The sequence below is a fragment of the Hemiscyllium ocellatum genome, chromosome 43, assembly GCF_020745735.1.
Source record: "Hemiscyllium ocellatum isolate sHemOce1 chromosome 43, sHemOce1.pat.X.cur, whole genome shotgun sequence".
In the NCBI taxonomy this organism is placed as follows: Eukaryota; Metazoa; Chordata; class Chondrichthyes; order Orectolobiformes; family Hemiscylliidae; genus Hemiscyllium; species Hemiscyllium ocellatum.
This window is the reverse complement of record NC_083443.1, coordinates 13,318,788-13,462,966: the sequence shown is the minus strand read 5'-3', so window position 1 is coordinate 13,462,966 and position 144,179 is coordinate 13,318,788. Positions and strand designations below refer to the sequence as shown.

Here is a 144,179-nt window from a genome sequence, read left to right as displayed (position 1 = left end):
CCCTCACACACACTTACACTCGATCGCCACAGGCATTGGACTCTAGACGGAAGACATAGCAAATGGGTTTGTCAGGGAGTGGTGAGCTCTCCAGGTACTACTTCCTCCTGAGGAGACAGGGCAGTGCCAGGGACACCCCGCTCACAGATCCCTCAGAAGTCTCCACTCAGGACACCCCAGAGTTAGCTGGGCCTTCCACTCTGTACCTTGGAAGTTGCAGTATTGAAGGTTCATTTGCCTTTAGCAAGAAGTCTCAGCTGTGTCTGTGGCTGTTCAAAAGCCAATATCCCCAGGATTGACCTATCACAGCCAATGGCCTCCACAGATGTGCAGGCTTCCTCTACCCTGACTGAAGAATCAGGGACATCATGAAGGAATGGTGAGAGGAAAAGGAAGCAGATAACTTATGGAAGTCAATGTGTACCAATGGCACCATTGCCTGTCCTCTTACAAATCCCTATTCCTTCCCCAGCCTCTGTATCCATAGGTGCTGGTGTGAATGAGGTGGTCATTGATGTCTTTGGCGGGGAGGTGTGTACAATACAGGGGGCTAATGCTTTACTATGGCTAGGGATTAGGGACCGGGCCAGTCTGTGTCCTCATGGGGCTGTGTGTAATATTGTTTCCCTGTAATAGTCCTCCTAACAGATCGAGGCACTTACGCAGCACAGTGTGGTCACAGCCATTTATTGTCCATGACTCACTTTCGATTTCCTGAACCATGGAAGGTGACAGCGAATGCTCTTTTGTCAGTGGCTTCCAGCCTCTGCCTGAATGGGTCAGGGAGGTCATATGAATCCAAATCCCCTTCCTGTGAGTGTCGCCTGCAAATCTCCCTCCCACCCCAGTCTTCGCACTTCCTCCAGTCTCCATCCACTCCTATTCCCTAGTGTATGAACTGACCCTACCACATGTGGTCACGTTTTTGAAACAACAGACCTCCTGACTGTGGTTGAAGCCCATCCCCACATGATCCTATTCCCATCCATGGGTTATTACATCCCCTCTTTTACAATTTTCAGTACTCCACCCTCACCATTTTCTCTTCAACCAGTAGCCTCCAATCCTGGAGACTAGCTTCCAGAGTTTCCTAAACCCCTACCTCACCTTGCTCCCCTCCACATTCCCCTCTGTACCTGTGGACACACCCATAGACTGACTGTGGACCCCTCCTTTGATTAGCCTGACCAGACAGTCCCTGGTGAGCAGGGCCCAGACCCCTGACTGGTGTTTGTCCATCGTCCCAACTGTGTTAGCTCTGCCACCACGCATCCCTTCACCCCCCCCAGCCCCAATGTGTGGATGGACGGGGAGTCACCTGAAGGCACTTTGCAAAAACCAGACATCATCCTCAAATCGAGGGTGACTGTGAAATGACCTTTGGATTTCGGTGGTTAATTTTTAATGTTTGTGTTCTGCTTTTTTTTGAGGTGCTCGGATTCTGATGTTTTATTTAACCCCCAGAGTATCGCAGGTTGAAATTTGGTCACGTCAGGTATTCTAACCTGTGGGCTCTTGATGATATTTACATTAATAAATATACAGATAAATATAAAGATAACCATCTCCTGTACTTTCTCAGGTCACTGTTGATAGGAAAAGCTGTGATTACTTGAAATTAAAAAAACTTTAGACTGAAAACATTTTTCATTCGTATAACCTCCGTTCATCGTTATCATCTGTTACTTCCACCACCGCAACCACTTCTGCCCCACTGACGTCACTCACCAAACAACGCAACACCATTGGCTGCTGTCCATCTGTCACATGTTACGTCACTTCCGTCCACGAATCCCACCGGCACTTCTTCCTCCCCCGTGATTGGCAACTCCCCTATAGGTGATGTCACAGCCGAACCCATCACGCCCACTCCTGTTACAGTCTCCGCCCCCACTCCTAGCTCCAGTCCACACCAGGTCCTAGCTCCCAGTCCTGAAGTTTGACATCATTCCCCTTGACCTCCCCCCTCGCTGAGGATGAACCATCAGTCCTCAGCAAAGGACCTACCTTCATCCCCCTATAAATTCAACACACGTTGTGACATCGAACACTTCTTCCGCCACCTCCGGGCTTACTCTTTCCACCAGATCTCTGGCCCACCCTGCATGGATGCCTTCTCCTACCTTCAACACAACCCGTCCACTTGGACACCCTGTTTGGTCTGTTACCTGCCCTCAATCTCGTTATTTCCAACTTCCACCGGGACATTGACTGCCTCAACCTGTCCACCCCCCTCACCCACTCCAACCTTTCATCCTCGCAACGCACAGCCCTCTACTCACTCCGCTCCAATCCCAACCTCACCATCCAACCAGCAGACAAGGGGGTGGGGGGGCACAGGTGTACTGCACCAACCTCTACACCGCTGAAGCCAAGCACAAAATCACAGACACCTCCTCCTACTGCCCCCTTGACCATGACCTCACCTCCCATCACCAAACCATCACCTCCCAGAACCTCATCACTTCAGGGGATCTCCCACCCACAGCCTCCAACTTCATAGTCCAGGAACCCTGCACCGCCCAGTTCTATCTCCTACTCAAAATTCTCAAGTCTGACTGCCCCGCCGACCTATTGTCTTGGTCTGTTCCTGCCCCACTGAACTCATCTCCACATACCTTTACATCGTCCTGTCTCCCCCCCGCCCCCAGTCCAGGAACTCTCCACCTATGTTCAGGGCACTACCCACACCCTCCACCTCCTCCGGGCCCCCAATGCCTCACCTTCACCATGGACATCCAGTTCCGAAACACATCTATCCATCATGACAACGGCCTCCAAGCCCTCCGTTTCTTCTTCTCCTGTTATCCCCACCAGTACCCTTCTACTGACACTCTCATTCATTTGGCTGAACTGGTCCTCACCCTCAATAATTTCTCCTTTCAATCCTCCCACTTCCTCCAGACAAAAGGGGTAGCCATGGGAACCTACATGGGCCCCAGCTGTGCCTGTCTTTTCATCAGGTACATGTAACAATCCATCTTCTGCAGCTACACCGGCACCATTCCCCACCTTTTCCTCCACTTCATAATGGCTGTACTAGCAACACCTCATGCTCCCTCGAGGAGGTTGAACAGTTCATCAACTTAACTAACATGTTCCACCCTGACCTGAAGTTCACCTGGACCATCTCAAGCACCGCCTCCTCTTCCTGGACCTCTCCATCTCCATTAAAACTGACTGCCTCAACACTGACATCTATTACAAACCCACTGACTCACACAGCTACCTGGACTACACCTCCTCCCACCTTGCCTCCTGTAAAAATGCTATCCCTTATTCTCAATTCTTCCATTGCATCTGCTCCCAGGAGGACCAATTCCACCACAGAACATACCAGATGGCCTCCTTTTTCAAAGACTGCAACTTCCACTCCCACATGGTTGATCTCATCTCATCCACACCTCCACACCTCCAACAACAACAAGGACAGAACTCCCCACCTTCCAATCCACCAACCTCTGGATGCACCGCATCATCCTCCATCATTTCCGCCACCTACAAGCAGACCCCACCACCAGGGATATATTTCCCTCCCCCACCCCTATCCATATTCAGTAAAGGCCATTCCTTCTATAACTCTCTTGTCACATCCATGCCCCCTATCAACCCACCCTCCCCTCCCAGCACCTCCCCCTGCCATCGCAAGAAGTGCAAAACCTGTGCCCATACTTCCCTTCTTACCTCCGTCAAAGGCCCCAAAGGAGCCTTCCACATCTGTCAGAGATTTACATGCACTTCCACACACGTCATTTACTATATCCTTCGCTCTCAATGCAGTCTCCTCTACATTGGAGACACAGGATGCCTACTTACTGAACGCTTCAGAGGCATCTCCAGGACACATGCACCAACCAACCCCACCGCCCTGTGGTTGAATACTTTAACTCCTCCTATCACTCCCCCAAGAACACGCATGACCTGAGCCTTCTCCATTGCCAAACCCTTACCACCTGATATCTGGAGGACGAACACCTCATTTGCTTCAGGACCCTCCAACTCCACGGCATCAATGTGTATTTTACTAGTTTCCTCGTTTCCTCTCCCCCCAACTTATCCCAGATCCAACTTCCAACTCGGCACCGTCTTCTTGACCTGTCCCCTACATGTCCATCTTCCTTCCCATCTATCTGCTTCATCCTCCTTTCCAACATATCACTTTCACCTCCACCTTCATCCATCTATCGCATTCTCAGCTACATTCCCCCCATCCCCACCCTCCTCCCATTTATCTCTGAGCCCTCTTGGCCCATATCTGATGAAGAGCTTATGCACGAAGCATCAATTCTCCTGCTCCTCAGATGCTGCCTGACCTGCTGTGCTTTTCCAGCACCACACTCTCGACTCTGATCTCCAGCATCTGCAGTCCTCACTTTCTCTTCATTCATTACTGTAAAAACAAAGCACAAAGAAATGCTAACCACAGCAGCGACTGAAAACAGAAACTGATTAAGTTTGGAAAATATTTACAGATTCCCAAGTCACCTGAGATTCTTGAGGTATTTGACAAACTCCGAAAAAATGTATTCCTGAGGGGAATCCGAACTTCAGAGTTCTTCAGGGATTATGACAAACTGCGGAGTGGCTTTATCACAGAAAGTCAGGTGAGCAAAGAGCATTGTGCTATCAAATTACTTGATTAAAAACCCAAGAACATAGAAAATAAGAGCAACAGGAGGTCGTTTGTCCTTTCAAGTGTGTTCCATCAGTACTTCAGATCATAGCTGATCTTCTACCTTTGTTCCATACCCCTCTATATTCCACATTAAAAACTGGAAGAGTCCATAAGCAATTGTGCACCATGCAGAGGTTCCTCATGCAGATAGCTACAGTAACAGTGATATTCCTGTGATAGTCAATACCCATGAATAAATCTGAGTGGCATTGACCGCCATCAATTGGAGAAGTCCACTCTGTCTGTTGTACATTCTTTTTTGTCTTTGACATTCTGCTTTTTTAAAAATTCTCTCTCTCTCTCTCTCTCTCGCTCTCCTATTCCTCCTGTCACTCGCTTTCTTCCCCTGTCAGGTGCAAAGTGATGGGTTGTGATGGAGTAATGAAGGGTCAGTGGTTCATGAAGAAAGTCTGGACAGAAAATGCAATCTTTCTACCTCTCTCTCCTGAATACATAGGGTGCAACCATACCCCCATTATGCCTCTTCTTCCTCTGCCATCCATCATTCTCTTCCTTATCAACCCTCACTCCATTAACCATCCCCCCGCTCTTGCTATCGCAAACTCTTCACCTCAGAACAACTTGTTCAACTCTTGTATCATAGAGTCATAGAGATGAACAGCATGGAAACAGACCCTTCGGTCCAACTGACCAGATATTCCAACCCAATCTAGCCAGACCTGCCAGCACCCGGCCCATATATTCTCACTCTTATTTCCCAGTCTCCTCTTCCCTCCTCCTCCATCAGTAGAACATTTATTCCCAATTGACCCTCATAAAAGTCTGGATAGATCAGCCTCAACATGTTTCCCTTCTTTCTTTTCCTTCCTATTAAGTGTTGCAATATCTCTGTAATTCTAAATGCGTCTACTCATATCTCACATTTAGTCTTTCAAACTGTCTCTCCAGCAGTAGCAATGACAGTGACAGAGACTGTGACTATATCCAATAGCCCCTGAGTTGTACCATTCAGAAGAAAAGCAAAAATGCATTGAAATGTAACTTTTACTAAACCAATTTGAACATTTTTGAAGGGCAATTGAACGTCGCAAAATTTAATTCCTGGCAGCATCTAATTTAAGATCTATTGTCACAGGGACTCAAGTACAGAAGCACAGGGGTACAGCGAAAAGTGTACAGTGTCTCCACACGTGGCGCCATCTGGGGAATGCCCGAATGTAAACTTGGATTTAAGAAAATCATGTCTTGCAAAAACACCTTTTATCATCATTGGACATCTCAAAATGCTCTGTAGCTGATGAAATACTGTAAACTTTATGTTGTCTGACATTTCACCAACCAGAATTCTCCAGTAACAGAATTTCAGACAGTTCATTTTTGTGGTTATTAACTTTCACTGTTCAAAACTTTGGGATTTTGATCCATCCAGCAGAGGGTTTGCCCTGATTGCCTTTGACTCCAGTTTTGTTCCGGCTCCTAGATGCTGTCCTTGGTTAAGTGTTGTCTTGATGTAAAGAGCAGCTATTCTCCTCTGACCTCTGGAGTCAACTCTTGTCTACATTTGGTCCATGGCTATAATGATATCAGGAGCTGGAAGTAAAAAGTGAGGTCTGCAGATGCTGGAGATCAGAGCTGAAAATGTGTTGCTGGTTAAAGCACAGCAGGTTAGGCAGCATCCAAGGAACAGGAAATTCGACGTTTCGGGCCAGAGCCCTTCATCAGGAATGAGGAGAGGGTGCCAGGCAGGCTAAGATAAAAGGTAGGGAGGAGGGACTTGGGGGAGGGGCGATGGAGATGTGATAGGTGGAAGGAGGTCAAGGTGAGGGTGATAGGCCGGGGTGGGGTGGGGGCGGAGAGGTCAGGAAGAAGATTGCAGGTTAGGAGGGCGGTGCTGAGTTACCACACAACGGTTGGAGGAAGAGAGCCTCATCTTCCACCTGGGAACCCTCCAACCACAAGGGATGAACTCAGATTTCTCCAGTTTCCTCATTTCCCCTCCCCCTACCTTGTCTCAGTCGATTCCCTCAAACTCAGCACCGCCCTCCTAACCTGCAATCTTCTTCCTGACCTCTCCGCCCCCACCCCTCTCCGGCCTATCACCCTCACCTTGACCTCCTTCCACCTATCCCACCTCCATTGCCCCTCCCCCAAGTCCCTCCTCCCTACCTTTTATCTTAGCCTGCCTGGCACACTCTCCTCATTCCTGATGAAGGGCTCTGGCCCAAAACGTCGAATTTCCTGTTCCTTGGATGCTGCCTAACCTGCTGTGCTTTAACCAGCAACACATTTTCAGATCAGGAGCTGGAACCCAAACACAGACAGTGAGCAGGTTATTCCTTTGCAAGTCCAGCTTGATCGCAATGTTCCTTCTATCACTTTATTGATGTGGCAGTAATTGGCCAGGTTGGATTTATTCTACTTTTTGTGCAATGTTCTACATTGACAGGTGGATGCTAAGGTTGTAGCTGTACTGATTTGGACTCTGGTGCATGATTGGACTCTGGGACTTACACAGCCACCTGATGAAGGAGCAGTGCTCTGAAAGCTAGTGTTACCAATTAAACCCATTGGACTATAACCTGGTGTTGTGTGATTTTTAATTTTGATTTAGTGCATGCTTAGTTCCAAAGCACAAATCATCATTACTATTACGAGAATGTTGTCAGGGTCCATAGACTTGTAGTATCCATTTGTGATAGCACATGGAGTAAACTGAATGCAGTCAAAGACCTATATGACTCTATGATTCAATAACATATGAACATACCAATCAGGAGCTTGAGTAGGCCATTCAGCCCCTCAAGCCTTATTCATCATTTAATTAGATCATGACCAATATGAGTTTAACATCAAATCCATGTTCCCACCTACCCCGATAACCTTGCTACTCCTGTAAGGAAAATTAAAATGCAGCATACATACATATTGGAAATGAAAAGTGAATAAAAAAGATGGCATAAAAATGTACGAATCAGTATATAGTTTGTCCACGTAGATGGTGAAACATTGCATCACTATGTTGGGTGATTCTGGTGGCATGGACTCTGCCAGCTGAGGAATTGGTTTGGAGATTCTGTGTTCTGCTGATTAGTCAAAAGAAATTGGGATAATCCTATTCACTTGTGGCTTTTGATTGGTGACTTGCTTGTAGCAATCAGAGAGGAAGTCAGAGAGACTTCCCATTCTCTTTCTTGCTGTCTACAGGGTATCCACCAGGAGTGCCTACTAGATATTCATTATCTGTAACCTTCATAGCACATGCTAGACCATGAGAACATCAGACAAACAAACACATGCCTCGGTGTCATTTATTCCCTTCTTCTATCAATCCCTGCCAGAGGAGAACATGGAGATTCATAGAGATGTACAACACGGAAACAGACCCTTCGGTCCAACCCGTCCATGCCGACCAGATATCCCAACCCAATCTAGTCCCACCTGCAGGCACCTGGCCCATATCCCTCCAAACCCTTCCTATTCATATACCCATCCAAATGCCTCTTAAATATTGCAATTGTACCAGCCTCCACCACTTCCTTTGGCAGCTCATTCCATACACGTTCCACCCTCTGTGTGAAAACGTTGCCCCTTAGGTCTCTTTTATATCTTTCCCCTCTGTAAACCTCTATAAGGTCACCCCTTAGCCTCCAATGCTCCAGGGAAAACAGCCCCAGCTTGCTCAGCCTCTTCCTACAGCTCAAATCCTCCAACCCTGGCAATGTCCTTGTAAATCCTTTCTGAACCCTTTCAAGTTTCACAACATCTTTCTGATGGGAAGGAGACCACAATTGCAATATTCCAACAGTGGCCTAACCAATGTCCTGTACAGCCACAACATGGCCTCCCAACTCCTGTACTCAATACTCTGACCAATTAAGGAAAGCATACCAAATGCCTTCTTCACTATCCTATCTACCTGCGACTCAATTTTCAAGGAGCTATGAACCTGCACTCCAAGGTCTCTTTGTTCAGCAACACTCCCAAGGACCTTACCATAGGCACATCTTTTGCCCAGATTGCCTTCTCTTCCTTCGCATTATGTCAACTGTCTGTGGCTGTATCTCATAAGAGATGGTTAAGTTTTTCTTGCCTTGTATCTCTCCATTATACTGTGCTTTTGAAATTCCTTGATACCCTTATGGGTGTGACATTCCATGGTCTCTCACAAAGCTGCATGCCATCCACGCAGGAATTTTACACGCAGCCACCAAGCCTATCCCAGGCTTGTCTGTCATTTTGTTTTGATAAAACAGGGCAGCCTGTTTTACTTAATCATTCAATAAGTAAGAAATTCGGGTTATGATCTGTTATTGTGATGTACTAATACAATTTTTATGTAAGAACTGAAGCACTAGATAAATAGGTTGAATGACAATACTTGTGACAGTAACTATTCCAAGTATACAGGTAATTGAAATCCAAATGTTGACGGATGGAGCAGAGTGCATTGCTTACACCACAGGGTGATAATGGTATGATTTATTATTCATTATTTTCCACAGTTTAGACGAGGTTTGTATCTGGCTTGTGGAAAGGAAGGCATATTAACAGAAGAAGACATCCAGACACTTCTCAAATGCTTTGGCACAGGAGATGGCAAAGTTCGTCATCGTGATTTCTGCGATGTGATGACACACGGTGAGTGGGACTTCTTCAGTATCATCGAGTTGACTTTCTAAATGTCCTTAGTTATAGAGGAGGGAAATAATCAACAATAACTCACTCTCTCGGTGGAGCAGCTCACTCTCTCGGCGGAGCAGGTAACGGCTGTCTGGTGGTGTTTTTTTAAGTCGCGGTATAGTCCAGTTATTGTTCTTTTTAACGGCTAAAATTTAAAGTTTGTTTTAAGCGCCTAGCGGACCCGGAAGCTGGTGTCGCGCTAGCTTACCTGGGAAGGTTTTTTTTCTTATAAAAGCGTGCAGGCGAGGATCCCGAGGCACTACAGGGGTAGAGCCTCCCACCCGCCCTCCTCCTCTAACCTAATAATAAGACCCGTTGTGGTAAGCAGGTAAGTGCTGCATTTTGCTTGTTTGTTTCTTTAGATCCAGTTTTTAAACTTTACTTTTTAGAGGGATGGCAACGAAGGCAGTGCAATGTTCCTCTTGCAATATGTATGAGGTGAGGGAAGCCATTAGCGTCCCTGCTGATTACACTTGCAAGAAGTGCACCCATCTCCAGCTCCTCCAAGACCATGTTAGGGAACTGGAGCTGGAGTTGGATGAACTGCGGATCATTCGGGAGGCAGAGGTGGTCATAGATCAGAGCTTTAGGGAAGTAGTTACTCCCAAAGTTATAGAGAGATGGGTGACAGTGAGAGGGAGTGGGAGGAAGCAGCCAGTGCAGGGACCCCTGCGGTCATTCCCCTCAAGAACAAGTATACCGTTTTGGATACTTGTGGGGGGGATGACTTACCAGGGGTAAGCAATGAGGTTCAGGCCTCTGGCACGGAGCCTGTCCCCGCTGCTCAGAAGGGAAGGGTGGAGAAAGGTAGAGCGATAGTTCTTGGGGACTCAATAGTGAGGGGCACAGATAGGCGGTTTTGCGTGGGCGACAGAGACTCACGATTGGTATGTTGCCTCCCAGGTGCAAGGGTACGTGATGTCTCTGATCGTGTTTTCCGGGTCCTTAAGGGGGAGGGGGAGCAGCCCCAGATCGTGGTCCATGTTGGCACCAACGACATAGGTAGGAAAAGGGGTGAGGATGTTAGGCAGGCTTTCAGGGAGCAAGGTTGGAAGCTCAGAGTTAGAACGAACAGTGTTGTTGTCTCTGGTTTGTTACCCGTGCCACGTGATAGAGAGTCGAGGAATAGGGAGAGAGAACAGTTAAATGCGTGGCTACAGGGATGGTGCAGGAGGGAGGGATTCCGGTTTCTGGACAACTGGGGTTCTTTCTGGGGAAGGTGGGACCTCAATAAACAGGATGGTCTACACCTGAACTTGAGGGGCACCAGTATCCTTTGCTAGTGCTCTTTGGGAGGGTTTAAACTAACTCTGCAGGGGCATGGGAACCTGGACTGTAGCTTTAGGGTACAGGACCTTGAGTGTAGGGAGGTTAGGAACATGGCATCGATCTCGAAGGAGGGTGCCTGTAAACAGGACGGTGGCTTGAAGTGTGTATACTTCAATGCCAGAAGTATAAGAAATAAGGTAGGTTAACTTGCAGCGTGGGTTGGTACCTGAGACTTCGATGTTGTGGCCATTACAGAGACGTGGGTAGAACAGGGACAGGAATGGCTGTTGCAGGTTCCAGGGTTTAAATGTTTTAGTAGGGTCAGAGATGGGGGTAAAAGAGGGGGAGGTGTGGCATTGTTTGTCAAGGATAGTATTACAGCAGTGGAAAGGACGATGGAGGAAGACTTGCCATCTGAGATAGTTTGGGCTGAGGTTAGAAATAGGAAAGGTGAGGTCACCCTGTTAGGAGTTTTCTACAGGCCTCCTAATAGTCCGAGAGAAGTAGAGGAAAGTATTGCGAGGATGATTCAGGAGAAGAGTGAAAGTAGCAAGGTGGTTGTTTTGGGGGACTTTAACTTCCCAGATATTGACTGGGAAAGCTATAGCTCGAGTTCGTTAAATGGGTCGGTGTTTGTCCAATGTGTGCAGGAGGGTTTCCTGACATAATATGTAGACTGGCCAACAAGAGGTGAGGCTATACTGGATTTGGTTCTAGGTAATGAACCAGGCCAGGTGCTAGACTTGGAGGTAGTTGAGCACATCGGGGACAGTGACCACAACTTGGTGACTTTTATTCTAGTGATGGAGAGGGATAAGTGTGCACTGCAGGGCAAGAGTTATAGGTGGGGGCAGGGAAATTATGATGCGGTGAGGCATGACTTAAGATGCGTGGATTGGAAAAATAGGCTTCAAGAGAAGAACACAAATGATATGTGGAGATTGTTCAAGGAACAGCTAATGGGTGTCCTTGATAAGTATGTACCAGTCAGGCAGGGAGTAAAGGGTCTTGTGAGGGAGCCATGGTTTAATAAGGAATTGGAATCCCTTGTGAAAGGGAAGAGGGTAGCCTATGTAAAGATGAGGCGTGAAGGTTCAGTTGGGGCGATTGAGAGTTATAAGGTAGCCAGGAAGGATCTAAAGAGAGAGCTAAGAGCAGCGAGAAGGGGACATGAAAAGTCCTTAGTTGGTAGGATTAGGGAAAACCCAAAGGCTTTCTAGAGGTATGTCAGGAATAAAAGGATGACTAGGGTAGGTATCGGTCCAGTCAAGGATAGTAGTGGGAAGTTGTGCGTGGAGGCAGAGGAGATTGGAGAGACACTAAATCAATACTTTTCGTCAGTATTCACTCAGGAACAGGACACTGTTGCTGATGTGAATATTGAGTCACAAGTGATTAGAATTGGTGGCCTTGACTAATGTAGGGAAGAGGTCTGGGGAATACTGGAAAGGATGAAAATAGATAGGTCCCCTGGGCCTGATGGCATTTATCCTAGGATCCTCTGGGAAGCTAGGGAGGAGATAGTGGTGCCATTGGCCTTGATTTTTATGTCGTCGTTGTCTACGGGAATAGTGCCAGAAGACTGGAGGACAGCGAATATGGTCCCCCTGTTCAAGAAAGGGAGTAGGGATAGCCCTAGTAACTATAGGCCAGTGAGTCTCACTTCTGTTGTGGGCAAAGTCTTAGAGAGAATTGTAAGGGATAGGATTTATGAACATCTGGATAGGAATAATGTGATCAAGGATAGTCAGCATGGTTTTGTGAAGGGCAGGTCGTGCCTCACAAACCTTATTGAGTTCTTTGAGAAGGTGACCAAGGAAGTGGACGAGGGTAAAGCAGTAGATGTGGTGTATATGGATTTTAGCAAGGCGTTCGATAAGGTTTCCCATGGTAGGCTAATGCAAAAACTACGGAGGTATGGCATTGAGGGTGCATTAGAGGTTTGGATTAGGAATTGGCTGGCTGGAAGGAGACAGATGGTAGTAGTTGATGGTATAGGTTCATCTTGGAGTGCAGTTACTAGCGGTGTACCACAAGGATCTGTTTTGGGACCATTGCTGTTTGTCATTTTTATAAATGACCTAGATGAGGGGCTTGAAGGCTGGGTGAGCAAGTTTGCAGATGACACGAAAGTCGGTGGAGTTGTGGACAGCGAAGAAGGATGTGGCAGGTTACAGCGGGATATAGATAAGTTGCAGAGCTGGACAGAAAGGTGGCAAATGGAGTTCAATGTAGCTAAGTGTGAAGTCATTCACTTTGGTAGTAGTAACAAGAAGATGGATTACTGGGCTAAAGGTAGGCTACTTGGTAGTGTGGATGAGCAGAGGGATTTGGTGTCCATGTACACAGATCTCTGAAAGTTGCCACCCAGGTAAATAGTGCTGTGAAGAAGGCATATGGTGTACTGGGCTTTATTGGTAGAGGAACTGAGTTCCGGAGTCCTGAGGTCATGTTGCAGTTGTATAAGACTCTGGTGCGGCCTCATCTGGAGTATTGGGTGCAGTTTTGGTCTCCGTACTATAGGAAGGATGTGGAGGCATTGGAACGAGTGCAGAGGAGGTTTACCAGGATGTTGCCTGGCATGGTAGGAAGATCGTATGAGGAAAGGCTGAGGCACTTGGGGCTGTTCTCATTGGAGAAAAGAAGGTTTAGGGGAGATTTGATAGAGGTGTACAAGATGATTAGGGGTTTAGATAGGGTTGACAGTGAGAACCTTTTTCCACGTATGGAGTCAGCTGTTACTAGGGGACACAGCTTTAAATTAAGGGGTGGTAGGTATAGGACAGATGTTAGGGGTAGATTCTTTACTCAGCGGGTTGTGAGTTCATGGAATGCCCTGCCAGGAACAGTGATGGACTCTCCCTCTTTATGGTCATTTAAGTGGGCATTGGATAAGCATATGGAGGTTATTGGGCTAGTGTAGGTTAGGTAGGCTTCGGTCGGCGCAACATCAAGGGCCGAAGGGCCTGTACTGCGTTGTATTTTTCTATGTTCTATGTTCTATGTAACATTCCTGGTCTGCTCTCTCAGTCAGGTCACTTTGCCTCATCGGAGACTCAGATTTCATGTCCGGCCAATCAATTAATCATTTGCGCAGTTGCATGACATTTGTCCAATGTAATGGCCTGAAAGAGACAGCCAAAATGGCCATTTTGACCCTTTTTAACCAATCAGACTGCTAGAAGGTATCACTGTATAAGAAACAATGCAAGATCATTATTGAATGATTAAGTAAAGCAGGCTGCTCTTTTTAATCAAAACAAAATGACAGACAAGCCTGGGATAGGCTTGGTGGCTGTATGTAAAATTCCTGTGTGGATTGCAAGACTGTGCTGCACACCAGTTTTTTTGGTAGATGGATGGTTGAAATTTTGACGATTATTAAATCTGGTATGATCTGTTAATAAAGGAAAATATGACAATCTGAATCCACACAGCATAAAATGCCCTTCATCTAATTCGGACATTAAATATGCTCTTAAAACTGGGAAGTCGTGTCAAAGATTTGGTTCCATTCCTGAGGAGAAAGAGAGCTTGTTTGCTTTCTGTACATCTCTGCTTCTTGTTCCTGGAGCTTCATGATCACAAACTGACCACTTGATCACTATGATCACCAGCCTTCCCAAATTCTCTCTTAAGATCTCTCAAAATCCCTCTTTAACTATAGCATCAATCCATCTGTCTCCTTGGACAGGTTGGACCGAAGAGTCTGTTTCCATGCTGTGCATCTCTATGACTCTGTAAAATCAATTTCTCTTAGTGTATGCTTGGATTCCCATGTACAGTACCTCCATTTGCTCTGCAATAATCATCTCAATGAGTACCTCAATGGTGGGAAAGGCTGTAAGAGCACATAAATGTAAGAGCACATTTTACAGATAGTTAGAAGATTAATTAACTTTGGAAATGTTATTTATTGTGAACTCAGCAGCCATCAAATAAGAACATTGTCACCACCTTTTGGAGTTAAATGTACATGAATAGATTTTGTTTCATATCTGTGGGTGGTATCTAAAGTAAAATATTTCTTCCCTCAGCATATAATGTCCCTCACCTGGAAAAATATCCAACAGCAGAAGTATTCAGACCACCAAGAGGCACACTGTTCCAGGTGAGTTTTCAAACGTTTCTGTTGTTATGTGTAACTTGACTTTGGGACAGTTTGCCTGTAATAACTGCCCTTGTTGTATATATACAATGCTGTATCTCAGCCTACCCTATTGTTTGCTTCGTAAGTTAGATCTTAAATAAAGTATTCACAGAGTTAATTAATTCCTGAAGAGCGAAGGATTGTGAGATTAGCAATGGCATTCCTGAGTGAACCTTAATTGGTTCAGAGAAAAGGTAGTGCATTTATTGTCCAAACTAAGTAATGCATCACACTAGTGCATGGCGGGGGTCAGAGGGGTGAGGTTAAAGTGGGATGAATGGCCTCACTCCACACCATTAGGTCTCTGTGGGCAATTGGCATGCCAAAGGTCCATTTAGAGGTCACTGTGGGATGACTGTCCATTGGCCTGCCTCTCTGTTAATTGCTCAGTCACAGGGAGAAGTAGACAACACCTCCATGTTTTAAACTGGGGACACTAGGCAGGAAGGCCTCAGGCTGTCAGAATGAAAGAAGCCCTCCGGTACCAACATTAGAGCAGTCAATGCCATGAAACCTCTGGTTGTTGAGATCCCTTCACATCCCACCCTAAAAAGTCCCCTGGCAATTTGCCTCATTGCATCTCATGGACCCCTCAGGGAGTGTGAAAGCATGAAAGTCTGTAAAATCCCAACATTGTGATTTAAAATGAACAGTTATTAGACCTGTTACATGGATGAATTGGTCAATCCTCACCTCAATGGGAGAATGAGCCACTGCTGATCCTGCTGTTGGATATATGCTGGGCAGCAGGAACATTGGGATTCCGTCCTGACATCCTGTGTTGCCATTTTATCACCCCTCCTACCTCTCAGCCTGTCTTCCATTGACAAATAAAGTCCTGGACTATAACACAAAGGTTCTGCTTATGTAACTTTATCCTTGACTATATAAATAGTATAGCTTTGAATTTTGCAGTGGTCCTGGGAGGAAGAATCCTTTTGGCATTCTGACACTGTAGTATAGCTAGCTCACGTCCTTGATAGGCGTGTGGCCTTGGCTTTGAGATTTGAAGGGTATATTCATAGAATCGTAGAACCCCTACAGTGTGGAAACAGGCCATTTGACCCAACAAATCCACAAGGATCCTCCAAAGAGTATCCCACCCAGAACCATTCCCTTAACTTATTACGCCACATTTCCCCTGACTAAATGTACCTAACCTACATGTCCCGGAACACTATGGACAATTTGCTGGGGGTTGGTGGAGGGGGAGCGGTGGGAAGTATGGAGGTGGAGACTTCTGAATCTTCAAGGATCACAAACAGTGACACAAAGACACCTGGCTACTTGATCCAGCCTTTCTTACTTCTCTTCAGCTGCCTTCTGTTTTCATAACACTGCCATTTTACTAATTATTTTAATCCTGCTCCCACTGAATATTGGCTAGAACAGTTGATTCTTGGTCATAGTTTCTCTCATCTGCATCAACAAATCCCCTGCTAATTTTGAACACATCTATTCAATCTCCCCCTCTCTTCCTCTGCTGTAAAACAACCAATCCCAGCTTCTCTATCTCTCCATAACGTTCCCATCTCTGGGTGTCCATCTTCTCTATTCTCTTCAAGGCTTTGATGTCCTTCACGTAAAATGATGCCCAAAATTAGCTAAAATCTAACTGATAACCTATAAAGGCCCAGGGTTAAGGTTCATTAACACAGTATTGTTCCTTTTCTCCCACAGCTTGGGGAAAATCTGACAGACAAGGAAGAGAAACGGGTGGCTCAGGTGCTCAAAGAGCTTTCTCAGCAAGTAGAGAAGCGACAACTCTTGGTGACTCCATTTTTCAAAGATTTTGATAAGGTGAGGGCACATCTCTTCACTTGAAAGCACTTTCAGATCTTTCAAAGATATGAATTTCCTGAGCAATTGGTCAAGATTCTGCTGCTACGTTGTCAATCCCTTCATTACATCAAATGCCCCAAACCCCCAATAACCTCCTAAGCTGCAGGTAGTATAACAAAAAGGTTTATTCAAATTCTCATCATTACTCAGTCTGTTCATTCCAGGGGTGTCATATAGTACAGTATATGCTTCAAAACCTTTGGATGGATTTCCACAATCCATACTCAGAAAGTTCCAGAAGAGCTTTGGACAGCACCACTCACTGTAACTTGCTTTTATGTCCCGCACCTCCCGTACATCTAGTATTTGTGGTAATTTCCCTGCCAATGAACTAGGCTTTATTGACTTATGGACCTAAAACAATTTGCTTGTTTACTCCTCCACTGATTCATATTTAGACTACATTTCCATTTGTCTCTTATCAGTGCTGGACATACCAAATTATTTTCTCTTTATGCAGCTTCATGGTAATTTAAACCTTTCTCTGAAACTTTCTCCACTTACAGGTGTTAATTGGTCAGTAACTATCTAGATTGGCTTGCTTGCCCTTTTTAAGAATTGTGACAACATTGGACATCCCCCTTCCCTCCAACACATTAGTCTCTCATCCACATCCACAAAAGGTCTGAAACATAGGCCTGGATTTTGACATACCTATGCTAAAGGAAGCATGAGGCAGTGAGGTGTTGGTACACTCAGAGGGAGGTGGAGAATCTGGACATTGAAGAGGATTGGTGACCAGAGATAGGCAGGGAGGTTGTAATGGGGGTCTCTGGGGGTACATGGAGGGGAATGGAAGACTCCCAGGGAAGGCCATGCTAACATTGCATCCACTTTCTGAACATAGAGGTTCAGTTAGTGATTAGGAAGGCAAATGCAATGTTAGCATTGATTTCAAGAGCTGAAAATGTGTTGCTGGAAAAGCGCAGCAGCTCAGGCAGCATCCAAGGAACAGGAGATTCGACGTTTCAGGCATAAGGCCTTCTTCAGGAAAGAGGGCTAGAACACAATATTCTGCTGAGGCTGCATAAGGCTCTGGTCTGATCACATTTGGAATATTGTGAGCAGTTTTGGATCTGTATCTAGGGAAGTATGTGCTGACATTGGAGGGGTCCAGAGGTGATTTCCAAGAACAATCCCAAGAAGGAAGGGCTTGTCATACTAGGGGCAGTTGAGCACTCTGGGCTTGTACTTGTTGGAGCTTAGAAGGTTGAGGGGAGATCTGATTGGATCTTACAGAATACTGAGAGGCCTAGATAGAGTGGACTTGGAGGAGATATTTCCACTAGTTGGAGAGACTAGGACGTGAGAGCACAGCCTCAGACTGAAGGGATGATCTTTCAGAATTAAGATGAGAAGTAATTTCTTAAGCCAGAAGATGGTAAATTTGTGGACCTCATTACTGTAGAGAGATGTGGAGGGCAAGTCATTTAAAACAGAGATAGATAGATGTTTGATTTATAAAGAGATCAAAGATTATGGGGAGGAGGCAGGAGAATGGAGTTGAGAAGAATATCAGCCACGATGAACCAGACACAATGGGCCTAAAGGCTTAATTCTGCTGCTATATCTTACGGCTGTCTGGTGCTGGCTGAATGAGATTGCTCAAGCACATACATGGGATCTAGGAAGCAGGTGTAAACTCACTTACTTCCAAGTCCTTAGCTGAGTGCAGTTATTGGATCATTCAGAGCTCAGGAACCTGAATAATGATGGGGCTTATAGCATTGTTAAAGCTGTCAGCTACCTCATTGGATTGGGGTAGTCTATGGTCCAATTTCCAGTCTGATTAAAGTTGGAAATAGATAAGGAGTGATAAAAGCAATGTCAGGTCAGAAATGCAACATTTATAAGTCTTTAAATGGTAGAATTTGCATTCAATAAAGATCTGGAATTAAGGGTCTAAGGATGATCATGAAATCATTGTCAATTGTCAGAAAAAGCCCCATCTGACTCACTAATGTCTTTTAGGGAGGGAAATCTGCCATCCTAATTTGGTCTGGCCTACATGTGACTTCAGACCTACAGCAATGTCATTGACTCTTAAGTTCACTTAGGACAGTTAGAGTGGACCAGAAACACTGACCTAACCAGCGACGCCCACATGCTGTAAATGAGTTAAAAGTCCACTCACCTCCGTCATACCCAGAAGCCTGATCCAAATGGTTAAAACTGCCCCACATTGGGCCTCTCTAATTCCTGCATGGTTGTATTCAATTCAACAGAAGATTACGTACAGAAGACTCCTGACTAAGTCACAGTTTGAGAGGGGTTTGGATTACCTGGGGCTGAGTATGCTGCCAACAGACTTCAACCTGCTGTGCAGGAAATTTGAAGATCCAACCACTGGAGACGTTAACTATGTCGCATTTAGCCAGGCCATTGACAAAGGTAGGAGATTCTCAATGTTCTTCCTGTATTTTACTGCTCAGCAAAGTTCTTGAGGAAAGCAGTTTGCTAACCTGTGAGCCATTTTCAGGTCTCTGAGCTGCTTCTTCTTCAGTTCTCTATGCAAAGGCAGGTCTAACTCACTGCGCTGCCACCATCATCATGGATAAGGCAAGGTGGCATGCCCCGAGTCATAGAAGCTCTACAGCATGGAAAGAGGCCATTCAGCCCATTGAGTCTATATTGATTCTCTGAAGAGCATCCCACTCAGACCCTCTCCCCCACTTTATCACTGTCAACCCTGGCCAATCTGCCTAACCTGCACATTCCTGGATCCTTCAGGGCAACTTAGCATGGCTAATCCACCCAACCTGCACATCCCTGGATCCTACAGGGCAACTTAGCATGGCTAATCCACCTAACCTATGCATCCCTGGATCCTACAGGGCAATTTAGCATGGCCAATCTGCCTAACCTGCACATCCCTGGACCCTACAGGGCAACTTAGCATGGCCAATCCACCTAACCTGTGCATCCCTGGATCCTACAGGGCAATATAGCATGGCCAATCCACCTAACCTGCACATCCCTGCATCCTACAGGGCAACTTAACATGGCCAATCCACCTATCCTGTGCATCCCTGGATCCTACAGGGCAATTTAGCGTGGCCAATCCACCTAACCTGCACATCTTTGAACCCATATTCAAATCCACCCCAGTCAGAACAAGGATCAAAACCTGTGCTGTAAATACCAATCTGATTCATTCCTACTGTACAGCACCTCCAGGAGTCCATGTTGCTACAGTAACTTGCACCTTTTCATGTATTTTGTATTTGAGGCTGCAGTGATGGTCACGGCTCCAATTGCTCCATATCATTTGGTTGACCAAGAACCTTGCCTGCTCTTACTGCCTGTCATTGGTATGTTTTGGAAAGATTTACTGGTTGACAATCAGTCTGTCTGATGGTGTTGTGAATGCGTCTTTCTTGGCTGTTAAATCCTGGAGTGGGACTTGGTCCTGAGCTTCTGGCTCAGAGGTGGGCACACTACAGAGTATGCCACAGGGTCTGCATGTCAGATGGCCACCCACTGCCATCTCTCTGCATTATTTGATTAGCCCTTAGTTACTCCTCAGCCAGATTGACAGATAGGTGACAGCTCCTGCAAGAGTTCTATCTGAATGTGCCAATTCTGTTTCCAACAGCAAGGTGGTATCTTCTGATTAAATAAAACCCATTTTTTGGGTTCAAGGGACAACGGGTGAGGAGCAGACCCCTTGAACTATTCCTCCAATCCACTGGACCATAGCTAATCTGAACCTCAACTCCATATACATACCTCTGCTCGATAGCCCTTACCAATCAAAATTCTGTCAGTCTTGATTCCCAAACTCTCAATCAATGCAGCTTCCTCATCAACATTCCTTCCTATTTTTCCTGCTGTTTAGCAGACCTCTGACACCTGTGCACACAGTAGCTTCCAGAAGCGGAACTTATGCAACGGCATGCCAGTTGGAGTGTGTGGTGTTTTGTGCTAACATGGAGTTGGAGGGACCAGTGATCCTCAACCTTTTGCAGAGAAGGGACTCCAGATGTTCACTGTCCTTTGTGTGAAACTTCCAGACTGCCAAGTTCATTTCTTAGGCTTCTTCCAGAGAATCACAGAGGAATCACAGAACAGAAAACAGGCCATTTGGATAAGCTGTTGTATGCTCCAATGATCCTCCACTATTCTTCCTCAATTAACTCTATCACCATAATCAGCTTTTCTCTTCCCCCCTCAGATTCTCATCCAACCTTCCTTCAGGAATATCTACTATTCCCTTCAGCTACTCCCTATGGAGCTGACGTCCACCCTTCTCAACACTCTATTTTCATTTCGATTTCTTGGTGACTGACAATGGACTAGTTTTGTTCTTTCCCACTGATGGAAACACATGGTCTGTTCCTATACTGTCGGAATAGTTCATTCTTTTAAAGACTTCAATTCCTTTTTTTCAAAGCACAGGAAACCCAGTTTTTCATTCATTCACCCAAATAAGCATAACCTCAACGTTTTGGGCTCATTTTGTTGATTTTGTTTTCAATTTTTAAGCCTCGATAACTCTATGTAAGAGAATGTTGAACTTTTAATTTAATTTCTTTATTTTCTGCATTAAATTAAGAAAGACTTTAATGTTAACAATTACTTTATGTGATTATTTTTCTACTTATTCTATGAGGGTAATGTTTAACTTTGTTTCTGTTTATACTTGATACCTAAGTTTTTTGTACCTGGGTATCTTTGAACCTAAATGGTGCTATGTATAGTGACATTACACACTTTTCACTGTACACCTGTACTTCTGTACTTGAGTACATGTGACAATAAAATCTATATCTAAATGATAAGAAATAGGAACAGGAGTAGGCTATTTGACCTCCTCAAAGCTGCTCTTCCATTCAATAGAATTATGGATGATCTGACATTCTTCACGTCCACTTTGCTGTCCATTCACCATCTTGATTTCCCGACTGATCAAGAAGCTATCTATCTCAGCCTTAAATATACACAAGGACTCCGCCCCCAAAGCCCTCTGGCAATGAGAACTGGACTTAGTATGTCAAGTGTGGCACAATGAAAGTTGGGTGTAGATTTAACAAAGTGCCTCTGTTTTGCAATAGAAACCAAGCCCTGGTGCTTTGTTTATTCTTTTTATAATTGCCCTTTTGAACAGCATTTGGTACTTTGTCTATTTCTACAACCAAAATGGGAGGGGAGTGCTGTCTTTCTCTTGTGTCACTGCTCCATGGGTGGTAACATAAATTTAACAATATTTTACCCAACAAACACCAAATTATCAATTTACTAAGAAACAAAATCCATTCCATGAAAAATGCAGAATTGATTAATACACACTATATGTCATATGTAAATATAAATTTTACTTCATTGAAATAACCCAGAGGATGCACACAACCACAACGCGCACACATTTTTTAAATGAAGGAGTCAGCTTTCTTCTGTAGAGATTCATTCTGAAAGGAAAAACAGAATCTGCTCAAAGTTGGTTTTTCTTGTAGTCAATAATGATAAAGCATAAAGTGCTTTGAAGACTCTTGATCTGATGGTGTTGCACATGTTGTCAAATCACTAACCAACAAGGAGCCTCTGGGATCTTGGCAGACACAACTTGCTCCAGAAATATGATATTGAGAAGTTCCTTCAGGCCTGCTCTCCCAGAAGAACAATTGTGTTTCATACTGAATTCACCACAAAGATACTTCAGAAACATAGGACAGAGGTTGAGTAGCTTGCTCTTCGCAGGTTTTCCTCCAATTAACTCCAAAACAGAAACTCCAAGTCTGCAAACAGCCATAAATCCCAGTTGTAAAACAGTTCTTTTCTGAAGTGAGTTAAGCAACCAATACCAGCAATGACAGTAAGTCACATGATTTCCAAGAAATAATTTTTAAAAATTCTAATTCTTTTCATTAACATTTTAAAAAGGTGTCAAGCTCAGGGCCTGTAATTTATCCTTTGTAAAACAATACTATAATTCTCATTAAACACCACTTCTCTGCAATTCAACAATATTATATATTTCATTCATAAGTAATCACATTCTGATATCCTGGACTCTTGTGAAAATGGGCAAACTGTCCGGACCAGGGACTTAATCAGTTGAGTTTTATCAGGTTAGGAAATTTGCTAGAACTACTTGGGAGAATTTAAACTAGTAAGGTGGGGGGGTGGGACCCAGGGAGATAATGAGAAAAGAGATCGATCTGAGATGGGTACAGCTGAGAACAGAAGTGAGTCAAACAGTCAGGGCAGGCAGCAACAAGGTAGGACTAATAAATTAAACTGCATTTATTTCGATGCACGGGGCCTAACAGGGAAGGCAGATGAACTCAGGGCATGGTTAGGAACATGGGACTGGGATATCATAGCAATTACAGAAATATGACTCAGGGATGGGCAGGACTGGCAGCTTAATGTTCCAGGATACAAATGCTGCAAGAAGGATAGAAAGTGAGGCAAGAGAGGAGGGGGAGTGGCATTTTTGATAAGGGATAGCATTACAGCTGTGCTGAGGGAGGATATTCCCAGAAATACCTCCAGGGAACTTATTTGGGTGGAACTGAGAAATAAGAAAGGGATAATCACTGTATTGGGATTGTATTATAGACCCCCTAATAGTCACAGGGAAATTGAGAAACAAACTTGTAAGGAGATCTCAGCTATCTGTAAGAATAATAGGGTGGTTATGATAGAGGATTTTAACTTTCCAAACATTGACTGGGACTGCCATCGTGTTAAAGGTTTAGATGGAGAGGAATTTGTTAAGTGTGTACAAGACAATTTTCTGATACAGTGTGTGGATGTACCTACTAGAGAAGGTGCAAAACTTGACCTACTCTTGGGAAATAAGGCAGGGCAGGTGACTGAGGTGTCAGTGGGGGAGCACTTTGGGGCTAGCGACCATAATTCTATTGGTTTTAAAATAGTGATGGAAAAGGATAGACCAGATCTAAAAGTTGAAGTTTTAAATTGGAGAAAGGCCAATTTTTACAGTATTAGGCAAGAACTTTTGGAAGCTGATTGGAGGCAGATGTTCGCAGGTCAAGGGATGGCTGGAAAATGGGAAGCCTTCAGAAATGAGATAACAAGAATCCAGAGAAAGTATATTTTTGTCAGGGTGAAAGGGAAGGCTGGTAGGTATAGGATGATTAAAGAAATTGAGGATTTCGATAAGAAAAAAAAGGAAGCATATGTCAAGTATAGACAGGATAGATCGAGTGAATCCTTAGAAGAGTATAAAGGAAATAGGAGTATACTTAAGAGGGAAATCAGGAGGGCAAAACGGGGACATGAGATAGCTTTGGCAATTAGAATTGGGGAGAATCCAAAGGGTTTTTACAAATATATTAAGGACAAAATGGTAACTAGGGAGAGAATAGGGCCCCTCAAAGATCAGCAAGGAGCCACAGAAAATGGGGAAGATATTAAACGAATATTTTGCACCAGTATTTACTGTGGAAAAGGATAGGAAGATATAGACTGTAGGGAAATAGATGGTGACATCTTACAAAATGTCCAGATTACAAAGGAGGAAGTGCTGGATGTCTTGAACCGCATGAAGGTGGATAAATCCTCAGGACCTGATCAGGTGTACCTGAGAACTCTGTGGGAAGCTACAGAAGTGGTTGCTGGGTCTCATGCTGAGATATTTGTATCATCGATAGTCACAGGTGAGGTGCCAGAAGACTGGAGGTTGGCAAACGTGGTGCCATTGTTTAAGAAGGTTGGTAAAGACAAGCCAGGGAACTATAGACCGGTGAGCCTGACCTCAATGGTGGGCAAGTTGTTGGAGGGAATCCTGAGAGATAGGATGTACAAGTATTTGGAAAGGCAAGGACTGATCAGGGATAGTCAACATGGCTTTGTGTGTGGGAAATCATGCCTCACAAACTTGATTGAATTTTTTGAAGAAGTAACAAAGAAGATTGATGAGGGCAGAACAGTAGATGTGATCTATATGGACTTCAGTAAGGCGTTCAACAAGGTTCCCCATGGGAGACTGATTAGCAAGGCTAGATCTCATGGAATACAGGGAGAACTAGCCATTTGGACACAGAACTGGCACAAAGGTAGAAGACAGAGGGTGGTGGTGGAGGGTTGTTTTTCAGGCTGGAGGCCTGACCAGTGGAGTGCCACAAGGATTGGTGCTGGGCCCTCTACTTTTTGTCATTTACATAAATGATTTGAATGCGAACATAAGAAGTACAGTTAGTAAGTTTGCAGATGACATCAAAATTGGAGGTGCAGTGGACAGTGAAGAGGGTTACCTCAGATTACAACAGGATCTGGACCAGATGGGCCAATGGGCTGAGAAGTGGCAGATGGAGTTTAATTCAGATAAATGCGAGGTGCTGCATTTTGGGAAAGCATATCTTAGCAGGACTTATGCACTTAATGGTAAGGTCCTAGGGAGTGTTGCTGAACAAAGAGACCTTGGAGTGCAGGTTCATAGCTCCTTAAAAGAGGAGTTGCAGGTAGATAGGATAGTGAAGAAGGCGTTTGGTATGCTTTCCTTTATTGGTCAGAATATTGAGTACAGGAGTTGTGAGGTCATGTTGTGGCTGTACAGGACGTTGCTTAGGCCACTGTTGGAATATTGCGTGCAATTCTGGTCTCCTTCCTATCAGAAAGATGTTGTGAAACTTGAAAGGGTTCAGAAAAGATTTACAAGGATGTTTCTAGGGTTGGAGGAGTTGAGCTACAGGGAGAAGCTGAACAGGCTGGGGCTGTTTTCCCTGGAGCGTTGGAGGCTGAGGGGTAACCTTACAGAGGTTTACAAAATTATGAGGAGCATGGATAGGATAAATAGACAAAATCTTTTCCATGGGGTCGGGGAGTCCAGAACTAGAGGGCATAGGTTTAGGGTGAGAGGGGAAAGATATAAAAGAGACCTAAGAGGCAACTTTTTCACGCAGAGGGTGGTACATGTATGGAATGAGCTGCCAAAGGAAGTGATGGAGGTTGGTACAATTGCAACATTTAAGAGGCATTTGGATGGGTATATGAATAGGAAGGGTTTGGAGGGATATGGGCTGGATGCTGGCAGGTGGGACTAGATTGGGTTGGGATATCTGGTCGGCATGGACGGGTTGGACCGAAAGATCTGTTTCCATGCTGTACATCTCTATGACTCTATGACTCTATTTAATGTTTCTCCTTTCTCTTAATTTTAATTCTTTACATCATTCTTCACAAAAAGAGGAGGATAATGCTGAACCTTGATAAAACTCTGGTTAGGTTGCATCTACCAGAAAGATTCTAGGATTTTAGTTATGAAGGTCAGGTGGGAGAAGCTGTGGTTGTTCACAAACTTGAACACTTGGCAAATGCTTGGCCCAAATGTGGTTAAGGGGAGATTTGATCAAGGTGAACGTGATTAATACAGATTCAGATCAGGTAGAAAAATTTTAAAAAACTTTAGCGATCGTAAATGAGATGTGGGGCACAGATGAAGGTTCTGGGCAAGAGATACATGGGGCGATGCTAACCACTGAGCCACAGTACCGCTCTATTTTTATAAGGTTAAGTTTTATCAAAGGGTAGGAGGCTCATGTGGATCATTAAAGAGCTGGTCTATTTCCAAGCTCTTAAGTTGTATGTCATGCCGTCTTCTAATACAGGCATGATCTTTAACAAGATTATGGTTGATCTTATTATTTCCCAGTGTTTGAATCCCTAACCCTAGAGCGTCAGATCCTGGGCCTTTGAATTACTGCTGCAATGCTATCACCACTGCGCTATCACCTCCCTACTTTTTCCATGGAACACCAGGAATTCTCACGTGTTAGCTTGAGAAACTCCAGCCAAGCACAAGTGCCACCTACTCTGGAATTGAGTAGTTACATCTCTGAACAAGTTGGTCAGAAAATATCAGGAGAGTTGATAAGGTATAGTTGGTGCAGTTTTAGAGTTTGGCCCCAACCTCAAGGGTTCTCCAATGAAGCAGGGGCTACATTTAGTTTTTGGTAGTTTTTAAATTGACCTATTCAGGCATAGTATGACTGAATCCAGGCCTCGTGGCCCAGAGGTAGGGGCACTACCACTGCACCAAACGAGCCCTTGTAAGAATGGTAAGAAGAGGTTACTATACATTGTTTGGGAATTAAACCCAGAGCTCCCATATGGCAGGTGAGACATCAAACCACCAACTGTCAGACTTCAGTTCACACCGAGATTTGTCAATCATTAACGTGAGGCTACTAAGGAATCCTAAGCAGTACCGCTTGTGGACTCTAGAGTGTGTCAGTGAGCAGTAAATTAGAGGTCCTCTTAAAACATGAAAACTCAGTAGACTTTCCCTCAACAACCCCATAAACTGTATCCTGAGACCTTACACTAGCACTTTGGAGAATGAGGCAGTATTTGCAACAGGACAATAATTGGCAATGTCCTCTTTCAATGCTGCACAGATTTCACTGGTTGGTGGTGGTGGTGGTGAGGGGTGGGGGTTAGTGTGGTGAGAAGTAAACCTTATTTGCTTACTTGGCCAAAAAAAACTGTCTTAAGTTGGTAGGAAAAGTGAAAAGAGAAAGAAAATCAACTGAGAACAGTTCTGCTGGGTAAAATTAAAAGTATGCAACTACTTAAAGGAGATTGACAACATTTACTGGAATTTAGAAGAATGAGAAATAATCTTATTGAAACAAGATTCTGAGTGGGCCTGGCAGAGTAGATGCTGAAAGAACGTTTCCCATCATGGGGGAATCAAGATGGAGATGAGGTGCACTTTATTCTCTGAATGTTGTTAAGTTTGTTGGAATTCTCATCCCCAGTGATCATTGCTGGGTTATTGAATATATTCTGAACTGAGTTAGACAGATATGTGATAAAAAAGGAAGTTAAAGGTTTATTGGGGGTTGAAATAACTTCAAGCAGGCAGCTTTCCCATCACTAAGTTATCTTTTATTTACACACATACAGTACGTGGACTCTGACTAGCTTGCTTAGAGCCAGTCTCTAAAATGAGATTATCTGAGACTCAAAAAATTGAAGGGGAGGACTCTTGTTTATTTTTCCCACTTATAAACCCCCACTCTACTGCCAAACAGCAGTAGTGCTTATTTTAATTCCCTGTTTATCATCTTTCCCCACACTACCACCTTACAGCCTGACAGCGGTAGTGCTTATTTTTCCCCAGCACCCATGTTGTGTGTGTGTGTGCAAGTGTCGGACACAGTGAAAAACAACAAGTGTTTAAATCTTTATTTATGTACCACCACCAGGAAGAAAGGAAACACCCGAGTGGCCAGTGACAAGCAGTGCCCTTCACATCGAAGGGCAATGCTGTGTGATTAAACAGTGAAGGGGCGGACTCTTGTTTATTTATTTTTTTCTTTTTTTTCTTTTTTTTCTCATTTCCCCCACACCACTGCCTAACCATGGTAGTGCTTATATTTTCCCCCAGCACCCATGCTGTGTGTGTGCAGGTGTGAGACACAGTGAAAGACACAAAGTGCACATATCTTTATTCGGTTTCCACCACCAGGAAGAAAGGAAACACCCGAGTGGCCAGTGACAAGCAGTGCCCTTCACATCGAAGGGCAATGCTGTGTGATCAAAAGAGTGAAGGGGTGGAGTCTTGTTTATTTTTTTTCTTTCTTTTTCTCTTTCTTTTTCTTTCTTTAGCAATTTTCAAATCCTTTCTGACAGCAGTTGAGGTTCCAGAGTGAAATAACTCCACAGAGGCCGGTATCTTGCCACCAAGTCTCCCTTTATTACTCGTGGAGAATTGTAGCTGATCCAGCTCCCTCAGAGCCAGCTCTCAGACAGAACAGAATCTCTGACACTCTTGATTTTTTTTCCTTTTTTTTAAAACACCCAAATTGTGTGTGTGCAGGTGTGGGACACAGTGAAAGTCACAAGGTGCACAAATCTTTATTCAGTTTCCACCACCAGGAAGAAAGGAAACACCCGAGTGGCCAGTGACAAGCAGTGCCCATCACATCAAAGGGCAATGCTGTGTGATCAAACAGTAAAGGGGCGGACTCTTGCTTTTTTTTATATATAGAGTGAACAGCACCTCTGACACTCCTTTTCTTTTCTCTTACCACCACACTACCACCTAACTGCGGTAGTGCTTATTTTTTTCCCCCAGCACCCATGTTGTGTGTGCAGGTGTGAGACACAGTGAGAGACACAAGGTGTACAAATCTTTACTCAATTTCCACCACCAGGAAGAAAGGAAAACACCCAAGTGGACAGTGACAAGCAGTGCCCATCACAAAAGAGCAATGCTGTGTGATCAAACAATGAAGGAGAGGGCAGGGATTAAATCAAAATAGAATTGCAGGGGAAATAATGCACTCCACTCCCTGCGGCGCTCACCTCTCCCTGAACAACTCCAGGGTGTTGGTAGAGACCAGACTCTTGTTTATTTATTTCAGACACAGTCAAGGAAGAGAGTGCTTGAACACACACACACACTGATCCAGCTTCCTCAGAGCCAGTTCTCAGAGTGAACAGAACCTCTGACACTCCTGTTTATATATTTTTATATTTATCCCCACACTACCACCTAACTGCGGTAGTGCTTATTTTTTCCCCATCACCCATGGTGTGTGTGTGCAGGTGTGAGGCACAGTGAGAGACACAAAGTGCATGAATCTTTATTCAAGTTCCACCACCAGGAAGATAGGAAAACACCCGGGTGGACACTGACAAGCAGTGCCCTTCACATCAAAGGGCAATGCTGTGTGATCAAACAGTGAAAGGGAGGGCAGGGACTAAATCAAAATAGAGTTGGAGAGGGAAATGATGCACTCCACTCCCTGCGGCGCCCACCTCTCCCTGAACAACTCCAGGGTGTTGGTGGAGACCGGGCTCTTGTTTATTTTTTTCTTTTTTTTTCTTCTTTTTTTTCTTTTCTATTAACCCCCACACTACCACCTAACTGCGGTGGTGCTTATTTTTTCCCCAGCACCCATGGTGTGTGTGCAGGTATGAGACACAGTGAGAGACACAATGTGCACAAATCTTTATTCAATTTCCACTACCAGGAAGATAGGAAAACACCCGGGTGGCCTGTGACAGGCAGTGCCCTTCACATCAAGGGGCAATGCTGTGTGATCAAACAGTGAAGGGGAGGGCAGGGACTAAATCAAAATAGAGTTGGAGGGGGAAATAATGCACTCCATTCCCTGCGGCGCCCACCTCTCCCTGAACAACTCCAGGGTGTTGGTGGAGACCGGACTCTTGTTTATATCAGTCATTGACTGTTCACTGATTGACCTAGGCTAACAGCCCAATCAAGGATCTCACTTGATGAGATCTAGCTGACTCTCATTCCAATCACTACAGGGGTACAGCCAGGAAAGTGAAATTAACGAACAATCAGATCAGAGCCATGATCTTATTGAATGGCAGAGTTCACTTGATGGGCCAAATGGATTACAGCTGTTCCTGTTTATTATGTTCTTATGACCGCATATGGGAAAACGTTTTGTGTTGGTTTTCAAATGATTTTAGTTCATCCTTCTACCTTGTTGGGCACATAATTCCATGCCCAACTTCAGCAGCTAACACGGTGAAGGTGGAGGGATTGGTGTGACAAGGATCTTGAATGCCAGTTTGGTCGTTGCTAAAGTGAAGGTGGTTAAACTTGATGCCTCTGTTTATCCCCATCTCCAGAATATATCGGATTTACAGCAGATTCCTTTGAACCTGAAACATCGGTAGGGGAGGATCCACCTTTGAAGCTAGAAGAACAACTGCTTGGGTTCCTACCCCAGCCAAAGACCAATGATGGCATTGTGAATGTGGCTGAACTGCTTGCTAGGATGCGCCATCATGTTCTGGTTAACAGAGTCCGGGTGAGAACTGGCTCTTCCTCTTGCACTTCTAAACTTTTAAATGTTTCTCCCCATTGGATTTCCTCCTCCTCCACTCCCACGTTACCATTCCTCGAGTTGGAGGGTGAATCCCCATCCACATCATGTATTTTCCCATTGACCAGAAATACAACTGGATTCGCCACACTGGCTCCAATAGCAGGGTCAGAGGCTGAGAATCCTGCAGCAATAACTCACCTCCTGACTCCTCAAAGCCTGCCCACCATCTACAAAGCACAAGTCAGGAGTGTGATGGAATACTCCCACTTTCCTGAATAGTTACAACTCCAGTAAAACTCAAGAAGGTCAACACCATCCAGCCCACTCCATTCTCCATCCTCAACATTCACTTGGCGGAGGGGTAAGGTGGACAGTGGTGTATTCGTCCTCTCCTTGGACCAGTCATTAAGAGGCGCAGGGTAATGATCTGGCCATGTGGGTTCAGATGCCCATGCAGTAGCTGGTGAACTAGCTTAGTTTGGGAACATGGTCAGCATGTACTGGTTGGACTGAAGGGTCTGTTTCCATGCTCTATGACTCTACGCTATGACTCTGTAAATTTAAATTTAATTCATAAATCCTGAATTGAAATCTAGTCTCAGTAGTGGTGACCAGTAAGCTGTCTTAGTTGTGATAAGTACCTATCTGGTTGACTAATGACCTTAAGGGAAAAAAATCTGCTGTCCTTACCCAAGTGAGCAGTTGTATTCAAGGGCAATTAGAGATGGACAACAATTGCTGCCTAATCCAGTGAATCCTACCTGCCATCATTGACATTCAGTAGCAGCAACATGTACCATCTGCACAATAAACTGTAGACATTCACTTAGACTCCTTTGGTAGCCCCTTCCAAATCCATGACCATTTCCATCCTGAAGGTTAGGGGCAGCAGATACATGGGAATACCACCACCTGGAAGTTCCCCTCCAAGCCACTCACCATCCTGACTTGGAAATACATCACCATTCCATCACTATTGCTGGGTCAAAGTCCTGGAACGCCCTTCCTCAGGGCATTGTGGGTGTACCTATACCAAATAGATGGGAGCAGTTGAAGAAGAGAGCCCACCACCACCTTCTCAAGGGCAACAGAGATGGACAATTAATGCTGGCCTGGCTGTCAGCAAGCCTCTCATCCAAAAACTTAGTCTAGAAAGACTCCACAGAGTAGTCCCCTTAAAACTAGTCTCTGGTGATCAGATTGTGTGTGTGTGTGTGTGTGTGTGTGTGTGTGTGTGTGTGTGTGTGTGTGTGTGTGTGTGTGTGTGAAAGGGTAAACCCACAAGGCAACATTCCCCACTTCATGCTGCATTAGCTAAAATATATTTCCCTTTCAGACGGTGGATTTCATTGAGGACTTTGACTCTTTGCACAGTGGACGGATTCCCATCCCGATCTTCAGAAGGACCCTGAGTATGATCGGATTCAGCCCTGAACTAAACAATGCCCAATTCAGAGCGTTGGTGCAATGTTACGAAGATCCCAAGACCCCTGGCCATGTCATCTGGACTAACTTCACCAAGGACATTGATTCAGGTATGGAACCACTTGCTCAGTCACTAACCTGGAAAGCAGGAGTGAGAGACATAACTGGAAACACCTTATTCATGGAAGTCTCTGTTGTCTTGTCTTTGCAATAGACCAGAATAGGCCTCGGCAGAGGCTTATATCTCTTGTAACCACTGACGCCGAACTGAAAAGTTGCCTCAGCCCTTTCTAAATAAATGCCACCTCTCTTTCCAGTGTTTACCATCCCTGAACTGGAGAAGAAGCCCAACATCAAGGTCCCACCATTGGAGACCTACCAGTTGCCCAAGGTTGGCACAGTGGATGCAGACATCTTGGACCCCCCAGAGAGGGCTCAATTCAAGTCAATAGTTTGTCGCTTGAAAGAGCGAATCAACCACAGGCATCTCGAGACATACCCAGTTTTTCGGGATTTTGACAGGTATGTTAGTTCTCATTTTCCTTATTTGTTGAAAACGTACAAGTGTAAAGCTGTAAATTAATAAAGACTGAGGGAACATAGCAACAGGAGACCATTTTAGCTTTTGTCTTGTTCTTTCAATCATCGATATCATGGCTGACATAATCTGTCTTTTTCTGATATCTCTTAATCCCTTTGACTAACAAAAATCTGATGGAAAATTAACCACTGACCTCCAATCAAGTGCTGTTTACAAAGAGAGTTCTACATGTCCACCATTATTTGCATATTGAAGTGTTTCCTCGCAAAACAGGAATCAGAATACTCTTTGCTGGGTTGGAGTCATACCTGGCACATAAGAAGATGGTTGTTGTTGTTGGAAGTCAGTCATCTCAGTTCTAGGACATCACTACAGGAGTTCCTTAGGCTCAACCATCTTCAGCTGCTTCATCCATAACCTTCTGTCCATCATCAGGTCAGAAGTGGAGATATTCACTGATAACTGCACAGTGGTCAGCATCATTCATAGAACATTACAATGCAGTACAAGCCTTTAAGCCCTCGATGTTGCACCAACCTGTGGAACCAATCTGAAGCCCATCTAACCTACATTATTTCATTCTCATCCATATGTTGGCGAGTCTACTACTATTGCAGGCAGGGCTTTCTACACCCCTACTACTCTCTGAGTAAAGAAACTACCTCTGACATCTGTCCTATATCTATCACCCCTCAATTTAAAGCTATGTCCCCTTGTGCTAGCCATCACCATCAGAGGAAAAAGATTCTCACTCTCCACCGCATCTAACCCTCTGATTATCTTATATGTCTCAATTAAGTCATCTCTTAACCTTCTTTCTAACAGCAACAGCCTCAAGTCCCTTAGCCTTTCCTTGTAAGACCTTCCCTCCATGCCAGGCAACATCCTAGTAAATCTCCTCTGCACCATTTCCAAAGCTTCCACATCCTTCCTATAATCCAGTGACCAGAACTGTACGCAATACTCCAAGTGCAGCAGCACCAGTGTTTTGTACAGCTGCAACATGACTTCATGGTTGCAAAACTCGATCTCTCTACCAATAAAAGCTAATACACTGTATGTTTTCTTAACAATCCGATCAACCTGGGTGGCAAATTTCAAGGATGTATGCACATGGATACCGAGATCTCTCTGCTCATCTACACTGCCAAGAATGTTACCATTAGCCCATTACTCTTTATTCCTGTTACTCCTTCCAAAGTGAATCAACTCAACCGTTTCCACATTAGACTCCATTTGCCACCTCTCAGCCCAGCTCTGCAGCTTATCTAACTAACCTGCAAATCCTTCGGCACTATCCACAACTCCACCGCCTTTAGTGTCATCTACAAATTTACTAACCCATTCTTCTACGCCCCCATCCAGGTCATTTATAAAAATGACAAACAGCAGTAGCCCCAAAACAGATCCTTGCGGTACACCAGTAGTAACTGAATTCTAGGATGAACATTTACCATCAACCACTGCCCTCTGTCTTCCTTCAGCTAGCCAATTTTTGATCCAAAAGGCTAAATCATCCTCAATCCCACACCTCCGTATTTTGTGCAATATTCTACTGTGGGGAACTTTATTAAATGCTTTATAGATTTCCATATACACCACATAAATTGTTTTACCCTCATCCACCTGGTTGGTCACCTTCTCAAAGAACTTAAAAAGGTTTGTGAGGCATGACCTATCCTTCACAAAACCATGTTGACTATCTCTAATAAACGCATTCCTTGCTAGATGATTATAAAATCCCACCTCTTATTACCCTTTCCAACACTTTACCCACAACCGAAGTAAGGCTTACTGGTCTCTAATTACCAGGGTTGTCTCTACTCCCCTTCTTGAACAAGGGGACAACATTTGCTATCCTCCAGTCTTCTGGCATTATTCCTGTAGACAATGATGACATAAAGATCAAAGCCAAAAGCTCTACAATCTCCTCCCTGGTTTCCCAGAAAATCCTAGGATACATCCCATCTGGCCCAGGGGACTTATTTATTTTCACACTTTGTGGAATCGCTAACACCTCCTCCTTGTGAACCTCAATCCCATCTGGTCTAGTTGCCTGTTCTCTTCAACAACATTGTCGTTTTCCAGTGTGAATACTGACAAAAAATATTCATTTAGCACTTCTCCTATCTCCTTGGACTGCACGTACATCTTCCCACTGCTATCCTTGATTGGCCCTAATCTTACTCTAGTCATTCTTTTATTTCTGATATACTGATAGAAAGCTTTAGGGTTTTCCTTGATTCCATTTGCCAACAACTCTCATGCCCCTCCTGGCCCTCTCTTTCGGTCTTCCATGGCTAACTTGTAACTCTCAAGCCCCCTAACTGAGCCTTCACATCTCATCCTAACATAAGCCTTCTTTTTCCTCTTGACAAGATATTCAACTTCTTTGGTAAACCACAGCCCCCTCGTTTGACCACTTCCTCCCTACCTGACAGGTACATACTTATCAAGGACCCGCAGTAGCTGTGCCATGAATAAGCTTCACAGTTCAATTGTGCCCATCCCCTGCAGTTTCCTTCCCCATCCTCTGCATCCTACATCTTGCCTAATTGCACTGTAATTGCCTTTCTCCCAGCTAAAACTCTTGCCCTGCAGTATATACCAATCCCTTTCCATCACTAAAATAAACCTAACCAAATTGTGGTCACTATCACCAAAGTGCTTACCTACCTCAAATCTAACACCTGGTCGGGTTCATTACCCAGTATCAAATCCAATTTGGCCTCGCCCCCTGTTGGCCTGTCTACATACTGTGTCAGGAAACCCTCCTGCACACATTGGACAAAAACTGACCCATCTAAAGTACTCGAACTATAATATTTCCAGTCAATATTTGGAAAGTTAAAGCCCCCATAACAACCCTGTTCCTCTCGCTTCTATCCAGAACCACCTTTGCTATCTTTTCCTCTACATCTCTGGAACTATTCAGAGGTCTATAGAAAACTCCCAACAGGGTGACCTCTCCTTTCTTGTTTCTAACCTCAGCCCATATTATCTCAGTAGACAAGTCCTCAAAGCATCCTTTCTGCCACTATAATATTGTCCTTGACTAACAATGCCACACCTCCCTCTCTTTTACCATCTTCTTTGTTCTTATTGAAACATCTACATCCTAGAACCTGCAACAACCATTCCTGTTCATACTCAATCCATGTCTCATGGCCACAACATCAAAGTCCCAGATGCTGAAGCAGTCCATGTCCAAATAATTGGCACCACATCCACAAGCATTCAATCCTTCCACCAACAGCACTCAGTAGCAACATTTTTATCTACAAGATGCACTACAGAAATCCACCAAAGATCCTAAGACAGCACCTTCCAAACCCAAAACCACTTCCATCTAGAAAGACAAGGGCAGCAGATGCATGGGAACACCACTCCCTGCAAGTTCCCCTCCAAGGCATTCATTGTCCTGCCTTGGAAATATATCACTATTCCTTCAGTGTCATTGGGTCAAAATCCCAGAACTCCCTCGATACCAGCACCTTGACTGCACCTGCAACAAATATTGTTCAAAGAAGCAGCTTACCATCACCTTCTCATTGGTAGTTAGAGATGGGAAATAAAAGATATTTTTGCCAGAGATGCCAACATCCCTGAATGCTAGAACTTCTCACTGTACTCCAGTTCTGGGCTGACCAGAAGTTTATGGAGCTATACAGTAACTTCTACCTCATTGTATTATGCTCCCTAAGATAAAATGGTCAGCATTTCATTGGCATTTTTGAATACTTCCAATATTTTCTGATCATGATGTTTGTTTACAGACTCCTAGGTCTCTTTGGACCTCCACTGCTTCTGACCTTTCTCCATTTAAACTGTTCTATACTTCCTCAGTCCAAAGTGAACTGAATTGAATTTATTGTCACGTGGTACTGTGAAAAGATTCGTCTTGCGAGCAATACAGGCAGATCACATAATTAAATTGCACAGATAGTAAATAATAGGTAAACAGCGGCAAAACAAAAACACAGGTACAAATGAATGCTAAGAATTTGTGAGACCATTCAGTATTCTAATAACAGTAGGGTAGAAACTGTTTCAAAACTTGCTGGTGCGTATGTTCAGGCTTCTGTACCTTTTCTCCAATGGTAGAGATTGTAGAAAAGCATTGCCATTCTTTGAGAATGCTGGCAGCCTTTTCTTGACAGTGGGCCTAGTAGATGGATTCTATAGATAGGAGGTTGTCTTTAGTGATTGTCAGGGCCGAGTTCACCACTCTCTGTAACCGTCTCCGATCTTCAATGGTACAGTTGTCATACCAGGTAGTGATACATCCAGACAGAGGTAATGGCCTTACATTTGCTCAGATTGAAATCTGTTGTGGACAGTTTTGCCTACTCACTTCATCTATTATTAACATCTTGTAGTTTTAAGCTTCCCCACAAAAGGGTATATTTGTGTCAGCAGCAACCTTGGCTATATGGCTTTTCATCCTACCCTCCACGTTGTTGATAAATGTGGTGAATAGTCAAATCTCTAACACAGATCCTTGTCAGATATCATTGATCCCTCATCCAGTTAATTAGAGTGCCTATTGTCTCTACATTCCCCCTCTCCTTCTTCTTTACCCCCACTCTACTGCCTAACTGCAGTAGTGCTTATATTTTCCCCAGCATCCATGTTGTGTGTGTGTGTGTGCAGGTGTGAGACACAGTGAAAGACAACAATCTTTATTCAATTTCCACCACCAGTAAGAAAGGAAACACCCAAGTGGTCAGTGACAAGCATTTTCCTTCTCAGAGGGCAATGCTGCGTGATCAAACAGTGAAGGGGATGGCAGGGATTAATTAAAACTATTGTCTCAACTCTCTGTCTGTTGTCAGTCAGCCAATTACTGAAACAGATTGATAATTTGCCTTTAGTTTAATGAGTTTCTACTTTAGCTGGCAGTCACTTGGAGGGGTTCTATCCAAGGTCATCTGTTGGAATAACATCGAGAGGTATTCCACTGCCTATTATTTCAGTCACTTCCTCAATCAAGCTCAGCAGCCAGGATCTACCTTTTAGAGATCCATGCTGGCTTTCTCTGCTAAGCTGATGATCAATGATTATCTCTACCCTAACTGAAGTGAGTATTGACAACAATGCCCAAGTGGCACAAAATGGCATCGTTTGCAGATGGTAAGCTACACGATGGGATGATTCTTGGCAAAGGGACCCCTCCACAGATTGGGGAAATCAAATATTCCATAGACTCATGGAGAATAACAGCATGGAAAGAGACCATCGTGTGAGTCAAGATCTGACAGCTCTGAGAGTCTCTATGCCTGTCATCCTTATCTACTCTAATCCCATCACTCAGTTTTTGGTCCCTAATCTTATATGCTGTGGCATTTTCATGTAAATAATTATTAAATATTGTAATGGCTCTTGCCTTGTATCACCCTGATTCCAGATAATTTTGATGCTTCTTAGCTCATTCACTCAAGTACAAATATTTAACAGGATGTAACTTCTGGGAGAACGCCCCGTCAGACGTTTATGCTCTCATTTCCCCTCCCACTGGACACACCGATACATGATTCTTTTTCAGTTTTCCCAGTACTTGCTGAGCACAGGCAAGTTGTACTCTCAATTCTCTTTCCAAGGCTTGCTTCCAAGGACTGGAGCCCAAAATCTTCACTGACACCTCAGTGCTGGCCTGAGGGTGTGCTGCGTGGTGAGAGGCCTGGTTTGTGAAGTTAAATTGAACCTCAATATGTTGTCTTGGGTGACATAAAAAATCCGCAGCACACCTGAGTTCAAAGAAGGATGGGAGTTATCCATCACCTCTGGTCAAAATATTTGGCCTCAAACCAATATCATTAAAAAACCACTCAAATAAAAGCAAAATACTGAAAATCTGAGAATGCTGGAGAAACTCAGCAGGTCTAGAAGCATATAGGGGAGAGAAACAGAGTTAATGTTTAGAGTCCAATATATCTCTGGAAAAAGAAACATTCATAGTATGAGGATGTCACTAGTTAGACCAGCATTTATTGCTCATCCCTAATTGCCCCGAGGGTAGTTAACAGTCAACAGTTAGGTAAGGGGTAAATGTAGGGGTATGGGTGGGTTGCACTTTGGCGGGTCGGTGTGGACTTTGTTGGACCGAAAGGCCTGTTTCCACACTGTAAGTAATCTAATCTAATCAACCACATTGGAGTCACATGTAAGCCAGACCAGGTCATAGAGTCATAGAGATGTACAGCATGGAAGCAGACCCTTCAGTCCAACCCGTCCATGCCGACCAGATATTCCAACCCAATCTAGTCCCACCTGCCAGCACTCAGCCCATATCCCTCCAAACCCTTGCTATTCATATACCCATCCAAATGCCTTTTAAATGTTGCAATTGTAATAGGCTCTACCACTTCCTCTGGCAGCTAATTCCATACATGTACCACCTTCTGCGTGAAAAAGTTGCCCCTTAGGTCTCTTTTATATCTTTCCCCTCTCACCCTAAACCTATGCCCTCTAGTTCTGGACTCCCCCACCCCAGAGAAAAGATTTTGTCTATTTATTCTATCCATGCCCCTTATGATTTTATAAACCTCTATAAGGTCACCCCTCAGTCTCCGATACTCCAGGGAAAGTAGCCATAGCCTATTCAGCCTTTCCCTATAGCTCAATTCCTCCAACCCTGGCAACATCCTTGTAAATCTTTTCTGAACCCTTTCAAGTTTCACAACATCTTTCCGATACTTGCAATATGTTGCAATATTCCAACAGTGGCCTAACTAAAGTCCTGTACAGCTGCAATATGACCTCCCAAATCCTATACTCAATACTCTGACCAATAAAAGAAAGCATACCAAACACCTTCATCATAAATATAATATTCCTTCTCTAAAGGGCATTAACAAACCAGATGGGTTCTTCATGACAATTGACATACAATTATCATTAGACTCTTAATTCCAAACTTCTATTGCTTTCAAATTTCACCATTTGCCGAGGGAGGATTTGAACCATCACGTTCCCCTGTTGTTCTTCAGAACAGAACACATTTGAAATGCCAACACTGTTTCTCTCTCTCTCCACACATGCTCCTCGACCTGCTGAATGTCTCCAGCATCGTGTGTTTACTATTGCTAATACTCAGATGGCCAGGTCATTATTTCACTGCCATTTGTGGGAACTTGCTGTGAGCAAATTGGCTGCAACAGTTCTTGGATTACAACAGTGATTCCACTCCAACAGCAGTGAAGGACCTTAAGAAATCCTGAGAACTTCCAAGATTGAATCTTTGACTGACTGCTGTCTGTGTGAATTCTATCCCCATCTTACAAGCCGAGTGTTGCCTGCTGTAAGTGGGCTCCTGATGGTGAGGCTTCTTTTCAAGCTACCCCTCTGTGGGAAATGCATTTTTCCAAAGGAGACTTTGTTCTGATAGGGTTGTCTGAGACTACAAGGGTATGGAAACTTTGCCTGAGATCTGGCCTCCTCATATAGTTATGCTCATGCCAATGCCAAGCAGCAGTTGGCACTCCCACACTCTTCATATACAGAATAAAAGGCAGTCAATCCCATTTTACACACCTGCAGACAGTTGGTTTCTAAGCAGAAGTGTTGGGCTCGGAATAATTGAAAGTTGCCCATCCTCCCAACCAAATCAAGCTTGGGATGGATTCCATATTAAGAAGCTGAATGGGGCAGTTATGAGATGGAAGAGTTTTTTTAAACTGACATAGAAATAGGAATTGCCAGTTCAATATTTCTTTCTCTTTCCCTGAAACGTGGGTGTGATCAGTATTTATTGCCCATCCATCATTCCTATGGCGCTGAGGCAGTTAAGAGTCAAACACCATCATAGGTAATGTAAATGGACGGTCGCTTTTCCGTAGGATGGGGGGAATCTCAAGATTAGGAGACATATTTTTAAGGAAAGAGGAGAAAGATTTTTTAAAAAGATGCAAAGGGTATTTTCTTTTACGCAGAGGGTGGTCCATGTGTGGAGTGAACTTTGAGACAAAGTGATGGATGTGGCTATAGTTACAACATTTAAAAAACACTGAGCTGAGTCGATGAGTAGGAAAGGTTTGGAGGGACCAAATGCAGGCAGGTGGAACTAGTTTAGTTTGGGATTATGGTTGGCGTGGACTGGTTGGACTGAAAGATCTGTTTACATGGCTGTGCAACTCTGATATTGCTGTGGGTCTGGAGTTACATCTAAGCTAAACCGTGAAAGGATGGCAGTTTCTTCCCCAAAAAGACATGAGTGAACCTGATGGATTTTTACATTAGATGGCATTTCTCATGGTCACACAGACTAACTTTAAACTTGCCAAATTTATTAATCAAATTTAAATTCCACTAGCTGTAGAGATGGGCTATGAACCCAAGACCTTGGACCATTAGGCTGGGCCTTCTGAATTATTAGTCAATGATATTATTGTTACGCCATTATTATCCCATCATGCTCCAGCAGGGCTGGTGTAATGACTGTTTTTGGTTAATAACTCACATCCAATAAATTCACATTCTGAGCGATCCCATCTTTGATGCACAGTGTAGACGGTTGAGTTCCACGCTGTAAATCTCATCGTTATTAATTTTCTAGATATAACAATAACCATGTATTTCGGGCCCAGTTTCGACGATGCCTAGCGATTCTCAATCTTCCTGCAACTGAGGAGGAGATGGCCCTGCTAGAGAACGTTTTCTCTGATGAGCTGGGCTTCGACTATGTCAGGTTCTTGGAAGAGGTAGATCCCCAGGAGAAGCCTGAGAAGATGTGAGTATTGGTGTCTGTTACAGAATGGGGTAAATGTCCTCTCTCACAACTAGAGAGCTACTTTCACTCCTCCTTACCATCTCCTCAAGTTGGATTACTTTGGGTTCTGCTGTGGTGGGCATCACTACAACTATGTGGACGTCCTCATTGTTTGCAACTTTTTCTCATTGTGCACTGGTTGGGTGGGGGGATTAGAGGGGAGGGATGGTGCTGTGGGTTGCATTGAGACCATCTCCACCTCCCAATTATCTATGAGCCAACAGGAAGGCTTAGAACTCAGCAGGACCATCACAAATGGCCATTGCTGGGACTTCACCTGGATGGAGAGATGGTTATTCCAGACAGGAAAGTGGGGTCTGGAGATGTGGGGTCTGGGGATGCAGGGTCATGGGAATGCCACAAAAAGTGGGTGGACTGGAGAAAGAATGTGATAATAGCATTGCCAGTCTGGATCCCGGGTGGACTAAAGAGTACCCGAACAGGAGGTCTGCCGACTAAAGCTGCTAGGAGGCTGTCCACATTTACCTGGTGGTTTTACACATGATTGAGCACCTATATGCCTCTGGTAAAATGTCACCTGGTGAGACATCTATCCACCACTTTCCCCACTGCTTAAAATGCCATGCTGGTGGATAGATGATTGGCACTCCAACCTCTCACCCCCACCCCTTCAAGCAACATCCCCTCACCACCTTTAGGGTCATCCCATCTCCTTGCATATCCCCAGAGGGATGATTAAAATTTACCCCATGTGTGGGACTCAGCAGTGGAGAGAGGCAATGGGAAGCATCATTACTGAACCCAATGCTGGTTTTGCTTAGCAATCTCTTTGCAAAAGAGTAGTAATCAGAAGGTGGAACTCAGTTTACTTCCCATTGCCAATCTCACGGATGTTGAAGTCAAATGGGACTGAAATTGAGCCATTTCTGTATCAGTTAGGAATGGTGTGGGGAACAAGGGACACAATTGCTATTCATGTTCTGATAAGGCAACAGCATCCAATGGAAGCATGGCATTGGAGGAGGATGGTATGGCTGAGTCTCCCTTACATTGCAGTGAGATCAAGGAGGGCCTGGAAAACTCATGTGGGGCATGGACAGAGTCTGGACAATCTCACAACAGATAATCGAAGGTGAAGATGAAGGTCCCTGATGACCCTGGTCCACACCTCGTTGATGCCCCTCCTCTACTCTTTGCAAAAAGCTATACAAACTTCTGTGGCCCATTCCCCTTCCCCATAACCATCACCCCAATTCTCACTGACTACTGTTGAATTGAGCTAAGTATGTTGGATGCTGCATTGCGACGTAGAGTGCGCGCTGGTGGCTCAGGGGGTCGGAGGGTTGGATGTTAGGCTATGTCACTCTATGAGCTGATTGGACATTTTCTGTTGCCAGAGAATTGATTAGCTCAGTTGACTGGACAGTTGTTTGCGTTAAAGAGTGATACCAACAGCATGGGTCCAGTTCCTGCGCCAGCTGAGCTTGCCTCTGTTAACCTCTTCCTGCGCCCGATGTGAGCCACCATCAATTGCTTCTCTTGCGGGACTTTACCCCCCCACTATTGATACTTCTGCTTTTATTCTTACACAGGTATAACAAACTGATGAATGAGATTCATCGGCTGAATGAGTCAAAGAAAAATTTTGAACAGGGAGCCTTATCTGACATTAAGTCCATCTTAGAAAAGATTAAAACTAAGGTGATGGTATTTTGCATGATCTGTCTGATGTGTTCACTAACACAAAATTCTGATACCTGTATCATACCACTGGCCCCATACAGGACATGTCACTCCTGACCCGCCTCTAACATTGCACTCTCTGTACACCGGAGGTCATCTAAAACGTTGCTTCCCATATCCCAGTTTGCAACAAGACTCGCTCAATTTGTTCTTGTTCATCTATTCTGACGCTAGTCTGGCAGTTTCTTGATTCTAAAATTCTCATTCTTGCTCTCAAATCCCTCCCCATGGTGCTATTCCGATCAATGTGTGTCATCTCTTCCAGCCCCACAACACCACTGAGAGCTCTGGCCTGTTGCACTCTCCTCTTATACTCATCTCACATTAGTGACCTTGTTCTCAACTCTCTGGCCCAATGTTCTGTAATTCCTTCCTTTAAGGCCTTTATAAACCTCCAACCTAACAATGCTCCTTAAAATCTAGCTCCTACGCAACCTTTTGGTCCAAGATGTCACCGTCAATGCTAAAGATGCCAAAGAAATGCAGTAATGTGCACCATCTGCAGCTGCTGCAACTCCCAAAGATTCCATCAATGGTACCTTTCAAACATCTGACTTCTACCACCTAGAGGACATCAGATGGCTGGGAACACTACTTCCTGCAAACTCCCCATCAAGCATCACATCACCCTGACTTGGAACAATCCCTCCTTGTCTCTGGGTGGAAATCTGAACAGCTTCGTGGGTGATCCTACCTGCACCACATAAACTAGAGCAGTTCAAGAAGGCTTCTCATTTTAAGGGATGGGTGACATCTGGCTTAACCAGTATCCACCCCCATCCCATGAAAAAACTGAATTGTCTCACCACATATCACTATTCTCCAAGAAAATTGTGCAAAGTTACGGAAACAACAGCGCAGGTGATGAAAGCAGCATCAAAGCCATTCCTTCGACAATTCTGCTGAACTGGCACTCATACTTTTGCACTAACAGCATACAATGATGCACAATGCCTCATGGAACAGGTAGTGCTTTTGGTCTGAGTACCAACCTGCTACCCATTGTCAGGCTTTGAGGATCAGTCAAGCATTAAAGCAAAAGCTGTACTGACCAATCAGCTCACTGACACTGTCCAGCCTGATACATAAGGTATTGAGGTGTCCTTGAGCCTCAAGGATATCTGCCCCAGGAAAGATGATTCCAGGAAAGCAGAACATGAATGTTGACAGAATGAAGCAATGGGCTCAAAGTCATGTCCATTTGATTTGTCCCATTTTGACCAACCAGTTATTCCCAAGGAACAAGAATAGGCCACTCAGCCCTTCAAACCGTTCCAACTTTCAATGAGACCATGGCTGATCTGATTTTGATCTGAACTCTATATTTCTGCAAAACCCTGATAATGTTTAATTGGAAGCACTAGCTTTCGGAGTGCTGCTCCTTCATCAGGTGGTTGTCACCTCAGTCCAACACCGGCATCTCCAAATCCTGATCATCTTTCATCCCCTTGGTAATCTATCTCCCTCTGCCTTAAATACATTTAAACATTCTGCACCCATTGCCTTTTGAGGAAGGGAATTCCAAAAACTCAAAACCCTGAAAGATTTTTTCTCCCCATTTCTGTATTAAATCGATGCCTTATTTTTAAAATATAGCCCCTAGTTTTAGACTCTCCCATAAGAGGGAGCATCTTTTTGACATTCAATCGGTCAAGGCTCCTCAGGACCTGATACATTTCAACTATGTCACCCCAGACTCTTCTAAACTCGAGAATACAGCCCTACTTAGTGCAACACCTAAAAAAAACTCTATTCTAAAATCCAGAATAGTTAATCTCAAGATTTAATAGGCTTGGGACATTGGTGTTGAATTCAGTATGAAGAGGTGGCAGATATCATGTCGGCTTTATAATGACCTCCTCAAGTCCAAATGGACCTATCTCTATCAAATCCCACTTCAGAAGGTAAGTGGAATATGAAGAAGTTTCTAGTGAAACGATTGCATGGTTAAATGTTTGTAGTTGAGATGCGTGAGGTATGAAACAGACAGCTGTTGCTTGTTATAGGTTGCTTCTTACCCCTGTTGTATTGGTGCAGACATACAGAAAGCCGGTGAAGATCGGAGACCATATGAAGGACTTTGACAAACTAAATTGTGGGCGTATTTCGAAGAGTAACTTCAGGAGAGCCCTTGACGTGGATGGGTTTGAGCTACAACCTTCAGAGATGGAGATACTTGAGAAAGCGTGAGTTAACTCGGCAGATTTTGGTACATTTTTTGCTTAAAGTAATGGGGCTTCAATTTGACATTGTTAACCACATCCCCCTTTGAATTCCCACCCTAAACGTCCCCAGCTCTTTCTCATTAAAAGCATTCCATAAAGTCAAACTGTTGGACCGGTCTTTTAATTTAATGTCACCTTGCGTAGCAAATTTTGTCGAGTGTCTGGTGATGTTTTACTCCTTTAAAGATTCGATAAATTCAACTTTATGTTCTTCTGATCCCAAATGCGACAGCTCCAGTCACGATTTTTATAACATTGCATTTCTTCAGCCATTTTGAGACAGTCTCCTCTTGAGTAAAGTAAGTTGAAGAGTTAATGCCTGATTGCAAGTTCTCTATACTTTCTCCCAACTAGAACAACTGTAGACTTGAACTGGGCTGCAATCAAATATAGCGCCTAAAAAGATGCCATGCTTTCAGTAGCTTTGGGAACTGTTTCCAAGGGAAACTTGAAGCTGGAAGTAATTGCAGGTCGCTAAACACAAACTCATTGAAAGGGCACAGTAAGGACTGCAGATGCTGGAAATCAGAGTCCATAACTGTGAAGCTGGAAGAGCACAACAGGTCAGAGAGCATCCAAACAGCAAGGAAGTCAATATTGTGAGCCAAAACCCTTCATCAGGTCCGGGGAAGAGAAGTATATAGAGGGAGGGGGGATGGGGCTGGGGGAAGGGTAGGTGGGATGGTGATAGGTGGATGCAGGTTGGAGGTTATTGTGATTGATCAGTAGAAAGGGTGGAGCGGATAGGTGAGTAGGAAGATGGACAGGTTAGGTCAGGTCAGGGAGGTGAGGAGCAGGGGTGGGGCTAGACAAGGGATAAGGCTGGGGGATGAGGGATTTTGAAGCTAGTGAAGTCGATATTGAGGCCATTGGGCTGTAAGGGGGAGGCAATGGCCTAGTGGTATTATTGCTGGATTGTTAATCCAGAGACCCAGATAATGTTCAGGAGACCTGGGTTTGAATCCTGCCATAGCAGATGGGTGAAATTTGAATTCATTAAATATCTGGAATTACGAGTCTAATGAAGATCTTCCTGCTCCTCAGATGCTCTCTGACTTGCTGTGCTGTTCCAGTTTCAAATCTATTGACACAAATTCATTGAAATGTCCATTGACTGTCTACACATTGCAACAGCAGCCCGACTGAGTTTAAAGCCAAGTCTGAACTTACAGAGTCAAAGCCAAATCTTCATTGCTACGTCTCACCCAGGGTTTGTTTGTGCATGGTCCTGCACATCCCTGTCATAGTCACTCACTCATTTTGGTCTACACTACATTCACAATAATCTTCAATGCTCTCTCCATGCCAGTAGATTATGAATTAAAGTTTGCATCAGCTATTCTGGTTTCTTGTAGAGTGACAATGTTGATACTGGACCTTGCAGCTCAGGCCTGTGGAATGTGGGCCATTGTTCATGCTTAGACTAAAGGTCCTCCACTTTTAGATTCCAAGCTGAAAGGTTACCTTCCTGTGTAGTCTTGGCCTGGTTTATGAGGTAGAGACTTCCTTGAAACCTATACAATTCTCTCAACCTCCTAGGCTGACATACAGAGGGAAGTAAGTGCATCTGAGGCCCAGATGGTTTTGCAGTTTCAGGAAAATGCTAACTTGAGGGAAATTCCAACTGCCTAAAGGAAGTCTGCTCCGGATTCTGGGTTGGAGTTTCTCACTCAGCTGTTAAATCATCTTGTTCATGTTAAAGAGTATTGAACAGCAGAGGGCCATGATCACCATGGACACAGATTGGCTGTTGTTGGCTAGGTGTGTTATTCCCTGGTCCTTCTCACAGCAGCCAATCTTTAACCATCCTTCCTCTCCCTGACCCATGCCTGCCAATGAATGCCAGCCTCATCACAAATCCCCTCCTCAGCAATTCACCCACGAGCCCCACCCCCTCAGCAATATGGCAGCCTCAAAGCCATACTGCAGGGAGCACCCTGAGTAAATCCCCTCCCAGAACCAAAACCCCTCTAACTTCCTCTTATTAGCCACTTCCCCGTCAATTATTGTCAGCATTGCGCTGTACTACCAAATATTAGAAACATTGCAACCTCGATGGTGATTGATTAAAATGAGGGAAACGGTTGCAGTGTTGTTTCAGCATTAATGAGAATTTTATATAATCTTTCAATTCACACTCTGCACATTGTTTTGTTCTGCAGTTTCGAATCATGTGAGAGGCCAGGCTACATTGATTATAAGCTATTCATCGCTGAAATTGAATCTATTTTTACACTCGATCATCTTGAGAAGTTTCCTCAAGCAGAGGTATGCTCAGTGACCTTAGTAAATATTGGTTTCTGTCTCTTAGAGGGGATAGAAATCTTGAAGATTGGAGCTGGAGTGGACTATTCAGCCCTTTGAGCCAGCTCCACCATTCAATGTGACCATGTCTGATCATCCAACTCAGTCATTTGTTTCCACTTTTGTCCCAAACCCTTTTGTTCCTTTCGCCGTAAGAACTAGATCTAACCCCTTGGTGAAAACATTCAATGGTTTACCCTCAATCACTTTCTGTGGAGGAGAAATCCATAGGTTTACCAGTCTCTGAGGGAAGACATTTCTTCTAATCTCAGTCCCAAACAGTCTATTCCATGTCCTTAAACTGTGACCCCTGCTTCTGGACTCCCTGGTTATCAGGAATATTCTTCCTGCATTTGCCCTGTCTAGGCCAGGACGCATTTTATGTATTTCAAAGAGCTCTTCTAAAGTCCAGTAAAGAAAGTCCGAACCAATCTATCTTGTATTCAGAAATCAGTCAGGTAAATCTTTGCTACACTCCCTCCTGAGCCAGAATACCCCTTCTCTGGTAAGGCAATAAAAACTGCGTACAATATTCCAGGTGTGGTCTCATCAAGGCCTTGTAGAATTGCATCAAGACAGTCCTGCTCCTGTACTCAAAACCTTTCACCACAAAGGCCAAAATACTATTTGCTTTCTTCACCAAGTGCTGCACTTACATGCTTACTTTCAGTAACTGGTGCACAAGATGCTAGATCTCAAGAAAAATGTTAGATCTCAGACAAAACTCCGCAATTTTCAAACCCACAGATTTACTCTGCTCACAATTCCCATTCGAAATCTAAACACATTTTTTATTCGATGTGTAAAGTTCTCAGAGAGTATCTTGCCACTAGATTCTTTTCTTGGAAGTTGATTGATCTGAGTTTAACTGTAGTCATGGATTCTCAGGGGCTGAGCTCATTTTGCTGAGTGCAGCATTTAACCCTTCTGTTGCAGAAGGGACTATCAGCTGCTGTTCTCACTGGTCTTGTGGCTGCATGTGTGTCTCTACATGTGATGATATATGTTTTGTGTGTGTGTTCTGTCCAATGTCCTCCTTTGGAAGGAGGTCTTAGGAGCAATAAGCTCAAACTGGTCTGAGCTGTTAAGAGCTCAAACTGACTCCAGTTCAAAGGAGAATGTGATGAGCTCTTTCAGGGATCACCCCAGCTCACTCTATTAGTTTACTGCAAGGCTGGAATCTCATTCCTATTTTGGGGTTCAGCTGCAGGTTCTGTTCGGAGCACAGTGGCACAGTGGTTAGCACTGCTGCCTCACAGCGCCTGTAGACCCGGGTTCAATTCCCGACTCAGGCGACTGACTGTGTGGAGTTTGCACGTTCTCCCCGTGTCTGCGTGGGTTTCCTCCGGGTGCTCCGGTTTCCTCCCACAGTCCAAAGATGTGCGGGTCAGGTGAATTGGCCAAGCTAAATTGCCCGTAGTGTTAGGTAAGGGGTAAATGTAGGGGTATGGGTGGGTTGCGCTTCGGCGGGTCGGTGTGGACTTGTTGGGCCGAAGGGCCTGTTTCCACACTGTAAGTCTAATCTAAAAAAAAAATCACTCTCGGCTGTAAGTCAGACATTTGTGGGTACGAGCCACCTCCACCCCTCCTGGGATGTGAGTGCAGTACTGAGAGAACGCTGCCAACTTTCAGATGGGGATTTAAACCAAGCCTCTGTTGGGCTTCTTGAGTAAATGTAAAAGATCTCATGTTGCTGTTTGAAAGAAAGGCAGGGCAAATCTCTCCAGCTCCAGGTCATTACACTGATCTTGTTAGAAGGAACTTTTTAAAACCATTTTATTCATTCACGGGATGTGGATGTTGCCGGCTAAGCCAACATTTATTGCTATCTCTGATCGCCCCGTAGTTGCTGTATTCAAATTGGTTGTTGCATTTTAAGGAGTGTCTTTGAGGAGAGTGAAGTGGAGAGACAGAGGTATAACTGAAGGCACGGCCACCAAAGATGGAGAAATTAAACTCAGGGTCTAGAGGCCTGAATTAGATGAGGACACATATCTCAGAGGGTTTGGGGGCTGGAGGAGTTGGAAGTAACAGGGATTTTAGAGATGTCCCAGTGTAAGAGGTCAGCTGAGCAAACGTATTGAGCATATTAAAGACGCTATTGTTCATCAGGAGACAGAGGTCATAGCTAGAGCACAAAAGCATGCAGAAAAGAAGTGTGACTCAGTTGTGGGAAGAGATTTGAGAAAATACAAATGTTCTGCCTGGAAGGTTAAGGGGCAACCTGAGTCGGGAAAAGGTTTCATAGAGTAAACAGTGAGAAAAAGGCCCATCTCCCTATCCCCACCGTAGAGCAGATCAGTAATCAAAGGCCAAAGATTCAAGACCATTGGCAAATCTTTAGGTGTGTAAAGGAGAGATGGCAGACTGGTTAGCAAGATTAGATCACGTGTAATATCGGGAGAACTAACCATTTGGATTCAGAACTGGTACGAAGGTAGAAGACAGAGAGTTGCTTTTCAGACTGGAACCTATGACCAGTGAGTGTGCCACAAGGATCGATGCTAGTTCCATTGCTTCTTGTCATTCATATAAAAGATTTGGGTATGAACATAGGAGGTATGGTTAGTATGGCGCCAAAATTGGAGGTGTAGCGGACAGGGAAGTTGGTTACCTCAAATACAATAGGATCTAGATCAGATGGGCCAATGGGTGGCAGATGGAGTTTAGTTAAATGTGAGGTGCTACATTTTGGAAAGGCAAATTAGGGGACGACTTATACACTTAATGTTAAGGTCCCGGGGAGTGCTGCTGGACAAAGAGACCTTGGAGTGCAGGTTCATAGCTTCTTGAAAGTGGAGTTGCAGGTAGATAGGATAGTGAAGAAGGCGTTTGGTATGCTTTCCTTTATTGCTCAGTGCATTGAATATAGGAATTGGGAGGTCATGTTGCAACTGTACAGGACATTGGTTAGGCTACTTTCGGAATACTGCATTCAATTCTGGTCTTCTTTCTATAGGAAAAATGTTGTGAAACTTGAAAGGGTTCAAAGATTATTTACAAGGCTGTTGCCAAGATTGGAGTGTTTGAAGTATAGGGAGAAGCTGAATAGGCTGCATTCTCTGGAGCGTCAGAGGCTGAGGGGTGACCTTACAGTGGTTTATAAAATCATGAGGGGCATGGATAGGGTGAATAGATAAGGTCTTTTCACCATGATAGGGGAAACAGAGAACATAAGTTTATGGTAAGAAAGAAAAGATTTAAAAGGGACCTACGGGGCAATTTTTTCACACAGAGGGTGGTGCATATATGGAATGAGCTGCCAGAGCAAGTGGAGGAGGCTAGTACCTTCCTCCAAACTAAAGGAGTTGCCATGGGCACCCGCATGGGCCCCAGCTATGCCTGCCTCTTCGTAGGATACGTGGAACAGTCCATCTTCCGCAACTACACTGGCACCACCCCCCACCTTTTCCTCCGCTACATCGATGACTGTATCGGCGCTGCCTCGTGCTCCCACGAGGAGGTTGAACAGTTCATCAACTTTACTAACACCTTCCATCCCGACCTGAAATTCACCTGGACTGTCTCAGACTCCTCCCTCCCCTTCCTAGACCTTTCCATTTCTATCTCGGGCGACCGACTCAACACAGACATCTATTATAAACCGACTGACTCCCACAGCTACCTGGACTACACCTCCTCCCACCCTGCCCCCTGTAAAAACGCCATCCCATATTCCCAATTCCTTCGTCTCCGCCGCATCTGCTCCCAGGAGGACCAATTCCAACACCGCACAACCCAGATGGCCTCCTTCTTCAAGGACCGCAGATTCCTCCCAGACGTGATCGACGATGCCCTCCACCGCATCTCCTCCACTTCCCGCTCCTCCGCCCTTGAGCCCCGCTCCTCCATCCGCCACCAAGACAGAACCCCACTGGTTCTCACCTACCACCCCACCAACCTGCGCATACAACGTATTATCCGCCGCCATTTCCGCCACCTCCAAACGGACCCCACCACCAAGGATATATTTCCCTCCCCTCCCCTATCAGCGTTCCGCAAGGACCACTCCCTTCGTGACTCCCTTGTCAGATCCACACCCCCCACCAACCCAACCTCCACCCCCGGCACCTTCCCCTGCAACCGCAGGAAATGTAAAACTTGCGCCCACACCTCCACACTCACTTCCCTCCAAGGCCCCAAGGGATCCTTCCATATCCACCACAAGTTCACCTGTACCTCCACACACATCATCTATTGCATCCGCTGCACCCGATGTGGCCTCCTCTATATTGGTGAGACAGGCCGCTTACTTGCGGAACGCTTCAGAGAACACCTCTGGGCCGCCCGAACCAACCAACCCAATCACCCCGTGGCTCAACACTTTAACTCCCCCTCCCACTCCACCGAGGACATGCAGGTCCTCGGACTCCTCCACCGGCAGAACACAACTACACGACGGCTGGAGGAGGAGCGCCTCATCTTCCGCCTGGGAACCCTCCAACCACAAGGTATGAATTCAGATTTCTCCAGCTTCCTCATTTCCCCTCCCCCCACCTTGTCTCAGTCGGTTCCCTCAACTCAGCACCGCCCTCCTAACCTGCAATCCTCTTCCTGACCTCTCCGCCCCCACCCCACTCCGGCCTATCACCCTCACCTTGACCTCCTTCCACCTATCCCACCTCCATCGCCCCTCCCCCTAGTCCCTCCTCCCTACCTTTTATCTCAGCCTGCTTGGCTCTCTCTCTCTTATTCCTGATGAAGGGCTTATGCTCGAAACGTTGAATTCTCTATTCCTGAGATGCTGCCTAACCTGCTGTGCTTTGACCAGCAACACATTTGCAGCTGTGATCTCCAGCATCTGCAGACCTCATTTTTTACTTGCTAGTACAATTACAGCATTTAAACGGCATCTGGATGGATATATGAATAGGAAGGGTTTAGAGGGTTATGGACCAAATGCTGGGAAATGGGATTAGATTAATTTGGATATCTGGTTGGCATGGACGAGTTGGACTGAAGGGCCTATTTCCATGCTATACGTCTCTACGACTCTATGTTGAAGTCTGGAATATACCATGGTAGAAGCTGAATCTATAAATGATTTTTAAGAAGGAGTCATCACATATTTAAGGATGAGGAAGGTGCAGAGTTATGGACAAAAAGCAGGGACATGTGGGACTAAGTAGAAAAGCTCTTTTAAAGATCTAGCACAAACCTGATGGAATAAATAGCCTCTCTTGTGCTGCAAGTTTTTAGCATTCTATATATTTTCTTAAAGATTATTTTCATTAAAATCATTCAATGAGAGATAAATTATGTTCAAGAAGTTTGAGTTTGACAGTGGGAGGGCAGTTTTTTGATATATATACATGATTAATCAACTTGTCCAAAAATGTTATTGGCACACGTCTGGAGCAGGTGGGACTTGAACAAGGGTCTTCTAGCTAGGGGATACCATTGCACCATAAGAGCCACCAATACTGTTTATATGTTTGTTATCTGACTGATTTTCCTATGTTAGGGATCTGTTGTCACTCGTTGGGATTTTCTTGCCATTGTCATTGTCTAGAAATGCAGGTGCTAAACTAATGTGAATTTCTGGCAAATATTTGCACTGTTTAATCACTAATGTTTCCGTCCTCTAGGTAACGCAGTACAAGCCACCACCAGATTGGACTCTGAACACTCTGACTACAGAGGAGATCACTGTTTACCAGCAAGCTCTGGCTAGACTGGCAGAAAGGGTAAACATATCATGAGAGTCTTCTTAATGAAGTCATGATTTGGAGATGCTGGTGTTGGACTGGGTGTATAAAGTTAAAAATCACACAACACCAGATTATAGTCCAACAGGTTTAATTGGAAGCACACTAGCTTTCGGAGCATTTCATCAGGTGGCAGTGGAGGGCTCAACCCTAAAACACAGAATTTATAACAAAAAATTTACAGTGTGATGTAACTGAAATTATACATTGAAAAATTGATTGTCTGTTAAGCCTTTCATCTGTTAGAATACCATGATAGTTTCACTTCTTTCATGTGTAAATCACAAAACCTTTTTTAAAAAAGTTGCATTCGTGGGTTAGCTGTTAACAATGGGTGATAGCCAGACAATATGTTGAAGGTGTTGGCCCCCTGTGTTCTCTGTCTATGCCATGATGTTTAGATTGATTCTAATCTAAAATGTGAGATAACGGAGTTTTACATGAATTCATGCAGTTTTTGAGCTCAGAGTTCTACATGAATGCATGCAGTTTTTGAGCAAAGTACAATGTAACTCTGCAAGTACAAATTCACCCCACAAAATATATGTCTGCATGTGGGTCTTTGTCTGTGTGTGTCTGTCTGGGTTGGGGGTTGTGAGTGTGAGAAAGTGTGTGTGTGTGTGTGTGTGTAGTGAGTGCAGAGTGTCTTAAGTCTTTGAGGGAGTGCATCCGTAAGGGTGTGTGTGGGTGTCTATGTGCGAGTCTGTGTATATGTGTGTCTGTGTGTATGTGTGTATAAGAGTGCCTGTGTGTGAGTGAGTGAGAGTGTGTGTATAGTGCAATGGTGGTCACCTGTAGTGTGACATGAACCCAAGGTCCCGGTTGAGGCCCTCCCTATGGGTACTAACTTAGCTATCAGCCTCTGTTTGGCCATTGTTTGCTGCTACAACTGGGAAGGAACACTCCTGTCTGTTGATTGTTGTGCGGTGCCCATTCATCCGTTGTTGTAGCCTTTGCTCGGTTTCCCCAATGTACCATGCCTCCAGGCATCCTTATTTGCAACGTATAAAATAGACAACGTTGGCTGAGTCACATGAGTACCTGCCATGTACAAGATGGGAGGTGACCCCATGCGTAATGGTGGTATCTATGTCCACACTCTGACACGTCTTGCAGCACCTACCGTGACAGGGTTGTATGGAGTTGTCCTGAGAGCCGGGTAGCTTGATACGAACAACGATTTGTTTGAGATTGACGGACACCTGGAAGTACTTAGGGATGCCCTCACAAGAACGGGGTACGATGCCCAACTCATTGACCGCCAGTTCCGACGTGCCACAGCAAGGAACCGTAATTACTTCCTCAAGAGACAGACCCGTGCTACAACCAACAGAGTACCCTTCGTTGTTCAGTACTTCCCAGGAGCTGAAAAACTACGCCATGTTCTTCGTGACCTGCAACACATCATCAATGAGGATGAGCACCTCACCAAGACCTTCCCCACACCTCCACTACTTGACTTTAAACAACCGCCAAACCTCAAACAGATCATTGTTCGTAACAAGTTACCCGGCTCTCAGGGCAACTCCATACAACCCTGTCACGGTAGGCGCTGCAAGATGTCAAAGTGTGGACATAGATACCACCATTACACGTGGGGACACCTCCCTCCTTGTACATGGCAGATACTCATGTGACTCAGCCAACGTTGTCTATCTTATACATTGCAGGCAAGAGTGCTCGGAGGCATGGTACATTGGGGAAACCGAACAAAGGCTACGACAACAGATGAATGGGCACCACACAATAATCAACAGACAGGAATGTTCCTTCCCAGTTGGCAAACATTTCAGTGGCCCAGGACATTCGACCTCGGACCTTCGGGTGACCATCCTCCAAAGCGGACTTCGGGATAGGCAGCAGCAAAAAGTGGCTGAGCAGAGGCTGATAGCTAAGTTCGGTACCCATAGGGAGGGCCTCAACTGGGACCTTGGGTTCATGTCACACTACAGGTGACCACCATTGCACTATACACACACTCTCACTCTCACACACATAGGCACTCTTATATATATATATATACACACACACACACACACACACACCCCTTCACAGACCTAAGACACTCTGCACTCACTACACACACACATACGCTTTCTCACACTCACAACCCCCAACCCGGACAGATACACACACAGACAGACAAAGACCCACATGCAGACATATATTTTGTGGGGTGAATTTGTACTTGCAGGGTTACGTTGTACTTTGCTTAAAAACTGCATGAATTAATGTAAAACTCCGTTATCTCACTTTTTAGAATAGAATCAATCTAAACATCAGGTCATAGACAGAGAACACAGGGGGCTAACACCTTCAACATATTGTCTGGCTATCACCATTGTTAACAGCTGACCTGAGAATGCAACTTTTTAAAAAAAGCTTTTGTGATTTACACATGAAAGAAGTGAAACTATATGGTGTTCTAATAGATGAAAGGCTTAACAATCAATTTTTCAATGTATAATTTCAGTTACATCAAACTGTAAATCTTTTGTTATAAATTCTGTGTGTTAGGATTGAGCCCTCCACTGCCACCTGATGAAGGAGCAACGCTCCGAAAGCTAGTGTGCTTCCAATTAAACCTGTTGGACGATAATCTGACGTTGTGTAATTTTTAACTTCATAATGAAGGGTTGCAGGAGTATTGAGAACAGGGTTTGCTGCTGATAGCGGGGCTGGGCTACCAGCACAAAGTGGGTTGGCACCAGAAAAATGACATGGAGTTTTCAGAGGGTCATAAACTCCCTTTGGGCAGAAACTGGTCATCCCTATGTAGTTTAGGTGTCCCATGTCTTCAGTCACACACACTGTGGCTGGATCCCTAGACTCTCAGACTAGGAAGTAAATTGTGCTGTATACATTCCAAGAGACAGAGAGTGCAGAGATGATTCAGACAATCTCACAGGATGTTTCTGACCTGACCCATGATGAGGGGGTGGGATGAAGTACAAGACAAGTAGGCCTGGCTGTAAGACTTTTAGTCTAGAGGCTCCTGTGGAAGAAGGCATCACTGTTCAAAGGCCCTCTTGTTCCTTGGTGAAAAGTGAAAGAAAACCCATTATGGAGTATTCCAATCTAAAAGGCAGGACTTCTACAATTAAAACTAGGGTCTTGGGTAGTGTTATAGAATACAGAGACGTCAGGGTTCAGGTACATAATTCTTTGCATCACATGTAGACAGGGTGGTTAAGAAGGCATTTAGCACACTTGCCTTCAATGCTCATATCTTTGAGTATAGGAGTTTGGATGTTAAGATGAAGTTGTACAATATACAGGCCTCTTCTGAAGTACTGTGTGCAGCTCTGATCACCCTGCTATTGGAAGGATAATTATTAAGCTGGAGACCTTGCAGAAAAGATTTACCAGGAAGTTGCCACAAATGTTGAATTGTAAGGAGAGGCTGAGACTTTTTCAGTGGACCATAGGATGTTGAGGTGACATTGTTGAAGTTTATAAAATCAACAGGGGCATAGGTAAGGTGAATGACAGGTGTCTTTTCCCTTGGTTGGGGAAATTTCAAATCTAGGGGGCAGTTTGTTTTCAGGTAAGAGGAGAAAGATTTAGAAAAGACATAAGGGACAACCTTTTTTACACAGAGAATGGTTTGTGTGTGGAATGAATATTCAGAAGAAGAAGTTGTTGTGGGTAGAGTTACAATGCTGAAAAGACATTTGGATAAGTACATGAATAAGAAATGTTTGAAGGGAACTGGGCAAAGTGCAGATAGGTAAGACTATTAGAACATAGAACAATGCAGCACAGAAAGGTAAGTCTATTAGAACATAGAACAATGCAGCACAGAACAGACTCTTTGGCCCTTGATGTTGAGCCGACCTGTGAACTATTCACAGCTCGTCCCCCTACACTATCCCATCATCATCCATGTGCTTATCTAAGGATTGTTTAAATCTCCCTAAAGTGGCTGAGTTGACTACATTGGCAGGTAGGACATTTCAAGCCCTTACCACTTTCTGCATAAAGAACCTGCCTCTGACATCTGTCTTAAATCTATCACCCCTCAATTTGTAGTTATGCCCCCTCATACACGCTGACGTCATCATCCTAGGAAAAAGACTCTCACTGTCTACCCTATCTAATCCTCTGATCATCTTGTATGTCTCTATCAAATCCCCTCTTCATCTTCTTCTTGCCAATGAGAACAGGTTCAAGTCTCTCAGCCTTTCCTCATAAGACCTTCCCTCCAGACCAGGCAACATCCTGGTAAATCTCCTCTGCACCTTTTCCAATGCTTCCACATCCTTCCCGAAATATGGGGACCAGAACTGTACACAATATTCCAAGTGTGGCCGCACCAGCATTTTGTATAGTTGCAGCATGAGATTATGATCAGCGTGGACAGGTTGAACCGAAGGGTCTACTTCTGTGCTGCTGAGAGAGGATCCTGATGAATGACTCCAATGGGAGTAAGCAGGTTATCCCATGGCACCACCTTCCCGCCATTTTATAGTATCCGCGCTCTCTCTGAATGCCCCTGTTTTCAACCAGAGGCATCCATTTCAGGAGTAGAACACTCCAATGCAAACTTTCTTCAATATCTGGCTTTTCCCAGCTCCTCAGGCTCATTTATGTGATGCAAGGTAACTCACACGAGAATACAGGGGAAAATGTCATCTTCCTGTGTTTTCATGATTTGACTGCAGATCATAGAATGCATCCAGTTCCCATCATCTCCACACCTTCTATTCTGGATTAGACACAGCAAGGTAACATTCCCCTTAGAGTCTATGAGTAGGTTGATGTTGGAGGCCTTGCAATGATGATTCACTGGAATTACACCTTGCTAAGGAAAGAGCTAAATAGTTTGATGATTGTATAGGTTATTTCATCTAGTTTGGGGGTATTTTTAATCAGTATCCAAGGAATAGGAAATTCGACGTTTCGGGCATAAGCCCTTCATCAGGAATGAGGAGAGTGTGCCAAGCAGGCTAAGATAAAAGGTAGGGAGGAGGGACTTGGGGGAGGGGCGATGGAGATGTGATAGGTGGAAGGAGGTCAAGGTGAGGGTGATAGGCCGAAGTGGGGTGGGGGCGGAGAGGTCAGGAAGAAGATTGCAGGTTAGGAGGGCAGTGCTGAGTTCGGGACACCATCCACGCCCTCCACCTCCTCCAGGATTTTCGCTTCCCCGGTCCCCAACGCCTTATTTTCACGATGGACATCCAGTCCCTGTACACCTCCATCCCCCATCACGAAGGACTCAAAGCCCTCCGCTTCTTCCTTTCCCACCGCACCAACCAGTAGCCTTCCACTGACACCCTCCTTCGACTGACTGAACTGGTCCTCACCCTGAATAACTTCTCTTTTCAATCCTCCCACTTCCTCCAAACTAAAGGAGTTGCCATGGGCACCCGCATGGGCCCCAGCTATGCCTGTCTCTTCGTAGGATATGTGGAACAGTCCATCTTCCGCAACTACACTGGCACCACCCCCCACCTTTTCCTCCGCTACATCGATGACTGGATCGGCGCTGCCTCGTGCTCCCACGAGGAGGTTGAACAGTTCATCAACTTTACTAACACCTTCCATCCCGACCTCAAATTCACCTGGACTGTCTCAGACTCCTCCCTCCCCTTCCTAGACCTTTCCATTTCTATCTCAGGCGACCGACTCAACACAGACATCTACTATAAACCGACTGACTCCCACAGCTACCTGGACTACACCTCCTCCCACCCTGCCCCCTGTAAAAACTCCATCCCATATTCCCAATGCCCTCCACCGCATCTCCTCCACTTCCCACTCCTCTGCCCTTGAGCCCCGCTCCTCCAACCGCCACCAAGACAGAACCCCACTGGTTCTCACCTACCATCCCACCAACCTCCGTATACAACGTATCATCCGCCGTCATTTCCGCCACCTCCAAACGGACCCCACCACCAGGGATATATTTCCCTCCCCTCCCCTATCAGCGTTCCGCAAAGACCACTCCCTTCGTGACTCCCTCGTCAGGTCCACACCCCCCACCAACCCAACCTCCACTCCCGGCACCTTCCCCTGCAACCGCAGGAAATGTAAAACTTGCGCCCACACCTCCTCCCTCACTTCCCTCCAAGGCCCCAAGGGATCCTTCCATATCCGCCACAAGTTCACCTATACCTCCACACACATCATCTATTGCATCCGCTGCACCCGATGTGGCCTCCTCTATATTGGGGAGACGGGCCGCTTACTTGCGGAACGCTTCAGAGAACACCTCAGGGACGCCCGGACCAACCAACCCAACCACCCCGTGGCTCAACACTTTAACTCTCCCTCCCACTCCACCGAGGACATGCAGGTCCTTGGACTCCTTCACCGGCAGAACATAACAACATGACGGCTGGAGGAGGAGCGCCTCATCTTCCGCCTGGGAACCCTCCAACCACAAGGGATGAACTCAGATTTCTCCAGTTTCCTCATTTCCCCTCCCCTCACCTTGTCTCAGTCGGTTCCCTCAACTCAGCACCGCCCTCCTAACCTGCAATCTTCTTCCTGACCTCTCCGCCCCCACCCCACTCCGGCCTATCACCCTCACCTTGACCTCCTTCCACCTATCACATCTCCATCACCCCTCCCCCAAGTCCCTCCTCCATACCTTTTATCTTAGCCTGCTTGGCACACTCTCCTCATTCCTGATGAAGGGCTTATGCCTGAAACGTTGAATTTCCTATTCCTTGGATGCTGCCTAACCTGCTGTGCTTTAACCAGCAACACATTTTCAACTGTGATCTCCAGCATCTGCAGACCTCATGTTTTACCCGGTATTTTTAATCAACCTGTTAAGACACAAGTCTGGAGTAGGTGGGATTTGAAGCAGGCCTCCTATTTTAAAGGTAGGGGCACTATCACTGAATGACAGGAAGCCATAAATCGTCATATCCTGACTAGCTTGTGGTGAGGTCAGGTAGCCCATCTTCACAGAGAGGCTAGTAGAGATCTGGAACTTCCTTCACCACAAAGGCTATTGACACTGATTTGGTGAGGGGGAGGGATTAGAAATCAACTGAAAATTTCAGAACTGAGATAGGTGGACATCTCAGACATTGTTAAGACACTGGTATTAAAAGGTGATGGAACCAAAAGGACAGATAAATAGTCTAATTATTTGACATTACAGATTTGAGGGACTGATTGGCTCCTTGCTGTTCCTATTACTCTGATGTAATCATTTCTGGAGAGTTACTCCTGCAGGTGAGGCAGGAAGGAAAGCATAGACTCCACTAGACCCTGAACTGATTGTCACTCTTGAACACTTTTGTTCAGTAGAATATTGGAAAGGTGTGGTATTGGTAAGAGGGGGGGAATCTTGTGGGGCAGTGCCCAGTAATGCTCACCAACAGGATCCAGCCCTGACTGACTGCTGTGTGTGTGTGTTTGTGGGTTGTCAGGTGAAGAAGATGCAGCTCCAGCTCTTCCCTCTGTTTGAAGATTATGACCGCCTGAAGATCGGCAGCGTCACGCAGTCGCAGTTCCATCGCGTGCTCATGCAACTGGAGCTGGAAAAACTGCTGAGCATGCGCGACATCCGGGTGCTGTGCCACCGTTTCCGGGTCACCATTGGCAACCGCCACGACGTCAACTACATCGCTTTCTGCGACGCCGTGTACGACACCGCCTGCATGGACAAGAGGAAACCGTGAATGTTGGAGCCAGACCCGGAGCAGCAGCTCAAACCGCTCCCCACTACACCCACCCACCCCACCCTCCAATCCTGACAAACAACCCACTTCCTGCAGACTCCAACCCTGTCCATCCATCCCCCAGCCCATTCGCCATACCACTTCTGCCACTCCCCTCCATCCATCCCCCAACCTCCTCCATCCAACCCCCCCACTCCCCTCCATCCATACCCCTGACCCCTCCCTCCATTCACCCCCTTACTCCCCTCCATCCATCCCCCCATTCCCCTCCATCTATCCCCCCACTCCCCTCCATCCACTCCCTTCCATCCACCCCCCCATCCATTTCCCCCATGCCCCCCTTCATCCATATCCCCATTCCCCTCCATCCATCCCCCATATCTCTCCTTCCACCCCCCACTCCCATCCATCCCTCCCAACCCCCTCCATCCACCCCAAACCCTTCCATCTGTCCCCACCTCTTCTATCCATCCCTCCATTCCCCAACCACTTCCTCCACCCCTGTCCATCTATGTCCCCAACCACTCCAATCATCACCCCACCCACTTCATCCACACCCTCCATCCACCCCCTCCATTCACCTCCCATCCCCTCCATTCACCCCCCATCCAAACCCCCTGTCCCTTTCATTCATCTCCCAACCCTACCCCATCCCAGTTCCCCATTCCCCCATCCCCTACATTCAACACACTCATCATCCCCTCCAATCATTCCCCATTTCCCCAAAGAACTCTGCATGCCCCCTTCATCCCTCATTCCCTCCCTCCATTATCTCCCTCATTAGACCCCATCCCCTACCTCCACCCCCATCCTCTCCACCCATTTGCTTCATCATCTCCCCATCTCACACCCACCCCCCAATCCACCCCCTCCCATCCTTTCATCTCCATCCATCCCTCATCCTTCATCCTCCCTGGTGACTTGCCTTCCATAATTGAGGAATGACAGGCAAAGCCAAGGGCAGAGTAAAAAAGTTCAACTCTTACATTAAGCAATGCAGGCAGTGCCCAGAATTTATAGAATATAGCGAAAAGATATTTTTGACTTTCTATAGTACCTTGCATAAAATTCAGCGAATCAGTTCTGCCAGTGGTGTTTCCAAGGTCTGATTTCTCTCCTCTTTTTTTTAAAAAAGATTGAAATAATTGTTAGATCATTTGTAATGTACCGAGTGTTCTGCATCCTTGGGTGGTGGTGAATGACCTTGGGCGCTACTTGAATGAAAGGTTTCTCCCAGTGTCCTGGTCAATGTTCATTCTTTACCCAAAATCACTTTTAAAAAAAAACACTGAGCTGGTCATTGACCTTGTTGCATATAAGTTGGCAGCCATGCTTTCCTATGTTGTGGCAGTGTCTACACTTACTTAAGTAAGTTAATCACTCGATTGGGAAGATAGAAGGGACATTCCAAGAATGTGAAAGGTGTTATTGATCCAGATTAATGCAAGATCAGTAAGTGGCAACTCCATACCCTCATACACAACAGCTTGGAACCTCAATGGGAGTCGTGATCTTACTAGGACAGAAAAGGTAGCGAGGCCAGCTAGATATTCTGATTGCCCTTTATTGAACATTGCCTGCCATGTCTACCACGTCTGCTGACTGGATTAAACAGCTTTGTGATTTGAGAATCACCGCATAGTTCAGATTGCCTTTACCCTATACTTCAACTACAAGTGTCCGCTCAGAGTTAACAGAGCCTTGAGTAACCTCTCCTCAAGTCATTCAATGTTTGTGACATGAAATGATGAAATATAGAGAGGTGAGGTATAGTTACACACTTGGTACCATCTGACTGTAGAATGGTTACAGCCAAGAAGGGGGGGGGTCTTTCAGCTCATTGTATTCATGCTGGCTCTGCATGAGAAAGTCAGATAGTCCCACTCCCTTGACCGACGTGCAAACTGACAAAAAAAATGAGTAAATGATTTGGCTCTTCAAACTTGCTCCACCCTTTAATAAGATCATGGTTGGTGTGGCTTTAACCTCAACTCGACATTCCTGCGTATCACCGGTAATCTTTCGTTCTCCTTGGTAATCAAGAATCTGAACCCTGCAACAGTTTCCTCTAAACAAAGTAAACACTCCTCATCCCTCAGAGGGTGACCCACGCAATTGAGTGCAGCGTAGCCTTAACTTCAAGGAGGAGAAAGTGAGGACTGCAGATGCTGGCGATCAGAGTCAAGAGTGGTGCTGGAAAAGCACAAGCAAGTCAGACAGCATCCAAGGAGCAGGAAAATCGACATTTCAGCCCTTCACCAGGAATGAATCCCAAAAATTCCTGATGAAGGGCTTAAGCCCGAAATGTCAATTCTCCTGCTCTTCTGATGCTACCTGACTTGCTGTGCTTTACCTCCACCACACACTCAAGCCTTAATTTCAGAAGGTTAGCTCTATTCACATCAGTTATCCTGAAGGCTCCTCAGGTTTTTACAACGAGATTCAAAAGCCCTTCTGCACTTGGTAATGGAAATTTAACAGCAGTGGTTTACTTCCTGGGCTGTTTCCTCAGTTATAGCTGCACTTCCCCAGGGCCAGCACGGGGAGACCCACTTCCAGACAGCAGCTGCTCTGACAGGAACTGCCAGCAGTGAACGAGCAGGACTCCTCCCTGGCCTCATCCCACCCTTGACATTCAGTCTAGAAACCTTCGGTGGATGCCTCCTTGCTGTTGAGTGATGGCCTGAGAATTGCTCCTGGCTAGGATGAGTCATACTTGAGTTTCGTGGGTTGGGCTGAGAAGGGATTGAGTCTTTGGGAGGCACCACACCTGAGGCAAATTCCACAAAAACAGAATTCTAACACGATGGGGAGGTTGGGAGTAGAGGTTCCAGTGATCAGCAGTGAAAATACACCCCCGATGGGTTATTATTTGACATCGCGCCAGGGATTTATAATGGTAAGATATTAAACTACATTGAAATCAAATAATAAAGGAGACTAAATCTGAGAACATTGCTTTTGACTGTTGATTACACTGCCAGTAGTTAAATGTTTATTGAGAAATCAGCAATTGCTGATAAGTCAATGAAAATAGTGTTCAGCTGTAAAAACTTGACAGTTGTCCTTTGTGACATGAAGGTGACAATGACCATTCAGTGCTTCTTGGTTCACTCTTGCTGACACAGGTCCTCAATCCCATTTTTGTTGAGGAGTCATTCTGTTTCCGTTTCTCAACCTGAATCTTTATCCCATTGATGATCGCCTCCTATTGGAAGTTAAGCTTCCTGCTAGTTTTCCACAACATATTGCCAAGTCTATTTCAACAGCCCGCCTCCTGATCTGTGACCCCTGCCATTGAGGAGGTCAGGAACAGTAAATGCTGTTGCTGCAGTGGTTCAAAAAGGCAGCTCACCACCACCTTCTCGATGACAATTAGAGATTGGCAGTGATTGGAGTACTGGGCTAATGGTCGGATACTGGGTAGTGTGGATGAGCAGAGGGATCTTGGTGTCCATGTATACAGATCTCTAAAAGTTGCCACCCAGGTAAAAAGTGCTGTGAAGAAGGCATATGGTGTACTGGCTTTTATTGGTAGAGGAATTGAGTTCCGGAGTCCTGAGGTCATGTTGCAGTTGTATAAGACTGCGGTGCGGCCGCATCTGGAGTATTGTGTGCAGTTTTGGTCGCCATACTATCGGAAGGATGTGGAGGCACTGGAATGGGTGCAGAGGAGGTTTACCAGGATGTTGCCTGGTATGGTAGGAAGATCGTATGAGGAAAGGCTGAGGCACTTGGGGCTGTTTTCATTGGAGAAAAGAAGGTTTAGGGGTGACTTGATAGAGGTGTACAAGATGATTAGGGGTTTAGATAGGGTTGACCATGAGAACCTTTTTCCACGGATGGAGTCAGATATTACGAGGGGGCATAGCTTTAAATTAAGGGGTGGTAGGTATAGGACAGATGTTAGGGGTAGATTCTTTACTCAGCGAGTCGTGAGTTCATGGAATGCCCTACCAGTAACAGTGGTGGACTCTCCCTCTTTATGGGCATTTAAACGGGCATTGGATAGGCATATGGAGGAAAGTGGGCTAGTGCAGGTTAGGTGGGCTTGGATCGACACAACATCGAGAGCCGAAGGGCCTGTACTGCGCTATATTTTTCTATGTTCTATGTTCTATGATTGCTGGCCCGCTACTCAATAAGACAATGGCTGATCTGTCTGTATTCCAAATTTAACATTACCACCCATAGCCGATAACTTGCCTAACAACAATCCATCTACCTCCGCCTTAAAGATATTCAATGACAACCATTACCTTCTGAGGCAAAGAGTTTGAAAGTTCCACAGCCCTCTGAGAGAAAATAATTCATCTCATATCAGTCCTAAAAGAGTGACCCTTCATTTTAAAACTGCTGCTTGGTTCTGCACTCACCAACAAGAGGAAACATTGTTTCCACGTCTGCTTCATCAAGACCATCTTATACACTTCAAGCAAGTCACTCCCCCAAACTCCAGTGGAAACCAGCCCAGCCTGTTCAACCTCTCCTCATAAGACAACTCACTTATTTCCGGTATCAATCTGGTAAATCTTTTCTGAACTATTGCCAACACATTTTACATGCTTGAATAAAGAGACCTAAATTGCAAAAACTATTCAAGATGTGACCTCACTAGTGCCCTGTTTAACTGAAGCATAACATGCCTACTTTTATGTTCAATTCCTCTCTTATTAAAGGACAGCATCCCATTAGCCTTCATGATTATATACTGTACCTGGTAAATTGACAGTGTGAATCATGAACCAGAGCATTTCAATCCCTCTGCAACTGAGAATTCCACAGTTATTTTCTATTTAAATAATACTCTACATTTAGAGTCACAGTTATAGAGAGGTACTGTACAGAAACAGACCCTTCGATCCAACTCGTCCATGCCGACTAGATATCCCAACCCAATCTAGTCCTACCTACCAGCACCCAGCCCAAATCCCTCCAAACCCTTCCTATTCATATACCCATCCAAATGCCTTTTAAATGTTGCAACTGTACCAGCCTCCACCACTTCCTCTGGCAGCTCATTCCATACACGTACCACTCTCTGTGTGAAAACGTTGTCCCTTAGGTCTCTTTTTTATCTTTCCCCTCTCACCCTAAACCTATGCCCTCTAGTTCTGGACTTCCCGACCCCAGGGAAAAGACTTTGCCTATTTACCCTATCCATGCCCCTCATAATTTTGTAAACCTCTATAAGGTCACCCCTCAGCCTCCAGGGAAAACAGCCCCAGCCTGTTCAACCTCTCCCTATAGCTCAAATCCTCCAACCCTGGCGACATCCTTGTAAATCTTTTCTGAACTCTTTCAAGTTTCACAACATCTTTCTGATAGAAAGGAGACAAGAATTGTACGCAGTATTCCAAAAGTGGTCTAACCAATGTCCTGTGTAGCCGCAACATGAACTCCCAACTCTTAGGGACCCAGGTTCGATTCCAGCCTCGGGCGACTGTGTGGAGTTTGCACATGATCCCGTGCCTGCGTGGGTTTCCTCCCACAGTCTAAAGATGTGTAGGTCAGGTGAATTGGTCATGCTAAATTGCCCTTTAGTCTGAGGGAAATGGGACTGGATGAGTTACTCTTCAGAGGGTCGTGTGGACTTGTGGGGCCTGTTTCCACACTGTAGAGAATCTAATCTAATTACAGAAATGAGGATCTTGGTGGAGATGACAGTAACTGAAGGCATCTTCAACATGGCTCATAATCGCGTATCCCTAATTTAGTGTGGTGATACACAATTACCTGCCTACTTGCCCAAGTTAGAATTATTCATAAATTAGGCCAGAACAAATGGTCAAATACTCAGAAGGATTATGAATGACAGGGAGCAGGGTAAAAATAATATCAACACAAAAGAAAGGTACTGATTGGTGAGTAGCAGGTGAGTCTTTGAATACTGCGCTTTAATAAATCTTGAATTTATTTCTGTTGATCTTAGTTATTTTAGTAAATCAAGATCTGGCAGGATATCTCAGTCCTGTGATATTGGACGGTATCCACACAAGATGCACTTGGCTGATCCCACGTATGGAGGGATTGGCTTATGAAGAGAAGTTGAGTAAGTTGGGCCTGATTTGAAACATTCAGGATTCTTAGGGGTCTTGACAGGGTAGATGCTGGGAGGTTATTTCCCCTTGTGAGAGAGACTAGAACTAGAAAGCATGAGAGGTCACCCATTTACGATAGAGGTGAAGAGGAATTTCTTCTCTCAGAGGATAGTGAACCCGTGGAATTCCTTACCCCAGAGGCCTGTCAAGGCTGGGGGATCGAGTATATTCAAGACTGAGATAGATTTTTAATCAGAAAGGGAATCAAGGGTTATGGGGAAGAGGCAGGAAAATAGAGTTGGTGATGAGTAGATCAACCATGATCTTATTGAATGGTGGAGCAGACTTGATGATCTGAATGACCTAAATCTGCTCCTATGTCTTATACTGTAATGGTATGATAGTTATAGTTCTCAGCAATGAGATGGATCAAGTATCAAAAGCATTTAAGTAACAAAAGGTTTAAGGATTTAACTTTAATCATTGAACTAAGATTGACAGTTGACAGTTCCTGCTGCATCTCAGTGCCAGGTGTAGTCCAAGCCACCAGCACTCTCTTCATGTCACCACATAAAGCTGGTTGTTATGATTGGACCTGCTTGTAAACTCTGTAACAGTTCGAAAGCCAAGCTGGTAGAATGGGCAGATAAATGGGAGATGACAATCAAGTGTCAGTTGATGCATTTTGGTAAAAAGAAGGAGCTGGGTGTATCTGGGAATAGGTCATTGAATATGGCAGGATAGATGGAGAAAGCAGTGAGTAAAGCATACAGCCTCCTCAGCTTTATTAATACAAAGATCAAAGAACAAAGAAAGTTTACAGCCCAGGAACAGGCTCTTCGGCCCTCCAAGCCTGAGCCGATCCAAATGTATTCTCTAAACCTGTCGATCAATTCCTAAGCATCTGTATCCCTCTGCTCCCCACCTACTCATACATTTATCCAGACACACCTTAAATGAATCTACTGTGCCTGCCTCTACCACCTCTGGAAGTGGTGGAAGTTGGTGCAATTGCAACACTTAAGAGGCATTTGGTTGGGTATATGAATAGGAAGGGTTTGGAGGGATATGGGCCAGGTGCTGGCAGGTGGGACTAGATTGGGTTGGGATATCTGGTCAGCATGGTTGGGTTGGACCGAAGGGTCTGTTTCCATGCTGTACATCTCTATGACTATGATTCTATGACTAATTGGTTCGGGAAGCTAACAGCACATCTCTGGGCTAGCTCAGAAAATAGATGGCAGTAATATGTCTTGTCTTAAGAGTACTTAGAAATGTGCTTCCATATTAAACAAACACATTACCGAAACTGGGCAGCTTTTTTTTATTCTTCTTGGGGTGTGGGCACTGCTGGGCCAGTCCAGTATTTGTTGCCCATCCCTAATTTCCCCTTGAATTGGATATCTTGCTGGGTCCATTTCATGAGCAGCTAAGTTAAGCACATTGCTGTGGGTCTGGAGTCACTTGTAGTCCAGACTGGATAAGAACAAGTTTCCCCTCCTAGGACCAGGTGGGCTTTTACAATAGTTGTCACAGTTACCAAAACGGTGAGTAGCTTTCAATTCCAGCAGTTAGATTTAGTTTAGATTACTTACAGTGTGGAAACAGACCCTTCGGCCCAACAAGTCCACACCGACCCGCCGAAGCGCAACCCACCCATACCTCTATATTTACCCCTTCACCTAACACTACGGGCAATTTAGCATGGTCAATTCACCTAACCTGCACATCTTTGGACTGTGGGAGGAAACCGGAGCACCCGGAGGAAACCCAAGCAGACGGGGGGAGAATGTGCAAAGTTGCCATAGAGGGATTCGATCCAACATCTTCAGGTTACTAAAACCACCATGCTTCCATCTGTCTCCAAACTGCAAAGGTAAAGAATGTGTTTTCACCTGAGAGAAACTGGTGTGCCTAAATCATATTATATAACATGAACCATGACTCCTTTCCACAGTCAAACAGCTTGGGAGTGAACAAACCCATAAGGTAAATACTGCACCCATTCCGTCAGTGAAAGCATAACACTGCTCCAGGATCTAATTCCACCTCCACTTGCACAGATGTGGTTGGCAATTACCTTCCAGGATCATAGGACAGGGCGGAATGAAGGCAATAGCTGAGTAAAGTAAATATTGACTTAATCAGATGCTGCCACGTAAGTCTGTGCTCTCTGGGACATTCTTTCATTACAATCATGGAAGCTTAGTCAGATTATGAAGATATTCCAGTGTTTGGAGGCTAAAGGCACAGTGAGTGAGAGAGCCACTAAGGGGCAAAGACACAGAGTGGGAGCTGCAACACAGGGTGGAGGTGATGACGAGACGGGTAACCCAGCCCCAGAACTCCAGTTTGGATGGAGCTGACCACACACAACAATGTTCCCAATCTGGGCCACTTCTTCCGGGTCTCTCAGCTAATGCCATTGCATACACTGCTATGAGATTAGAATGAATTGAAACTTGATGGCCGGCATGGACGTGATGGACCGAAGAGCCTTTCTTTCTGCTGTGAAAACTATGACTTCATGACTGTCTACCAAGTGGAAACAGACAAGCTGATGGGAAAAGCACATGGCAGAAATGTTCCAGGATTTCAATACGCCACCTCCCCGTGATTAATTTGCTCTTTTTTTGATTATGATGCCCTTGGGGATTTTAAAGAAAGCTGACGGGAATACAAGTTCCTGTTGATAGGTTCCAAAGACCAGTCACAGAGCAGTGCAGGAATGTGCCTTCATTCCTGAGAGGTTAATGTTTACCCTGTTTCCTTTGCTGCTCTCGTAAACAGCTTATTTGGGCCTGACTGCTGCCAAGAGATTTGCAAATTAAGAGGGATCCTCCTCACACCAGCCCAGGGGGTGGAGCAGTGTTTGTTTTACTATTATTTGAGAAAAGGAACGCTCACAACAGGTGTGGGCCACTTTGACATTTGATATTTTGAATGTGTGACGGCTTGTGTCATTTCATCAACACTACAGAGGAACCTCGATTATCCGAACGAGATGGGTGGGCACTCCTTCTTTCGGATAATTGATTATTCAGATAATCGATTTTACCTTAAACAAGGGAAGCAATGCTGATCTAATACTGTGCTCTACTGGACAACTTATTTAAATCGATAATTTTAAGGTATTGACCACAGATTTCACATGATGAGCAAAATAAAGCAATGATAACAGGAGAAAACCTTGTTAAAATGCAGCATTAGTTACCATTTGGCAAGGAGTGGTGAAGACAGCATTAAACAAGGTCCCGAACAGCATTTGTCAGTCTCGCGATAGGAAGACAGAAGCACCACCTCACACATGCATTCTCCGCCATTTTTGTTTAATGAATGAAGGGAATACTTTTGCAAAGGGCTGTATAACCTAAAACATATCCAGTCACTGATGCCTGAGCTGCTTGTGTTTAGAACATAGAACATAGAAAAATACAGAGCAGTACAGGCCCTTCGGCCCACGATGTTGCGCCGATCCTTGCCCACCTAACCTACACTAGCCCACTTTCCTCCATATGCCTATCCAATGCCCATTTAAATGCCCATAAAGAGGGAGAGTCCACCACTGTTACTGGCAGGGCATTCCATGAACTCACGACTCGCTGAGTAAAGAATCTACCCCTAACATCATTCCTATACCTACCACCCTTTAATTTAAAGCTATGCCCCCTCGTAATAGCTGACTCCATATGTGGAAAAAGGTTCTCATGGTCAACCCTATCTAAACCCCTAATCATTTTGTACACTCTATCAAGTCACCCCTAAACCTTCTTTTCTCCAATGCACTCGCTCTACTCCCCGCTCTGGGTTCCGGCCGGGACTCGGACCGCACTCGCTTTGCTACGGGATTCGGTCACAACTTGTTTCTGGGACTCTGCCAGCGTTTGCTCTTCTTCCTGCTCCAGGTTCTGGCCACAACTCATTCTCATGACTTGGCCCACAGTGGCTCCTCTCCCCTCTCCCCTCTCCAGGACTCAATCTGTGCTCTCTCTGCTCCCCACTCCTGGCACGACCATGACTCATTTTCGGGACTCGGCCTGCACTCTCTCTACTCCGTGCTCTGTGCTCCAGCTCGTGACTCATCTCCCTTCATTTCACCTCCATTAGTTTAAGAAGTTAAAAGTTTGGAGGGAGTGGGGAATAGAAAAATTGCCGCAAACAGGGAAATAAAGAAGAAGGGATAGTAACTGACAAGCACAGGAGCTCCGGATGGAATGATTTCTGCCAACTTGCACACAAAGATTAAATGTGGGAGACCATCCAGGAGTGTATTGAAATAGTCAAGACCTGAGGTAATTAAGCAATAAGTGAGGGTTTAATCAGCAAATTAGCTGAGACAGGCAATATTGGTGAAGAAAATAGGAGTCATAATGATGACTGATATGAGGTTGGAGGATCATGTCATGATGATGTGTGACATCCATGTAGTGAACAGACCAATTTAATTTCCGAGACAAAGGATGCAGCTAGTAGCTGGGAAACAGAGTTTGAAACAAAAGTTCATGGTTTCAGTCTTCCCAGTGTTTTTTTGATGGAGTTACTGCTTGTTCTGTATTGGATGTCAGATGAAGCAATGTGATAATTTAGCAGCAGTGGAAGATTGAGAAAAATGAATAATGTTAAGGTAGAACTGGGTATTGTCAGCTTATAAAACCAACACTTTGCATTCAGCTATTGTAACCAAGGAGCTGCATTAAGATGAGAAATGAGAGGGGGCTAAAGATGCATCCATGTTTAAGAAGGCATACAGTGTTTTAGCTTTTATTAATAAAGAGATTGAGTTCCGGAACCATGAGGTTATGTTACAGCTGTACAAACCTCTGGTGCGGCCGCACTTGGAGTATTGTGTACAATTCTGGTCACCACATTATAAGAAGGATGTGGAAGCTTTGGAAAGAGTGCAGAGGAGATTTACTAGGATGTTGCCTGGTATGGAGGGGAGGTCTTACGAGGAAAGGCTGAGGGACTTGAGGCTGTTTTTGTTGGAGAGAAGGTTGCGAGGTGACTTAATAGAGACATATAAGATAATCAGAGGGTTAGATAGGGTGGACAGGGAGAGCCTTTTTCCAAGTATGGTGACGGCGAGCACGAGGGGGCATAGCTTTAAATTGAGGGGTGATAGATACGTGACAGATGTCAGAGGTAGTTTCTTTACTCAGAGAGTAGTAAGGGTATGGAATGCTTTGCCTGCAACGGCAGTAGATTCGACAACTTGAAGTGCATTAAAGTCGTCATTGGACAAACATATGGACGTACATGGAATAGTGTAGGTTAGATGGGCTTCAGATTGGTATGTCTGGTCAGCGCAACATCGAGGGCTGAAGGGCCTGTACTGCGCTGTAATGTTCTGTGTTCTATGAAAACAGCCCCAAATGCCTCAGCCTTTCCTCATATGACCTTCCTACCATACCAGGCAACATCCTGGTAAACCTCCTCTGCACCCATTCCAGTGTCTCCACATCCTTCCTATAGTATGGCGACCAAAACTGCACACAATACTCCAGATGCGGCCACACCAGAGTCTTATACAACTGCAACATGACTGCGGAACTCAATTCCTCTACCAGTACGCCAAATGCCTTCTTCACAGCACTATTTACCTGGGTGGCAACTTTCAGAGATCCATGTACATGGACGCCAAGGTCCCTCTGCTCATCCACACTACCAAGTATCCGACCACTAGCCCAGTACTCCATCTTCTTGTTACTCTTACCAAAGTGAATCACTTCACACTTAGCTACATTGAACTCCATTTGCCACCTTTCTGCCCAGCTCTGCAGCTTAACTATATCCCGCTGTAACCTGCCACATCCTTCCTCACTGTCAACAACTCCACTGACTTTCATATCATCCGCAAACTTGCTCACCCAACCTTCTAGCCCCTCCTCCAGGTTTCTTTGTTTTTGCCAGCATTTTCACTTATTCTTCAGTACAGGTAAGTCAAATACACTTGCTTCTTTGGAGTAACGTTTCTGCAGGACCTTGAAATCTTCTTCGGATAATCTGAAATTCGGATAATCGATATTCAGATAATCGATGTTCCTCTGTACATCATTGTCCCTAACCTGGTGTTAAAGCACCTTCCAAACCCAAGACCACTACCATCTAGAAGGACAAGGGCAGCAGATGAATTGTAAAATCCAACTGAAAGTTCCCCAAAAAGCCATCATGACTTACAATTATGTCTTTGTTCCTTTGTTTTTCTGGGTCGAAATCTTGGAACTCCTTCCCTATCAATGTTTCAAGAAGACAGGCTGTCACCACCTTCTCAAAGGTAATTAATGGATTGGCAACAGCCCAGCCAGTGATGCCCACATCCTGTGAAAAAATAGTTTTTCAAAGTACAAAGCTGGGCACTTCCTGGGCATTGTTGATGAGAACTGCCACTCTCAGTGATTCCTGCTGTAACATGCATGGGGTGAAGGTGGGAGGGTGAGCAACTCTGGTGCCCATCACATTCCAACACTTTGCCAACAACCCCCCCCCCCCCACTTCAAGAAGGTCCTGAGATGTGGGTTGTGCTCATGGAGACCATCAATCACAAAAAATAACACTTTCCTGACCAACCGCCCTGAGAAGGGATTGGGACTTGAGTTTTGTACTCGACTGGCACTCTCCTTCTTAATCAGAAAGATAGATTGACCTTCTGTAATTTTCTTCCTTTTCTTTCCCATTTTCTAGAAGGAAACGAGCTCATTCTGGGTTGTGCATCCCAGCTGCCCTTTCATGAGGAGGTAGCAACCTTGTAGTAATGTCACTGAGCTGGTAATCTGGGGATTTGGGCCTTTTGGAAGGAGATTAGTCAACTTGACCTGGTCTGGCCTACTTGTGACTCCAGCTATGTGGCTGACTCTAAACTACACTTTGAAATGACCCTGCATGTGGATCATTTCACAATGGGCAAAAAGTGCTGGCCCAGCCAATGATGCCCATGTCCTGTGAACATATTGGAAAAAAAGTCAGGCAGATTGGTTCTGACCATAAGCCTTGATATGAAGGATGGGCTGACTGTTTGACCAATAAGGCATCACACTTCTGACTACTGCCCTTTGAACTTGAATAAAAACAATTTTGTTGCAACTCTTTTCAACATTATTTGGCTTTCTTTTTGTTGGAGGTGGAGACTTTGGCTTCAGCTGGACACATGAGCTCGGTGCTACAAGTCACCCTGCTCTGATTTGCTGTTCTGAATTGCTGCAATTGTTATGTTGGGTGTGCGGGTTTGCAACCACAGCAACTACCACATCTTTAGTTGGATGTCAGCAAACTGTTTCCAGGATGTAAGTTTCTCAACCTGTGCTTGAGGCACTCTCTATTCAATGCATGGCAGCTTCAGACGCATATTGAAATGTCATAGGAAATTAATGGCGTTTGTCAGCTTGTCATTCTGGAATTTCCATTGATTTCCCGTAGACTTACGTAGATTGCTCAGGAGATATGAAGTCCCCAGGCATTTCCTCTTCTTTCTGAGTACCTGTCTCATAGATAGAAGGGCATCATAAAGATGTTTGTCTCATTTTTAAGACATTAAATACATTTTATTTCATGCATGAACCTTTCTGTTTATCGCACTGTGAATAATAATGTTTGGTTTTCCAGCTGAACTTTCAAGGGATAAAGATCTGACTTCATATTCCTTAGAGGATTATTCGTCCAGTGAGGCATCATGTTTATAAGACAATAAGAAATAGGAAGAGGAGAAGGCCTTTCGGCCCCTCTAGCTTGCTCCACCATTCAATAGGGTCATGGCTGGTCTACATTCCTCAAGCCTATTTTTCTGCATTTTCCATGTAACCCTTAATTCCCTGACTGATCGACAATCTATCTCAGTCTTAAATATATATAAATACAGGGATTCTGTCCCCATAGCCCTCTGTGGCAAGGAATTCTAAAGGCTTTCAATCTTCTGAGAGAAACAAATTCCTCTTCATTTGAGTCTTAAATTGATACTTCTTAATTCTGAGGCTATGCCCTTTAGTCCTGGACTCTCCCATGAGGAAAAGCATCATCTGTCCTGTCAAGCCCCTTAAGAATTCTGTACGTTTCAATGAAATCATTTTGCATTCTTCTAAACTCCAGTGAGTAGAGACCCAACTTGTTTTGCCTTTGCTCATAAGACAATACCTCGCTTACCAGTGATTACCCTAGTGAATCCTCCTTGAACGGCCTCCATTGAAATGACACCTTTCCTTAAATAAAGGGACCAAAACTGTTCACAGGACTCCAGATGTGGTCTCAGCACCTTGTACGTTTTCAGTCAGACTTTCTTACCTTTATACAGGGTTAAAAACCACACAACACCAGGTTACAATGCAACAGGTCTATTTGGAAGCACTAGCTTTTGAAGTGCTGCTCCTTCATCAGGTAGCGCTCCAAAAGCTAGTGCTTCCAAATAAACCTGGTGTCGTGTGATTTTTAACTTTGTCCACCCCAGTCCAACACCGGCTCCTCCACATCATCACTTATACTGGGTGGCATGGTAGCTCAGTGGTTAGTACTGGTGTCTCATAGTGCAAGGAGCTCCAGGTTCAACTCCACCCTCAGTGAACTGTCTGTGTGGAGCTTGCACATTCTTCCTGTGTCTGTGTGGGGCCCCTCTGGGTGTTCTGGTTTCCACCCACAATCCAAAGATGCGCCCGTTAGGTGGATTGGTCATGCTAATTTGCCCATAGAGTCCAGGGTAGGTGGGTTAGCCATGGGAAACGCAGGGTTACAGGGATATGTTGGGGTCTTGAAGGGGTGCTCTTTGAAGGGTTGATATGGGCTCAATGGCCTGCTTCCACACAGTATGGATTCTATACTCAACTCTCTTGAAGTAAGGGCTAGAATCTATTGGCCTTCCTTGGAACATAGGAACAGAAGTAGCCACTCAGCCTCTTGAGTCTGCTGTGCCATTCAGTAAGCTTATGGCCAATCTGTGGCCTAACTCTATATGCCTGCCCTGGATCCATATCCCTTGCTTAATAAAAATTTGTTTAACTCAGATTTAAATTTAACAATTGAATTAGCATCGACCTTCGTTTGAGGAAGAGATTTCCAATATATCGACTCCTTTTCTCATGTAGACATGTTTCTAACATCTTCCCTGAATAGCCTGGTGCTAATTCTACAAACATGCCCCCACTTCTAGATTCTTAGACAAGTGGAATTATTTATCTTTAGAGCCCTATTTTTCCCTGTTAATATCCTGAGGACTGTGATTAAATCACCCCTTAAACTTCTAAATTCTAGAGAATAATGACTTAATTTGTCTAATCTCTCCTCATAGCATAACCTAGGACAGCATGGTGGCTCAGCTGCTGCCTCATAGCACCAGGGACCTGAGTTCGATCCTTGCCTCGGGTGACTGTCCGTCTGGAGTTTGCATATTCTCCCTGTGTTTGCGTGGGTTTCCACTGGGTGCTCTGGTTCAAAGATGTGCAGGTTAGGTTGAATTGGCAATGCCCAACTGACCATAGGTGCATTAGTCAGGGGTAAGTATAGTGTAGGGCAATGGGTCTGGGTGGGTTACTCGTCAGCGGGTTGGTGTGGACTTGTTGGGCCAAAGGGCCTGTTTCCATACTGTAGGGAATCTAATTTAATCTGAAAACCCCTGAAGCCCAGGTATCATCTCAGTAAACTTGCATTGACCTCCCTGCAGGGCCAAAACATCCTCCCAAAGGTGTGGTGCCCAGATCTGCTCATAGTTCTCCACTTGGAGCCCTTATCTAGGGTTTTGTATAACTGTAGCAAAACATCTGTATCCCTACACTCCAGCCCTTGAGATATGAATGTCAGCATTCCATTAAGCCTTTGACTATTTTCTGTGCCTGTTTGTGGCATTTTGAGGAACCATGCACCTGAACCCCTGAATCTCATTGGACATCCACTGTATTTAACTTTGTGCCTTCTTAAATGGATAACCTCACACTTGCTTGTATTAAGATCCATTTACCAGCCTGCACCATATTAGGGATTCTCCTGCTCCTCGGATGCTGTCTGGCCTGCTGTGTTTTTCCAGCACCACACTTTTCAACTCTGGTCTCCAGCATCTGCTTTCCTCACTTTCTCCTCCCTGCACAATATTAGTGCCTTTAATAGGAAAACAAAAAAAGAGACTGTGTGTTCATGTTCCTTGGCAATTAGCCTCTGACAGACGTGACTTGCCATTTTAGCATCATTTATATTTTAAATCTGAGACTGCTGTTGTCACAAAGCTGCACCCCTTTTTCTTTGAAGATACCCTTTTAAAAATGTCTAACTCATCAGAACTGCTATAAAATGGACTCAGACAAGGCAAGCTGCTCAAACATGCAAGGCCACTTTCCAAGGGAACACAAATAAATCACCGTAAGGGGGCTGTGAAAAGGGAAGATTCCCTACAACCCAGGCACCCATTGATACCTGTCATTATACCTCAGGAATTGGGACATTAACAAATGCAATGTACTGTATGCTATCACAATGGCTGTAGTGAACAGGCCCTCCAGAGGATCATCTTGGAGATACACATGGAAACCAGCTTCTGACAGCATTATGGAATGTCTTTAAAGAGATACTGCTGTCTCCATTTGAAGAAGCTGACACTGGGTTCCCACAGAAACAGCTAGAGGGAAAACTCATCGAAGATCTGAGAATTCTCATAACAGCAGTACTCACTCTGACTGACTGCCTTCCAGCCTACATCAATCTCAGATTCAAACTTTACATCATACACAACCTGATGATTCCAAACTGTGGTTTTTAAGAAAAATAATCCTTTGCGTTGTACACTATTTCCCTTTGACTTTGTGTGTGTAAGTGAGTGTGTATGTTGAAAAGCCTGGTGCTGGAAAAAACACAGCAGGTCAGGCAGCATCCGAGGAGCAGGACAGTCCATGTTTTCGGCATTAACCCTTCATCAGGAAGGATGAAGGGCTAATGCCTGAAACATCGAGTCTCCTGCTCCTCAAATGTTGCCTGACCTGCTGTGTTGTTTGTCGCACCAGGCTTTTCAACTCTGAATCTCCAATGTCTGCAGTCCTCACTTTCACCTTTGTATGGACCCAGTTGACTATGTGAAAGCTGTGTGCATAATAACTCCCCACCTACGTTCGGGACACCACCCACGCCCTCCACCTCCTCCATGATTTTCGCTTCCCCAGTCCCCAACGCCTTATCTTCACGATGGACATCCAGTCCCTGTACACCTCCATCCCCCATCACGAAGGACTCAAAGCCCTCCGCTTCTTCCTTTCCCGCCGCACCAACCAGTACCCTTCCACTGACACCCTCCTTCGACTGACTGAACTGGTCCTCACCCTGAATAACTTCTCTTTTCAATCCTCCCACTTCCTCCAAACTAAAGGAGTTGCCATGGGCACCCGCATGGGCCCCAGCTATGCCTGTCTCTTCGTAGGATATGTGGAACAGTCCATCTTCCGCAACTACACTGGCACCACCCCCCACCTTTTCCTCCGCTACATCGATGACTGGATCGGCGCTGCCTCGTGCTCCCACGAGGAGGTTGAACAGTTCATCAACTTTACCAACACCTTCCATCCCGACCTCAAATTCACCTGGACTGTCTCAGACTCCTCCCTCCCCTTCCTAGACCTTTCCATTTCTATCTCGGGCGACCGACTCAACACAGACATCTACTATAAACCGACTGACTCCCACAGCTACCTGGACTACACCTCCTCCCACCCTGCCCCCTGTAAAAACTCCATCCCATATTCCCAATTCCTTCGTCTCCGCCGCATCTGCTCCCAGGAGGACCAGTTCCAATACCGTACAGCCCAGATGGCCTCCTTCTTCAAGGACCGCAGATTCCTCCCAGACGTGATCGATGATGTCCTCCACCGCATCTCCTCCACTTCCCGCTCCTCCGCCCTTGAGCCCCGCTCCTCCAACCGCCACCAAGACAGAACCCCACTGGTTCTCACCTACAACCCCACCAACCTCCGCATACAGCGTATCATCCGCCATCATTTCCGCCACCTCCAAACAGACCCCACCACCAGGGATATATTTCCCTCCCCTCCCCTATCAGCGTTCCGCAAAGACCACTCCCTTCGTGACTCCCTCGTCAGGTCCACACCCCCCACCAACCCAACCTCCACTCCCGGCACCTTCCCCTGCAACCGCAGGAAATGTAAAACTTGCGCCCACACCTCCTCCCTCACTTCCCTCCAAGGCCCCAAGGGATCCTTCCATATCCGCCACAAGTTCACCTGCATCTCCACACACATCATCTATTGCATCCCCTGCACCCGATGTGGCCTCCTCTACATTGGGGAGACAAGCCGCCTACTTGCGGAACGCTTCAGAGAACACCTCTGGGACACCCGGACCAACCAACCCAACCACCCCGTGGCTCAACACTTTAACTCTCCCTCCCACTCCACCGAGGACATGCAGGTCCTTGGACTCCTCCATCGGCAGAACATAACAACACGACAGCTGGTGGAGGAGCGCCTCATCTTCCGCCTGGGAACCCTCCAACCACAAGGAATGAACTCAGATTTCTCCAGTTTCCTCATTTCCCCTCACCCCACCTTGTCTCAGTCGGTTCCCTCAACTCAGCACCGCCCTCCTAACCTGCAATCTTCTTCCTGACCTCTCCGCCCCCACCCCACTCCAACCTATCACCCTCACCTTGACCTCCTTCCACCTATCACATCTCCATCGCCCCTCCCCCAAGTCCCTCCTCCCTACCTTTTATCATAGCCTGCCTGGCACATTCTCCTCATTCCTGATGAAGGGCTCTGGCCCGAAACGTCGAATTTCCTGTTCCTTGGATGCTGCCTAACCTGCTGTGCTTTAACCAGCAACACATTTTCAGCTCTGATCTCCAGCATCTGCAGACCTCACTTTTTACTGCATAATGGCACAATTTTATTACTTTCCTCAAACTACTTATCAGTTAATAAATATGTTATTTATTTGATGCAAGAGGACCTCGTGAATTGGCTCTTTATTGCTCAGACCAAAATAGTTCACTACTCTTTTTAATTGCAGAGAGGTAAAGGTAAAGTTGCCACAGACTTACGAGACCATTGGACTGCTCTGTCAATACAGAGCGATGACTGGTGGTGGTTTAACCTGAGGGTTTCCATGCCTCAGATAAGGGGAATAGTCGATAAGGAGAATGGTAACCTCAGCTGGTGTGGGAATTGAACCTGTGTTGTTGGCTTTGCTCTGTAGTGCCTGTTCAGCCAACTGAGCTAACCAAGACCCTACAATACAGTACAGTCTTATGCAAAAGAATTTAAACCTTTATTATAACCAGCTCAAGGAGATTGAACAGACAGACTACTTCTCTTTCTCTTGGGTCATAAGATGGGACTTTGCAATATAAAATCACAGAGGTAATTTGCAAACAAAAAAGAGATAATGAACAACAATACTTGGAAATGTACACACTGGTGGCACTGGAGCACTGTGCTGAGGTTTACAAAACAAATCAGACCCACAGCAGGCTAAAGAAATACTGACATAAGCATTGTGCAAACACAAGGCAGCTGGCACTGTGGAAATGTTGCTAAACACTTCCTGAGGAGATTGCCATTGACTTTGGACCGCAGCTTTGCTGAAACACACTGCTTTGCAAACAACCGAGGGCTTTTCACAACCTCGCATCTTAATTCATTGCCATCATGTTTTTCTGAAGTCACAGATATTACCAGAAACAGGCAGTGGGAGGAAATGACATGGGGAAGTAAAGAGAGGTGTGCACTCGGTCTTTCTTTGTCCTGCTTCAGTCAATACTGTTTCCTTCTTGTATCTAATTTCCAAGTGAGTTGCTTGACCTTGTTTTCGAAATACCCCATCAATTGGAGACCTCAGCTGGAGTATTAAAGGAAAGATGTGAAAGGAAGGAGAGAGAGAGAGAGAGAGAGAGTACAGAATGATGAGTGGGCTGGATAGGGTAGATAGGGAGAAGTTGTTCCTGCTTGTAAAAGGAACAAGGTGAGCATATTAGGTAAAGGTGATGGGAGAAAAACCTATCTCACTCAGCAAGTAGTCAAGGTCTGGAATGCATCGCCAGTTCAATGGCAGCATTATTGTGGTGATTTGGATAGAGATAATGTGGAAGGAATGGGGTAAAGGCAGAAGATTGGCACTAGGTAATGATATTCATTTGAAGAGCCAGTACAGACATGTTGGGCCGAATGACCTCCCTAACAACTCTGGGATTCATTGCAATGGAAAAACCTTCCCGATTGTCCTGGATTTTTAAAAAATTCTTCAGTCATTTGATGAGGAAATTGCTGGCTAGGCCAGTATTTATTGCCCATCCCTAATTTCCCACAGGGCAGTTAAGAGTGAACCACATGGTTGTGGGTATAGAGTCACATGTAGGCTGGACCAGATGACGATGGCAATTTCCTTCTTTAAAGGGCATTAGTGAACCAAGTGAGTTTCTCCAACAATTGGCAATAGTCATCATTAGATTCTTAATTCCAGATTCCTATTGAATTCAAATTCCAACATTTGCTGTGGCAGGATTCGAACCTGGGTCCCCAACACATTGCCTGGGTCTCTGGATTAATAGTCCAGCAATAATACCATTAGGCCATTGACTTCCTCAAATGGCATAAAACATCCTGAAAGATCATGAAGAAGAGCTGGGGAATTCTTTAATGGTACCCTGGTCAATATTTACCCCTGAAGCAACATCACTGAAAAAATAGTGCCTGATCACTATTACCATGACCTCTGTTTCCCACTCCACAGATGCTGCTAGTGTCTCCAGCATTTTGCTTTTATTTCGGATTTCCAGCATCTGTCGCACATTTCTATTACATTCTTTTCAGTTTCTCTCATTGCCTGTGCCCAGGCGCTATCACTGGACTATTAATCCGGAGAAAGGGAGGACCGCAGATGCTGGAGATCAGAGGTGAGAGTGTGGCGCTAGAAAAACACAGCAGGTCAGGCAGCATCCGAGGAGCAGGAGAGTCGATGTTTCAGGCATAAGCCCTTCATCATTCCTGAAGAAGGGCTTATGCCTGAAACATCGAATCTCTTGCTCCTTGGATGCTGCCTGACCTGCTGCACGTCTCCAGCGCCAAACCTTTCGGCTATTAATCCAGAGACCCTGAAATTCTGTCATGGCAGATGGTGAAATCCCCATTCAAGGGGGGGAGAAAGAAAGAATCGGAAATTAAGAAGCTGACGAGCTTGAATCAATTGTTGCAATAAACCATCTCACACCTTCAGGGAAAGGAAACTGCCCATTTATAGCTGTTCTGGCCTACATGTGACTCCAGACCCACAGCCATATGGTTGATGCTTAAAATGCCCTCTGGGCAATAAATGCTGGCCTAGCCAGTAATGCTCTCATTCAATGAATAATTTAAAAATGTTTTTTGAATGCATTTCCCTACAGAAGTGACCACTCTTCAAAAGAAAAATATTGCATTGGCTGCAAAGTCCTAAAGATGTGAAGTGTATCACCTTATTCAAAGGCATGATTTTCTTTTAAGGATATTTCCATTCTTGGGGTGTGGGATCCTCATAGCAAGGACAGCATTCATCCTCCATCCCTGAATGCCCCTGAGAAGATCCAGGCCACCTCAGAGGAGACAGTGGTACAATTATACACTCCATGATACTGCTCATCCAAAGGTCCAGGCTAATTGTGCTGTGTGCACAGATGTTCAGATATCACCGATGCAACTGGGTGATATTTCAAATTCAATTTAAAATGTTTTGGAATTGAAAGCTAATCTCAGTAATGATGACCAGGCAACGATGAAAGATTGCAGGAGTTTTCATCTGGTTCATTGATGCTCTTTAGAGAAACAAACTGCCATTCCAACCTGATCTGGCCTCCATATGAGTCTGAGGTAACTGACTCTTCACTGCCCTTCCTCACCCAGAGAATAGGGAGCCTGTGGAAGTCTTTGCCAGAGAAAGAAAGTGAGACTAAAACATTGAATGTTTTTAAGAGGGAGTTAGATGTAGTTCTTTGAGATAAAAGCATCAAAGGGGTTGGAGAGAACAAATTACTGAGTTGGATGTTCAGCCATGATCATATTGAATGGTAGAGCAGGCCCAAAGGGCCAAATGGTCTTTTTCTGCTCCTGTGTTCTATGAATTGGAGCAAGCCACTCAGTCCAAGGGCAATCAGAGACAGGCTTTAATACTGGCCTTGCCAGGAATGCTCACAGCCGATGAGAGAGAAGGATAAAGCAACCTTTTTGGTTAGTGATGTCATTGTGGCAAAGAGGGAACAAACAAATATATTACGGGGAACAAAGAAATGGCAGAAGAATTACATGGGTACTTCAGATCTGTGTTCACTGGGGAAGACACAAGCAATCTCCCTGAGGTAACAGTGGCTGAAGGACCTGAACTTAAGGGAATCTATATTTGCCAGGATTTGGTGTTGGAGAGACTGTTAGGTCTGAAGGGGAAAAGAGATTTCAAGGCCTTTTGTTTGGTGGAAAGGTGGGTGACAGACTCCTAGAAATGGTAGGTCGTGACATCTACCTCATTTCCACTGACTACGGACCACCTTCCCATGAAGCTAGTGCCAGGTGCCCCTGCCAACTTCCTCAGTCAAGTGTTGGACCCTTTTGAAATGTGCAGATTGGGTTTGTATAATTTATATAGAACCCCAGTGGTGATTTAGCCCTCAGCTCATGGACTGGCAATGTAGCCAGAGAGCGCAGAGGGCTGTAGGGGGAATTACTATGCAATTACCACACTTGACACTCCATAGGCCCACTTTCCCTTGGGTCCAGACAGTAATTCCCATGATCTCTCAATATATCTAGCATTAATTAATGCTGGTTGATCAAAGTCTGCTGTCAACGTTTCTCATGAAGTTTGAAACAAACAACTTGCATTTATGTAGTGCCTGCGTGATTTTAGGTCATCCCAGAAATGCTTTCCAGCCATCTGAAGTGCAGTCACCATTTTAACTTTTATGATTAGATTAGGTTCCCTACAATGTGGAAGCAGGCCCTTTGGCCCAACCAGTCCACACCGACCCTCCGAAGAGTAACCCACCCAGACCCAATTCCCCCTGACTAATGCACCTAACAGTATGGGCAATTTAGCATGGCCATTTACCTGCACATCTTTGGACTGGAAACCCACACAGACACAGAGAGGATGTGCAAGCTCCACACGGACAGTCGCCCAAGGCTGGAATTGAACCTTGGACCCTGTTGCTGTGAGGCAGCAGTGCTAACCACTGAGCCACTGTGGGAACTCTAGCAGCCAATTTGCATACAGCAAGTTCCCATAGACATTAATGCAATAGGAATGGGAGAAACTGCATTCATGATTCATTGAGAACTGACTAGCAACCAAGACCCTGGGGATAACTATCCAGCTCTTCCTCAAGTAGTGTCACATTTACACTCACCTAAGAAGGCAGACAGAGCTTTGAGTTGACATCTCATCCAAGCAAAGGCACCTCCAATATATAGGGTGGCTCAGTGGTTAGCACTGCTGCCTCGCACTGACAGGCTCTTGGGTTCAAATCCACTCTCAAGCAACTGTCTTTGTGGAGTTTGCATGTTCTCCCACAGTCCATAGTGTGCAGGCTAGATGGGTTAGCCATGGGAAATGATGGGCTGGGTCTGGGTGGCCACACTCTTCAGCAGGTCAGTTTGACTTGATGCTTCCACACTGTAGGGATCCTATGGAGTGACTTCACCTGATGAAGGAGCAGTGCTATGAAAGCTTGTGATTTCAAATAAACCTGCTGGACTACAACCTGGTGTCATGTGACTTCTGACTTTGTCCACCCCAATCCAACACTGATACCTCCACGTCATTGCACTGGAATGCCAGACTCAATGTTGAGCTGAAGAGTTGGGCTTGAACCCTTGAACCTCAGGCTCTGAGGTGAGAGTGCCTTCCCGTGAGCCCACAGCTGTATCAGTGCAAGGTGAGGATATTCTCACCTTGATATTTTCAGAACCTCAACTCTTTATTCCCAGGAGACATTTTAATTTGCGTTGCTTGGGGAGTAAGAATAATGGAACAGACAAAAACAGAGAACCAAAATTCATCAACATCATTGTGAAGGATGGTAACACATTAGGTCAGTACTGCACTTAGCAATGTAACAATGAGATAAGTGATAAAAGACCAGGCTCCTTTGATTTACAGAATTTATTTCTAACAGTCTGCAGTGCTAAAAATAATATAGAACTAAATACAGTACATTGTCCATTCTCCTGCTGAATAGAGTAAATAATCTGGAAAATAGGTCCAAAAACAGTGATGTCCATTTTTATTCTCCCGTGTGTGACAGGAAGGGTAAAATTTTGGCACAGGGGGTTTCATAAGGAGGTCTGTCACGTCTCACCTTCGGTCGAGAGAGGGTCAGCAGAAACAGCAGCTCCGACAGAGCAGTGGGAGAGAACATGATCGATGATTTAAGTGGTTCACAAAAGAAGCATAAGTGGCATAAGGATTTTATTTGATTACGCGGTGGGGAGTTGTGATCTGCAAGATAGTGCCTGATTGGAGATTCAGCTGCAAAGGGGAATTTGATAAATTCAGCAAAGGATAGTGTTCTTGTGGTGCTATAGTAATAACCATATCTCTACGCCAGGAGACCTGGGTCCCAGTCCTAACTACTCCAGAAGTCCCAACTACATAACAGTGACTCTAAAGAGATTGATTAGGATAATATCTAACTAGTACAAGGGAAAACAAAATACAGGAGAGGTGAGGAACTAGTTGATTGAGAAAGTCAGAGAGGATACAGCCACGGGAGGCTCTAATGGCCTCCATCTGTGCTGTGTGATTTTAAAACAACAAGTTACTGATCTTAAAAATGCCTCAGATGAGTAACTTTGACACCACCTTTTCTGCACTGCAGCTGGTGGCCAATCGGTACATCAGTGAGGAGGCCGGGTGCCTAGCTAGGTTGCTGCAGCTGTGTTACCCCCAAACCCCTTCCCCTCTAAGAGACAGGTCTTCTTCCCTTCACACCCCACCCCCATACGTTGAATTGCAACTTAATCAGATGTCAGTCTGACGATGAAGGAAGTGTTTTACAATCCATACTTCCATAAAGTCATCTCCAAACAGAAGCTCCCGTGTCATTTGGGATAAATCTTCCTCTGAAACTCATGAGAAGGTCCAGAGTTCCCAGTCGGGCAAGGCAGGGTGCTGGGCCTCAATCATGGACCCACTGCAAGCTGAATCTGTCTGCTGAAAACTTGCCTGAGAAACTGCTTTGCTTGTTAGTTATGCTGGCTATCCTCTCTCCAGAGGCACCAGTGTAAATCCATGGCGGATAGATGGGGTCTTGAAATCCCGCCCCCTCGCCCCGCTCTTACACCATAGACATCCTCGGCACAGGCTTGCCCAGTGGTAACTTCAGTGGTAGGCCTGAAGCCTGTCTTCCCTGCCTTCTGGCTGCCACTGACCACAAACAACAGTCAAGGATCCAGGAGGTGGCTGAAAAAGACAGAGAGGTCTGAGTCCCCTTCTTTCGGCCTTTCCTTCCCTGGCTATCCTCAGATCGACCAAAGCCAACTCTAGTTTGTGAACAAGGCTCACCGATATCTAGGCCTTGAATCCTTTTACAGAAGTTGGAGTACAATGAGGCAGGAGGGCCTGGGATACCTCATGTGATTGGTGCTGGGAATGCCTATGGTGGACACAACAATAAGTGGAAAGTTGAAATTCAAAGCCCCTGGCCTTGTCTTGCCATATTGTAGCTGGAAACTATGTTGCCCAGTGGCACTGAGAGGGATATGGGGGCCTGTGATCCTCCATTTAGGGTTCACAATGTGCTAACTGGCTATTCGCTAAGAAACAAAAAAAACCAACCTGTGGGCTCCAAAGAAGAAGAAACATTTTGATAGAGACAAAGAGATTTACGCAACATAAAATGTAAGTATTACAGAGAATGGTATGATTCCAACAACCCGTATTCCTGCGGCCTGTCTGCACATGGTAATCCGTATGTCATTTATTGAACGTGGCCATATTTGTACCTCTGGGTTCGGACAGAATTGCAACCTTCTCATCATCAGGTCTACTAATCAATGCATAGAGCACCGCTGAGGTTATATAGTAAAATTCAAAGGAAAATGACATGATAAAGACGTAGAAATTTGTGGCCAAGATCCATTCACAGATGGCTCCTATATGTTGCCTCTTGGTGTCTGGATGGACAAAAAAGGCCAGATCTGCAACAGAGTTAAGGATAAGTCATAACAAAGGGCTGGTTTATTGTTGAAGTGTAAGCACGAGTATCTCCCACCCTTTCTCCTCGCACAATTCCTCAACCCACTCTGTTTCCACTAAAGAGATCCCCATGGTCCAGTCACTGGGGGCCACCTTTCACATTCTCCTGACACTTGGTCATGCTGTGACATTGATATCTCTGCAGCTGAGCTGTATATTTGGCCTTGTATCAGAGTACCTCATTCATGTGAAGATGGCTCTGATTGACTATCCCTTGGCCCAGTGTACAGAGAAAGAGGAATTTGCTGGATCCAATTGAGTTGCTACGATCAAGAATGCGCTATCTCTGTCTCTCCTTTCTCTGCCTTTCACTTCTCTTCCCCGCTGCTTCCCATTCTTCTACCTCCTCCTTACCCATCTCCTCTCATTTTGTCTCATTACCCTCCCCTTTTGTAGCTCCTCTGTCCTCCCTTATATCCTCTTCCCATCCTTGGTTCTCCTGTCCTCTTCCCCCCTCCTCCTTTCATCTTGTCTCTCTCTTCCCCTCCTATCTCCTTCCCCCACTCCCTGCCTTCTTGTCACTCTTTGGATCTGCCAATCGAGCATTTGTAATTCCAAATTCTCAATCATTTTGTCTTGGCATTCTCATAAGGAAGCTGGGTGGATCCTGAGTGTCTACTTCCTGTCTTGGCAGCCTCTCCCAATCCCCACTTGAATGGAGCTGGTAACTTTGCATAGGTTTTGCTGCTGCCAAACCCTCTGTGAGTTTGACCAATTCTGCTGCTGGATGCATCTGATAAATGGGACTGAGCATCAACTCTGATAGAGAGCTATTTCACCAAAGAAAGCATCACAGTTAAACATAGCCCTGTCCTGACCTGCCATTGGCCTAGCAGCACTGACAGTCTCAGATAGCTTTAAGTTTCCTTCCCAGACTATGTGAGACAAATCAATTGTAGAATGGGGAATGAGTTCATGACAAGCACTGGGACAATGTCAAAGAAAAGAAACATGAGATTTTTTGGAAGGAGCAGGACATCTAATTGTCCAGCTCTTTCAAAGAACTAGAATGGGAAGTGGGCTGAATGGCCTTGTGATTCATGTTCATCGTCCTTCAGAAACAGGCTCTCCACAACCTCTCTCTGTCTGTTATGTGTAACGGATAGGAGCAGTACTAGAGAGCAACCCCAAACACAGCACAACGACAACCAAGAAAGGATACAACAAATAGAGAAGACCACTTGGAAAATGGTCAGAACTGCACGTAGAGGCACCAAGAAGCACTCCTTCCCCGTCAAATGGAGCCTGAATGTTAAAACTGTCTGTAAAATGGTATAAATACAACCGCTGACAAAACACAGCGTGGCTCCAAAGTAGTGTAGCACCATGAGAACTGACGGCTGGAAGAGAAGCAGCTCATGTTAGGGCAGCCAAATATGTCATTTCATTACAATACAACCCATTCAAGTCCAAAGTAAGTGTCACAAATGCACAAAGGTGAAGTGCAATTGCAACCAATCGTAGCAGTCACTTCCTGTTTAGTTGTGTTGAGCTAATGGAAGAAAAGAATTTTCAATTGCTGTTTATCTGACCAATCCCTCACATTCCATCTTGTCCATGCCCCCCACCCTTTGCCATCATTCAAGCCTTTCCCTCCCATTTCCACTTTCCCATTATCCATCCTGTCAATCCTCTCTACTCCCAATCCCCTACAGAATCCAGTTTGCAACATTCGCGGATCACATTCCCATCCCAAACACCACTTCCCCACCTCCAACCCTCACAACCTGTCCTTCAGAATTTGCATTTACTTCACTTCCCACCCATTTTGTTGATGGAAGTCTTTAAATTAGGGACAACAATGCAGCTTGAGTATTTTGGAGGATTGTCCCAGGGCCTCCCTGATCAGTTCCTCTTCTACAATCAGCACTTGGTGCAGATTGAGTAATGGCTCAGTATTTGCCAAGAGAAATCTCTGACTAGTTACAGTTGAGGCAATGGTGGCACCATTTTAATCACAAAATAAACACACACAGAGACTGACACTGCACGCTCGCGCGCGCACACACACACACACACACATGCACAGACACACATGAGCACTCACACACACAGACACAGAGTCTCTCACTCAGATACAAACAGGAAGAGTCACACAGATGCATACACAAAAACAGGTAGTCTCTCATGCGCACATACACAGGTACACACACACACACACACACACACACACACACACACACACACACACACACACACACACACACACACACACACACACACATTCCCTTACATGAACACACAAACATGCACAGAGGCAAAATTTCTTATGCACAGACACACACAAACGCAGAAAGACAGGCAGAGTTTCACACATACACACACACACACACACACACACACAAAATCACTCAGTCACTCACCCACACACAGACACTTACAGAGTTACACGCACAATCACATGCAGACTCTCACACAGACACAGCATCTCACATACACAGGCAGAGTCATACACAAACAGGCAAATATCCTTCACATGTCTATAATCACAAAACAAGCACCCAGGAAGAAAACCACACACAACAGAGGCGAATTGCCACAATTGCTCCAAGGATGAGAGATTTTAGTGAGAGGGTTAGGTTCGAGAAGCTGGGCTTTTACTTTATAGAGCAAAGGGGGTTGATGGACATTTGGTTGCGGTGTCCAAGATAATGGGAGATAAGGCTAGGTAAGGAAAGTTGTTCCTACCATCTGATGGGATGAGGGGACAGAGGTTGAAAATTTTAGGTAAAAGACACAGGGAGATTTTGAGGAAGAGCTTCAGGACGTACACAGCATGTGTTATTTTTATTCTTTCATGAGATGTGTGATTGATAGGACTAGCGTCTCTTGCCGGTCACGTGGGTTAGTTTGTTCTGGTTGGTTTCAGAATCGATAAAGTGTGGTGCTGGAAAAGGCGCAGCAGGTCAGGCAGCATCTGAGCAGCAAGGCAGTCGAGGTTTTTAGCATAACCATGATGAAAGGTTATGCCGGAAACTTTGACCCGCTTGTTCCTCAGATGCTGCCTGACCTGCTGTGCCTTTTCCAGCGTCACACGTCATCGACTCAGATCTCCAGCATCTGCAGTCCTCACTATCCTCGAGTTGGTTTTACCCTTTTTGGAGGTTGTTTGAGCTGCACACATGCAAGCAAGTGGAGGCAGTATCATGAGTTATGTTTTGTATGTGGTGGGCAGGCATTGGAAGTCAAGAGATGAGGTCTCAGTTTCTGATCTGCTTTTACAGCCATTGACATGACTAGTTCATTTCAGATTCTGGTCAATGGTTATCCCCAGGATTGTAGGAATTCAGTGATGGTAATGCCATTGAATGTCAGAGGGTGATGGTTAAATTCTCTCTTGTTGGAGATGGTCATTGCTTGGTACTTGTGTGGCATGAACGTTACATGCCACTCGTCAGCCTGAACTTGGATATTGTCCTGAAATCAATAAATGCTGGAGATCACAGTGGGTCAGACAGCATCCAAGTAGAGAGAGAGCATGGTCTTGCTGCATTTGGACATGGGCTGCTTCAGTACCTGAGGAATCGTTAATTGTACAATCATCAGAGAACATCACCTTTTCTGAACCTATGATGAAAGGTGGATTATCAATGAACTAACTGAGTCGGGGATACTCCCCTGATGGACTCCTGCAGTGCGATCCTGTGACTGAGATCATTGGTGTCCAACAACCAAAGCCATCAAAGGTTATCTGGCGTAGGTCAGAATGTGGAGCTGAGGCCACAGTCAGAACAGTCCTGCTCTTATTAAATGGCTAAAGGGGCTGAGTGATCTACTCTTACTGCTATGTTTGTATGGAGCCAAGTCCATCTCCCGTTGTATTAGTATGACTTGAATCCCTGGAGAGTTTCCTCCTGACTCCCATTCAGTTTTGCCAGAGCTCCTTGATGCCACACTCCATCAAATGTTGATCTGATGGAAATGGCAGTCACTCTCACTTTCCCTCTACAGTTCACTTCTTTTCTCCCTATTTCAACACGGGCTGTATTGAGGTCAATAGCCAAGTGGCCCTGGTGGAATCCAAATTGAGCGTCAGTGAACAGCTTACAGCTCAGCAGTTGCTGCTTGGTGGCATTGCTGATGACCCCTTCCCCACCTGATGAAAATCGAGTGGGAGACTCAACAGGGAGAGATTGGATCTATCCTGCTTTTTGTGAACAGGACAATCTTGGGCAACATCTGACCTTGTTGGGTACATGGCAATGCTGAAGTTGTACTGGAAGAGTATGGTTAGTTCCGTGCATGAGTCTGCAGCACCATTATCAGGCCCCATTGCCTTCCGGCATCTTCAACCATATCACTTTATCATTCGAAGTGAATCAACTTGGCTGAAGGGTGGCATCTTGTGTTGCTAGGGACGTCAGGAAGAGGCTAAGACAGAACATCCACTTAACACTTCTAACTGAAGATGTAAATGCTTCAGGCTTCCTTTTTACACTGATGTACTGCCCTCCCCCATCATTGAAGATGGAGTTACCTGTGGACCCTCTTTCTCCTGTTATTTATTTAATTGTCCACCAGCCATCATAACTGGATATGGCAGGATCAACTTAGATCTGATCCTTTGGTTGTTGAATCAATTACTATTGTCTATCAAATGCTACTTCTGCTGTTTCTCATTGCTAGGCAGATGTCTGAGTTGTAGCTTCACTTGTATTAGTGGAGCTGGAAAAGCACAGCAGTTCAGGCAGCATCTGAGGAGCAGTAAACCTGATGAAGAGCTTTTGCCCGAAACGTCGTTTTTACTGCTCCTTGGATGCTGCCTGAACTGCTGTACTTTTCCAGCACCACTAATCCAGAATCTGGTTTCCAGCATCTGCAGTCATTGTTTTTACCCTGTAGCTTCACCAGGTTAATGCCTCATGTTTCAGGTGTGCCTGGTATGCTGACTTGCACTTGCTATTAAACCAAGGTTGATTCCCTGCCTTGACGGCAATGGTAGCGTGGGGGGGATATGCTGGCCATGAGGTTCCACATTTATTTGCATACAATTCCACAGCTGCTGGTGGCCTACAGACCTTCGTGGTAGTCAGCTTTGAGCTGCTAGATCTGTTCTGAGTCTATCCCACTGAACACATTAGTGCTGCCATGCAAAGCAATGAATCAGACTCTCAATGTGAAGACTGGACTTTGTATCCATAGGAAATTGCATGGTGGTCATTCCTTTATGAATAGTTGCGTCCGCAACAGGTAAATTGACAAGGTCCGGTAGGTTTTTCCATTCTGACAATGGAAAAACACATATTTTAGTAATTGGCACACTAAAGGGTTGAAGAAGCCATGCATACACTGTATTAAGATCGCAGACACAAGGAGGGTGTCAATTATTAGTCTTTCTATTAGTTCTCCAGCATGTTTAACTTACTGGATAACACAGTACCCTTAAACCAATAGAAACAGGTGCTGTATTCTCCCAGTGTTGAAACCCAATCACTGACTCCCCTTCATTAAAGGAAGCCAGGTGCCAGCTGCATTCCACAGTCTAAAGGTGTGCAGGTTCGGTGGATTGGCCTTGGGAAATGACCCATAGAGTCCATGGATATGCAAGTTAGATGGATCAGCCATGGCAAATGCAGGGTTACAGCAATAGGTTAAGGGGTGTGAGTTTGGGTGGGATTGTCTTTGGAGGGTCAGTGAGGACTCAATGGACTGAATGGCCTGCTTCCACACTGTAGAGATTCTATGATCTTTTGAATATATCAAATATCTGCCAATTAAAATGGGAAAAAAAAACATTTATTTAAAGTGGGTTCATAATCTAGATCCTCATTAGGTCGACCACCCCCCCCCCGAAGAGAGCTTATCATTCTCAGCCAGCAATGAACCAAATGTGGTCCCATCACAGATACATGCACTTACATTACAGTTTCCAGCGATGAAGCCTCCTATAGAGCCAAAGAAGCCTATAATCATAGCGGCCTTACTCAGCACAGCCTCGTCTCCTTTCCGTTCCACTATCTGAGCATGTCGGAAAATGCACACCAAAGCAACTGGAAGAAGGAGAGCATGAAACAGATTAACAAATGGGCTACTTTCCCTAAATTTGCACCATTTATCAGATGCTACCTCGTGGACTTAATTCTTCTCGATTTGATAACAGTTGGACCCATTAAGATTTACAGTATAGAGGGAAGATATTTGACCCATTATTTTGCTTGGGCAATCTATTTGCTCTGTATTAACATCTGGGTCAAATATTTTGACATTATTCCCTTAAATATGTCAATGACATCTGCCTTAAATGTGACAAAACATTGAAAATTCTAACTCATTAGATTACTGGCACTGATACAAACTAATTGGATTGATTACTGGTTTCTATGTGTATCGACTCTCCAGGTAAAGGATCTCTCCCTAAAATAACTTCTCATTTTGGTGCCCAATTCAAACTTGCATCATTGAGTTTTCCTTGAATTATTTTCTCCCTGGAAATTTAGGGATCAAATCCCACCCTGCAAATTATGTGAATCACGGAAAGCCAACTAGCAGATTAAAATTAGGACAGCAAATGGTTTGCTGGCTGTTATGCTGAAAGACGTAGTACGTAAGATGAAGTCCGACTGCAGTTACAAAGGGGTTTGGTGAGGTCACATTTGATGTGTTATGTACATATCTATTCTCTTCACTTAAGGATAAACATATATACCTTCAAATGAGTACAGTGAGGGTTCATTACCTCATTCCTGGGATGAGGGGATTGGCCCAAGAGGAGATATTGAATAGATGAAGCCTATATTCCCACCGTTCAGAAAAATGATTGATGATCACATTGAAAAATGAAATGCTTTGACCGACACTGGGAAGCAGTTCTCCCTGGCTGGGGGTGATCTTGAATATACAGACACTGTCTTAGAACAAGCAACTGGCCGTTAGGTCTGAGATGAGGAGAAATTTCTTCATTCAAAGAATTGTGAATCTTTGGAAATCTCTGCAGAGAATTGTGGTGCTTAGACAAGAATTACATTCGAGAAATAGGCAGATTTTTCAAATATCAAAGGAATCAAGATGTGTGGGTATAGCACAGAAAGATAAATTCAAGGCAGAATGGCAGTCACAATCGTATTGAGTAGTGGAGCAGACTAGACTAAAACTTCCTTTACAGAGTGAGACCTTTATTCTCTGCAATTAAGTGAGATTACCAACATAGTGCCAATAGGGGGGGCGTCTTTAGATTTTGGGATCAGATCTATTGTGAGTAGATTGAAGCTGCCTGAAATAGTTTATTAAATTGCCCTTTTGCCAGCAGAGAATGAAATCTTTTCTGCCGTCAGTTTGTCATAGTGTTATAGAGTCAAACAGCAAAGAAATAGGCCCTTCGGCCCACTACATCTATGCCGCCCAACAAACACCAGGTAGAATTAATCGCATATCCCTGTCCTTGGCTTATGGCCAACTATATCCTTGTATTTTAAACATCCAGATGCTTCTTAAACGTTTTGAGAGTATTCCATCACCCTCTCAGGCAGCACATTACAAATTTCAACCATCCTTTGTGTGAAAATATTTTTCTCAAATCTCCTCTAAACCACTTTCTCTGCACCTTAACCATGTGTTCTCTGCCATGGGGAAAAGATTCTCATGATCTACTCTGTCTATGTCTCTCATAATTTTGCATAGCTCAAAAAGCTTCCCCTCTGCCGCTCCAAGAAAAACCAAACCCAGCCTATCCAGTCTCTCCTCATGATGGAGACTTATCAGCCCAGGCAACATCCTAGTGCACTTCCTTTGCACCCTCTCTAGTGTAATCACTTCCTTCTGATAGCATGCCAACCAGAACCACACACAGTAATCCACCTGTGGCCTAACCAATGTTTTACTAAATTGTAAAAGATGTCTTTGCTCTTATAGTCTACAGCTCAGGTAATGAAAGCAAGCATCCCATATACCTTCTTCACCGGCCTGTCTACCTGTGCTGACACCTTCAGGGATCTATGGACTTGTACACCAACGTCCCTTTACTCCTCAGTACTCCCTAGGAAACCATCATTCATTGCGTAAATCCTTCCCTTATTAGACCTCCAAAAATGCACCACCTTGCACTTACTAGGATTAAATTCCATCTGCCATTGCTCTGTCCAATTTGCCAGCCGATCAGTATCAGATTGTAGCCTGAGGCCATCATCTTCGTTGTCAATAAAACCACCAGTTTTCATGTCATCTGCGAACTTACTCATATACCTTCTATGTTCACATCCAAACTCTTAATGTACAAAACAAACAGCGGGGGTCCCAGCACTGATCCCTTCGGTACATCGCTGGTCATTGGCTTCCAATCACAAAACAATCTTCCACCATCACCATTTGCCTCCTATTTGCAAGCCAATTTTAGATATAATTTGCTTTGGATCCCAAGGGCTAGCTTTGGACCTGTCTTTTATTTGGAATCTTGTCAAAGGCGTTAAGTAAATCACATCACATCACTGCACTACCCTCATCAATATGTTTAGTCAGACAGGATCTCCCTCTAACAGATTGTCAGCTGAGTTTATTCTCCCTATATCTGCGTGGGTTTCCTCCAGGTGCTCTGGTTTCCTCCCACTGTCCAAAGATTCGCAAGCTAAGTGGATTAGCCTTACAAAATGCAGGATGTGTGTGTGTGTGTGTGTGTGTGTGTGTGTGTGTATGCTGGGAGGGGGGTGGGGGGGAGTGTAGGTATTCGTGGGATGCTGTTTGAAGGGTTGAAGTGGGTTACATGGCCTGCTTCCATATTATAGGGATTCTATGAAATGGTTCCAAAAGAACACGCAATGCACCACTCTGGAATGTGGCCCTTCCCTCCTTAGTGTTTACCTGGAGATTAAGAATGAAAGACCTGGAATTATCCAGCATCAATTCAGCTGTGTGTGTGAGGTGGTCCCTGGAAAAGTCCCTCTACTGCTATCTTTCACTGAGAAAACAAGACTTTACTATTGCAACCCATTCTTAATCAGCATACTCTAACAATGGCAATCCATTGCTTCATCAAATCAAATCTTGAAAAAAAAGGCAACTTTTAAAAAGCCATTCAGCACAAGCTGGATGAGTTTTATTTGCACTGTATCATTGTTGTTTCCGTTAGGTGGGGAGACTAGGACCCTTGGGCACAGCCTTAGAATTAGAGGGGGTAAATTTGGAACAGAAAGGAGGAGACATTTCTTTAGCCAGAGAGTGGTGGGTCTGTGGAATTCATTGCCATGGAGTGCAGTGGAGGCCGGGAAGTTAAATATCTTCAAGGCAGAGATTGATAAATTCTTGATCTCGCAAGGAATTAAGGGCCTTGAGGAAAGTGCAGGTAAGTGGGGTTGAAATGCCCATCAGCCATGATTAAATGGCAGAGTGAACTCAATGGGCCGAATGGCCTTACTTCCACTCCTATGTCTTATGGTCTTATCATACTTACATAAAACAGAGACTGCATTAAGCACCGCGCTGTAGAGAGAGTTTTCAGGAAGGTTCATTCCACTGGTGCTGTAATGAATAGCAAAGTATGAGAAAGGAGCATTGTTTGTTATTTCTCAGGAAGAGAGAACAGAGACATGAAATGCACACAAACTCTGTAGTGTCAGTGCAGCTGTGGATGAGATCACAGAATCCACTCTTGGATTGTAATTTATTTAGTGTACTGCTACTGATATATCCCAGAAAACAATCACACAAGTCAACATATTGGCTGTTGGACAATAATCCCAGAGGGCTTGGCAGTGCAGAACTTGAAAGAGAGACAAAGCTTTCATTTCATACTCATCAGGACACACGCAAGAATGCCAAATTTCAAACAGTCACAGCAGTTTATATGACTGGGGGCAAGGGAGCAGATTGGTTGGCAGATTGTCTCTGATTGGCCAAGTCGTTATCATGCAGAAAGGAACAGGGAACTATTTTGGATATTCTGCATATTGAAAGTGATGGTAGTACAAATATTTCACATATCTTTGTCACATGTTCTGTAATTCCATGTCAAACAACACATCCTATCCTGCATAAGTAAGTCAGCTCTCGCCATGGGTACACTGAGGGGGCAAGAACTGGAAATGGCAAGTGTATGGTGCAGAAGAGGGAAATCGAAGGTTGAAGAATTTGATTTGTACTGCTAACATTTCACAGAAAACTTTAATACCTGGCAAGTCCACAGATCATTGAGACCAGAACATTACCTCAGACCTTTTTCAATGATTGCACTCTGCACCTTGGTGGTCTGCTGGTGTCATCACTGCCACTCAAAGAGCCATGGCTGAAATCCTGTGACATCACAGAACGTCATTGAACCTCCTGACTTCTAAGTGATTGATACACTTGAATGGAGAACACAGGAGCAGGAGGAGACCATTCAGCCCCTCAGACTTGTTCTTCCATTCTAGAAACAGTCGATCATCCATCTCAGCGCTATTTCCCCTTGGTATCCCATATTCTTTGATGTCACTGTTTTCTAGAAATTGATATCTATCTCGAACAGACTGAGCCTCTACAGCACAGTGGAGCAGAGAATTCCAAAGATTCACCACCCTGCCTCCCCTTACCCCAGAAAAGGATCCTCACTTCCTCTTTAGTCCTGTGTCTATGCACTATTAGCCTCATCTGCACCATATGGCAATGAGTTCTGCCTGTCCTCTGAGTGTAGAAGCTCCTCTTGAACTCATTACTGGATTCTTACTTAAAAAGACAATAAAAAACTCTCCAGACTGGGGATCATCCTAGTGAACATTCTCTGAATTGCCTTCAATGAAATATTTATTCTGTGAGATCCCTTTTTTCCTTCTCTCAACCTGACCTGTACCCTAGTCTAATCTAATCTAATCTTCCAATAATGTGACCTTCTTTGACCTCCTTATTCTTTCTACATCTGGGAACACTATACATAATTCACCCCAATGATTATTTCTATGCTAAGTTGTCAACTGGTACAACATCATTATATTACATACAATATCTATAGCCTTTATATAGGGTGGATCCACACTGTGTAGGGGCCGTTTACTAAAGCTCTACCCCTGTATATGATCCTGATAGAAGTAAACACATAATACTTCCTAGCTCATATACATATCAACCCCCTTCCTGACTCCCATTAGGAGAGGAGAAAGTGAGGACTGCAGATGCTGGAGATCAGAGCTGAAAATGTGTTGCTGGAAAAGCGCAGCAGGTCAGGCAGCATCTGAAGAACAGGAGAATCGACGTTTCGGGCATAAGCCCTTCTTCCTGAAGAAGGGCTTATGCCCAAAACGTCGATTCTCCTGTTCCTCGAATGCTGCCTGACCTGCTGCGCTTTTCCAGCAACACATTTTCAACTCCCATTAGGAGAGCTCAATACTGGGCATGCAGTTTCACAAAACACCACTGAAGCAGGAATTATCTTGCCAGGAAAATCCCCTGTACTGTCCACCTCCTGCCCAATTGCCAATCCCTCAGGGGAAGGAAGGCACTCACGACAGAGTCCTCGGGTAGAGGGATGGGTGGGGAGGGGGAGGGGGGAGAGAGGTGGGTGGGGTGGAGAGAGAGAGAGAGAGAGACAGAGAGACAGAGAGAGACAGAGAGAAACTGATGGGATAGGGAAAAAGAGAGAAAGAGAGACAGTCTGTATGAGATAGCTCAAGATGGAAAAGGGAATGTAAAACACTTGCAGAGAAACACCTTTAAGAGATTTGGGGTGGCTTGGTGGCTCAGCGGTTAGCGCTGCTGGCTGAGAGCACCAGGGATCTGGGTTCAATTCCACGCTTGGGTAACTGTCTGTCTGGAGTTTTCACATTCTCTCTGTGTGGGCTTCCTCCGGGTGCTCTGACTCACTCCCACAATCCAAAGATTGCAGGTTAGTTGGATTATCCATGTAGGGTTACAGGGAAAGTGTAGAGGGTTGGGCCTGGGTGGAATGCTCTTTGGAAGGGCCGAATGGCCTGCTTTCATATTGCAGGGATTCTATGAATAAAAAGAAAGAAAATCTCGATGTGGTGCATTCACAATATGTTGGGGTGGCAAAATGTCTCAGCCATGATCAAATAGTAGAGCAGACTCAGTGGGCTGGATGTCCTAATTCTCCTCCTTTATCATATGGTCTTTACCTGCCTTCCTGCTCCTATCACAATACCTAATGTCAGTCTTCATCAGTCAGACAGTGGATTGTACACAAGCAGGTGGGGGAGGGGGGCCCAATACGTCACTTTTAAACATTCTATGAGGTCATGTAAAGGAGGAGCTGGTGTTACTCAGCATCTTTTGATGGACCCAGATAGTGCTTGAACAGCAAGAGGCCATTGGATGATCATTTGGACAGAGATAATGTGCAAATGTCCAGGGAAGGACAGAAGAATGGTGCTTGGTAGTGACACCCATTTGAACAGCCAGGAAGAATGGGCTGAATGGCCTCCTTCAGTGCTGTAACTCTTCTGTGAAGTGGAATGTGGTAAACACCAATGTTCCCACTCTGCTCCCCACAGCCACTGGGAGGCATCGTGCACACCAATAGCTATGGCACTGCATGGCGCCTGCTTTCTAGAAGTCTCTGTTGTGCATGGTCCCTTGAGATCCACATGGTGGGTAAGGCAATGAGAGATAATGTTGGCAAACAAAGTGGCTAATGGGTGCACGGCAAGAGCCCACAAACAGCAATGTGACAATAACCAGATAATCTGGTTTTGTGTCTTCATAGTTGGGCGAAATATTTTTGGCAAGACACTCAGCATGGTGGCACAGTGGTTAGCACTGCTGCCTCACAGCGCCTGAGACCCGGGTTCAATTCCCGACTCAGGCGACTGACTGTGTGGAGTTTGCACGTTCTCCCCATGTCTGCGTGGGTTTCCTCCGAGTTCTCCGGTTTCCTCCCACAGTCCAAAGATGTGCGGGTCAGGTGAATTTGTTGTGGTTCTGTTCGCCGAGCTGGAAGTTTTTGCTGCAAACGTTTCGTTCCCTGGCTAGGGAACATCATCAGTGCTATTGGAGCCTCCTGTGAACCAGACTTTAATCAGGTGAATTGGCCATGCTAAATTGCCCGTAGTGTTAGGTAAGGGCTAAATGTAGGGGTATGGGTGGGTTGCGCTTCGGCGGGTCGGTGTGGACTTGTTGGGCCGAAGGGCCTGTTTCCACACTGTAAGTAATCTAATCTAATCTAATCAGAAGGCTCTTCTTAACCCTGAGATAATCGGTAGGAATAGAAATAAGCCATTCAGCCCATCAAACCCACTCCGCTACTCAAATGAAATTATGGCTCACCTGGTAATCCGCAACTCTACTTTCCTGCCATACTGATTAAAAATCTGTTTCAGTCTTGAAAACATAACATGAATGATCACTTATGTTCATCTGAAAAGGATGAATTGATGTCTCAGTACTGAGAAAGTAGGCTAGATTCAATGTGACTTGAGCCCACAATCTTTTTAAGAAGAAAGCCTGCTTAGCACTGAGCCACAGCCAAAAGCCTTTTAAAACGGATTCTTTTTAGGTAGAGACAACAAATGTGCACAAATGCGACATTAGAAAGAAAAAGTGATAAAAGAAAAGATAAAAATTGGAGGCTTAAAAGTGGCTAGTTTGGACCAAATAGATGTAAGACAATTGGAGAAGGTGTGGGGGGGGGAGCAGGGTGGGTTGTGGGGGTGAGGAGGCAGGGAAAGTTTCAAGAATGATCTTTTGTTTAGAAGTTACATGAAATCACTGAGATTTGCTGAGGTCTGTTGAACATTGTTGCACGTCAAACTCCAAACAGGCCTTGTTTCAAGGCAGCCTGATTAAATTAGTGATATAATTTCATGTACAGAACTCAAAACAAGCCTCTGAGCCTGAAGGCCATGGGTTTATGCAACACTGCTGGATATTACCACAAAACCCAGATTAACACTTTACTGGAGAACAGAAAGCATACCAAACTGTGGGAGTTAACTGCAGATGAATCCGCAGCCACAAGTGATTATATTAAATATTTGGTTTGATTTATTTACAGTTGGTTCTGCTATAATGTGTTTCCTCAATATGAATTGGCTTTAACGTGATTGAAGAACTTAGATCATTATTTGTAGAACATGAACTCTCCTGACCTGTATTATTTGTAGAACGCGAACTCTCCTTAGCTGTTTTGGCTATAACGTGATTCCGGCCCCATGGCACAGCTATTGCGCAATGTTCTTTATAATGTGAGATCACAACTATCGTGGTTATATACAGTACTTGATTTGATTTATTTATTGTCACATATATTTTGTTCCAAAATACATTGACAAGTGTTGTGTACTGTCGTCAGTCCCTGGCGCCATTTTAAAACAGAGAAAAATAAACCAAAACATAGAATATAAGAGCAGAAAAATGAAGAAATAAAGAAATAGTCTTCAACTTTACAGTCTTTCTTGATAAGTGCTCATCTATTGGCCTGTTGGCCAGGCATGAGTCCCCTTTGCCACCCAGCTGCCGGTGGAACAAGAGTCGCCATTCTTCGGTGCCAGCTTGTCTCCACCAATGCCCTCGCCATTACGAGTCCAGGCTGGGCCTTGTCAGCGTAACCGCCACAGATTCTGCTGAACCACACTATGCCGTTGCCATGAGTCCACTGCCGATGCTGCCAATGCCACCCAGTGCCATACTGGGCCCAAGCTCACCTTGCTCAGGGGATCCAATGGTGTGATTTTCAGTAAAGACCAGCAGAGGAGCTCTTTTACTGCAATAGCCAACATCTAACTTCAATCAACACCACTAAACTTAGATAATGCTTATCTCTTGTTGCTGCTTGTTGGGCCTTGATATTTCAAAGATGGTTGCTGCCTTTCCTTCTCTATAACAGAAGCAATTCAATGGCTTTCAAGCAGTTCAGGGGAGCCTGAGAATCTACAGGAACATACAGCGTGCAGTAATACTGTAGTGTGGAGGCAATGGTGTTGGCCTAGTAATCTAACACCTGTGGCTCACACTTTAGGGGTGTGTGTTCACATCCCACCAAGCCAGGTGGTGAAAATTTGAATTCAATCAAAATACTGTGGAATTAAAAAGCCAGCCAGTGGTGAAGGTCTGCTGCATCTTACTTTTCTTGTGGCCTAAGTATGAGTTTTATCGGGTTTTTTGGTTGGTTTCTCACTGTGACACCTAATGAGTTTACTCATGTTATTTTACCAAACCTATCTCATTAACTGCCCACCCCTTCCCTATAGTGGTCCAGTCTCCCAATTTTAGACCCCATCTTACCATGTGTCATTCCCCGAATAATTTGCCTCTGCCAGGAATTCCTGAAAGTTTTGGCATTGCGTCCATTGTGCACCTGGCTAAGTATTGTCAATCTGGGGTTGTCCTGCACAATTCCTAACATTTGCTCCAGATGTGGCAGGTGGGTGGTGAGTATCAGAGTTGACAGTGTGGTGCTGGAAAAGCACAGCAGGTCAGGCAGCATCTGTGGAGCAGGAGAATCAACATTTCGGGCATGAGCCTTTCAACAGGAATAGCTCAAGATGAAGAAATTGGAAAAAGGGAAGTAAAATACTGACTGAGAAATGTCTTTAAGTGGGTTTGAGGTGGCATGGTGACTCAGTGGTTAGCACTGCTGCCTCAGTGTACCAGGGATCTGGGGTCAATTTCACCCTTGGGTAACTGTCTGTCTGGAGTTTTCACATTCTCTCTGTGCGGGTTTCCTCCGGATGCTCCGATTCCCTCCCACAATCTAAAGATGTGCAGATGAGGTGGATTATCCATGTAGGGTTACAGGGAAAGTGTAGAGGGATAGGCCTGCTCTTTGGAAGGGCCGAATGGCCTGCTTTCATACTGTAGAGATTCTATGAGTAACAAGAAAGAAAATCTCGATGTGGTACATTCATAATATGTTAGGGGGGACAAAATGTATCACCCAAGATCAAATGGTAGAGCAGACTCAATGGGCTGAATGTCCTAATTCTCCTCCTTTATCATATGGTCTTATGAAAGGATGTTCACCTACCTTCCTGATCCTATCACAATGCCCAACGTCAGTCAGTCAGATATTGAGTTGTACACAAGCAGACTGGGGAGGAGCACAATACATCACTTTTAAACATTCTATTAGGCTGTGGGGTTGGGTATCAGAGCCTATTGAACAGGCAGGGTCCCAGAGGTCCTTCCCCAGGACCAGCAGTGGAGGCAATGACAGTAGGCCATGCCAGCCCAGTCTGGGATTGGCACCTGTGCCAGTGTAGACTCAGCTGTCTGGAGGAACGCCCAACACTAGAAAGTGACCTTCTCCACTCTGCCAGTGCAAGTGTCACCATCTTCTCTCCAATAACTCTCATTCTTCAATACCCTAGACAACACCGGTTCAGTTTGTCCAACTTCTCTTTGTAGGCCAGTCCTGCAATCCTTTGTTTAAAACACACTGTTCTCTCCTGATTGTTTTGTCAATTCCTTCACCAAAATAATTGAATATTGATTATTTTCTTCCAGCTCATCACACACAATCTCATTTGGTTAATCAGCCCTGCCTCAAGCTCACTCCCAGTCTCTGCCTCAGGTTGAATGCCCTCACAAATTGGTGTTCATTTTAAGCCAAAGATGACCTTCTGGTCTTTTTTTAATCCCATGCCAATATTTTCCAACTCCACGTCATTCCTTTTGTGTCTGCCTCAGCGAATCCTCTGCCGAAATGCTTGTCCATGCCATTATCATCTTCATAGAGCATGGTAGCAAACCCTTCAGTCTAACTCATCCATGCTGACCTAGTTTCCCAAACTAAACCAGTACCACCTGCTAGCATTTGGCCCAAACCCCTCTCTGCCTTTCCTACTCATGTACCTGCCCAGGTGTCTTTTAAATGTTGCAACTGTACCAGCATCCATCACTTCCTCTAACAGTTTATTCCCCACACGAACCACTCTCTCTGTGAAAAAGTTGTCCCACAGGTCCCTTTCTCTTCTCACCTTAAAAATACACCCTCTAGTTTTGAACTCCCCCACCATATAAAAAAAGACCTTTGTTATTCACCTTATCTCAGCCCATCATGATTTTATAAACTTCTACAGAGTCACCCGTCAACCACTCACGCTCCAGGGACAAAATGAATGAATGAAGGAATAATTTTACTGTCCTGTGTATTTTACAGTGTGTTTGATAACCACTAGCCAAACACCGTTCCACATCCTCCACTCTCCCAATCGCATTTGCCTTCCTAGCCCTATACGGCGTGGCAAGACAGATATACTGTGAGTCTGGCAATTCTGGCTGAGGGGTCAAAGTGCTTAAAGGCCAGGCAGAGGTGCAGTGAGGGTCCTATAAGCTCTGAATGAGTGACCACTAAGAGAGCAAGCGAGAGCTACCTGGAGATGCAGCCTGGTCAACCCTAAGCTGTCCACTTAGCACACAATGTCCTTGCTGCAGTGTTGCAATGAGAGATGCCAGTGCAGCCTGAGGTGCAGCACTGATGTAAATGGATCGGCAATGGGCCATGATGCTGCACGTATCGGATGCTGCTGTTCAGAGTCCATTATGGAGATCCTTCAGAACAAACAGCGAGCTGAATCTGCCAGGTCTCCATTTGATTACCACGTTGAGAATTCTGGATGTTCAGATTGATTGGAACATTTGGGAAGGTAGGATCCTGAATATTAGTGAGGCAAGAAGTAGTACTCAGAAGGCCTCAGGCCTCCAGCTAGGCCTCACCACACATCTCCCCCAATTCTATAGGTAGTCTCAGCATGTCACTCACATCCCTATCCTCATTTTGAATAACCACAGTCAGTTCAACAAGAGTCTGGCTTACTCATGTCCTTCAGTGAGCAAAGTGGAAGAGAAGGGAAAGTTAGAGGGTGAGTGAGGATAGGAATCACAGGTGTGTCAGAACTAAAGGTGAAGGAAGTAGTGATGTCTGTAGAGAAGATAGGTCCAAACCAGCATGGACACCAGAATTACATTCCACATTCCAGTGCCCACAGTACCTTACATATGAACATTGAGAGAAATAGGCCATTCACCCCTGTACTGCTGTATGAGAATACAACAGAACACAAGTATGGAGAACACAGTTATAGGAGAACACAGATCAGGAGAATAGTTACAGGCGAATGCAGTGACAGGACAACACAGTTACAAGAGGATACGGTTACAGGAAGGTTCTATTTAATACAACCATTGCTGATTTGATTGTAACCTTAAATCCACGTTCCTATCCACTCTTTCACCCATTAGATTAACAAGAAGCTATCCATCTCTGTCTTAAAAATAGTCAGTAGAAAAATATTCTACTAGCTTGTCTGATTCCTTTCTGTAACTTTGCTTTTGTTTCAGTCTCCCAGCACAATAATCTGGCCTTCTATATTACAAGTCCTATGCCAGATTTTCCTTGTGCATATACATTGTGTTTTGTGCCTTGCATCTACCCAAAGGAGGCTATTTCAGCCCATTGTGCCTACCCTGCACTTTGAAGGGACAAAATAGAAGTCAGGAATGCGCAAGGACAGAGAATTCGAGGAATGAAGAATTCCCGAATGGGATAAGTAGTGAGGAGATTTCAGATATGGGAGGATAATGTTGTTGAATTTGAAATAAGCACAGAAATTGCTGCGATTACAGTTATAGGAAATTGCAGTTACAGAAAAATGCAGAAGTAGGAGAATGCAGTTATAGGAGAATGAATTATCAGAGGATGCTGTTTACAGGAAAATACTTTACATCAGAACACAGTTATAGGGGAAGGCAGCTACTTTAGAAACCAATTACAGGGAAATATTAGAATGTAGGTAAGGGGAACATAGCAGTAGGAGAATGTATTCTCAGGAGCATGCAGTGTAGAAGAATAGAATTATAAAAAGAGAGAACATAGTTACCTGAGAACACAGGTTCAGGATAATTCCATTATAGCTGTTAGAAGAGAATGCAGTTAGAGGACACTGTGTTTAATTAGACTGCAGTAAGAGAAGAACATTGCTGTATAAGAATGCAACTGAACATAAATATGCAGCACACAGTTATAGGAGACCACAGATCAGAAGAACATAGGTTATTGGCAGATGCAGTGACAGGAGATCGCAGTGACAGGAGATCACATTTACAAGAGGGACAACAGTTACAGGAAAACGGAGTTCTGAGTGAATGCAGTTACGGGAAAATGCAGATATAGAAGAATACAGATATAGGATCAAGCTGTTATTGGAGAGCATTCTTTTACCAGAGAGCAGATCGTTGAGAGTGCTATTTTAGGAGAAAACACTGATAGGAGAATGCGGGTACAGGAGGACACATTTTGAAAACTGTGCAGTTTTATTGTAATACAGTTGGAGAATAGTGCTGTTATTAGAGTGAAAGGAGAACACTTATGGAAGAATGCAGCAGCAGAACACAGAAAGGGGACAGTGCAGTTTTATTAAACAGTATTTGGAGGAGGATGCATTTATGTGAGAACGCAGTCACCAGAAAAATCAGAAAAAGAGAGCACAGATATAGAAAAACACAGTTAAGAGAAATTCAGTTACAAGAGAATGGAGATACAGGAGAACAGAACTCTGGAAGAATGCTGGAAAATAATAAAAGCAGTTTAAAATCAAGCATTTAGAGGGGAGCAGGGAGTAGTTATACAATAATGCAGTTATAGGAGAACACGGTAACAGGAAAATGCAGACACAGTACATAAAGAGCAGGACTATGTTGTTAGATTGTAATTAGCTGAAAGCACTGTTGAAGAGAACACAGTTATGGGGGAGAGCTATGGAACAAGAATTCAATTGTAGAAGAACACATTTATAGGGTAACACACTTATAGGAGAAAGTGGTTGTAAACAACGCAGTTAAAGAAGCACACAGTTATAGGAGACCACAGTAATAGGAGAACATGGTAACAGGAAAATAATTATCAGTAGATGGGATAAGAGAAGAACATAGTAATTGGAGAATGCACTTACCAGTCGTCACAGTTAGAGGAGAAGATAGTTAAAGTGAATGTGGCCACAGGGGACCACAGGAGACTATAGTTGCAGAAGGTCACAGAGTTGGGAAAATCGTGTTACAAGAGAGTGCAGTTTCAGACAGTTATCAAGGAACACACTTATAGGAGAACACAGGACAGTGCGGTTTTATCGCAATGCAGTTATGGGAGCATGCAGATAAAACAGAATACAATTATAGGGAACAGAATTGAAGGAGAGTACAGTTACAAGAAAAGGCAGAAGTAGGAAAAGCAATTATTGGAATTACAGGAAAATGCAGCTTTGGCAGAACACAGTTACAGGAAAGAGAGTTGGAGGCTAGTGCAATTATAGGAAAACCCTTTCAGGAGAACACTGTATCAAAAGAATACAATAACAAGACAGTTCAGTTATAGGAGAACATAGTTACAAGTGAAAAATAAAGAACTACAGATGATGGAAAGTTGTGCTTTCTCTTCATAGATGCTGCCAGACCATTTGAGTTCCTTCAGCAATTTCTGTTCTTGTTTTAGTTACAAGCGAACACAGGTTTAGGACATTTTAGAAAGATGATCAAAATCCCAGGACAGATGTTAGAGATTGAGAGTCTTTGGAATGTTTTCAGAGATGCAGTTCCATGCAAGTCATTTCCAGGGCATGTTGGGCAGGATTGGGTGGAATTCACAGAGTGAGGGGTTGATGTACAGGACTCCAGACTCAGGTGAAGGGGCACAGACTGGGAATTACGTAATTAGACAGTAATTTTTAGGATCACATTTGGAGGATAATTGACCCCAAATCTCTCCTATGACCCACTTTCTATCATCAGGGTGAAGGCTACGGCAAAGTCATTATTTCAATAAATAGTTTAAAGGCATTTTTTGTGTTAGCGGAACTAAGCGTGGTTGATGAATGAAAGAAGGTCGGCATCTGACAGAGAGCATCGAGGTGTCCATGGATACTGCAAACAGCAGATTACATAGTAACCTGGAATTTGTCTGTTTCAAGTTAAATCTGTCTGGCTTATTGTCAGAATGCCAAGTACATGCACAGAGCGCTGAGAGGCAATAGTCTGTCCCACAGTGTTTAGGTGCAGCTGACTGCAGACACATTCTGTTCACTGCATTCAGCAAAGTGCAAGAACAGGTCTGTTTCCATGCTGTACGACTCTTTGACTCCAAGATCATGGCTGAACAGATTATAACTTGAAATCCCACCAGTCTCTTTCCCACCTTTCACCCACTTGCTCAGTAAGAATTTATCCACCTAGTCTCTGAATAATATTCAAGCACTAGATTTCCACCTAGATTTTCAGGAAGAGAGTTCCAAAGACACTCAACACTGAGAAAAAAGAAAATCACCTCATCTCTGTTTTACTGAGGCAACTCAAGAGTTTTAAACAGTGGCTATTTGTTCTAGATTCTTCTATAAGAGGAAAGATCCTCTCCACATAGATCTGGTCAAGACCCCTCAGGATTTTATATGTTTCAGTTAAATCAAACCTCCAGTAGATACAAAGCCCAATCTTTCTTCATACGATAGTCCATTCATTCCAAGTCATAGCCTGGAAACTTTTTCTTATGTATATCTTTCCTTAGATACTCCATAAATAGTTTCATAAATGCCTACTCTAAGTGAAGTGGAATCTTCCTATCTTTATATTCAAAACTCCTCACAATAAAATGTAATATTTCATGAGCTTGCCTAATTACTTGTTGTACTTGCATATTAAACCTCTGAGAATCAAAACTGTCATTCATCATTAACTGGTGTCTTTCTATGGCAATGCTTCTACAAATCAGAGCCCACTTGTCAACTAATCAATATTCTCTTTTCATACAGTACAAATGTTGGTGTTCCCCCATAACTGATATTCTTGCAAATTGTCCTGATGAGTGGAAGACATAAGTCTTGGATGAAATGGGTATCTTTTTTCAGTAACATTCAAGGCTTGTACTACCAAATGATGACCCAGCAAGCTGTGGTGAGATTTGACCCGACACCCCAGAGAATGTCCCTAACCCCCTGAGTTAACAATTTAGCAACATTATTACCAGCTTCCCATCAGGGATTGGTGTGTCGAATTGATACTTAACAACCTGAGTTCTCTAGTGCCTTAGAACCACTTTATTTAGATGTTACAGATGGTGACATAGAGAGGCAAGCCAATGTGATTTTATTCATTGTCCCCGGAAGGCCTCTGAGTAATATTCACACGAAACCAGAAACATCCCAAGATTTATGTTAAATTCTTTGTGACACACGAACAAACTATTTTTTGAGATGGGCGTCTCCACTGCTAAAGGCACTGGTCCCACCTTGTTCCTATTCGTGCTGTAAGGCAGTGTAGAGCTCTTCCAGCTCCACAGGAAAGGAACGATCCTACTGGAGGTTGCTCTATTTGCCCAAAGGTGAATGATCTGTGAGATACAGTGCTCTCTACCACATCGCCAGTGGTCTGTCGGTCTGATGAACTCACCGATATAAAACCTCACATGCTGCTCCAAAGAAATGTGACCCTAAAGCATTGACGCTTAGATCTTAATTGGCAAATCCCACCCCAGGAATTCAAAATACATCTCATGGACCAGGCGATAAAAGTCAGAGAGGTTTTAACTTTCATTTTCCTCCATTTTGCTTTCAATGTTATGACTTGAAAAAATATTGGCCGTGTGGCAGGAGGTCATGTGATAAAATCTCCAGGAACATGTCCACCCAAAATTGGCAACCTTAATTTTATTCAATGCTACACAAGTCCAGCACTGATGGATCTCAGTAACAATTCCAAACCTCCATACACCCCCATTAGTAGAATGCACTAACTTTGAAGGTAAGGTACAGCAACACTGCAGAGGGTCAATGTGGAGATCAATCAGAGTCAGGCTAACTTGGCCTCCTCTTGTGACTTTACCAAGGAAAGGTGGTGTATTCTGCCAATCTGTATACCCGGCACTCCAGCCTCATCCCACTCCTTGGGTTTTTTTTGCAGGTGGCACTGGGGAAGAGACATGGTCCTCTTTCAAAAGGGTCGAGGCCAATTCATTTAGAGACCAACTGAGGCCTGTTAAGATTGTTCAGTCGACTTCCAGGATCCCACGGTGATGGGCACCCAGCGACCCTTCGAGGTCCCCTCTGCCAGGGTGCAGATGCCATCCCACTGCTGGGAGGCTGTGTGGTTAGCACAGCTGCCTCACAGTGCTAGGGACTTGGGTTTGATTCCAGCCTCGGAAGACTGTCTGTGTGGATTTTGCACATCCTCCCTGTGTCTGTGTGGGTTTCCAATCCAAAGATGTGCAGGTAAGGTGAATTAACCATGCTAAATTGCCCATAGTGTTCAGGGATGCATTAGTCAGGGGTAAATGTAAAGTAATAGGGTAGGGAAATGGGTCTGGGTAGGTTACTCTTCAAAGGGTCGGTGTGGACTTGTTGGGCCAAAGGGCCTGTTTCCACACTGTAGGGATTTGATTAGATTACTTATAGTGTGGAAACAGGCCCTTCAGCCCAACAAGTCCACACCGACCCGCCGAAGCACAACCCACCCATTCCCCTATATTTACCCCACGTAAATGTTAGTGATTAGCGAATTGAGCAACTCAACTTGAGAAGGGTTTCAACTCAGAGGGGAAGTGAGGCGGAATTTTAATCTTCCCCACACCATGAATGGTGGGAATGGAGGTTAAATTTGAGAGCTTAGCTTATGACAATCTTCTTTGTAACTGGCCGTTGTAGATGGCAGGGTTATAAAACTACGTGCTGCAAGCTCTCAACAGGATCTGAGTAAAGCACAAAAACACAACAACTGAGGTCACAGTGATATCACACTCACCTCAGAGGCCTATTTACATATTCATTAAACCCTTTCTCGTCACATTCCATCATAAAGTTTTAAACCACCCCTTCCTCCGTCAAGTTATTCCGCATTATCTTCTGCCACAGTGCAGTTCCTGAGAGTGTCTCCCCTTGTTGTGTGAAGTCTACACACTGAGTCACCACTCAGAATGTCAGCTTACCTTACAAAGGGCATGTTATGAACAGAGCAACATCTCACCGAGGTGTCAGGAGGACAGGAACGATTGTACACCCTGCAGGACAAAGACCAGACATTGACTCAAACAACGAGTTCCAAATCAACCACTCTCAGTTCACCGTGACAAGCATTCAAACTAGTCAAAAATTAAAACGAATTACTGAGGATGTTGTTCAATTGAAATTAAAAAAAACTGGAAATGGTGGAGAAACTCAGCATCTACACTGTCCTGCCTTGTCCTTCTCCACAGCCATTACTACCCCCTTTGTCTTCTGTCTGCTGACATTATTGATCCATAATCCCTCTCATCCTCAAACCTACTTGTCCCCTCACTTGCTTCTCCCAAACAGCTTAAACACACACCATCTCCAATTCTTTTTAGTTTTGAGCAAGAGTCATTGAACTAGAGGTGTTAACTCGGTTTCTCTCTCCACAGATGCTGCCACACTTGCTGAGTTTCTCTAGCATTCTCTGTTTTAATTCCAGTTTTCAAGCCATTCATTCAATGCTAACCAAAACTGCTGCACGTTGAGTTCTGAAATCAGTTTAAAGAACAATATATTCACATTCAATCTAATCTTACATTCAAGAAACATTGGGAACAGGAGTAGGCCGTTCAGTTCATTAAACCTCTTCTACCATTCATTCAGATCATGCTGGCCTACATTCCATCTCCATTCATCAATTGATCAATATCCTTTGATATCAATATCCTTACCCAGCAAACCCATATCTATCTGAACATTACAAACTATCAATGTTCCCAGTGTCTTTGGCAGATAGAGTCATAGAGATGCACAGCACGGAAACAGACCCTTCGGTCCAACTCGTCCATGCCAACCATATACTCAACCAAATCTAGTCCCACCTGCCAGCACCCGGCCCATATCCCTCCAAACCCTTCCTATTCATATACCCATCCATATGCCTTTTAAATGTTGCAATTGTACCAGCCTCCACCATTTCCTCTGACATGCTCATTCCATACACGTACCACCCTCTGCATGAAAAAGTTGCCTCTTTTATAATCTTTCCCCTCTCACCCTAAACCTATACCCCCTAGTTCTGGATTCCCCTACCCCAGGGAAAAGACTTTGTCCATTTATCCTATCCATGCCCCTCATGATTTTATAAACCTCTATAAGGTCACCCCTCAGCCTCTGACACTTCAGGGAAAACATCCCTAGCCTTTTCAACCTCTCCCAATAACTCAAACCCTCCAACCTTGGCAACATCCATGTAAATCTTTTCTGAACCCTCTCAGATTTCAATGATCCTTTGAACGAAAGCATCCTTCCGGAACCATCTATCTCTACCTTTAAGTTCTGTGCAGGAATCCCGATCAGAGAAAATGGTTTTTCCAATCTATCGTTGGTGATTTAAATAGCTAGATTTAAATTTAAATCACCCTTCAAATTTCTATACCCGGGAATGCAAGCCAAATTTCTACAGCCGGCCCACAGAACTTAAATCTGCCTTGTGTCCCTTTCTCAAATCCAATACATCTTTCCTTAGGGTGGAACCTCAAAACAGAAAACAGCACTCAAGAGGGGTCTGTACTGCATAGCATTTTGAAAAGTTCATTTTGTTCACTTGAAGTTACCGTAGGTATTTGTACCAACAGAGGGAGTCTGCATAAGCTGGTTAATAAAAGTAAGCCATGTCCACTCAAGTGATTTTAATTCTGGATCACCCTGGCTGTTTTTGTCCCAATGGGTGGGACCAAGGCTACGTGAAAGCATCACATTTGCCCCTTTCCAACACCTCCCCTCCCACCCAAGATCATGACGTGGAGCAATCGAACAGCTCACAGTGTGTGTTATGATCAGTAACTGGAGTTCTCGGGATTCAGTGAACACTGTGGTACTTGAGGTCTGTATTACTCTACAGGCAGTTGTAGCATCTGTAGACTAGCTGGTCATTGATTTAAATTACTCTGCCCTCATTATAACATTTAAAAAATGACAACCTACCAGTTGTACAATGGGCACACATGGCCATTTCTCAGGGCTAGACCATACCTGTCGAGAGAAACAGAAATTATTCAATGCACACGCAGTAACAACCAATCTGCCCACACACCTCAGATAATTTTACACAGACTCCAGCGCCAGTTCATTTTCTCATTCCACCTCTCCCTTATTAGAACTGTTTTGGAAACTGAGTTGCATGATTTGAGTCGTACTGACAGTCAGCTGAAAATGTACAGATTGTTCTGTTGCAGTTTGAATCCAGTTTCACTGAGATAATGCAGGTCCACCCTCATTGTTCACTCCGTAAGATGTGGAGCAGAGTAGGCCATTTAGCCCATCGAGCTAAATGCTATTCAATGAGATCATGACTGGTAGGCAGGGTCGAGGGGGGGTATGGGCCAAGTGCTGGCAAATGGGACTAGATTAATTTAGGATATCTAGTTGGCATGGACGGGTTGGACCAAAGGAACTGTTTCCATGCTGTTTATCACTATGACTCTATGATCACTTTCCTCCTTTATTCCCTAAGCCTTGATTCCCTGACTTATTAAAAATGTATCTCTCTCAGCCTTGAATATAATAAGTGACTCAGTCTTGACAGCTCTCTGTGGTAAAGAATTCCACCCTCCAACACCTCCACCCATCGAAACGTAAGGTGAGAATTACTCCTGGCGAGCAGATACCTTTCCTTGTCAGTCATTCTGATCTCCAGCCCATGTCTGAATAAATTCACTTCAGCTCAGCATTGCTGCCTTATAAGGGCCACCTCTGGGTCCTGGGACTATTTCTGGGTCACAATATCGAATAAGGTCTTTATTTTCTCCTTCTCCTTCCTTCCTCTCCCTCCTTGCGATTGGATTTACCCTGTGGGTTTCTTCAGCTTCAGATGGAGGTCTGTACTGAGTGGAGAGGAGTCGCTCATTGTGATTTTCCTGGAATTAGTCAACTCAATTAGTTAGGCCTCCCAAAGCCCTGAGGCCATTCAGAGTCCTTGCAGATTGAGTAGGGTACAGCTGAGGGTAGGCAAGAAGAGGGCACTTTCTTCACTGGGTAGCCATGCCGTACCAAGGCGGGCAGGAAGCGGGCTTTTATACCTGCCTGGGGCATCATCTCACACCCACTTCCAGCCTGTCCCAGCCATTTGCCAAATGGCCACCTCCTGATACCCAAATTGAGCTTTGTGCTAATGTGACTGCAGAACTACAGCAGCGTTGTTGCCTCTGAACCAACCTCTGAAATGGTCCAGCAAGCCACTCAGTTCAAGGGTATTGAGGTGAGGGCAACATACACTGGCCTCACCTGCAAAACCACATCCCACTAGAGAATCAAGAAAAACAAAATTAGATAAATTACTCCTGGGACAATTTTAACTTTATTCAATATTTGTAAATCTGCATTTTAATTGGTACTAAAGTTACTGAGAGATTGTAAGATTGGAGGAATTGTTACTCTGGTTTCCAAAGTTGAAGTTAGGCCATATATCAGTGTTTGCTCTTCTGCTTTAACTAAATTAATAAGTTTGGCAGGACACCAACTCTCGAAATATATGAGACGCATTCTGTCATGAGATCAGCTGAAAGCACAGAGGGGTGCTGAGTAAACCGACACGATATCCTTGCAAAAGCTCACATATTGAGTGCTTTAACATAGAAAACAATCCAGAATCTTTCAGAGAGAATGGGGAATAATGTGCTACAACCTGAACAATAACAGATTGGAGAAGGAGGAGCTGAAAGATGGTTATGCAGAGAATTTCAGAGAATGGAAACTTACTGTGAAGCTGCCAAAGATAGGGGTGAATGAAGGGGAATGAGTTGACCTGGGAGTGGTGTAGGGCATAGGGAGGAGACAGGGAAGCTCAGTGTGATACTGCGGGCCCTTGTCATGGGTTCAGCTTATCAACATGAAGCTCCACTCAGTCTGCTTCTGTGTGTGTCACTGATTTTGATTTATTGTTGTCACATGTACCTAAGTACTGTGAAAAGTTTTGTTTTGTGTGCACTACAGGCTTATCATAACACACAAGGACATACAGATCATAGGCTGTCTTGACAGAGTGAGGTATATAAGATTACATAAGCATATGAGGTATACAAAAGCAGAATCAACATGAGATTTGAAGTTAGAGAGGTCCATTCATCAGCTGCAAATGTGTTGCTGGTCAAAGCACAGCAGGTTAGGCAGCATCTCAGGAATAGAGAATTCATTCATCAACCTAATAACAGCAGGGAAGAAGCTGTTTTTGAACCTGTTGGTACGTGTTTGTATCTTCTGTCTGACAGAAGGGATTGGAAGAGATTATAACTGGGTGGGAGAGGTCTTTGATGATGTTGGCTGCCTTTCCGGGGCAATGAGAAATGTAGATGGAGTCAATGGAAGGTTGGCTTGCATGATGGTCTGGGCTATGTTCACTACTTTCTGTGGTTCCTTACAGTCCTGGGCAGAGCAGATACCATACCAAGCCTTGATGCCCCCAAATAAAACACTTTCTGTAAAGTTTGGTGAGGGTCCTTGTGAACATGCCGAATTTCCTAAGCCTCCTGAGGAAGCAGAGGTGTTGTTGTGCCTTCTTGACTGTCGCATCTAAGTGTGAGGACCAAGGCAGATTATTGGTCATCATCACTCCTAGGAACTTGACGCTCTCGATCCTCTCCACCTCAGCTCCAGTGAAGTAGTTGATGAATAGTTCATAGGGTCATAGAGTCACAGAGATGTACAGCATGGAAACAGATCCTTCGGTCTAACCCGTCCATGCCGACCAGATATCCCAACCCAATCTAGTCCCAACTGCCAGCACCCAGCCCATATCCCGCCAAACCCTTCCTATTCATGTACCCATCCAAATGCCTTTTAAATGTTGCAATTGTACCAGCCTCCACCACTTCCTTTGGCAGCTCATTCCATTCACGTACCACCCTCTGTGTGAAAATCCTTTGGTCTCTTTATATCTATCCTCTCTCACCCTAAATCTATGCCCTCTAGTTCTGGATTCCTGACTCCAGGGCAAAGATTTTGTCTATTTATCCTATCCATGCCTTTCATAATTTTGTAAACTTCTATAAGGTCACTCCTCAGCCTCTGATGCTCCAGGGAAAACAGCCCCAGCCTGTTCAGCCTCTCCCTGTAGCTCAGATCCTCCAACCCTGGCAACATCCTTGTTATTCGTTTCTGAACCCTTTCAAGTTTCACAACATCCTTCTGATAGGAAGGAGACCAGAATTGCACACAATATTCCAATAGTGGCCTAACCAATGTCCTGTACAGCTGCAACATGACCTCAATACTCTGACCAATAAAGGAAAGCATACCAAACGCCATCCTCACTATCCTATCTATCTACGACTCCACTTTCAAGGAGCTATGAACTGCACTCTAAGGTCTCTTTGTTCAGCAACACTCCCAAGGACCTTACCATTAAGTGTATAAGTCCTGCTAAGATTTGCTTTCCCAAAATGCAGCACCTTGCATTTATCTGAATTAAATTCCATTTGCCACTTCTCAGCCCATTGGCCTATCTGGTCCAGATCCTGTTGTAATCAGAGGTAACCCTCTTCGCTGTCCACTGCACCTCCAATTTTGGTGTCATCTGCAAACTTACTAACTGTACCTCTTATGCCGCATCCAAGTCATTTACATAAATGACAAAAAGTAGAGGACCCAGCACTCCACTGGTCACAGGCCTCCAGCCTGAAAAACAACCCTCCATCACCACCCTCTGTTTCTACCTTTGAGCCAGTTCTGTATCCAAATAGCTAATTCTCTCTTTATTCTGTGAAATCTAAACTTGCTAATCGGTCTCCCATGGGGAACCTTATCGAACGCCTTACTGAAGTCCATATTGATCACATCTACCACTCTGCCCTCGTCAATCCTCTTTGTTACTTTCTCAAAAAGCTCAAACAAGTTTGTGAGACATGATTTCCCACATACAAAACCATGTTGACTATCCCTAATCAGTCCTTGCCTTTCCAAATACATGTACATCCTGTCCCTCAGGATTCCCTCCAACAACTTGCCCACCATTGACATCAGGCTCACTGGTCTATAGTTCCCTGGCTGGTCCTTTATCACCCTTCTTAAACAGTGACACCATGTTTGCTCCAGTCCTGCGGCACCTCATCTGTGACTATTGATGATACAACTTTCTCAGCAAGAGGCCCAGAAATCACTTCTCTAGCTTCCCACAGAGTTCTCATGTACACCTTTACCTATTTCAAGACATCCAGGACTTCCTCCTCAGTAATATGGACATTTTGCAAGATGTCACCATCTATTTCCTACAGTCTATATCTTCCCTATCCTTTTCCACAGTAAATACTGATGTAAAATACTCTTTTAGTATCTCCCCCATCTCCAATGGCTCCACACAAAAGCTGCCTTGCTGATCTCTGAGGGGCCCTATTCTCTCCCTAATTACCCTTTTGCCCTTTATGTATTTGTAAAAACTCTTTGGATTCTCCTTAATTCTATTTACCAAAACTATTTCATGTCTCCTTTTTGCCCTCCTGATTTCCCTCTCAAGTATACTCCTACTTCCTTTATACTCTTCTAAGGATTCACTCGATCTATTCTGTCTATACCTTACATATGCTTCCTTCTTTTTCTTAACCAAACCCTCAATTTCTTTAGTCATCCAGCATTCCCTATACCTACTAGCCTTCTCTTTCACCCTGACAGGAATATACTTTCTCTGGATTCTTGTTATCTCATTTCTGAAGGCTTCCCATTTTCCAGCCATTCTTTTACCTGCGAACATCTGCCCCCAATCAGCTTTCAAAAGTTCTTGCCTTATACTGTCAAAATTGGCCTTTCTCCAATTTAGAATTTCAACTTTTAGATCTGGTCTATCCTTTTCCATCATTATTTTAAATCGAATAGAGTTATGGTCGCTGGCCCCAAAGTGCTCCTCCACTGATACTTCAGTCACCTGCCCGCCTTTTTTCCCAAGAGTAAGTCAAGTTTTGCACCTCCTCTAGTAGGTACATCCACATACTGAATCAGAAAATTGTCTTGTACACACTTAACAAATTCCTCTCCATCTAAACCTTTAACACTATGGCAGTCCCAGTCAATGTTTGGAAAGTTAAAATCCCCGATCATAACCACCCTATTATTCTTACACATAGCTGAGATCTCCTTACAAGTTTGTTTCTCAAATTCCCTCTGACTATTAGGGGGTCTATAATACAATCCCAATAAGGTGATCATCCCTTTCTTATTTCTCAGTTCAACCCAAATAACTTTCCTGGATGTATTTTCGGGAATATCCTCCCTCAGCACAGCTGTAATGCTATCCCTTATCAAAAATGCCACTCCCCCTCCTCTCCTGCCTCCCTTTCTATCCTTCCTGTAGCATTTGTATCCTGGAACATTAAGCTGCCAGTCCTGTCCATCCCTGAGCCATGTTTCTGTAATTGCTATGATATCCCAGTCCCATGTTCCTCACCATGCCCTGAGTTCATCTGCCTTCCCCCCCCTGTTAGGCCCCTTGCATTGAAATAAATGCAATTTAATTTATTAGTCCTACCTTGTCCCTGCCTGGCCTGACTGTTTGACTCACTTCTGTTCTCAACTGTATCAGTCTCAGATTAATCTCTTCCCTCACTATCTCCCTGCTCCTGCCCCCCCCAACCACCCACCTAACTAGTTTAAATCCTCCCAAGCAGCTCTAGCAAATTTCCCTGCCAGTATATTAGTCCCCTTCCAATTTAGGTGCAATCCGTCTTCTTTAGTTTTGCTGATATTGAGGGAGGGATTGTTATCTTTGCACCATTACACCAAACACTCTACATGTAATGCATTAACTGTACCCAATTACTGCTGCTGAGGCACAGGTAAAAGTATGAGCAGCAGAACAGGAATGCAGAGACCTTCAGGAGGAGCTCTTTCAGCTTCTTGAGTCTGTTTGCAGCGTTCAGTTAGGTCAGGCCAAAGTTGGTGTGGAGGTAACATGGTGACAGTTATCTGAGCCCTCTCTCAGTTTATTCTCCTGTGGGATGTGGGTGTTGGAAATAAATTTCTGGATTAGTGGTGCTGGAAGAGCACAGCAGTTCAGGCAGCATCCAAAGTGCAGCGAAATTGATGTTTCGGACAAAAGCCCGTCATCAGGAATAAAGGCATTGAGCCTGAAGCGTGGAGAGATAAACTAGAGGAGGGTCGGGGTGGGGAAAAAGTAGTATAGAGTACAATGGGTGAGTGGGGGAGGAGATGAAGGTGATAGGTCAGGGAGGAGAGGGTGGAGTGGACAGGTGGAAAAGGAGACAGGCAGGTAGGGCAAGTCCGGACAAGTCATGGGGACAGTGCTGAGCTGGAAGTTAGGAACTAGGATGAGGTGGGGAAGGTGAAATGAGAAAACTGTTGAAGTCCACATTGATGCCCTGGGGTTGAAGTGTTCCAAGGTGGAAGATGAGGCGTTCTTCCTCCAGGCGTCTGGTGGTGAGGGAGCGGCGGTGAAGGAGGCCCAGAACCTCCATGTCCTAGGCAGAGTGGGAGGGGGAGTTGAAATGTTGGGCCACGGGGCGGTTTGGTTGATTGGTGCGGGTGTCCCGGAGATGTTCCCTAAAGCGCTATGCTAGGAGGCGCCCAGTCTTCCCAATGTAGAGGAGATTGCATCGGGAGCAACGGATACAATAAATGATATTAGTGGATGTGCAGGTAAAACTTTGATGGATGTGGAAGGCTCCTTTAGGACCTTGGATAGAGGTGAAGGAGGAGGTGTGGGCACAGGTTTTGTACTTTCTACGGTGGCAGGGGCAAGTGCCAGGATGGGAGGGTGGGTTGTAGGGGGGCGTGGACCTGACCAGGTAGTCACGGAGGGAACTGTCTTTGTGGAAGGCGGAAAGGGGTGGGGAGGGAAATATATCCCTGGTGGTGGGGTCTTTTAGGAGGTGGCGGAAATGTCGGTGGATTATTTAGTTTATGCGAAGGTTTGTAGGGTGGAAGGTGAGCACCGGGGCGTTCTGTCCTTGTTACGGTTGGAGGGGTGGGGTCTGAGGGCGGGCGTGCGGGGTGTGGACGAAATGCATTGGAGGGCATCTTTAACCACAAGGGAAGGGAAATTGCGGTCTCTAAAGAAGGAGGCCATCTGGTTTGTTCTGTGGTGGAACTGGTCCTCCTAGGGGCAGATACGGTGGAGGCGGAGGAATTGGGAATACAGGATGGCATTTTTGCAAGAGGTAGGGTGGGAAGAGGTGTATTCCAGGTAGCTGTGGGAGTCGGTGGGTTTGTAAAAAATGTCAGTGTCAAGTCGGTCGTCATTAATGGAGATGGAGAGGTCCAGGAAGGGGAGGGAGGTGTCAGAGATGATCCAGGTAAATTTAAGGTCAGGGTGGAACGTGTTGGTGAAGTTGATGAATTGCTCAACCTCCTCGCGGGAGCACAAGGTGGCGCCAATGCAGTCATCAATGTAGCGGAGGAAGAGCTGGGGAGTGATGCCGGTGTAATTACGGAAGATCAACTGTTCTACGTAGCCAACAAAGAGACAGGCATAGCTGGGGCCCATACGTGTGCCCATGGCTACCCCTTTGGTCTGGAGGAAGTGGGAGAATTCGAAGGAGAAATTGTTAAGGGTGAGGACCAGTTCGGCCAAACGAATGAGAGTGTCGGTGGAAGGGTACTGTTGGGGATGTCTGGAGAGGAAAAAACGGAGGGCTTGGAGGCCCTGGTCATGGTGGGTGGAGGTATAAAGGGATTGGATATCCATGGTGATAAAGTTAACAATTCTGCCCCAATGCATCTGACCTGAGTTGCTTGCTCATACACTTCAGAGAGCAGTTAAGAGTCAGCCATCTTGTTGCCTGCATGGATTAAATTGTAGACTGGATGGGAGAAGGATGGCACGTATCCCTCTTCAAAGGGTATTAGTGAGCCAGATGGGTTTCCATGTCAGCCAGTGAGAGTTATCATGGTCACCAGTAACAATACTAACATCCAGATTTAGGAACTGAATTTAAACTCCATCAGCTGCCCAGGTGGGACTTGAACCTGCGATCCCAGGAGTATTTGTTTACTAGTTCAGTGACCACACTGTCATTCTTAATGATTACTTCACAAGGAGAGTATGAGAGTCAAGCTTTAGGGCCAAGAATGAAGATTTGTGAGAATGATCTTACAGATGGTTAACAAAATACAGAAGCTAAACTTGAAAAATGCTTCCTAATAAATTCTCCCGGATGGGCAAGGAGGCTGTAAAATAACCTAGTAAAAGACAAATTTCGCACTGAGTTCTTCTTTACACAGAGAGGTGAATAGGTTCTGATGTTAGCTTTGGTTTACAGTCGCATTTTATTCCTCTGAGTCAGAGGATTGTAGATCCCAGCCCAGCCCAACTCCAGGACCTAAGTCCCTATGGGCTCAGCTGAGAGCCTGCAGATACACTGAGGGAGTGCTGCATGTTCGGAGGTGTGGTTTTCAGATGTTTGTTAAATTCAGGTTCTGCCTGTTCTCTCAGTGGGATACGATGATTTCTTGCACATAATTTAAAGATGATCAGGAGTCATCATAGAGTCCTGCCCAATATCTTTCACTTAATCAAATTCACAAAAGGTAGTTTATTCATTATTCATTCCATCGTGGTCAGTAGGATTTTGCACCATGCAAATTTTCTGTCATTTTGCCACTACACTGACTACACTTCAAAGATATTTACTTTAGTGCAGAGTGTGTTGAATCATGAAAGGTGCTGTATCAATGTGGATTCTAACATCACACCCTCTCCATCACCATGACAACAGATGTCCACTTTCCATAACCCTGACTTGTTTCCATCCCTACCTCAGATCAGCTGCTGTGAAAACTCTCATCCATTCTCTGATTCAATGTCAATTCTAACCTCTCATCCTCTATAACCTTGATGCCTTTTCGAATGCTTCAATTGAACCTGCCTCCACCATACTTTCAGGCAGTCAATTATGGACTCAAACTATTCACTATTTGAAAAGATCTTTTTCTCACCTTTTTGTTTGAAAATTACTTCAAGTCTGCCCTTCACATTCTTGATCTCATTATGTACAGGAACAGGCTCTCCCATTGACTCCAACTGGTCCTCTTACAATTTTGAAAATTTCAAACAGATTTCCTCTTAGCCTTCTTCTCCAATCATCTTTATAACTGGAGGTTCTCATCTCTGGAACCATTCTTGTAAATCTGTCGGCACTGTCTCTCCAAGGCATTCACATCCTTCCTGTAAAGTGGCATGTGGAACTGTGCACAATGCTTCAGCTGAGCTCTAATATGAGTCATATACAAGTTCAGCTCTTGTGCTCTGTGCCCCTGTTAATAAAGTTCAGGATATTAAGTGCTTTATCAACTGCTGTCTCCGTCAGTTCTTCAATGATCTGTGCACATATACACAGATCCTTTTGATCCTATAATCCCTTAACATGTTTATTGTCTATTTTGCATTGACCATCCATGTTCTTCCTACCAAAAAGCATCATCTCAAAATTCTCTGCCATCTGGACCCCATCTGCCATTATCCACTCACCCCACTAGGCTGTCTATGTCTTACACTGTCCTCCTCACTGATCACAATGATTCCAAGTTTTCTAACTTTGTAAAACTTGATAAAGATTTCCTACGCACCAAGATCTTGATTGTTAATATACAGCAGAACACCATGATCCATCCTGCCTCATCTGTTCACACTGACCCACACTAGGCCCTGAAAGCTAAGATCCAGAGACATTATTGAGGTAAGCACGTTGCTGAGTTTTACCATTTTCTCAAAGCTGGGGCACATTCAAACCAGGGAGATTGAAATGCTGTACTGAATTTAGTGCTCAACTAGTTAAGCTATTCAATAAAGCTACAAATAACCAATGAGTGACAGTTTGAAGCTTGAAAGCTTAATAAATTAAACAAAATAAATTAGCGATGGCAGGGAGGCAATGCGTGGTAGCTGAAGTATGTGGGGAATGGTGGAAACCTGCCTGATCCACAGCAACTACCTCTGTAATAAATGTGTCTGCTGCTTCAGGAACTTCAGCTTAGAACTGATGGGTTGGAATCTGAGATGCTAAGATACCTCAGCGAGGAGCAATCTTACCTGGGATACTTGTTCCAGAAAGGAACTTTGTTCAGAGGTGAACATTTTCAGAGTTGACCCTAAGTCAGGGTCATTTCGAATACAGTGTGCAGTTCGGTCAGGATTTAAGGTAGGATGTAAATGCATTGGGGTAGTTCAAAAGAGATTTACTAGATTGATATATGCAATGTCTTACGAGGACAGTTTGGGCAGGCTAGGCTTGTTTCCACTGGAGTTGATTGAAGCGTACAAAATCCTGAATGGTCTGGATACAGCAAAGATGTTGCTCCTTTGGGGTTAATCCAGAATAAAGGGCACATTTGAAAATTAGGGGATCACTCTCCTCACAAGGCAGTGAAAGCTGGGTCATTGAATATTTTTAAGATGGAGGTCAGCAGATTCTTATTAGGAACGGCAATCAGAGATTACCGGGGATGATAGGAACGGGGAATTTGGGACACAAACAGATTAGCTACAAATCTGATCGAAGAGTGGCGCAGGTTCGAGACCGGGTCTTCTTGTGTTGTGTGTCAGTAGGAGGCTGTGACCCCACAGCAATGTGGTTGGCCTATCCTCCCTCTGGAATGGTGACCCAAGCTATTTATCCAAAGTTAATTTGGGAAAGGAGACAAATATTGGCCTTGCTAGTGATCCGTACATCACTGTGAGGAATACTAACGCTATCTCATTACCACTACACCACCAGGGCACAATTTGTATTTGGCTTAGAGCAGAGAATCTTAAAGCCACAACTCTGTGCCTACATCCCACAAGGTGCTGTCGTTCAGATAGATTGTTAAACTGCAGCCCTATCTACCTGCCCAGGGAGTGCTGAACGTTTCCGTAATGTTGTCTTGTTTAACATTAATCACTTCAAACCAGTTACTGTCACTGCTGTTTGTGGAATCTCACCGTGCCTTCCTACAAATAAGTACACTTCCTAAGGTTTAAAGTTTGTGGGGGAAGAAGTCTTTGCTTTCCTTGTTATTGAGTTACAACAGAAAGTTTCAGCAACTGTTAAATATCTACAGAACTGTTTTTAAATATCCTTTGATCCTAACTGAAAACAGTTAAGTGTCTCTTTTTTTCCCTCTGATAATGATCCTGTGAAACATCTGGGATTATCGTTTATAGTCACTGTCTAAATGCAAGTAATTGTTGTTTGTCCTGGAGATAGCAGGAGGAATGAACTGGAGACTGTCAGATCCTGCCAAGGGAGCTGTGCAGGGTGGATGAGTTGATATGGTCTGGATGACCTTTCTTGTGCATTATTATCTCATGATATAAAATGTCGCAACTTCCTGCTTGCCTTTGGCCATCTATTCAAGCTGCTGTTCTCTCTAATGTTTAACTAGCTGTGGGATCATTCAGTCATTAATGCACTGCAAATATATCTTGTTCTAGCCATTGATGCATTGACCATGAACTTCCTTATTAAAACAGACAGTGAGTAAAGCAACACACAAAGCTCCCTTATTCACTTTGATACAGCACAACTTGCAAGTCTTTCATTCCGAATTGAATGCATGTTTAGTTCTCTTTTTGAACTAATGCTTATTCTATCCTTGATACACATTTATAACTCTTTGTACATTTACTGAATAATCAATGCTTCGTGGGACTGTAAATTCCCTTCCAAGTTATTGGGATTGTCAAGGTGCTCTAGTAAAATAAGTTGAGTGACCAATACCAGTTGTAACTACCCAGATACTGTTGCAGCTCATGCCCAATTGCAGTACAATTTGGGTACCATCAGGCTTGGGCAGTCAAGTGGCAAGAAACATTCGAACCAGCTCAAGTCCCCACTACACCATCACCAACAAGCCAAGAGTGATGGTATAATGGGATTCTCGGTGGACCAGTAGTATGGTGATACAGATAAATTTTCTGGAATTACAGCTGATTGTCTGGTTCACTGATGAGGAAGGAAATCTGCTGTCTTGACTCACTCTGGTCTAAATGTGACTCCAGACTCACTGCAATTTGACCGAACAAGCCACTAGGCCCAATCTAATTCCTAAAGTGTTTTATGAAAGGGAATGAAACTGGACAGATCAATGCTTTGTGGGACTGTAAATTCTCTCCCAAATTATTGGGATGTTAAGGGTGCTATAGTAAAATAAGTTGAATGACCAATACCAGTTGTAACTACCCAGATACTGTTGCAGCTCATGTCCAAATGCAAAACAATTTGGATACCGTCAGGCTTGGACAGCCAAGTGGTAAGAAACATTCGAACCATCTCAAGTGCCAGCAAATGATCATCTCCAACAAGCTGAGAGGTGATGGTGTAGTGGCATTCGCAGTGGTCCAGTAATTTGGTGATACAGATACTTTTTCTAGCATCTAACATCGCTCTAGGCACCAGACACAACATCAACAACCTCATACTGTCAATCCTCCATATCAACATCTAGGGCCAGTGCCATCACTGGGAGAAATACCATACAGATTCGTCAAGCAATAGCCTGATATAATCATACTCCACAGAATCATACCTTCCTGACAATACAACCACCATCCTGCAGTATGTCCTGTTCCACCAGCAGGACAAATCCAGCAGAGGTGGCAGAACATTGATATTTATTCTGGAGGAAGATATCCCCCAGATGTCTCATGGCATTAATTCAAACAGGGCAAGTACAGGGAGAACTAGCCCTATGGATATAGAACTGGCTCAAAGGTAGAAGACAGAGGGTGGCGGTGGAGGGTTGTTTTTCAGACTGGAGGGCTGTGACCAGTGGAGTGCCACAAGGATTGGTGCTGGGCCCTCTACTTTTTGTCATTTACATACATGATTTGGATGCCAGCATAAGAGGTACAGTTAGTAAGTTTGCAGATGACACCAAAATTGAAGGTGTAGTGGACAAGGAAGAGGGTTACTTCAGGTTACAACAGGATCTGGACCAGATGGGCCAATGGGCTGAGAAGTGGCAGTTGGAGTTTAATTCAGATAAATGCGAGGTGCTGCATTTTGGGAAAGCAAATCTTAGCAGGACTTATACACTTAATGGTAAGATTCTAGGCAGTGTTGCTGAACAAAGAGACCTTGGAGTGAAGGTTCATAGCTCCTTGAAAGTGGAGTCACAGGTAGATAGGATAGTAAAGAAGGCGTTTGGTATGCTTTCCTTTACTGGTCAGAGTATCGAGTACAGGAGTTGGGAGGCCATGTTGCGGCTGTACAGGACATTGGTTAGACACTGTTGGAATATTGCATGCAATTCTGGTCTCCTTCCTATTGGAAAGATGTTGTGAAACTTGAAAGGGTTCAGAAAAGATTTACAAAGATGTTGCCAGGGTTGGAGAATGTGAGCTACTGGAAGAGGCTGAACAGGCTGGGGCTGTTTTCCCTGGAACGTTGGAGGCTATGGGGTGACTTATAGAGGTTTACAAAATTATGCGGGGCATGGTTAGGATAAATAAAAAAGTCTTTTCCCTGGGGTTGGGGAGTCCAGAACTTGAGGGCATAGGTTTAGGGTGAGAGGGGAAAGATATAAAAGAGACCTAAGGGACAACCTTTTCACGCAGAGGGTGGTACATATATGGAATGAGCTGCCAGAGAATGTTGTGGAGGCTGGTACAATTGCAACATTTAAGAGGCATTTGTATGTGAATATGAATAGGAAGGGTTTGGAGGGATATGGGCCAGGCACTGGCAGGTGGAACTAGATTGGGTTGGGATATCTGGTTGGCATGGACGGGTTGGACCGAAGGATCTGTTTCCATGCTGTACACCTCTATGACTCTATGACTAAGTACACTTCCTGGCAATTATTATACACCACCCCTCGGCTGATGAGTTGCTACAGCTCTGAGGGTGCCAAGAGTGCAGAATGTACTCTGGCTGGGGCTTCAATGTCCGGAGCTGGTCAGGTCCACAAAAGGACACAGCTGCTCACTTGTGGCAGTTGGTGAGGGAACCGATAAGAGGGAAAAACATACCTGACCTCATCCTCACCTGTAAATGTCTCTATCCATGACAGTATCAGTAAGAATGACCACCGCACAGTCCTTGTGGAAGCCCCACTTTCATATTGAAAATACCTTACATTGTGTGTACTCAAACAATCTGCAACATCATGGCCTGGCATATCCCCCATTCCACAAATACCATCAAACCAAGGGGTCAACTCTAGTTTAATGAAGGGTGCAGGAGGACATACCAGGAGCAGCAGCAGGCATACCTGGAAATGAGGTGTCAACCTGGTGAAGCTAACAAACAGGACTACTTACATGCCAAATGGCATAAACAGCAAGTGATAGACAGAGCTAAGTGATTTCACAACCAACCGATCAGATCTAAGCTCAGCAGTCCTGTCACATTCATGAATGACTGAAGAACTGACTGGAGGCTCCATAAAACGCCATCGCCAATAATGAGGAGCCCAGCACATTTGCAACAATTTTTATCTAGAATTGCCAAGTAGGGGAGCTATTGCAGCTCCCTCCATTGATCACTAACATCACAGATACCAGTCTTTAGCCAGTTTGATTCACTCCATATAACCTCAAGAAATGGCTGAAGGTGCTGGATAATGCAAGGGCTATGGGCCTTGACAACATTCCGGCAATAGTACTGAAGACTTGTGCTTCAGAGCTTGCCACTCTGCTAGACAAGATGTTCTAGTAGTGATTCAGCACTGGGATCTACTCGACAATGTGGAATATTGTCCAGATATGTCCCATACACAACACAAAACAGAACAAATTCAATTCAGCTAATTACCGCTCCATGTCTACTCTCCATCATCAGTAAAGTGATGGAAGGGGTCATCAACAGCGCTATCAAGCAGCACCTGGTCAGTAACAACCTGCTCAGTGATGCCCAGTTTGGGTTTCACCAGGATCACTCAGCTCCTGACCTCATTACAGCCTTGACTCAAACATGGATAAAAGAGCTGAATTCCAGAGGTGAGGTGAGAGTGACAGTCCTTGACATCAAGGCCACATTTGACCGAGTATGTATCAAGAAGCCCTGACAAAACTGGAAACATTTGACTGAGTGTGGCCTCAAGCGGCTCTAGCAAAACTGGAATCAATGGGCATCAGTGGACAAACTCTCCACTGGTTGGAATCATTTTTTATTTCAGAGGAAGATGGCTGTCATTGTTGGAGGTCAGTCATCTCAGTTCTTCAGGATAATGTCCTGGGCCCAACAATTGTTAGATGCTTCATCGATTGTCTTCCTTCCATCATTAGGTCAAAATTGGGGATGTTCACTGATGATTGGACAATGTTCAGCAAAATTTGGGACTCTTCAGATACTGAACCAGTCCATGTCTAAATGCAGCAAGACTTGGACAATATTCAGATTTGGGCTGACAACTGGCAAGTAATATTTACATCACTCAAGTGTCAGAGGATGAAAATCTCCAAAAAGAGAGAGAGTCTAGTCATCCCCGCCCTTTGACATGCAATCGCATTGTCATCACTGAAAGACTTCGGGGGTTACCTTTGACCAGAAACTGATGAAGGGCTCTTGCCTGAAACACCGATTCTCCTGCTCCTCAAATGCTGCTTGACCTGCTGTGCTTTTCCAGCACCACACTCTTAACTCTGATCTCCAGTATCTGCCGTCTTCGCTTTCTCCCAGAAACTGAAATGGACTAGCCATACAAATAACATGGCTATAACAGTAGTCAGGGGAATCTTGTAGCAAATAACTCACCTCCTGACTCCTGATGTCCATCTACCGTCTAAAAGGCACAAGTGAAGACTATGATGGAATACTCCCTACTTGCCTCAATGGATGCAACTCTAACAGCATTCGAGAAGTTTGACACCATCCAGAACAAACCAGATCACTTGATTGGCACTACATCCACCAACACTCACTCTGTCCACCACTGATGCTCTGTAATAAGTGTGAACCATCCACAAAATGTACTGTAGGAATTCAAGGCACGTTTCAAAACCACAGCCACTACCATGGACAAGAACAAGGACAAGGGCAGCAGACGCATAGAAACGCTATTACCTGCAAGGCCTCCTCCAAGCCACACATCACCCTGACTTGGAAATATATCTGTGTTCCTTCACTCACATTGGGTCAAAATTCTGGAACTCCAGATGGCAAATAACTCACCTCCTGACTCCTGAAGTCCGTCCACCATCTACAAGGCCTAACAGTATGCACTACCAAGTAGGGACAGCAGCAGTTTAAAAAGGCTGCTCACCACCACCATTTCAAAGGCAATTAGCGATGGACAGTAAACGCTGGACAACCAGTGACAGCTACATCCCAATAATTATTTTTTTCTTTTCAATTGTTGCTTTTTATGGGGCCCAGAACTTGCGGTGTTATTATTCTGTGGCTGGATCACAATATGATTGAATTTGACATTGTTTGAGAGATGAGGGACAAGATGCAATGCTAATATTTTAAACTTAAATAAAAACAATTATGAAGGCTTGAAAGTAGAGCTAGCTAAAATAAGTGAATGAATTAGCTTACAGGATTAGTCAACAATGATACAGTGACAGATATTTAAAGGGATTCTTCAGAATATACAAAAGAGATACATTCCAATGAGAAAGAAAATATTCTAAAGGAGGAGCTAATATCATGGGTAACAGAGAAAGGTTAAAGATTGTTAGAACCCCTACAAGGTCCATGGGAAACAACAATTAATTTCCTCGTGAAGCTGGTTGACTATGAGTTCATGTGGTAATGAGCACCAGACTGGAACTCATCACCTAAGCCCTTTAGAAAACAGACTCGGAGATGGGTCTGCAGAACTGTCTATCCCAGGCTGGTGCTAGCCTATGGGTGTAGTGGCTCTATTTTGGTGTCAACAAGAAACAATGTTCCTTTCCAGTTGGATTTCCTGAGTTATTACAGAAATAATATCAAAATTAAAGGAAAGGTGAACCATTCTGCAAAGTTGAGCAGCAAGTCAGAAGATTGGATAGCACACAAAAAAAAACACCGATTAACTAAAGTATTAATAAGGAGGGGAAAATTCAAATACGAGAGAAAGACAGCTAGAAATATAAACATGGATAGTAAGAGTTTCTATAAACTTTTAAGAAAGAATGGGGTTAGTAAAGTGAACACTGGTCTTACAGAAAGTGAGCTTGTGGAATCACAATGGAAAACAACAAAAAAAACACAAAATAGAAAGCTCAGCAGGTTCAGCTGTTCTGAGGAACGGTCACTGAACCTGAAATGTTAACTCTGATTTCTCTTCACATATACTGCCAGACCTGCCGAACCTTTCCAGCAACTTCTGTTTCTGTTTCTGATTTCCAGCATTTGCACTTCTTTCGGTTTAATACAGACATAAGGAGGAGCAGATGAATTGAATATGTGTTTGGCATCGGTCTTCACTGTGGACAATACAAGGAACATTTCAAAAATAGCTACAAACCAGGAAATGGAAGGGAGAAACTCAAGGAAGTTACAATCACCAGAGAAGCGGAACTAAGCAAATTGTTGGAGCTACAGGTTGACAAATGACTGAGTTCTGATGTACTTCATTCTAAAGTTCATAGGATCTAAAAAGAGGCTAATGTGATAGTTGTTGTATTGGTTTGATTCTTTAAAATTCCCTAGAATTGGGGAATGTTCTATAAGAAGGGCAATCAGTGAATTTATCTGAAACCAAAAGAGAAAACGCTGGAAACTCTCAGCAGGTCTAGCAGCATCTGTAAAAAGAGAAAAGAGCTGACGTTTCGAGTCTAACTGACCCTTTGTCAAAGCTGAATCCAGTGAATTTATCTGTTTAATTCAAAAAAGGAAGAAGACCGAAAGCAGGATATTACACGCCAGTTAGCTTAACATCTGAAATGGGAAAGGTTATTAACCTGCTGTTAGACCTATAACTGGGGACTAAGGAAAAGTCAAGGATAACACAGCACACAGTTTTGTGAAAAGGCTGTATGTTTATATTATATTTATTTATTTCTGGATGTAACATATGATGCTGAGCTGATGGATGTACTGTATTGGATTTCCAGAAGGGATTTGATAAGATGCCACATCACAGGCTATTGCAGGAAATAAAAAGAAGCAATGTATTCCTGTGGCTAGCCCGTAGCAAACAGAGAGTAGTCACATATGGATCAATTTCTGATTGGCAACTCACAATGAGTAGTGTGCCATAGGGTTTAATGCTGGGACGCCATCTTTTTTATAGATTTTATAAATGTCTTTGGTGGTGGAACCAAAGAAGTGGTTGTTAAGTTAGCTGATGACACAATGATAGGGAAGAAAACAAGTTGTGAAGACGACATAAGGAAGTTACAAAGTGGTAGAGATAGGTAAAGGGAATGGGAAAAGATCTAGCAAATGACGTTGGAAAATGTGAAACTGTGCATTTTGGCAGAACCAATTTAAGAAAAGAGCATACTATCTTAAAGGAGAGAGACTACAGAGTGCTGAGATGCAGAGGGTGTGTCCTAGTGCATAAGTCTCAAAGAGTAGTATGCAGGGGCAGCAAGTATTTAAGAAAACTAATAGAATGTTATTATTCAATATGAGAAGAACTTTATTCCACATTAGGGAAGTTATGTTTCATTTATACAGGCCATTGGTGTGAACACATCTAGAGTACTGCGCACAGTATTGGTCATCTTATTTAAGGAAGGATTTAAATACATCGGAAGCAGTTCAGAAAAGGTTTACAAGATGAAGACCTGGAATGGGCAAGTTATCTTATGAGGAAAGGTTCAGCAGGTTAGACTTATATTGACTCCTGTGTAGAAGGGTAAGAGGTGATTTTATTGAAACATATGAAATCCTAAGGTATCTTGGTAGAGTAGATTTGGAACGGATGATTCTGCTGATTGGGAAATCTAGAATTCGGAGTTGATGTTTAAAAAAAAGTATTTAAAAATGGAAGATATAGACTGTAGGGAAATAGATGGTGACATCTTACAAAATGTCCATATTACAGAGGGGGAAGTGCTGGATGTCTTGAAACACAGAAAAGTGAATAAATCCCCAGGGCCTGATCAGATGTACCCTAGAACTCTGTGGGAAGCTAGAGAAGTGATTGCTGGGCCTCTTGCTGAGATATTTGTATCAACAATAGTCACAGGTGAGGTGCCGAAAGACTGGAGGTTGGCTAACGTGGTGCCACTGTTTAAGAAGGGTGGTAAGGACAAGTCAGGGAACTATAAACCAGTGAGCCTGACATGAGTGGTGGGCAAGTTGTTGGAGAGAATTCTGAGGGACAGGATGTACATGTATTTGGAAAGGCAAGGACTGATTCGGGATAGAGAACATGGCTTTGTGCATGGGAAATCATGTCTTACAAACTTGATTGAGTTTTTTGAGGAAGTAACAAAGAGAATTGATGAGGGCAGAGCAGTAGATGTGATCTATATGGACTTCAGTAAGGCGTTCAACAAGGTTCCCCATGGGAGACTGATTAGCAAGGTTAGATCTCATGGAATACAAGGAGAACTAGCCATTTGGATACAGAACTGGCTCAAAGGTAGAAGACAGAGGGTGGTGGTGGAGGGTTGTTTTTCAGACTGGAGGCCTGTGACCAGTGGAGTGCCACAAGGATCGGTGCTGGGTCCTCTACTTTTTGTCATTTACATAAATGATTTGGATGCGAGCATAAGAAATACAGTTAGCAAGTTTGCAGATGACACCAAAATTGGAGGTGTAGTGGACAGCAAAGAGGGTTATCTCAGATTACAACAGAATCTGGATTAGATGGGCCAATGGGCTGGGAAGTTACAGATGGAGTTTAATTCAGATAAATGCGAGGTGCTGAATTTTGGGAAAGTAAATCTTAGCAGGACTTACACACTTAATGGTAAGGTCCTAGGGAGTGTTGCTGAACAAAGAGACCTTGGAGTGCAGGCATTTGGTATGCTTTCCTTTATTGATCAGAGTATTGAATACAGGAGTTGGGAGTTCATGTTGCAGCTGTACAGGTTAGGCCATTGTTGGAATATTGCATGCAATTCTGGTCTCCTTCCTATCAAAAAGATTGTGAAACTTGAAAGGGTTCAGAAAAGATTTACAAGGATGTTGCCAGGGTTGGAGGATTTGAGTTATAGGGAGAGGCTGAACAGGCTGTTTTCCCTGGAGCATCGGAAGCTGAGGTTTACAAAATTATGAGGGGAATGGATAGGATAAATAGGCAAAGTCTTTTCCCTAGGGTCGGGGAGTCCAGAACTAGAGGGCATAGGTTTAGGGTGAGGGGGGAAAGATATAAAAGAGACCTAAGGGGCAATTTTTTCACTCAGAGGGTGGTACATGTACGCAATGAGCTGCCAGAGGATATGGTGGAGGCTGGTACAATTGCAACATTTAAGAGGAATTTGGATGGGTATATGAATAGGAAGGGTTTGGAGGGATATGGGCCGGGTGCTGGCAGGTGGGGCTAGATTGGGTTGGGATATCTGGTCAGTGTGGACAAGTTGGACTGAAGGGTTTGTTTCCAAGCTGTACATCTCTACGATTCTATGACTCTTGAAGAAGGGTTACACTCGAAACATTGACTTTTCCACCTCCTGATGCTGCCTGGCTTGCTGTGATCTTCCAGCCTTCTGCCTGTCTAGTTTAAAAATAATGAACAGAGATGAGAACTTTTTCCTCATAGAAGGTGGGTGTCGTTTTGGACTATCTTCGTCAAAAGACTGTGGATGCAAAGGTTTCAAAGATTCTTGAGGGATAGATTCTTGGCAAAGAAGGTGATAAGGTTGGTGGGAATGTGGATCAGACCAATCTCATTGGATAGTAGAGCAAGCTTGAGGGGCCAAGTGGCCTACTCTTGTTTCTAGTTTGGATGTCTTCATCAGTCAACAGTGATCAGTGAAAGCACAAGGAAGTACTTCAAATCAAACAGCAAAAGAAAACACCCAGGAAATGCGAGCTCCAGTGAAAATTTACACTTTGAGAGAGTCTACCTATCTCCCTCCAAGAAGGTAAATCTGACCATCTTTACAGCTTTCTTACCCCACCTTCCTCCCACTGATTTTATTTCTCACTCCCTTCTCAGTATTTTCTGTGGTGGTGAACTCAGAGGCAGGATAGACTTCTAATTTGGTAGGATGGTAATGTCCTCAATCCCTGTGGTCTTCCCTACCCAACCTCCCACCTCCCACCTCCCACCAATAGAATTAAGTCTCAGCACGATGGCCCTCCCTGTTGCCAGTTTCAGCCTATATCCCCAGATTGGCATGTTTCCCCTAGTATGTACGTGACAGGTAATGAGCAGCTTCTCACCCCTGGAGAAGGCGGACCGTCAATCACTGCCTGGTCATTGGACAACAGATAGAGGTGTGCCCACAGTGTGCCATATCCCTGCCCTGGCTTCTGATGCTCCTCCCACTGCAATTCATTAAAGGAGATGATGGCACAATGGCAAGGTCACATGGCTGGTAACCTACAGCCCCAGGTTAACTCCTGAGGGCATGGGTTCAAATCTCACCATGGAAAATGGTGAATGTTAGAGTCAGTAAAAAGTTAGTCGAATGGTAAGTATTGTTGATTTTTTTTAAAATGCCATCTGTTTCACTAATATCCTTTAGGGAAAGAACTCTTCTCTCCTTACCTGGTCTGGTCTACACGTAACTCCAGACCCACAGCCATGTGGTTGATTCTTCGGTGGGCATGAAATGCTGGCCCAGCCAACGTTGCCTGTATTCCAAGTATTAATAAAAACAAAATGGATTCTTGGCCTGACCAGATCATTTTCATGATTTGGAGGTGCTGGTGTTGGACTGGGGTGGACAAAGTTAAAAATGACACAACACCAGGTTATAGTCAAACAAGTTTGTTTGGAGGCACTAGCAGATGAAGCAGTGCCTCCAAATAAACCTGTTAGATTATAACCTGGTGTTGTGTGATTTTAACCACATCATTTTCTGTTATCTGGGGTCCTCATGATCCTGAATCTCTGAGTTCTGCTTCCAGAAGCAGCCACAACCTCTCTCTTGGTGCTACTGAATGCAAGAGCTGCCATTCTTTGATTGTCTAGAGCTCTCACTGACCCTCTCCTTTTCCCTCCCTCCTTCCCTCCTAGGCCAGTCTTACCGCCAAGGGAAGGTCCCCACTCTGGTGACCTTGTCACTGCCTGATTGGTCTGAGCTACCCATCGTCAAGTGAGAACCCTCGTGCCTCAAGAAAATTCCACACTATATTTTGTCAACATCCACCCACCTTCCTACTGGATGGAGAATCTATTTTTTTTTCAAACTCTCAACTCACTACATTTTTATTTCTCTCTCCCTGACCCTCTCTTTTGCTTAATCTTGCAATCTCCTGGATTTTATTTCTCTCTCTCTTTCTCCTTCTCTCTCTTTCTCCGTCCCTCTATTTTTGTTCTTTATCACTGCTGGTCACTCTCTGCTTTCTTCACTCGTGTGAGCTTTTTACTCATTTGTTGTCTTTCTATCTCTCCTTCTCTCTTCTTTCTTTTCTCATAAATATGCATTAGTTATTAGCTTTTCTTTTAAAAGTCCGAGTCATCAGACAAATCCAAACGCTGTTTCCAAATTCCCAGCAAATTCTGGACAGCACTTTAATGAATACACCCAAGATGGCTGTCTCCTTCCTGGCAACCACATTACTTCAACACCTTAGCTCTCCCCATTGTCCAAATATCCCACAATACAAGCACTGACAAGTTCTAATTAACTTTGTTACATTTGCCACAGGTTGTGCCAGGGAGGGGGCGGAGGATTTGGGTGTGACCACTTCTGATGATGGCTGTTGTTGCAAATTAATTGGTAACAAATAATTAAACTGAGTAAGGTGACTCATGTTAATGGAGTGAAGCAGCTCTCCTTCAGATAAGAGGCAGTTCAGAATTTAGCTAAAACTGATGACAACGCACCAGGTCATGATTAGATTAGATTCCCTACAGTATGGAAACAGGCCCTTCAGCCCAACAAGTCCACACCGGCCCTATGAAGAGTAACCCACCCAGACCCATTCCCCTACCCTCTTTTCACCCCTCACTAATGCACCTAACACAAAGGGCAATTTAGCATGACCAATTCACCTGACCTGCACATCTTTGGACTGTGGGAGGAAACTAGAGCACCCGGAGGAAACGCACACAAACACGGACAGAATATGCAAATTCCACACAGGAAGTCGCCCAAGACGGGAATCAAACCTGGCACTGTGAGCCACCATGCCAACCACTGAGCCCCAGGTAGTGTAACTGCGGTGGATTCAGGTGGCCAATCTTTATAAAGGTCTTGATCCAGCCAATCTTGCATCCACTTGTGATCTCCATCTTTTAGGATGGAGGAAAAAGTCTTTGAGATGGCGCTGAGGAGATGTACCACAATAGTGCCAGGGATGAGAGATTTTAGCTGCAGGGTTAGGTTAGAGAAGCTGGGGGTTATATTCCTCAGAGTGAAGGAAGTTGAGAGGAGTTTTAATGGAGATCCCTGTGATTATGATGGTCTTAAGGTAGACATAGATAAGCTGCTCCCAGCGTGACTAAAGGTCACAGATTGAATGAAAGTGTTGGCAAGAGATGCCAAGCAATGGGGGATGGTGTGAGGAATAACTTTTTAAAGCAGTGCGAAGGAATGGTCTGGAACTCATTGCCTATGAGGGCCGAGGTGCTGGTGTTGGACTAGGGTGGACAAAGATAAAAATCACACAACACTAGGTTATAGTCCAACAGGTTTATTTGGAAGTACTAACTTTCGGAGCGCTGCTCCTTCAGATAGCTACGAGGGTGCTGGAAGAGGAGACGATCAATGATTTTGAAAGAATGAGCACTTGAGGGAAAGAAAAGCTGCAGGATAATAGAAATCGAGTGAGGGTGTGGGACTGGATTGCTCCTCAAGGCATCAATACGCCAAATTACCTTCTTCTGTGTCATAAATGACTCTTGATTAACTCTGGGGGTAACATCACATGACCACCAGCCTCCAAATACCCCATGCCCATACTCTTCCGCCATTGGGTGCCAAACACATCCACCTTGTCTCTCTGTGAGTTGACTTTTCATTAACAGTATGGATTATATTAATCATCAGTTCAATTGCCTTTCCCCCATGCCTAATACTTTTAAAACTTGTAAACTAAAGTATTCAAAAAAAACGAGAAAACACATTTTGTTTATTACCTCAATGATTATCGCCCCTCAGCAAGGGCCTGCTGTTTCATATTTGAAGCCTCATTGTTGGTATGGTGTAGAAAGAAGCGATTCAGCCAATCACATCAGTGCAGGCTCTCTCTCAGTGCCATTCTCCCCCCACCCCCCACCTTGTAACCCTGCACAATCCTTTTATTTTAAATATCTTTTTCAGTGAACTGTCTAGTTCCCTGTTGGATGTTTCCAAGGCAATCCTCGAGAGTTGGGTTACTGCCCCCTCAGCGCAGGCTTTAGGTTGTTAACGTGATAGAGCCAAGCTGAGGCCTACTCAGTTTGAGCCATCAACAGGCCTCACTTGCATGTATAAAGAGATCAAATAGAAACCTGTTATGAAGTGCCAGGGCAAAGAATTGGACAACCCAGTTGTGAACTTGTCCTTATGCAGCAGATACCAGGCTGATGTTTTCATAACACAAACAGTCACCACACTGACACTTTTCACAAACCAAGTCACTGCGTTCTGATTAGAGAGGGATTCACAGAAATAAACATCGGCATCAAGAAGGTGCAAGAACAAAAGCAGCGGCTTAGAATGTAAACAAGATTATCATTACAGTCATTTCAACTCGGGCCTCGACAAAAACAAGGTAGTTGTTTCATAAAAAAAAACAAATTTTAGAACAGTGTTTTTTAATGGCCTATACATCTCCCACAGCAGGAAATACAGTTCAAACTGCCACAAGATTTCTTATTGTGTCAACTCTCAGATCTCCTGTCAATATTTACTCCGGTGTTACTCACTGACTTATATGGTTCGATCCAAAGACCAGAAATAAAGTAATGTACAAGAGCACTGCAACCCAAACTGAGCCTTATGTCCCCACACAGTCAGACCTTTGACTCCACTGTGCCCCTGAGGCAGCTGTGAAATGTCAATCAATGTGTACCCCCACAATGAATGGGCTCTGTTTGGGTAACATTTGGCAAATTGGTCAAGTTCAGTTTAGGAAACCTGGTCAGCATGAACAAGTTGAACCGGGGGTCTGTTCCTATGCTGTAGGACTCTAGACTCTCGTGTCAGAGTCAGAACACCGAGGGTTCGATCCTGGTCCAGATATTTTGAACTGAATTGAATGATTTATTGTCACTTGTAATTGACAAACAAATACAGGGAAAAATATACCACGTCAGTGCGCTCCGCATTTTGACTTAGTGAAGATTTGAAGGTCTCAGACTGAAATTAAGATATAAGCCTTAAACATAAGTAAAAACAGAGTTCATCTTCTTCCTTTCTTGTGCTCTGCTCGATATCGAGGGAAGGGGATGTGTCTCCACGATGGTCCCCGAGCCCACCAACACCCCAACATCATTGTCCATTCCAGGCGGATTACTTTGGGATAAAGTGGGGAAAAGGGGCAGGAAGAGAGGGGAAAAGTGACGATCAGCTTTGCTGAGGAGTTGGTTTTAAAAAGCCTCTTATGTGAGGGAGGGAATTCCAGAGTCTGAGACCTAGGCAAGGCCTTCAAGCAGCACAAAAAGGAGCCAGGAGTGAGGAGGAGTCGAGGCCACAGGATTAAATACAGAGTGGAAAAATACTTACACGCTGCTTGCAGGCTGGTGTTTGCTTAAACTGATGACGAACCCCTCAAGGTGGCAGTGGGAGAGAGTGGCATAGTGGTTATGCCACTGGTCTCTAGTGGCTTGGGCTCGAAACCCACCAAAGTCTAATAAATGTGAAAGTGGTATCAAAATCATCCTTATATGAAAGTGGAAAATGATAGAATGACTTTGGTCCCAAAAGACAGCTTGAACACAAGACCAGTGCTGTAACATGTTATTTGGGATTCTATGGGGTGGGCCATTAGTGACTCCTCTCAGCACTGTTGCTAATTTATTGTATTATACTTTAAATCTATAGATATGTTTGAATTATGCATCCACTGAAATGTTGAGATTCAGGTTTAGTCAGGCCTGTTTATAGATTCTTTGCAGAATCTCATAGGGCATGCTAGCCAGTCTACTGTTTCCCCGTGACTCAGCAGGTTTGCTGACGTATCACAGGCAAGAAAGAGAGAGAGAGAGAGAGAGAGATTACAGCTGTCACACTTTCATTGCCTTTATTATCTAACCATGTCAGCAATAGCAGCTACATCCTTCAATAATGTGGAATGACACAACGCAGAAGGATATCATTCATGTCATGATCAACTTGCCAGCGGTTAGAAAGAGCAATCCAATTAGTCGCACTCCCTTGCTCTTTCTCCATCACCATGAAAACTTTTTCTCTTTAAATATTTATCCAATTCCCTTTCTGAAAGTTGTTATTGAATTTGCTTCCAATCCCTTAAGTCAACGCATTCCTGATCCCAATACGTAGGTCGCCACTCAAATATAGTCTCCATCTCTGCTCCATTTCGCTGCCTTGGGTTGTTGTTAGATGAAAATGTGTTGCTGGTTAAAGCACAGCAGGTTAGGCAGCATCCAAGGAACAGGAAATTCGATGTTTTGGGCATAAGCCCTTCATTAGGAATGGCTTATGAATTCCTGATGAAGGGCTTATGCCCGAAACGTCGAATTTCCTGTTCCTTGGATGCTGCCTAACCTGCTGTGCTTTAACCAGCAACACATTTTCAGCTGCGATCTCCAGCATCTGCAGACCTCATTTTTTACCCTTGTTGTTAGATGATCCAAGCACAGATTGGAAGATGATGCTTTATATTTTCCAGTTTGTTTATATCCTCACTGTTACAACTTGCTGAGCGGAAAAAAATTGCCACTTTTTTTCCGGTTTCTTTGCCTTAAGGTTTATGTTAACAGGTACTTTGTGTTGCAGACGTTTCGTCCCCTGTCTAGGTGACATCCTCAGTGCTTGGGAGCCTCCTGTGAAGCGCTTTTGTGATCTTTCCTTCGGTATTTGTAGTGGTTTGAATCTGCCGCTTCTGGATGTCAGTTCCAGCTGTCCGTTGCAGTGGCCGGTATATTGGGTCCAGGTCGATGTGCTTATTGATTGAATCTGTGGATGAGTGCCATACCTCTAGGAATTCCCTGGCTGTTCTCTGTAGAACAGCCAGGGAATTCCTAGAGGCATGGCACTTATCCACAGATTAAGCACATCGACCTGGACCCAATATACCGACCACTGCAACGGACAGCTGGAACTGACAACCGGAAGCGGCAGATTCAAACCACTACAAATGCCGAAGGAAAGATCACAGAAGCGCTTCACAGGAGGCTCCCAAGCACTGAGGATGTCACCTAGACAGGGGACGAAACGTCTGCAACAAAAATTCCCAGCTCGGCGAACAGAACACAACAACGAGCACCCGAGCCACAAATCTTCTCACAAACTTTGAATTTATGTTAACAATATGACACCGCTGCATTAAATGAGCCGCAGAAAGTCTGTGACTCTGATCGAATTGTTGACCCTTTTAATGCTTCTGAACGTAAAGGTTTGTACACTGCTATCAATTTTGCTTTGTTCTCAGGAGTACAGTCCCTGACCTATTGTCCCCCTGACATGGTTACCATGACAATATGTGCACATCCTGTTTCCGCAGGCCTCATCTTCCCTGTCACTGTACAATCACCAATAGATCCAAATGTACCAACCCAAAGCAAGCATTTTGAATCTATCTCCCCTCCACTGAAGTGCAGCTCACTGTGATTGGCCTCTATAAGTTCAGTCCAGTTTATTTTTAGAATATTTCTGAGGTACATCTGATTTCATCATCACGCAGCCTTCCACAGTCTCTTCCCCAGTAGTTTTCTGCCTCCCTTTCTGATGACACTGGCTTATGTTGGGGTACAGATCTGTGGTGACAGGTGCCTCCTCTACCTCATTTCTTCATCAGTGTCGATGGGTTTTCCAACTTATGGGCACATTGTAGCCAAACTCTGCCTTCATCCTTTAAAAGACCTGCATTCATACAGCACCTTCTGCCAACCTTAAGCCACCTAAAGCATCTTAAGGCCAAATCATTGCTTTATTTGAAGTCACTACAGTGATGTCAGGAATGCAGCTGCCAGGGTGTGCTCTTTTAGCCAATGATCAGATAATCTAGTTTCAGTTTAGAGGGACAAAGATTGACCAGGAAACCAGAGATAACTTTCCAGCTCTTCTCCAACAGTGTCATTGGGATCATTGGTATTCATTTGCAAGCACAGGCAGGATTCAGTTCAGTGTCTGAAAGACAGCACTTCAACAGAGCAGCACCCTTTCTCCTGCACTACATTCAAATCTAAAGGAGTGACATTCAGACACTTATGTGTGTACACTACCAGCTGAGACTTCCTCCCTCAGCCGACTCCAATTCTTTCTCCATCCTCACTATATTCAGGAAGAGGACTTCGCATAGAATCCCTTCAGTGTGGAAAACAGGCCCTTCGGCCCAACAAGTCCACACCAATCCTCCGGAGAGTAACCCATCCAGACCCATTCCCCTACATTTCCCCTGACTAATGCACCTAGCCTACACAGTATGGGCAATTTAGCATGACCAATCCACCCTAACCTGCACATCTTTGGACTGTGGGAGGAAACCCACGCAGACACAGGGAGAATATGCAAACTCCACACAGACAGTCGCCCGAGGCTGGAATTGAACCCAGGTCCCTGGCACTGTGAGGCAGCAGTGTTAACCACTGAGCCACCTGCCTAGCTTTACCGACCACAACCATTGGGTACTGAACTCAACCATAACATCCTTCCTATTACCATAGTGATAATCAGTTAACTTGGCACAGGCTTATATTCCAACACATAGCCTTCAGGTTCCCTGTGACTGAACCTACTCTGAGGCCTGGGTGAAGAAAAGAGACTGACAGTATCTGTGAGTGTCAACCCAGATCAAGCAACTAAATGGATTATTTTTTGCTTCAGTACATTCCAAGTGGCAGGGATTACATCAAAGGGTCATTGCTCACAAGATCTGAAGTGATTCATTAAACTTGTTTTTTCATTCTCTCGTGGGTGAGGGTGCCGTTGGTCGGCCCAGTATTTATTGCCCGTCCCTAGTCGCTCTGGAGAAGGTGGTATTGAGCTGCCTTCTTGAACTGCTGCAGTCGGTGTGGTGCAGAGAGAGAGAATTCTACCATTTGAACCCAGTTACACTGAGAGATTTCCAAGTCAGGATAGTTTGGAGGGACCCTTGCAAGGGTTGGTGTTCCTGTGTGTCTGCTGCCCTTGTCCTTCTAGCTGGTACTGGTTGTGGCTTTGGGAGGTTCACTTTATCAAGTTATAGCTTTATCTTTGCCAATAACATTCAAGCATCATGTCTATAAATCTAAACCAGTTAAATGTAGGGCTCCCAGAGATGGAGCACAGTTTGCTGCAATGATCTTACTGCATGCAGTCTTTGAAAGATGGAAGACAGTGAGGTGTGCAGGGATGCAAGGATATGGGGAAAAGGCAGGAGGTTGGCACTGGGGTGATAGAATCATTGCAAGCACGATGGGCCAAATGTCCTCCCTCTGTGATGATTCTAGCTCTAAACTATGAGGCACACTGGAAGCCATTAGCTAAGATCATTGTACACCAACACAGCAAAACCTGACTGTACAACCAGCAGAGATCCTGTCGATACAGACCCTCCAAATGAACCAAGCAAGTGAACAATTTCCTCATTCCAACTCGCGGCACTTTCTAACCGACCGGAGCCAAGTTTCCAAAGCTAGCCTCGAATAGTGACAACACAAAGCGACATGGGACAGCAAACTCAGAACCAAGTGGGAGTTTCTTTTCCGTAAGAAAGCAGGCAGAAAGAGTCAGATGCTTCGAATTGAATAGGATGGCTTGCCTCTTTCCCTCACCACCCCCCCCCCCCCCCCCCCCCCCTCAGAGCACACAGATCGATGTGTGGGATTCCCTGACCCAGAGACACTGGCTACAATCAAGGCTTTGCTGCACAACACTATTCTGGGATCAATGCCATGTGTAGGAGCCAATGTTAACCCATTGCAACCCTGAATCAGCAAAAGAATGAGCCTTAGAAAGCATTTGACATTCCCACTAATGTTAGATTGGTGTGAGAGATAGAAAGGATTAACCATATACAGTCAGCAATGGTCTCTGTCTTTACATTGTTGGGATTAAACACAATTTTGATTTTAGTTTCAATGGGATGGCGTGCTTTTAAGAGATAAGGATGAAAGCAAAAGAAAAATCTAGAAATGAATTTCAGAAATCAATGTCAGTATTTAAACAGTCCTCCAAAGAAGGGTTAGTCAATCCGTTCAGTCACCGTACAAGGATTGACACACAGTTCTCGATAACACTGAAAAGGTATGACTGAATCTGTCACCAAACTGAATTACTTCTCATATGAAGTCGCTAAAGTCATTGAGAAGGGATCTCAGAACTGTGCACCTCTCTGAGGACTGAGATTTTAGTTTGGAGATGAACGCTAGCTGGGTGACTTGGAGTTGGAAGAAAACAGCGACAGAAAGTTTGCTTTCAATCCGAAAAGAGAAAGAGAGAGAGAGATGGGGTGGAGGTAGCAGGATGTGAGAGGGAGTGGGGCGTAGGAATGAGAGGAATTGGTGCTTACACTGTCCAGGTTCCCGCGATAGACACCACGCCGGTGAGCAAGGGGAGCAGCAGCCAACAGCTCATGATGGTCCCGGGCTCCACAGGCGGCACACAGCTCCCACAGCCCTCTCGATCACCCCCTCCTCAGGTACAGGCTTCGGAGGGGGAACTCACTGTCGGCAAGGAATCCTTCGGCAGCCGCGGTCTGCCACAGTTGGGACACACACACACACAGAAACGATCCACTCTTTCAAAGCAAGCACACACCCAAAAGTGCAACTAGCTCGGAGTCAGGAGGAAGTTGCATCTGTCGGCAACTCTCACTCCCTCTCTCTCTTTTTAAATGCAATATTGCTTTGCAGACACTGAGTTCCAAGGTTGTAAATCGTCCTCGCTATATCTTAAACCCCTCGCATTGCCACTGATATTCTGGCTCATACAAAACTGAGATTTTTTAAAGGGACAGTGCTGCCGGAATTAATGTCTCGACAGGGTGTTCTGTTTAAGTGGGGTACCATCATATCCATGGTCCGCACACACATACACACTCACACAACATACACACACTCACACACAACACAACACAACACAAACTCACACACAACACAACACACACTCACACACACAACACAACATACATACACACACTCAATTACATACACACCCTCACACAAACTCACACTCACTTACACACGCACATAGACACACCCTCTCACACAATCACACACTCTCACTCACACACACACTCACAAACACACTCACACTCACATTCATACACAAACATTCACACACATCACAAACTCACACAAACTCACATATACACTCAAACTTACACACACATACATTCTCACTCACACACACACACACTTCGCGCACACCCTCAAGCACTCTCAC

The 144,179-nt window shown here is 44.6% G+C and overlaps 1 protein-coding gene across 1 annotated transcript; it reads right to left on the bottom strand.

Moving 5' to 3' along the window:
* Window positions 1-84,826: 84,826 nt before the first annotated feature.
* On the bottom strand, window positions 84,827-143,622 carry si:dkey-228d14.5 (uncharacterized protein LOC796266 homolog). Its single transcript, XM_060854158.1, has 7 exons — window positions 143,305-143,622; window positions 112,709-112,756; window positions 110,719-110,790; window positions 96,283-96,350; window positions 92,763-92,893; window positions 88,066-88,243; window positions 84,827-86,845 (listed from the first exon to the last, which is right to left on the bottom strand). Exons 1-7 carry the CDS (start codon window positions 143,367-143,369, stop codon window positions 86,622-86,624), a joined length of 786 nt encoding a protein of 261 aa, XP_060710141.1. The 5' UTR covers window positions 143,370-143,622; the 3' UTR covers window positions 84,827-86,621.
* Between the last annotated feature and the right edge of the window lie 557 nt (window positions 143,623-144,179).

Excerpts from the sequence above, each read along its gene's own strand:
- si:dkey-228d14.5 (XM_060854158.1), bottom strand. The coding sequence starts at position 143,369 with ATGAGCTGTTGGCTGCTGCTCCCCTTGCTCACCGGCGTGGTGTCTATC. Across the intron at positions 110,791-112,708 it reads GTGTGCCCATTGTACAACTG|GGTGTACAATCGTTCCTGTC; the intron begins GTAGGTTGTCAT and ends TTTGTCCTGCAG. Across the intron at positions 86,846-88,065 it reads AGTGGTCTTCTCTATTTGTT|ATCTGGCCTTTTTTGTCCAT; the intron begins GTATCCTTTCTT and ends ACTCTGTTGCAG.